The sequence below is a fragment of the Lucilia cuprina genome, chromosome 6 (assembly GCF_022045245.1).
Source record: "Lucilia cuprina isolate Lc7/37 chromosome 6, ASM2204524v1, whole genome shotgun sequence".
Lineage (NCBI taxonomy): Eukaryota > Metazoa > Arthropoda > Insecta > Diptera > Calliphoridae > Lucilia > Lucilia cuprina.
In genome coordinates, this window is record NC_060954.1 from 62511337 (window position 1) to 62655515 (window position 144179).

At 31.5% G+C, this 144179-nt stretch overlaps 13 protein-coding genes across 14 annotated transcripts; 8 read left to right on the forward strand and 5 right to left on the reverse strand.

The window, feature by feature from the left end:
* The first annotated feature begins 17650 nt into the window (after positions 1–17650).
* Positions 17651–26636, forward strand: LOC111675947 (polycomb group protein Psc). The gene is made up of 5 exons (XM_023436830.2): positions 17651–17896; positions 19687–20439; positions 21263–21353; positions 22313–22516; positions 22639–26636. Exons 2-5 carry the CDS (start codon positions 19794–19796, stop codon positions 26345–26347), a joined length of 4650 nt encoding a protein of 1549 aa, XP_023292598.2. The 5' UTR covers positions 17651–17896; positions 19687–19793; the 3' UTR covers positions 26348–26636.
* A 23870-nt stretch (positions 26637–50506) lies between these two features.
* Positions 50507–54982, reverse strand: LOC111675949. Its single transcript, XM_023436833.2, has 3 exons — positions 54828–54982; positions 51294–51515; positions 50507–51224 (listed from the first exon to the last, which is right to left on the reverse strand). Exons 1-3 carry the CDS (start codon positions 54829–54831, stop codon positions 50593–50595), a joined length of 858 nt encoding a protein of 285 aa, XP_023292601.1. The 5' UTR covers positions 54832–54982; the 3' UTR covers positions 50507–50592.
* Positions 54983–55928: 946 nt separating this feature from the next.
* On the forward strand, positions 55929–58569 carry LOC111675948. The gene is made up of 3 exons (XM_023436832.2): positions 55929–56102; positions 56392–56874; positions 56944–58569. Exons 1-3 carry the CDS (start codon positions 56099–56101, stop codon positions 58221–58223), a joined length of 1767 nt encoding a protein of 588 aa, XP_023292600.2. The 5' UTR covers positions 55929–56098; the 3' UTR covers positions 58224–58569.
* Positions 58570–60769: 2200 nt separating this feature from the next.
* On the forward strand, positions 60770–63650 carry LOC111675893. Its single transcript, XM_046954228.1, has 2 exons — positions 60770–60793; positions 62464–63650. The coding sequence occupies exons 1-2, from the start codon at positions 60770–60772 to the stop codon at positions 63412–63414; spliced, it is 975 nt and encodes a 324-aa protein (XP_046810184.1). The 3' UTR covers positions 63415–63650.
* A 1396-nt stretch (positions 63651–65046) lies between these two features.
* Positions 65047–72026, forward strand: LOC111675874 (multidrug resistance protein homolog 49). The gene is made up of 11 exons (XM_023436730.2): positions 65047–65165; positions 67329–67539; positions 67639–67832; positions 67897–68041; positions 68137–68237; positions 68299–69848; positions 69909–70087; positions 70223–70489; positions 70545–70990; positions 71057–71219; positions 71277–72026. Exons 2-11 carry the CDS (start codon positions 67363–67365, stop codon positions 72024–72026), a joined length of 3972 nt encoding a protein of 1323 aa, XP_023292498.2. The 5' UTR covers positions 65047–65165; positions 67329–67362.
* Positions 72027–72067: 41 nt separating this feature from the next.
* LOC111675875 (Usher syndrome type-1G protein homolog) lies at positions 72068–77307 on the reverse strand. 2 transcript variants are annotated; one of them, XM_046953386.1, is made up of 6 exons: positions 76957–77307; positions 74722–74859; positions 74019–74162; positions 73723–73944; positions 72690–73661; positions 72068–72627 (listed from the first exon to the last, which is right to left on the reverse strand). In XM_046953386.1, exons 2-6 carry the CDS (start codon positions 74742–74744, stop codon positions 72462–72464), a joined length of 1527 nt encoding a protein of 508 aa, XP_046809342.1. In that variant the 5' UTR covers positions 74745–74859; positions 76957–77307; the 3' UTR covers positions 72068–72461. The 2 variants fall into 2 exon arrangements, with proteins under 2 accessions (XP_046809342.1, XP_046809343.1); XM_046953387.1 differs by lacking the exon at positions 76957–77307 and adding an exon at positions 74924–75039.
* A 1197-nt stretch (positions 77308–78504) lies between these two features.
* Positions 78505–81759, forward strand: LOC111675907 (DCN1-like protein 3). Its single transcript, XM_023436772.2, has 5 exons — positions 78505–79010; positions 79138–79775; positions 80149–80283; positions 80351–80678; positions 80741–81759. Exons 2-5 carry the CDS (start codon positions 79520–79522, stop codon positions 81126–81128), a joined length of 1107 nt encoding a protein of 368 aa, XP_023292540.2. The 5' UTR covers positions 78505–79010; positions 79138–79519; the 3' UTR covers positions 81129–81759.
* A 1022-nt stretch (positions 81760–82781) lies between these two features.
* LOC111675889 (RING finger protein B) lies at positions 82782–86000 on the forward strand. The gene is made up of 3 exons (XM_023436751.2): positions 82782–85062; positions 85177–85316; positions 85377–86000. The coding sequence occupies exons 1-3, from the start codon at positions 83198–83200 to the stop codon at positions 85550–85552; spliced, it is 2181 nt and encodes a 726-aa protein (XP_023292519.2). The 5' UTR covers positions 82782–83197; the 3' UTR covers positions 85553–86000.
* Positions 86001–86059: 59 nt separating this feature from the next.
* LOC111675894 lies at positions 86060–87757 on the forward strand. The gene has a single exon (XM_046953979.1). The coding sequence runs from the start codon at positions 86372–86374 to the stop codon at positions 87104–87106; it is 735 nt and encodes a 244-aa protein (XP_046809935.1). The 5' UTR covers positions 86060–86371; the 3' UTR covers positions 87107–87757.
* Positions 87758–87938: 181 nt separating this feature from the next.
* On the reverse strand, positions 87939–89780 carry LOC111675917 (zinc finger protein GLIS2 homolog). The gene is made up of 2 exons (XM_023436785.2): positions 89095–89780; positions 87939–88950 (listed from the first exon to the last, which is right to left on the reverse strand). The coding sequence occupies exons 1-2, from the start codon at positions 89631–89633 to the stop codon at positions 88116–88118; spliced, it is 1374 nt and encodes a 457-aa protein (XP_023292553.2). The 5' UTR covers positions 89634–89780; the 3' UTR covers positions 87939–88115.
* A 10008-nt stretch (positions 89781–99788) lies between these two features.
* Positions 99789–100582, reverse strand: LOC111675940. The gene has a single exon (XM_023436822.2). The coding sequence runs from the start codon at positions 100372–100374 to the stop codon at positions 99961–99963; it is 414 nt and encodes a 137-aa protein (XP_023292590.2). The 5' UTR covers positions 100375–100582; the 3' UTR covers positions 99789–99960.
* Positions 100583–101695: 1113 nt separating this feature from the next.
* LOC111675958 (eukaryotic translation initiation factor 4 gamma 2) lies at positions 101696–107059 on the reverse strand (the record flags this gene model as incomplete). Its single annotated transcript, XM_023436845.2, has 4 exons — positions 101696–102384; positions 102454–104240; positions 104317–105254; positions 105323–107059. Coding segments are annotated over 4 exons (4641 nt in total), but the record flags the coding sequence as incomplete, so codon positions are not given.
* Positions 107060–110468: 3409 nt separating this feature from the next.
* LOC111675936 (protein seele) lies at positions 110469–111451 on the forward strand. The gene is made up of 3 exons (XM_023436819.2): positions 110469–110693; positions 110749–111068; positions 111131–111451. Exons 1-3 carry the CDS (start codon positions 110603–110605, stop codon positions 111293–111295), a joined length of 576 nt encoding a protein of 191 aa, XP_023292587.2. The 5' UTR covers positions 110469–110602; the 3' UTR covers positions 111296–111451.
* The last annotated feature ends 32728 nt before the right edge of the window (positions 111452–144179 follow it).

Below are 144179 nucleotides of genomic sequence, written 5' to 3' on the forward strand. Positions count from 1 at the left end.
TATGACAATCACCCCTCTCTTGACAAAACAACGTCTCTGCTAAAGTCAGTAAAATATGTACGAATAACACTCATACTTAAAGATACATAAATTGTAATTTCAATAAGTGCCCATAACATAAAGTGTTTCTATGTGACGAATAAACTAAATAACAGGCTGACTGACAGACATTCAACCAACTTAACAACCAACCAACCAGTCAACGTGCCAGCCAAACACGGCTAAACAACTACCAACACATAAAAATTACAAACGTACCTACATACATACATTTGTAAGTTATAAAAGAAAGCTGGAAAAATAAGGATGATAATTCCAAAAAACAAAAAAAATAAATCCAAAGACAAGGAAGAAAAGACTCAAACTCATTTACTAAATGTAACAGAGCCAAAAGCAAAGAGAAACCCAACAGCAACAGCAGCAACTGTCTGCCACATTAAAAGAATTGTCAGCAACAACAGCAACACATGTATAAAACATTCGTAACACAAATAATCCGTAACAGGAATGTAAAATTAAAATTTTAATAATTTGAAAACAAATTAAGAATAAAATTTTCATTTTATGCAAAATTTTAATTACTTATATAAAAAATATTTTATAATTCAATAAGAACTTAGATATGGATTAAAAAATATAATGTATAGACCAATATGAGACGAAAATTATTTCAAAATAAATTCTATATCTTAAAACATCATACAAAGACAATGTGAAAATTTATTTCATTATTAAGATCTCGTTGTTTCCTAATAGTCTTCAAATTCCATGGCCTTTTAATATTTTCATTAAAAGTTTTTAAAAACATTAATTCAAATTAGACCATATATAAAACATTCAACCAGTTTTACAATCAATTTAACATTTGACTTTCAAAAAAGAGTCATGTTTCTCCATTAGTCATTTTCGTACTTAATCCAAAGTTCCTTCAGATTCTTCATTAATTTTAAAGTTAATAACTCATTCAACAACTGACTCTCGGAATAATTTAGTATTTTACCAAAACTCATGCTCGTATTAAGTACATTTATACAACAACTTTTAGAAATTTATAATTTGTTGCTTTTATTCTTTGTAGAAGACAATTTCATCTTCAATTAGCTAATAGCTGCTGAATTATACAACGTACCTCCCTTGAATTCTTTTTCTGTCGACTGGTGACTTAAAGACTAAAACCTGGTATGAACACAGTATGAACTATGAATATATCCGGACAAGAAAACAAAATTCAATGGTATCACTTGAATACGTTATCTAACATTTATCACAATAAAGCTCAGCATACTTTTCACTCTTCTGACAAAGGGATAGAGAACAACTAACTCTTGGTAGAAGGGTGGATAAAGTCCGCATAAAACTATATTCATCCTGTACCAAATACTCTTAACACCAACTCATCAGTCTTTTAACCGACATTCACTTCCTAAGAGTGTTTTAGGGTTTAAACCACATCCACCGCGAAATAACCATTCCAATAACTGGGACAAAACAAAGTTCGAAACTCGGGAATGCGTGCAATTCCCATGTGGTCCTCTGTTTTGATTCCATGTCTAGTCCGCCGAGTTTATAGTCTCGGCGGACTAGAGGTAATTGTAGTACCTCTTTTCCTCGCAATAACACCAATATCAGAGTCTTTCTTCTAGGTAATATACCTCGGGGGAAATGAGTCATTGAAATTCAATCAATTAGTAAATCAATTAGTAAAATAATCTCAATTTTCTAATCAAACTTAATATACTAGGAGTTTAAGTGTTTTTGAACTGATTACGTTTGAACTCATGTATGTTTCAACGTCTTCGCAATATCGATTAAATTTTATAGTCCTATTGATATTTCAATGAAGGGACGTGATCTTTTAATAATTGTCAACTCATAAATACGTTTTTTCCATCTGTTAAATGAATTCTAATCCGATCGAAATTATTGTCTTTAAATATCTTGATGATATTCCAATTCCAAATTAATAATCGAAAGTGATTTCATTCCAAAAAGTTGTCGTTTTACTTTTTCTGAAGAAGAAAATTGCCGAAATAATTCAGTTCCTGATCGGAATGGTATTCTTAGACAGATCTTTCTCAGGCGTTTTAACTGTTTTCGAATTAACTTGAGGGTAAAAAAGTAAGTAAGGACTTATAAAACGTTTGTTTGGCGTCATTTCCTTTCGATGGAATTTATTCGTTTTGTAAACCATCTTACGTAGGGATTCATATTATGCGTCCTTATTTGATAGTGTTTAGTCAGTGTTTAGAGGTCGTGAGTTCTATACCCAACATAGGCACAACTGACACAACAGTCCGGATAGTGGCCCAGGTTTCGTTTTTCCGATCTTTTGAAGATAGGAACATAAAATTCGCCTAAAAAGCCTTTAGTTGATACAGATAATTGAATCCCAGCAAAAACTCGGTAATAGGTTCTACTTTCATAACCCCTTTCAGTAATGCTGTCTGCATTACTTTGAAGTACTCGAGTAATGACTTTCTTTTAATCTGAAATAGAGGTACTTTATTTTCGGCTTTGCCATTTTATTTGCAAATTTCATTTAATTGACGGTTAAAAATCGTGTTTTATAAAAAAGAAAACTTTGTATCTGAAAATCATTATTTGACAAACAACTTACTCAACAACTTCTTTGTAAGCAAAATATTTTTCTTTAATTCCCAATTTGTAAGCAAGCGTAGAAGTATTTTCCTCCAATTACATAATGGCGTTAAAATAATGAGTTAAAATGCTAAAGAAGAAGTAGTGAAAAGAGGTTTTATTAGCATTTTACCTCATTACTTTTCAATGTAAGTTTTTCCTGGGATATTTTGGGTCTAATGGGATTCGAATGAAGATTTCAAAGAAAATTTTAATATTTCACTTTTAGTTTGATTAAAGAACATTAAAAGGACTGTCATCTAAAAGCTATTAAAGCTTTAGGAATTCTAAAGCTGGATTCTTATGAAAAACAAGGTGTAAATTTTCACTCACTTCTCAATAACATATGTATGTCTTATCGTGGTAAAGGGGTATATAACCAGATATAAGAGAAGGCTGAATATACTGTGTTATATGTACATTAGCTTGTAAATATATAAGCATTTCATAAAACTGAGTAAATTTATTTAGTTCAATAACGTTCAGTTGACTTCTACATATATACATACTACGTATGTATGTACGTGTGCTTGTGTATCTATGTAACAGTGTTAAAGGTACTTAAATGATAAAATATGTATGAAATGCATAGAGTTGCCATTAGTAGTTATTATAATAAATAAATTTATATTTCTTAGTTAGAGAAGCAAATTGTATGGTATTTATAAGTGGACATGGCAACCCTTATATAATGATGGCCCAAATGAGAGCATGAACGAGTAGGAAATAAAAACATCTGCCGTCAACTTCATCACTTGAAGCATTGAAATAAAATACAGACAACAACAACGACAAGAACAAAATATAAAACCTCTTTAATGCGATCTGCTTATGGCACATTGTGTGATGGTTGTCGTATTGTAGAAATTCTGGGTTTTACTAATTGACTGTGAGTATATGTAAGAGAGTTTGTGACGTCACAAACCTTAAAATAAAATGTAAAAAAAAACGCACACACAATTACACTTACACACAGATACAAAATCCCAAAAATTAAAAAAAAACAAATAAAAATAGAAGCTGTTGCTTCTGAACATAAATGAACCAACAAAAAAAATATAGGTAAATAAAAATCGTGAGGCATTAATAAGCGACTTGAAGAAAAAAATTGTGGACTCTACTCACTGGTATTTATTCATCCTTTTTCTGGGTATGAGAGCAATTGTAGCAAAAGAAGTACACGTAACAGTATCTATGTGTCTGCATGTTGGATTTAAAGAAAAAGCATGAAAAATAGGAATTACCACCTAAAAAAAAGTAAAAAAGAAAATAACACACATTCTTTTAAACATATTTACAATACTTATAAGTATATACTATGTAGGTACTAGATACAATGATATTGTAATGTATGAAATAATTGCCTATAGAAACCCACCATAAACTAATGTACTAATGTATGTTCATAGAGAGAGAGTGCAGAGTGTAAAAAAGCGACAACAACAACTGCAAGAAATGTAGAACTGAACCGAATTGAAAATTCACATTGTATTAGTCGGCATGCGCCATAAGCAACTACAAAAAACACACACACACAAAGAAGAAGAAACGAAATAAATCAGCAGCCGTTTTATTTATTTTCTTTAAAGATATGCTGTTTTAATGTTTTTGTTGTTCTTGTTGCATTTTCTACATATTATCATTATTATAATCATCATTATTGTAATCAACATCAAGACATTGTGTATGATGATGCTGATAATGATAATACAACAACATATTCTAACGGAGTGTCTAATAAACTAATTGTTAGTGTTGCCATATGGTTATATTAATATTAGAAGTAATTAAGCACATAATAAGCATAAATGTTTCGGCATGGCTCAATTATGTATTTTTTGTCATGTCACAGATTTTTTATTTGAACATTTATCGATTCGTTCTGTATAGAATAATCTCTATAGCGTTTCCAGCCGACTTTACGGCGATGTGAATTACGCATAATGTAAAAGCCATAACGGTTAAGTCAAGAGTTGACAAATTCAGATCTTCTTGAACTCAGAACGACTGAAGGTTGCAAAATTTTTAAACTTGAACGACCTATGGAAGACACTTCACTTCAATTCTTAGAAGTACGATAAAGACATTGAATATCACGCATTTTAGTAAAATAATTCTTTAAAAAACCAGCGGTAGAAATTTGAACGATATATTCCATAATTTGGGAATGCTGAAATCTTGTATACAAAATGTTTAGAGCATTGGAATAACATGTGATTGTAGGAGTTCTGAACACTATATTGCGGCTTAATCAAAATCATACATACATATTTTAAGACTACTGCCCTTAATCGTAAGCCAACTGGCCACTCATACGGACTTAGAGAGAGTTTTTAAAGCCAGAGTTCCATCTAAAATTACCTGCGGTGTTGGTTCTGGTGTCTTCTGTGAAAATGCTGGTATAAGTATCTTTCACCTTCGTTATCACTGTACGATTATGGCAGCCTGTAGTCTACTATATGACCTCAATATTCATAGCAACATAGAAATTTTTATCGTTCCTAAATCATCGTAACATTATCACTTCCCTATAAGTAATATAATGCACGAAAGATTTGGTAAGACTGGGTCGACCTTACCTATCATAGTAGTCTTTATACTTAGGGACTACTATGACAATGAACATGTAGGTAAGCTAGACTAATATCTGTTTTGTCAATCCTTAACTCCTTTAGGATTTATCAAAATTAGTATCCTCAGGTTCTTTCTTCAAAATACTTCAAATAAATAGAATAACCTAGACATATGTAGAGGGACTAAGTTAGTGGGACATTCTTACAAATAGAAACTCCCAACTCGGGAGGTGCAACCTTTAAACTGCTAACGAAAGGAGATAAAGCAGTAAAATGAAAGTTCCCTTTTTATTGGAAAAGTTGAAATCTGGAGAGGTGTAATAGTTCAGAGAAATTAGAAGTTTTTCTCGCATACAATTTCCCCCAAAAAATATAAAAAACAAAAATCTGGCAACAATCATGGATACAATAATGAAGCCCACTATTGAAAAAAACTCATATCTAATGAATCTGCTTGTAAATTAGTACGTGTATATGTTGAAAGAGTGAAAGATAGATGGCATGTAGTATGAATGTATGTATGTATGTATGTATGTATGTATGTATGTATGCATGTATGTATGTATGTATGTTTGGATGGATAAAAATTGCTCCAGAACAACAATTTTTATTCTATAATAAATAAGTATGTATTCCGAGTACATGTAGTATATGTATGTACAAATATATTTTGCTAAAAGGCATAAGAATTCTTTGAACATATACCAATGCAAAGCAATACTGTCACCGCTACACATGCAATCAGACAAAACAATTTCAAACATACATTTACCCAAACGAATGTTACAGATACAATAGACATCCATCTAAATAAGTACGAGCATTTATTTATCCATTTACTTATTGTTTGTATCTTTTAGATGGAAGTATACGGGAAGTCTTAAATACGATTGTTTATAGAATTATTTGATTTGATTTGCTTGTTACTTTTGTTGCTTATGCTGCTGCTTTCATTGTTGTTATTGGTTTTTCATTTATTTTTTTGGATGATAAAAACAGAACTCGTGACACTCGTGGTTTATGGTCACAAGAAAATAATGAGGAAAAAGTGGAAGCAACAGAAAAAAAAAACGCGCGCATTTAACACATCTGTATAATAATCTATAATGTTTCAGTCTGTGATGATGGTTGTTGATGATGAAGATGATGAGGACAATGATTATGCTAACAAACACTGATATACTGCACAACACAATGATTATGCGAATGAGTGTATTTTTTAAACATTTATTTAATGTATTCCACTCTAAAGTTTTTATTACAGTACGAGCACTTTTATATGTTTGTGTATCTGTATCTCATTTTTATATCTTAATGCTTGTGTTGCAGGTGAATGTATGTAACAATAGATGAACGTTTGGGTGTTGTTTTGGGATGGATTTAAAGTAATTTGACTAATTAGCGCACAATCATACTATTTTTTTACTTCTGTTCGTTTTTTTGTCTTCACTGTCTGGGGGTCGCCTGTTTCATGTATATGCTTTGTAATTTTGTAAAATCCTTTTTTAATTCAAATCAACTTTTCGATGTCGTATTGTGTGTTATAAAGTGCTGAAAGTTTATGGGAAATTATACGAATACATTGCAACAAAATGACTTATTTAAAAAAGTTGCCATAGGCATTGTGTTGCAAAAACATTTTGTTCTTTGGTGACACCAAACCACCCACCAGATGTCTAAAAAAAGCCATTTAAATTTTAATCATTTTCAATTTCCATACGACAACAATGGAACAACTTTTTTAAATTAATATTTAATGAATAATCGGAATTACAGTTAAATATATGATAGGTATGTTAGTGGTTAGTGTTCTAGTCTGCTAGACCGGATGTGGTGGATTCGATTCCCACCTGAGATACTGGTTAAGGAGCGCACAACAGGCCTGATAGAGGCCAAGGTGTATTTCTTCGGATTTGATGTATCCCAGCAAAATCTTTACATACCCGGTAAGTACTTAAGTAATATTGAAGAAATGTGTATGTAGTTACTTTTTGGGTGAATAACTACTTATTTTTTATTCGACAATAACCAAAATATAACTAGTTACAAATGTGCTTACCCGACTTTTCCGGATTTAAAACTGGTTTCATGTTTGCTATTCTATTCCAATAAAAATTATGAATTTTATTTTTCCAAACTTTTAGAACACATCTATATAGTTAATAAAGCATTTTTTGTTTTTAATATGGGTTCATAACAACAGTGTGGGCTTATTGGAATAACATTCAAGTTTTCATCATTTACTTGATTTTTTATAGGATTTATTAGCTAATTGTCTATAGAGTATGTCCAATAAAGAATGAATAAGTGGTTCTAAACCTTGTTGATATTAGAAGTTTTTTTTTAAGAAATGTTGATTTAAAATTTGTATATAAATCACTCTAGATAGAATGATAATAAAATTTTGAGAAAGTTTTGTGCAAGAAAATAGAATTGTTAACATAAAAAGAGCTGAAAAGCCAGTTTTTACCAGTTATCTTTTGGTCACCGTCGATCTAAAATAAGTAGTTATTCAACCAAAAAGTAACTAGTTACACTTAACCTACTTACGTGTACGTACACGTGTAAATAAAGATTTTAATGGGTATACATAGAAGTAGTCTAATAATTATGTCTTATATAATACATTCTAATTCTTTAGTCTTCTTGCCTTCTTGTGAATTGTATAAGTTTTCTATGCGATTTACAACGACTACTCCTTCAATGGCTGCACCGAGTTAAAATAATGACTTAAAATGCAGTTGTGTAAATAAATATTAGCATTTTAATCCCTTACATGGTAATGATTTTTTTTTGATTTTTTTGAAAATGTAGATCCTAAAGATATCTGTCATCATTATAATCATACAAATTGTAACCCACCCGAATGCGCTATTTATAAGGACCCAGAATGTAAATTATTATTTAGAATCAATAGAAATTACAAAGGGAATGACCAACATATGTATACTAGAGTGTCCCGAGGAACAGCCTTTTTAAGAATTTTATTTAGGAACACCACTTAATCGATGCGTATTAATGTACTAAAAAGTAGAAAAATAAAAAATATTATTTTTTAAATTATCCTCAGTTCACCACCGGCAATTGAAAATCCTGTTCTCAGTGTAATGTTTAAAAAATAAAATATTTTCTATTTTTTCGAAATGGATCTTAATAATTTCCTAATTTTAGCTGATTACGCTAAAAATAATGTTAAAAATTTTGTAAAATATTTTTTGGTCCACAATATGATTTTTAGTGGATTAGAGAGGAATAGTATTTTCGCTTTTTATCGAAATGGGTGTCAAAATTATACTGTTTTTTTAACTTATACAGAAAAATACTTAAAAAATAGTTTTGCATTTGGTTTGGTCCATTTCAAAATTTTTGGTTAAAAATGTTTAAAAGTTATTAAATCCTCAGACCATTTTCTTGCACCAAAACACTTAAAGTCCAGTTTTTAACTTTAAACAAATTTAAGATAAAGCAGGGTTTTTGATGATAAATTTACTAAAAATTTTGTTTATTTCTAAAGTAATTGTGTGATTTGAGAAAAATATGCCGTATTTTCTCTTTAAATTGAAATGATAGTATATAGTACATAAGTGACCATTTTAGGTAATTTAAAAATGCCCCTAACTTTTTTAACTTTGAATTTATTATTTATTTTGTGTTTTAATTTATTTTGCATATTAGGGTGGTTTATGAGAACAAATTTTAAAAATTGTTTAGCGTGTATCGTGTTTCTCAATAACTAAGGTTATAAAGGTAATATTGTTATTATATAATTTTAACTCTCTATTTGATTACGTTGATATTATTGGAGTCAAGTACTTATCACAAGGGCTTACGGGCTAATCAGTATTAAGAGAAAACATTATAAGTCTGTCATTATTAGGCTGCTTCTAAATGATGAATACGTTATTTAGAAATTACTGAAAGCTGAGCTAGTAAATTAAATAAAAGTAATTGGAAGTCATTCCCAGCAAAAACTTTCATTAACAAAATGCATTTGAAGTCATACAAATTTTAACACGGTGATGACTTTGGGTGGGCAAGTACTTACCAAGTAAGTAAGTAGTTTTGCTTCACAAGCCAAGTACTTACATATGATGTTATTGGTATGTTATTGCTAGAGTAGTATTTTCAGCTTCTTTAGTGTACCTCAAGATTTAATAGAGAAAAGGAAAATATTTGTAACAGTTTTGTAAAAATCTAAATGGTCGGTGATGACTTTGGGTGGGCAAGTACTTACCAAGTAAGTAGTTTTGTTTCTCAAGCCAAGTACTTACACACGATGTTATTGGTAAGCCATTACTGGACATCTTCTGAGTAATGTAGAGTATGTGGTAGTAATTGAAAGTTACGTATTTTCAGTTTCTTTAGTCTTCCTCAAGATTTAATCGGGAAAAGGAAAATATTTGTAACAGTTTTGTAAATGTTTAAATGGTAATGGTTCCAAAAAAACTTATTGAAAATCTATTTACAAGATTTTATTACAAAACATTTTCATTAAAAGAAATCTGAGAAAAATATGTAAAATGACCTTCGTCATAATTAGATAAATTAAAATAGTTTATAATGTCCACAATCTATTAAGACTTTCTAAAAAACGCAACCACCCTAATGTATGTACAATATCAAAATGTAAATAAGTTTATTTCATACTCGTTCTTTTATGTAAATTTAGTTGTTGTTGCTTTTTTTTACACCACAATGCGATAAATAATGATGCATACAAATATTTTATCATCAAACGGATTTGTTTCTGTTTTTTATTTTGTTTTGTTCACAATTAAAGAAAATCAGACACACAACAACTATAACAACAACAACAAAAAAGAATCTTGTGTCAAGATTTATTTATAATTCATTCGAGGAGTAGTAAGTAATGCCTGCTGGTACTGGTGGTACTGGTATATTATTTTGCTGCAAACTGAGTGCAACTTTTTAAATCTATTGAATTGTTGTTATTACGTATGTGTTCATGTTCATGTTGTTGTTGTTGCTTTTTTTTTATTCAAACCCTCTACCAACCTGCGCAATACTCAGCGTAAGTGGTACCAATGTCTATTTGTATGTATTGAAATTCATACATACGTACATATTTGTCTATATATTTGTTTGTTTGTATGCATGTATTCAGTGTATTTGCTTTGTGAGTACTCAGTCATTGTACACTTGAAATTCCATAAACAAAAAGCTTTTTGTATGAGAATTGTATGTTACCACCCACACTAAACTACATTGACGTGACTACGTTCATATGTATGAATGTATGTGCAAGTATCTACATATGTGTATTGTTCAGTTTTATTTGAAATTCATAAAGTGAAAACGAATTTTTGTGTATTTTTTTTTTTGTGAATGTGTGTGTCTTTATGATTTTGATTTAAACAAAAACTGCTAGAATATTTTGTAGAGTAAAAAAAGAAGTATTTCATAGATACACACTTACCACATATTGAAATGAAACAAACTGTGTTCATTAAAATGTATTTTTTTAAGGTAAAAATGCACAATTATCTGTAAGAACGTGTGTATCTAAGAGTGGTTGACTATAGAAAGTGATTAAAATTAAATCATTAAATGAGTATCTAGCCAAAAGTCACGTGTTATCAAATACATACACATGCATTTGGCATGTTTTTTATACAGAATTAAGACATGATTATTTAATCTTTTAAAATAATTATGAGCGGATGTTTTAGGTTCAATTCATGCCAGAGACACTGGTAAGGGGCGCACAACACGATGGTGTCCTAGATGTATTTATTAGGATTTGATATAAATATATACTGAAAACAAAGATAGCCCGAATCACACAAAAAAGTTAGAAGTTCCAAGAATCAAATTGACATTCTCAACAAAGTGTACTTTTGTGCCTCGTCTGTCCAAACGAATAAATCGACGGTACCATTCGGACATTCCAAGAAATTGTTCAAGTTGTCTAAAAGATTTAGGAACTAGAAATTGGGAAATTGCCCTAACTTTACCGGAATCCACTTTTATTGCATCTTGTACAATCATATGGAAATACTTAAGCAAAAATTTTAAAATGTTATCAAGGAGCAGGATTGTCCACAACAGCTAGGAAATTGGATGCAGCAGCAATTAAAGACGAAATGCTGCTAAAACTCTTTAAACTTTCCCTAGGAAGAAAAATAGATTCAATTTCACCCACCTCCCAAATCGACACAAAGGTCAACTGTTGACAGCGTTAAAGTAGTATTCTGCGTTCGGGGACCGAAGCGAGAGTCGTGAGCTACGGAAATCTAGCCAAAACATTACAGGAAACCTGTACCGTATTTAACTCATTTTATTAAAGAACATTTTTTGGTCCTTTTTGGAACGTTATAATAACTCCAAGACTAAAATGTTGTATGCTATTTTAAAGTCTATTCTGTCAGCCATCAAATAAATAATAAAAATCTAACATATCTTCTTTCTTCTTCGAGATATGTTTACATAAAACTTGATATTTCAAATTTAGGATATCATCCAGTAAATTTGATGGACTGACAACATTATTAGATCGAATCAGAAAGTGATTTTAAGCCGATTGAAACATTTTTAGGTAGGTGTGACTATATTATATTTTTGTTTCTAATAAATATTAGTTAGAAAGCAAGGTATAAATACAAATATATCGACAACCATAAGCTTTTCAAGCTTTTTGTCAAATGTTAGAACTTTATTATAAGGTTGACAGAACGGACTTTCAGATGACATTCAATATTTTATAAATAAAGTATAGAAAGGTATAACTAGGTCATATGTTTTCGACTTTTTAAAATTTTGTCGGTCTGAAATCGTAATCATTAACACTTCATATCAGGGTATCCGAAATTGGAATGATTCGTTCCCGAACTCAAAACCACATGTTGCTAGAAAGATTTGAAAAGTAAAATAAGTATTTATTCATACATTATGGCAGTCGCGGATTCCGCCCAAGAGCTTGGGGGAAATTTTGTTCTTTTTAACTTATTTTTTCTCTTTCTCCCGTTGGTTAGCGCCTGTATTACGGATACAAAAATATATTTACGTTTTAGGGTTAAATTCTATTTTTTCAGTGTCATTATAAATATAGCTCTCCATAACATATTTTTCAGTAAAATCGGTTGAAAACTAAATAACATTTCAATTTTACTTTGGCTTTCACAGTTTATGCGTTAGCATTATCCGATTTTACTAAACAAAACCTCTAAAAGTACAACTAATAGAAAGCAACTAGTAAGTACAACTTCCACCACTCTTCTAAAGGACTTTTTTTCAAGATCACCTACATTTTTTAAAAACTTATCGTAAGATTACTCTTTTTTTTTTGCTCAGAAAGGCCAATACGCCACATCCACTACTCTTCTAAAGGACTCTTTTTTCAAAACAATCTACATATTTCGAAAACGTATGTTAAGACTACTCAATGTTGCTCAGAGAAGCCAATACGTTTCTTTCTAAAGTTTTTTTTCTAAAATCTTTAACTTCTTAAATCATATCGTTTTTATAGTTCTATGGATAGTTCTGACTTGGAGTCTGAGGTTTTTCTTTATAAAATTGCGGTTACTTAATGGATAATAAATACAGCAAATAAAAAACGTATTAACCACTATTCAAAGTAATTACAATTAAATAGAACATGATTCACTTCCGCTGCTCTCTTACACGTTTGCGCCATTAAATGAAGCAACAAACAACAATTTAAATAAATTGCTCCACTTAGAATTAACACGGAATATTTGAAATCTGTAGATGTGTGTATTTTAAACGTGATATTTATAAGAATTTCGAGAATTTAAATTAAAATTATTTTTAATTGTACAAAAATGTTTTAGCTAAAAACTTATATTGAAAAATAATGAGTTCATTATCATGTGATAATTTATGAACTGCTTTTAGAATATTCAAAATCTTTGAAACTAATCAATTTGATTGTTTTAAAACCTTTGTGAAAAGATTGCAAATTCTAATTTCTTCTGAATTTAGGATTGTAATGATCGGTCGGAATGATCTTATAACAATTTTATTTTCCTCAACACTATCCAATCTGAGGCAGATTTTTCTGAGCTCCAAAAAAGAAAGTTTATTTTCACATTTTCTATTAGCAATTATTTGAATTTTTTTAAGAAAAACAAAACAAAAAGGTTTACTTCTTTGATTCTCAGGAAGTCTTTCAATCGGCCATTTCTTCACATAGGAAGCTAAATCCTTAGAACACTTAAATCAATGAAAATATAATGGTCAAAACATTCCGCTCCAAGATAAAACAAATGCATGCAAACAACTGAACACTTACACATAGCAATACTGCGAGTTAGACGTTAAACAGTTGAAAGACATACAACTGCTATCGGTCAGACAGCTTTTAAGACATACGAGTTGTTCCTCAACTCAAACTTAAATACTAAAAGCAAGGTGGAGCTTTTAAATGAATTTTAAACTTAATGGTTAAAGTACATACTAAAGCATAACTTGGATGGTTTTACGAATAAAACACCACAGCGTGTTAGATGCAAAGCTGCTTAAAGCTAAACAAAAGTAATCGGACTGACCTCACGACATTTAAGAAATAACAGCGATAAGTGGTTCTCCAACTTTTCAGGCAGAATTGGAAATGATTGGTATAGTTGGTCTAAGATCAGCAGTTATCAACTTTTTACACAGTCCTTTGTTAAATAGTAAACAAGGTTGTTGCCCTTAATATCAACCGTTCACTAGTGTAAGACCTCTAGAGACGTCCGAAACTCTTGAGAAACTTTCTTTGTGTTTGGGATTCTAAGCCCATTTTTTCAAAGAATACATGGTAATTAACTCTAATAGAGTTACAACCAATTATTTGAAGTTCCTTCGAATTATGTTCCCTTTATTTGATTCCTCCTGGGTACATAGAGTACCTACAACATCATTTTATCTTATTTTATTTTGATCTTATTGAATGACATCGGATTTTGCCAATCTCCAGCTGCATTGTTCAATGCATTTATTGTTCGGACGTCCACTTTTTCTACTGGCCTTTGGATTTCATTCTAAGGCGAACTCGTTTCCACTTTTTTCTAATAATTTGCGTTATACGTATTTCATTTGGTCTTCTCCATAATTGAGTTTAGACAGAAAATGCGCATTTCATAGAGTAGAGTTGTTCTAAGTCAAGCATTGAATATTTGCAACTTTGTGTGTCTAAATGTGTAGATATCTGTGGTATTCTCCATATCTTGTTCAATCGACAGAAAACTGCTCTAACTTTGCCCTATTTAAAGCTTATGATCTATTCATGCTTGTTTTTGCTGTATCTCTTATAGTGTTCGAGATAAACGGACTTTTATGTTTTCACTCAAAATATTGGTTTTAGGTATGAAATAGAAGTGATCACAGAATTCGCTTGTTTTTGCTGTATCTCTTATAGTTTTCGAGAAAAACGGACTTTTATGTTTTCACTCAAAATATGGGATTGTGGTATGAAATAGAAGTGATCACAGATTTGAATTTTGGAGGTTTACTTTCAGGTCAACATCTTTGGAATGGATGACTTAACCGTTCACTTTGGCCAACAAATTTGGAATGGATGATCAAATCGTTCTTCTGATCAAATTGCTCTTAATATTGCTGAGCATGTGGTATATAAGACAAATATCATTTGCGAAGTTAAGATCTTCAAGATGTCGATGAAAATTCTAGACAATTCCTTTCTTATCTCACAAACATAATATAACACCGTTAAAAACTGCCGCTAAGAGCAGAAATGGGGGAGAATAACACTGCTTTACACCTACATAATTCTACTATACTTCTCGTGAAAATTATTCTCAATCTTAAAATCATCAATGATTCTGTTACACTGAATAGAACCATCCTTAAGACGTTCGAACGTTGCAGATTTCTGTTCGATAGAATTAGTAGTCTACAAACAGTTATATAGAGATGAATTGTGTTTATATTCTAGTTTATGTTATTGGGTTCCAGTTAAGTTTGCTATCCAATATCGGACTAAATGGCTGCTTATCGGACTAAATTGTAGTTGGATGCATGCGAAAAGTCAAGTAGAGTCGAAGGGACTCCGTTGTGCCATCTCGAAACTAAATATTTGCTTTCATTTGAATTACGTATAAATTGCTATTGAATTTCAATCACCTTTATGATGAAAACTATCACTGTTTGTGTACTTATTTCGGGTTTAGATGTTTATTATCTCATTTTTATTGATTAAATCGTTAATTAAATATTGTTGTTTTGTTTGATAACTGCAATTTTCACATCATCCCATACTTAGGTAACTCTTTGTCTATTATGGCTCTTAGCATAGTGTATATTTTACGTTTATTGGACTGAATCTCCTCATGATTCCTATTTAAACTTTATTAGGTTACGTTATGCCAATAATTTATACTTTTTTGCTTCACCTCACGTATATTTGTTATAAATAACGATATTAAACGTTATTTCTTATTGTACCCTTTTTATAACTATATTAAATTCTTTAAAGATTTTAGCAAATATCTAACTTTTAAAAACAAAAAAGCAAAATCTTCAGTTCATAACTATATATCTGGGAAAGGTTAAGGAGATAGAGATAAAGTTAAATTTCAGTTTAAAGTTCATTGAATTCACTGAACACAAAGGATTTGTGGCAAATAACAATTTGATAGGTTGAGACAAGGAAGAGCTGAAAACAGTGAGAGCTACAAACACATTTGTCCACCATTTGTCTGAAAAGTTTTCAAAGATTTAAAAAAACACGAAAACGAAAAACAAGGAAAAGTATTCAAAACTCTAAAGGGAAAGTAGGGGAAGCAGCAAGAGTGCAGCAGAGTAAGTATATAAAGGATAGGAAAATAAAAGAAAAAGCAAATAAAATAAAATACATAAACAAGTAAATAAACACAAAATTCTCAAAATCAAATGTTTTTTTAGTATATAATTCTAGAACATACAATTACGATGAGAAAAAACCAAACACAGCAACAACGTTAGCTGAAAAGTAGATTATATAAAACTCATAGGAACTTTACAGGCATTCGGTAGATAGATGAAGGTAGTTAGGTAAAGAGAAGTTATATATGAAGTGAATGTATTTATATAAATACACTGCGAGGGTATGTAAGTATGTTTATGTATAACAAGTCTGAAGCTATATATGTACATAACGAGAATGTATATATAAAAATCAACTGCAACGAATGCAAAAAAAACAACAATAACAACAGCAGCAGACTAAAATGAAACAAACACTCAAACTAAAGCCAGCAGATACAGATACATACATTCGTAACAAACATACACTCGTACATAAAAGTCTGACAGTCAGTCAGGCAGGCCATTAAAAATACAAAACCTTTTAGTATAAATCCAACAGCGAATACAAACGGTTCGTCGTAAAACGATAAAAACGCATCTCTACCGACAACAACGTTTCTAATATTGCTCAGCTTGTTGTTGTTGTTTTCAAAAGTATCTGTGTGTTTGATTACATGAGTTTATAGATAGATGTGTGAGTGCAACTGGCGCCCTAATAGTGAAACATTAAAAACAAGTATTAAAACAAAATAAAAGAGTACAATTCGCCTTTGACTCTATACAAATGAGTGTTAATTGTAATTTAAACTCAATAGTTTACAGTAAAATCAAACAACTCAATTTATCAAACAAGAGAGAGAGTGTGTTCAGCAATAAAAGAAAGAGATGGCTAACTAAACTCAATTCTCTATATAATACAAATAACTAAAAGAGATAGAAATATCTAGAGGCCACGAAAAAAAGTCAATAACTCTGCTAGAGTAAAAATTTAACTCATTTACCTAAATACTACTGAAAAGTATATAGAAAAAATATACCAGCAGTGAGTGGTGTGTAGTGTTCAGTTAGGTAGACAAACAGTATATAAAAAAATGCTACTTATATACTAAATATGTTGTATATAAGATACAGGCAAAAAAAAGCCATTTAATTGAGCATATGTATCTGCTGGCGAGCATATAAACTCAATGCTAAGAAGCATTTCAACGCGGAACGTTGAATTGAAAAGACGTGTACCGGAAAATTTAAAGAAAACTGAAATTAAAAAATTAATTAATTAAGAAAAATTTAAGTGTTTGAAAAAAAAACAAGTTTTTGAATAATAAAAAAATATTGAAAAATTTACTACTTCCCTCAAAAATATAATTTTTTAAAATAATATTACAATTGCATTCGTGTAAGAGTGTATGCGATATTTTACAAATTTAAAATAAAAGAGAAAAGAAGTTGAGAAAAATTTTACGAAATAACGTTGAAAACAAAATTGATAATACATATCTTAGCTTATAGTGAAAACAAGCTAAAGAATAAATAAACAGCAGCGTGTTATACATACAGTTACACAAACACACACACAAAGAAAAAAAATGTATAAATAACAAAAAAGGAATATAAAATAAATAGATGAAAAAAAAAAATATAATCACACACAAAAAAAAGAGAAAATCTCTAGTTAAAGTTGAAATTTTTTTGTAAAGATATGAAAAAAATTTATACAAAATAAATTACATATTGTGAAAGTTTTTTTATAATAAAACAAAAAAAGTGTTTAAAAATTAAATTACAAAAAAAATCATAATTTGGATTACTTTACCCACACTTTTGGATTACCCTTTTGAAATATTGGATTAAACACGCTTAAAAACATGGATTTAAATTATTGGATTATTATTTTAAATTTATTACCCTTAAATTTAAAGGTAATTATTTTTTATTTTAATTAAATAAGTAATTATTAATTAAAATTACAAAAACTTGCTTAATTTTTGTAATTACATATTTTCCTTGATTTTATCCCTTATTTTATGTTCTACGTTTTCTCACTCATACAAATTATTGCCTTTTGTTGTAATATATCCCTCCATCCACTATATACTATTATTTATTTTTCCTTTCCTTACTTTTTTGCTTTGTTTCCATCGTTTATTTATTTTATTCTTCTTTCAATATTTACCACCACCATCATACTTTTACACAGTCATACAAAATATCTACGTTTTTTTGTTTTGTTTTATATTTTTCCAGCTGTAGTTTTTATCACTAATAAAATAAACACATTTCAAAATTACAAACAATTCTCTTAACAAAAATCCACAATCACACATATTTTGTGTTGCACTCTCTCGTTTTTTTCTCATTTTCTTTTGTTATTGCTCTTTCTGCTTGAAAAATCCTCTCACACATAAACTATATTAGTATAGAGTTGCCAGGAATTGTTTTGTATTTTAACTCTATGACAGTTTCATTCCTAATTTTAAGGGCAATTTTAATGATAAACAACTAATGTCCATGAACGTTATGATACACTAAAAAGGTCCATAGACGTTATGACAATATTCTTGGACATTGTGACACTTTAAAACGAGAAATGTACTGGACCATTTTTGTAGAATTTAGGAAAGAGAAACTCTTATCCTGAATAGATTTGCTTTTAAATTTGGTATATGTTTGCATTTTGGATTCTTTTAAAAAATGTTTCCTTGATACCGGCTTCGCCAAATTACGCTTTTTTGATAAATTGACTCTTTTAAATCCATGGACTTTATGTCATTTTGCCCATAGACATAGTGACACTTTTGAAATTGTCTTAACGTACATGGACAATATGAATCAACTAAGTATGTCATAACATTCATGGACATTGTGCAACTAGAGATTATGACAAGCCTGCTTATTAGACCTCGGTCCGCTTTGTATGCGCCTAATTTTGTATATAATACTCTCCCCATCTTTCAAAGTAATTCCGAATATTAGATACAATCTGATTTTTTGCACATAGCCCCGTAGAGAATTGAAATTTGCGAAAGAATTGGGAGTTTTGATAGATTTAACTAAACTGATGACAATTTTAATCACATGATTAAGTTCATTACTCCTTCTAGCACTTACATACATTACATGTCACAACACCACTACTTGCCTCTTCCAAACCTTACATGGAATTCAATATCAAAGATTTAATAAATTTTCAATAGCTCATCTAATCTCACAAGAGAGTATAATCCAGAAGAATCTTTTAAACTATATCTCTATGATTGACTCAAAACTAGTGACATAAAAGGATATTTAAGAAGATCGTAAAATGATTAATTGATTAAATCTGGTCTCACGACCTCGAGAAAATATATAAAACAGAATTATTTTTATAAAAAAGGAGATTTTAAAATCACTTTTAGGAATATTTACAACTAATAAAAACATGGCAACCCGTTTTGTTAAAGACCTATTAAATTTATTAAAGTATTTTTGTTATAAATGTGTATAAAATTAAAAAAAAAACTAAAGCTAATTAAATTTTATAATAAAAGCCAAAATTTTAAAGTTTAATTACAAATAAAAAATAGCCTTGTTAATCTCATATAACGACTCTATTCTTTCCTATTACTTTAACTTTTATCATATTATTACTTTATGTCTTTTATATTCTGTTTTTTCTATAATAAAATTAAGCAAATAAATCTAAAATTTCTTTACAAAACTAATATTTCAGCCTTAAAAAGATCAAATTACTTTTTGTTGGCCTAAAACAAAACAAAAGAGCAAAATAAAGTAGAATACAAAGTAAAGAAGACATAACAAAAAAAATAACAACAAATTATGTCCCCTGTACCGCTACCTGTGACAAATTCTGCCTCAAAAACACAAACAACTGCAACGACTAAAGTGGCAGAAGCAACAACAACCATTTCAACTTTGCCAGTCAAACTAAAAACGGCAACAGCAACAAACATGGCGAATTCCAATACAACATACAAGCAAATGGAACAACAAAATAAAAACACCAGCAATAACAATAATAATGCGGCTGCAGTAACAAATGTCAATAAAACAAAAACACAAAATCGACAACAACTCAAAGAAATGTCATCATCAGCCTCTTCAACCTCAACATCATCTTCCTATTCCTGCTCTTCTTCATCAAGCTCCAATGCTAAGAATGTCATAACATCTCAATGTGACAGCAGCAGCAGTAACAGTAATAATGACAATAAAAGCATTAAAAACGAATCCAATCAATCCTGTGATACTGTCATTAAAACCGAATTAGAGTCAAACGATCAACAACATCATCAGTTGGCCAATGATAATGATGGTCAAGATGAAATGGAGAACAATGATTTGCAATTGTCGGCAATGCGCCAGCGACCCATCTTAATGAGTTCCGTTAATTCGCACATCATTTGCAGTCTGTGTTTTGGTTATTTGATTGACGCCACAACCATAGTGGAGTGTTTGCATTCATGTAAGTAGTTTTTTATTTTTTTGTTTATGTATTATTATTTATTATGCTTTTAGTCTTATTTCACATTTCATTGCACAACCTTGATTACTTTGCATACCTTGGGGCGCAATGCTGTAGTATAAATAGAACAAGGACGTCTGACGTTTTTCTTCTCGTACGCGTAGTTAAGCAACCTTGAATTTATATTTTGTGTCACCTTCAATTGAAGTTATATTTCAGGGATTATTACAAATTTTATACAAAACTAAGGATAATATAAAGTGATACTAATTCAAGAACAAAATTCAAAATAAAGGATTAACAGAAGCCGAATGTATGTAACTTTTTGAAGTTAATTTATTTTGATTTCCCACTTGATCAAATAGATGCAATCCTTTTAGGATGTACCGATAGTAAGATTTAATCAAGTCCATTAAATGAATAACGTTTTTTTTCAAATATAAAAAGTTTTTGAACCACATTTTAATCATAACCAAAGTATGGATAAAATATCCTAGAGAAAATATATTTTTTCTACCTACCAAGTATGTACAAAGCATTTCCCATAAAAGAATGGGATTTTTCGCCTTATTGCAAATATAACATGTCAAATGATAAAATATTATTTTAATATGAAAATGTATTTAAGAGTATAAATCAAAAAAAGGGGGTTGAAATGTTGAGTAAATGAAGAACAATTGCAAAAGGATTCTGTGCGTTAAGCCTCTAAAAAGGTGTCCTTTTTCACTAACACAATTTTTAAACAATAAAAAAAATGTTGTTGAAATATGAAAGGATTTTTTCATTATATTTATATGTTTTTTTATCTCTTTTTTAATTCCAGTTTGCCATAGTTGTTTAATCAAACACTTGAGAACGGAACAGTATTGTCCACGTTGCGAAATGATGATAAATACCGCAAAACCCAATATAAAGTAAGTATTTCAAAAAACAAAAAACTAATAATTGTTTAAAATTTACAAGAAATTCTTATCTGAAATTTTTATAAGTACTTGCCGACGGCATTTGAAAAATCTAATTTTATTTCTTCAAATGTCTGCTTCTAATATACAACAACATGAAATAACTTAAAAACAGAACTGAAATTAATAAAATTCTTTATATAAAAAACAAAAACAACAACAATAAACAACATCTTAAAGCCGTGACAAACAAGACAACAACTACAACAACCAACATAGACATTAAACCCCTGAATATCAAAAGAAAGAATACACAGAGTGTAAGAAGACAAGCAAAAACACACGCACACAAACCCTATACAATAGATACTCATCCCTCTTAACACATTTAAACAGATTCAATACAATTTATGAATATAACACAAAAATATATTAAAAAACTTCGTTTTAAATAAACGCCTAAGACTTTTTGTAAAACGAGGACTGGGTGTAATATTAGTAGAGTTATGTTGTATTTGCTGTTTGCCAGAATGCAAACAGCGTGCTAAGTAATGAGCCTTATAATAAAACATCTGCGTCAACATTTCATTACACGACGTCTACTATTTATACAAACTTTCAAGTCACAACACATATTGATACAAAAGATAGAGAGCAGAAAGACCGGCAGCCAGCCAAATAGATAGACGGACGGAGGGACGGACTTTTATACAGACTTTTTAAATATATACATATATAGTTTTGTTGTTGCTTTTTGTATTTCATGCTAATGTTATTATTACCTGCTTAGTTAGACACGCTCGTACACATTTCTAGCCCCGTCTTTTTCAATTTGTTAAGAGTCATGTTTTACGCTTAAATGATCTATTTGAAAAATGCATAAATGGTTTTTGCAAGTTACGCTTAAAAATTTAGTTTTAACAAAGGTTTGGATTAAAACTAATTCTATTATTACTTTTTTGTCATTTTAGGCCCGATACAACATTGCAAGCTATTGTTTATAAACTGGTGCCAGGTCTATACGAAAAAGAATTAATGCGCAAGCGAGCCTTTTACAAAGATCGTCCAGAAGAAGCCGCTTTAGCCACACCAGAACAAAGAGGTGACGATACTGAACATTTAATATTCAGTCCCTCGGATTATATGTCAATATCTTTGGAATATGCGGATATAGAGTAAGTATTTTAACCTTCACGCTTCTTTAACTATCTCATCAAACAATTTCAAACTATAAAAACCTCTTTATTAACCTTTGCTCTTCCCTTTCTTCTTCTCTTGTCGTTTTTTCCCCCATTAGTGAGCACATGAAATCGAACGCTGAATATAGTGAATTATTAAAACCCCGTTATCTACAGTGCCCAGCCATGTGTACAGTAGCTCATCTAAAAAAGTTAGTGTATGGTAAATTCGAAATTAATTGCAATCGTTTTACTATTGATATCATGTATAAAGTTAAAACTATAGTATTACTTGATCATTACACCCTTATGGATGTAGCCTATATATACACGTGGAAAAGAGATGCTCCCATGCGTTTTTATTTCCGCGTCAAACAATCACCGAAACCCTTGATAAGAGTTAAGAAAAATCTCTTAACACAGCCTAAGAAAGAAATTGTGCCAGTAGTGGAGGAACCAAAATTACATTCCCAAGCCATGTGTATAGTGCATGAGCCCACACCCTCCCTAGCAGCCTCGGTTAGTAGTAATAAAATACTTGAGCCCGAAGAAATCAAGCAAGAAAATGAATCAGAAGTATCCTCAACCACAGAGATTCCCCCACCATCGGTGCCAGAACAAAAACAATTTGAAATTGTACAACCTCAAAGTCCTTCGATTAGTTCGCATGAGACTTCTCTAACCGATAAGCTGAAAATTACCCTAGTAAATAAAGCGGTAAAAGATAAATCTTCTTATAGTGATGTCAATTCACCGGCCCGAGTTAAAACGATGAAAGAGAAAAAAGACAATCACAAAACTTCTCCTTCCACTTCGTCACAGAAAGACGAACGTAAAGTGGAAAATATCAAGCTAAAAATAGATCTGTCAAAACAAAATAGTGTTACAATTATCAATATGTCGGATCCAGAGCGCAAGGAGATAGTTAAGCCTGTTAAGCCCGAAAAAGAATGGAAAGTTAAGACTAAAAAGGATAAAGACAGCAGTCCGAAGTCTTCTCCAAAGTCTTCACCTCATAGTGAGCGTAAGAGCAAGACTCCCAGCCCTCTAACAGTGCCTCCACTCACCATCAAAGCAGAACGCATTAGTCCTTTAGCAAAAACAAACTTACCCAGCCCTTTAGAAGAAGAGGATAAGAAATCGCAATTTTTGAAATCCTTCGCTTTGACACCCACTAAAAACATAAAAACCGAAAAATTGGAAACCAAACCTTCCAAAACCTCACTCAAAGAATTTACACACAGTATTGTTAATAAAACTATTGCCAAGGATCCTCTTCAAATATCTTCGTCTTCGAAACGCAAGAGCAAGGAGCCTGTTAAAGCTGTTGTAAAGAAACCCAAACTATCACCACCATTGGCAACAGAAGATTTTAAAATCAAATTACCACCAATAGTGAATGCTAAACCCGCGTCGCCTTCTACCAATAAAACCCTAATGCCTCCACCTCCCGCAGTAACAGCCATGAAACCACCCACAGCTTTACCCAAGAAGTTGCAGAAATCACAGCAATCAAAGGTAACTGCAGCTCCACCAGGCTCGTTAACACCACATCCTATGCATGGTGGCAATACGGGAATACAACTGGCGGCACCCGGCAGTCGTACACCCATTGCTAAAAGATTTCAACCAATTTTGCCTAAAACTCCTCGTATTAATCCATTCGCTAATATACCCAGCGATGTCAATAAGATTCTTAAAGATGCTGGTACCGAAATCAAAACAATTCCAAAGGAACCTGTCTCCTCTAAAGTATATGGACCAAAAACTGATGCTGCCCCCGTAATGGGTCCTCCATCTATGCCTGCACCTCCCGCTAAAACATCAAATCCCACAAATGCTGCCTCCAATGCCAGAAACAATGCCAATGTTTCCTCTTCATCATCGTCTGCGAAACCGGGGGCTGGTAGCAAAAATAACAGTTATTTGAACTTGGCTTTATTCAATGCTTCCAAATCAAAGGGTAACGAAGTGCCACCTGGTTGCCGTACACCCATGTACACACCAAATTCACCCATCTACTCGCCTAGCTCACCTCAATATGTGCCTAATTACAACATTCCTACTATGCCCACATACAAATACACCCCAAAACCAAGTAACGCTGGCAGCTCGTACTTACAAAATGTGTTGGGCTCAAATAATCAAATGTCTAGCCTCTTTCCCAGCCCACCAGTTAAAAAGGATACAAACTCTAGTGGCAGCAATGGCAATAACAATCCCACGAATTTGACAAACAATCGCAGTGAGCCTCAAGCACCCAAACGTGTCTATTCCTTTGCCAGAAGTCCCAGTCCAGTTGAAGATCCCCCAGAGAAACAATTGAAGGTTAAATCTTTGCTGAACTCCTGTAATATCAACATACCCTCTTCGCTGTCCATTACAATTACACGAGAAGACGGAGAAACTTCATGCAATGGTGCCACATATCCCAAACACAAGAGTCCAGTAAACAACTATATAGAGATTCTCAAATTACCTGACCAGCCAGCCGATAACACGGACTCCAAACGCTTATCGCCTCCAATTCAGAACACAAACAATTCTCTTTTCCCTAATCCGCCAGTTAGGAGGGTGGCAACACCACCTCTAAATACAGTTAAACAGAACAACAATTCACCCCAACAAAATGGAAACAACACTAAACAATCTCCCCCAGCAACAGTACCACAAAACTTGGTAAATCATAAGACGTCCTCAAATAATATGCCCCCTAACATGAACTTAATGACAAAGAATCAAAATGTGTCTAATAAATCTCCTGTGGCAGCAACAAACAACAAATCTCCGGCCAATACTCAAAAATCTCCCATCAATGCAACTGACAAGAAGACTCCAAGTCCTGAAAAACGCCCAAATCCTTCACTCACAGAACAAAAATCACCCAATGGAGGTGACAACTCGGCCAGCAAAAAGTTCAGACACATATTACCCCGTCAAATTGCTGCAATTAATACACAGCCCGATGTGAATCCAACAAAGACGACCAATAATGCGGGTAATGTCATTGGTACTTATTCTTCACCCACTGGCGTTAATGTCAAAATACATTCCAACAACAAAAAGGTACAACCTTGTAAAAAATCTCCTGGAGCACATGCTGCTGGAGCAACAAACAAACAACAGAACCAAGCTCAAAATGCGGCTCACAATGGCCTCAAAGCCCCAACAAAATCACCACAAACTTCAAAAAACAATAACAGCAAAACAACATCACCGCCAGTTTTAAATGCCAACAATGCAAGTAAGTTGTCTCCAACCCCAAATATGCCTACGCTACCACCCACCCTTCCACCTGGTCTCACACATCCCATGCAATCAATGCTGCCTCCACACTTGGCAGCTGCGGCTGCTTGTCAAAATGCTGCTGCCGGCCAAGCTGAATTAAGTAAATTGCTCAAGGAAAATCTATTGAGGGCTCAAGTTCAAGCGGCCGTTGCTAATCAATCAAATATGTTTTATCCATATGCTGCTAATGCGGCTGCTGCTGCACAATTGGGCCAATTCAATCCCACCATGTACAACTACCAACAGGCTTACATCATGGATCAGTTATCACGCATGCAGAGAGCTGGCAACGAGGCCTTCTCTGAATACATGCAAAAATTAAAGAACAGCATGGATGCCAATAAACCCCCCGCCGAGATGCTTACACAACCTCAACAACAGCAGCAACATCCAACAAAACCCATGCAAAACACCAAGAAATTGTCTAGTCCCAAATCACTAACCGGTCCCAATAATCCCCCCAACTCCGTTTCAACTACAGCGCCACATTCTGCCATAACAAATCCCACAAAAGACTTTCAAGCTGCAAAAACAAAGTGAAGTTATTTCCCAAACAAAACAGCAACAATTTGGAAAAACTTCAACTTGAATATAAGCTACAAAAAAGGAATCAAATTCCTTTGAAAACACTTATTTAAAATTTATTCAAATACAAAAAAAATGTTTCCTTAATTTTAAAATTATTTTGTATGTAAGTGTTATTTATTTAAAAGATGTTGTTTTTGTTTAGATTTGATTATTTTAACATTTGTTTCAGTTTAATAAGTTCAGCAGTTTATTTGAAAACAATTTTAGTTTCATTTTACTCAATTTTATTAATTAAGGTCGATAAAACAAAACAAAAGTATTATTAATGTAAATAGCAACAAAAGTGTACAAAATGCCTGTAAATATTTAAAGAATGGAATTTTATTAGTTTTTATTATTCTAATATTTAAGATTAAGTTTTAAGGAAAGAAAACAATTGAATTATTCAATATATATTTAAAGAAAAGAAAGAAATATCATTAAAATAAAACCAAAATATTTTTATAAAAAAATCCCTGTGTGTTTCTGTTTTTTTATTATTATAATAACACACTCACTTACATACATATGTATTTGATATTCGAACAGCTTTAGGTTTAATCTGTTAGAAATCCCCAGCAGATCGACGTTTAAATGGAAATGTCTTCATTTCAAATGTCTATAGTCTTCGATGCTGCTTACTGATGATTAAATTCGATGATTTATGTGCGTGTGTGTGCACCCAGGCGACAAATGTTGCTCGAACATTAAAGCAACGTGTATCGCCTTTCCCAAAAACCCAACATAAACAATGTACAAACAACAGTAAGGAGGACAAAAAAAAGAAAATGCTAAGAGGGAAAGAATTTGAGATGGTTAGAAAAAAATCCCGCTTAAAATACAACAATAACAAAAGAAAACATGAAAAATGCCTTAACCGGAAATAACAATAATACACACTTACTAACTCACACATACAGACAACTAACAATGACGTAGATAAGGAACATCATCATCACAAACGTAATCATTATCGTCATCATCTTCATCAAAAAAGAAAAAGTACCAACAACAAAAGCGCACACACTTTAAAAACTAAACATAAACCTTATGGGTAAGAGCATCATCAGCAACCGCGCCAAAAGAAAAAAAAACACTCCAAATTCAGATACAGAGCGAACCCGAACTTTTATACACTACATCATTCTCTATCTTGTTCTATTTAAATATAAACGAACAATTTTGATATAATTGTTGATTCGTTCCCTTTTTTGTATATTTTTTTTCTTTTTTTAGAAGTTTAGAACATTGTTTAGCGCTTGTAAGAAATATGGTGGTGGGTTTTTTTCTCATTTTCAAACTTTTAATGTTCTACACCCAACCAACCACTTAGTCTGCCTACCATCGATCCATTCGTTTAACCAACCCATTCATTCTTGCACTCACTCACTCAGTCACTCATTTTAACAACTTACTGACTGACTATGCCACTCGCATTTGTGTTTTCTTAAATCTACTGTTTTTATTTTAGACTTTTTTTCCAAAATACAACAGCAATATTGTTGTTTCTGGAATATATTGACGATATTTCGTATTTTATTTTACGAATATGAAAACTAAAAGAAAATCCACAAAAAACTGAAATTGTACCATTAACTTTATGCATTCATAAACAGTTTTTTCCCTCAGTTTTTGTTATTGTTGTCTACTTCATATTCCCATTTGAAATTACGCTGTATGCAGCGAGCGATAAACAAAAACTAATACTAAACTGCATACCATGTAGTTCGGAATGACCGTCTCGAACTATTGATTTTAGCAAGGGACCCCATATATACTAATAATGGTAGATTACATAACTACTTTCGAATGAACGGCACAAACAAATCAAAATGTTTCCGCATTAACGACTAAGAATTGTTCCTCTACCTTAATAAAGAGAAAGGTTATTTCGTTAGTTCGACGAATTCTTTTAGAAGGATACCTTGACTCCTTGAAAGATTGCTGGGTAGTATTAACGTACATAACTATGTGTTGTATATGTTTGTGAGTGTGTTTACTCGTGCTTGTGTAAATGGCAATGTTCACAGATGAACTGTAGTTAGAAAAATCAATAAGGGTTGCCAAAGGCTATGAAATAACTAGATCAGTGACATAGCCATAAGCTTCAAAATTTGTTAATTGAACCTTTTATAAAGGGCTGTAGTAAATGTGTTTTGATTAATTTAAAGATGAATATGACATCGTGCTTTGTCTTGACACTGATCAGAGGGTTAAAAATTCACTATACCATGTGTATTTCCAAGATGGGTTGGTTGGGTGTTAAGTTAGGAAAAATTTTTTCAAAATTTTACAGTTTTTAGCACCTATATCACTTAAACTACTTATCTTGGATTGGCTTTCATTTATTAAATTTGTTTAACGAAATCAGTCTTTTCCAAGTGCCATAGTGTTTCTATTACGGTCTACCATGCCCCCGTAAATTCCTCTATGAAGAACTCAGGTAGCAATTTTTGTACATAGATGTCCATGTACAAGCACTTTGTTGAAGTAGTCGAGCTATCTAATCTCTTGCCATAGCAGCGCCGTTGCGGAATGACAGGCCGCGTTGGATTAAATCCTCGACAAGGAAAAAGCAATCTCTGGGTGTAATCAATCTTCCGACAATGCGGAAGTGACCACCCTTAATGATGTCATGAAAGAATTGCATTATTCAAAATGCAATCTCCATCATTTAATGACCCATTCCAGTGCATTTCTTAACCTCTTAAAGCCTGCGCAACCACACTACTGAGATGGGTCTGTTGTTTTGACAACAGCACCTAGATACATATTTGGTAGTCCGAAATACCCAACAAAATGGAACAGGATCCCTCTTTTATGAACCGATCAATGTAACAAAGGAAGTAGGAATTTCCAAAGTCACTTAATTTCAATAATTGCCCCGACAAATAGTCGCGCAGCATGTATCAATATATCCTGTTGAGATGGCAACAGCACCGAAGAACTTCCCCGAAGCGTAAGTCATACTAAATCAGTACTAATATCCAATATATGGAGACTTTCCCGATCTTTCACCAATTTTAGCATCAGTTCCATTCCCATGATTATTAAGATCGATCTACGGGATGACAGGCAACCATTGAATACTGACCTGACAATTCCCCAGCACATACTGGCGTCCCACTACTTGAACGGTAAGAGATGCCGATCAGGTTTAGGAATCCAGCATATGCCGCTTTGTACACAGACCTGTTCGAAGTGAGATTTATCCAACCCATTAGGTATAGGATATATCAGTCCTTAAAACAACATTCTCTCCCCGCGATTTCGGGTTTTAAACCACAGTCACTACGTGAACCTCAACCAACTGACCAGCCAGGACATAGTCCTGCGGGCAACTGGCCACCCGTAGTGCCAGATTATTCCGAGGTGAAGACAAGGATACATTTGACATCACCAGTTTATAGTCCCGGCAGACTTGAGATATTGGTAGCACCTCTTTACGCGGGGATTGCAATACACCATGATGGAGATTTCATCATGAAAACATGCCCCCGGGGGCATGATAGAGACAATAATAACAGGAGCGATTGGAGATCATGGTCATCTCACTTTAATGTTATCGAAAATTTGACATTTGTATGTGATAAACACAAACCATCGCATCTATTCCACTTGGTGTACTATTGATCGATAATTAAAGTAAAATTATGTGCAATTCCTCTTCCGACTAATGCCACAATTCAAAAATCCTCAATTGTATTCCGATTTTAGTACACATTAAGCATTAAGATTGATCCTTTAACAATTCTTAGTATTTTAATAATTTCCTAAATCCGTTTGAATAGGATGGTGTTTCAATAATTAATACATAGATTTAATACACAGTTTCAAATTAATGAAAAGGTAACGGAAACGCTGATTTCGTTAACATCAGAAACGGTATTTTGGTTTGTGTGGTTAACGGTATTCATACAATCGTGGTAGTATTTCAAACGTATCGTCAACTAAAACGCAAACGGTTCTAACTAACATTTTTCAAATTTTACAGGAGAAACAATAATCTAACTATGAAAAGTTGGTTTTTATCAACGCGATTCATAAACAATTTGAATTTTTGATTAGTTATAGCCGTTTGCTTTTCAGGTGATGATGTATAGAAAAAGATTGTGTTGGCAACTCTACTTTGTTAGCTGGCCTTAATGATATTTGAGAGCATGCAAACAAACACTAACGCGGTAAAAAATATGTGTAAATTAGGGTGGTCTCAAAAATATATACAATATTCATATAATATAAAAATTTTCTTTAATAAGTAATTTATTTAACTTCAACTTAATCATTTACAAATTTTTAAAAAGCATTAGATTTTGTAAAATTATAAATAAAGAAAAATGTTTTTTAATTTTTGCAACAAACTGCAATTTCGGTGAGACATTTTAAAATTTGTTTGGTTACTCCCCTAATGGAAATTCGAATATCAAAAAACAAGCTGCAATAACATCTACACAACTCTAACTGCACAGTACAACAACAGCAAAAAGAAACTGTAATTATTAACTTCAATGCTAGCAGAGTATCTGTGTTTCGCACATTTCTACAAAGTTAGATACAATTAAGCCTAAACATTTAGTTACAGTAAAATGTTAATCATTGTATCTTCAACATTATTAAACATTAAGCCAAGAAAGTCAGTCGTTAGTTAGTTCAATCTACATATCTATCAAACTACTACATCCTTATTTATAACGTTATCGTTATCTATGAACATACATTTGTGTGTGCGAGTGTGTATATCTGTACGATTATGTATGAACGAATATGTATATAATACAGTAAACACTTACAAAACCGAATAGTACGTGGTAATGGAAATCATTGAAGCGTGAAAGAATATTAATGTTTGTTGAATATTGAATATGAACAAAAACAACAGCAACATCAACATCAAGAACACCATATACATAAATAATTCAGTTCATAATTTTAAAAGCAAATACATACACAGACAGGGAGCAAACGAACACCCTAAAAGCATTGAGTAAAAGATACAAAAGGACAGACAAATGTTTATGTACACAGTTGATATGTTTATATGTACATACATATGTATGTACATAAATACAACAACATTTAGAGAAGCTGCGTGTGTTGTACGTAGAAAAATTAATTCAATTTTGAAATTAAATTATCAAACCAAACAGACGACGTCACACAGGCCGACCAGAAGTGTATCCTCAACTCTACGTACAAAAGAAATGTATTGTTGGGTTTTTTTATTTGTATGTGAGCGTAGGAAGAATATCATAGTAAAAAGGAATAAAAAATAAATAACGAAAACAAAATATTTTATGAAATGTATAAGGGTTTGTCAACATCATGATTAAGTATTTCATAGTACGTATTTATGTACATAACGTTTATGTATGTGTGTGTACATAGTAAAATGCTAAGTAAATAAGCTATTTATATACTTACATATGTTCAAACATACAGCCCGTTTCCATACATTTAAGCTGACACACAAGGATTTCTGCTCAAATGGAAAAAACACTGGTAAACAAAAAACAATAACCTTTACAGCAGCACTACCACTTGAAATATTAGCGCCCATATAAAAATTTGATAAATAACAATACTTGTGGTATCAAATGGAAAAAAAGAGTGAGAGAGAGAGGAGTCAGCAGAAATAACAAAATAAACACGAAAAATTTCATGAACACAAACTGAGTAATACGGACGATACAACCAACGAAAATCCACTGCTCATTAAAAAACCCATAAAAGCTCAATGGATTGTTCGCATATTTAATATAGTTTCACAGTGTTGCCACAAGGTTGAACATTTGTCATTGTATACTACCAGATTCTTTTTGGATTAAAAGCTGAACTGAAACATTAATTGAATATTAATGATTAAAATACCAGTGGATTCTAAAGGGTTCAGCCAATGTCTGGAATTTTGGCTAATTTTTACGATTAAGCCATTCCATAAATAATCCGTAATACTGTATGTATGTCAAGTTGCCTACCGTTTAAACCTAGCCCAAATAGGTAATTTTTCAACACCAGGGTGAAATAGTCATGCTATCATTCCTTGGTGACTTGCAAGGAATACTCAGGTGGCAATATTTTTAGATGGGTTTTTCGATTCATATACATGCACTTTTCTCAATGACGTTAGTTATATAATTTTTGCCCATAACCCGAGAATTTTTTCTTAATAACAGAGGATACACTGTAGTAGGGTTGACATGACAAGAATAAAATCGGATCATAACGAAGAATGTAATTTGATCGATAACACACAAATAGGAATATCGGACATCCACCAACATTCAACTAATTTGTTCGACACATTTTATTACTGGTTTATTACAGCGCCGATTTTATTACGAAATGTAATTATGAACCCACACGCTCTTCCTACGATTTAAGTAACGAATACACTTGCCAAGTAAACCTGGTCGAAAAGCACCAAGAAGTGACCGAGGAACCTAATGACTCTTCGAGTTTAAAATCCTAATAAGTGTTATAGGTAACAAAACTTGTTTCCCGTCTTGTAATAACACCAACATAAAAATAACATTTCCGGGAAAGAATGCTGACCCAAACGGATGAATGATGAGACTGGAGCGACTATTTGCGTCCCTAAATACCCATCATAATTTGTGATAGGGAGTGCTTAGAGAGAAATATAACTATAGTTTAAAACTATACATTGACAGGCCATGGAGACCATTCCGGCAATTAATATCTCTATTGAACATTGAGTGTAAATTGATATGCAATTTGACTTAAAAATGTCAAGTGAAGTTTCCGGATTTTTTAGCGATTTGTGACATTTTTAGATCACATGACACTCGAGGCGCCTACTGTATTGAACGATCGGTGTTAATAATGAGGATATATTCATTTAAGATACTTTCATTTTAAACTTATCATTACAATGGATCAGAGAAATTTAAATATCAAGCCTATCCTAAATAATAAATTCCCGGGGAGTATCTTTCCTCTTCTATACATAAAGCATGCAAAAGGAAATAAACTCCCGGGGATTCATAATTGGCCTGTAGATGATCCACGATTTCATTTATGAAATGTTTTATTGAGGAAGTAATTTCCTAGATATAAACTTTTATAACAGGCCCCTGTTTTAAAATTGTCTAAACAGGCAATCTGGCAACTCTTTTGAGCGTTGTATAAACGAATGTATGTAATTTAATATTTGACTAAAGGACAGGGACTAAGCATTCATACATACAAACGTACATATGATGCCTGGCTGCATATTATAAACTAAACACCCAACCATTAATATGTATTGAAGACCCACAACAGAGACGTCGTCTGTCAGGCTTAAAATAATGTGTGAATCCAACTGTTTGTTAAATCTAGAGATACGACTCTGACAACGTTTACATAATATTTTATACGCACTTACGGTTTTCGTTTGTAAGTTTTCAGTTTTTTTTCTTGTTTTATTGTAAAATATTCGTTTGTAAGTTAGTTAGTTGGTTCGGTGGTAAGTAAATGTTGCATGTAGGTTTGTTTGTACACCCATTTGTTCGTTGTTCATCATACAACTTGAAACCGCATCTTTATCGTTTACTCGTAATTTTCGAAGCAGTGTTAAAAAGCGGGATTGCTTTTAGTATTATAAAATATATATTTTTTTGTTCGTTTATTCTATCAATTTGATAGTGTGTTGTGTTTTGATGAAATACAACCCTGATCCTAAGTTGCATGCATCTACATGCTCTTATATGTATGTATGTATGTTTGTATGTCTGTCTGTCCATCTGTATGTAGATTTATACTACTCGTATATAATTATGAGGCCGTTCTTACTTTCCCGTTTTATTGCATTAAAGAATGACGACGACAACTGAGTTACACCCTTAATTAGAGTGTTCGTTAGTGGAAATTATTTTATAACATGAAATTTTATTTATTATTAATAATAAAATATAAAAAAAGGGAAACAGAAAGTCATTTACTTGTTTAATCAGAAAAAGTAAAAAAAAAGGTAAAAATGATTAAGGAGTTCGTTTGGTCTGACATGAATCAGGTCTTAGATTTTCTTTCAGGTCGTTTTTTATGACGTTCTGGCAGTGTCAAAGGGGGATTGATGTGAATATTCTAATGGAATCTTGTTTTTAACTTAAGTGTCTCAGGAGGACAAAGTTAATAAAATATAAAATGTAATTAGTTTTAAATTGAAATTGTGTTTGTCGTTGAGTGTCGTTAAAAAGTGAATGTTTAAAACATGCATGTTTATATATACATTTATTTACATACATGTGTAAATTTTCAATAATTTGTTTTAAATTATGAAATGTGTATTTCTTTTTATTCTTATGCTTTTTATCAGGTGTAGAATTTAATAAAATGAAAAGTTTATGGATTGAAAACCATTATGCGACAAGAATAAATACATACCTGGGAAGTGATGCTATTTTTCTGAAAGGTGGATCCGAGTGGAACATAAATATGTTTTTGAAATTTGGCAAACACCCCCAACATCTTGAGTTACGGAAAAAAGCAGTTTTTGTGCCCTAAAGCCAGTAACTTAGTCGAAACTTTGAACTTTTATATAAATCTAAATTCTTCCACCAAATTGTATGAAGATCGGACCATATTTAGTTTTTGAAAAATTTTGTATAAAGAAATATATCAATAATGTCGTCAATTGTTAACGGATTTTTAAAAACAAAGTTACATTTTACTTATGAATAAACATGGGTATCTATTCAATTAATAAATAGTACGGTTCGTATGTAAAATACTTTCAAACAACATCTCCAAACTTGTTCTACTCAGATCCACCTTTCAGAAAATAGTATCACTTCCCACGTATTTAAATTTTCGTTTATTTTGTATCACTGTGTAATAAGTCGTTCAATGGAATTTTTATATAAAAATTTGTTATCTTAAGTTAAAATCAGTAAGATTTTGATTTAGTTTGTATTCTTATTTTGAATATCAAAGTTGTCAGATTTGGCAATATATTGACAATAAAAATTATTAGAAATTGCCAGAAAATTGTCAGACAAAAAATTAATATAAATTAAATGCATAAAATTTACAGATTTGACCATAAAACTTGTCAGACAATTATCTTTATAATGATCCGGTAATAGCAGCATAATGTATTTACACGTCAGATATCTGACAATCTTGTAAAAATTGTAATTTCACACGGTTGTCAGACAGTTTTCTAACAACTCTGTAAGATATTACAACAGTATATACATAACTTTAGTTGACTTTTTGCAAATGTTTAAAAGTTATATGTACAATTTAATAATGACACTCAGATTATACAGTATTAAGTTTTTCTAACTACATATATCAAAAACAAACCCATTTTCTCAATAATTCTTTTTATATCGACTTTTTGACTCTTTCCTAGTTTTTGTTTAAAACATCCATTATTTGACTTTGGTGGGGAAAAATAATCGAATTCAACTTTGAGACAAATTAAGACACTTCAAATTAACGACAAAAAGTCGAACGCTCGAAAATTGATTAACATAAACATAGTTTGTATGCACAACATGCCCAAGGTTAATTTTTTCGGTTAAGATGTAGTGTATATCATCCATTCAACATAACCTAACTTTGTATGTTAATTTAGATCAAAATTTTTAATTGATTTTCTGTATGAAAAAATAAAAAATATGTAAAATGTGAAAATTTATAAAAATAGAACTTTAGTTTCATTTAAGGTCAATTATGAACTTTATAACTTGAACGTAAATTGAACTTTATAACTTGAACCTAATTTTCAAAAGTAACTAAACAAATTTCTAACACGGTCCAAGCAAGTCATGGTTGTTTTCCGTAAACGGTAAGATGATTTCAGAATTTTCTGCCAGCTTTTCGTTGTGCGATACCTAAATATACTTTTCCGAAACAGATTCTTCCAAGGACAAATGTCGCGAGTTTGGGATATTCCAGATATTAGTCAAAACGAAATTCCAAATTAGATTATTAATAACTAATTGTGTCCATTGCGCACTACAGACCCTTGATTGTGGACTCTATATACCCCACAAGTTCTAAAATAGTCAGTTTATAACCATCTTATTGGACAATTTTAAGCTTTACAGTAACACTTCTCACAATGCCTGAAACATATGTATGGTGAAATTGTGTCCTATCAGGTGACGCAGTTTCTCAGTTGAGCGACTTCAAACTTTTATTTATATTGTATATTATCTACAGTGCCACGGACCAAACTAATAATACAATTATGTAATATTTTTAGTTTATTACACGTCCCTATTTATTACTCACTAAAAGCCGTAAGAAAATGTGTAGAAAATGTCTAACAATCGTCTGAACTTACAAATATTCTTTTGCAACACTGTCATAACTGACAATATTGGAAGACAAAATTTGTAAGTTTACACTGTTATTTTCAGCATATTTTACTGCCAACGTTGTAAGATCTAATAACCGTGTATACATAGCATATTATTATTTTGACACTCTATGGAATGTACGCATCTGTTACACAAAGTCATATTTGACAAATTTTTGTATTTATATACTTATAGATACTTATTTATATACATTTATTTATAAGCGAGTGAGTATTTTTTTAAGATTTTGTATAATTTAAAAATATTTACTTTAACTCATTTTACAGCATTAATAGCAAACTTTAGCAATATGATGTGAGCATTTACGAATATATAGGAGGTTAAATGTAAATACACATTATATACACATGTATGTAAATAAAATATTTTATATACATTTTATATTTAAATGTTTATATATACATAAGATTAGTATAGATGTTTCTACTCTAATGTAACAAATACGAGTGCAGTACAAAAAGTAATTGTCAAACCCTTCTTTAGCGGCATATGTGGGATTTTACAACCTTAGGAAGTCATTTCATAACATATCAAAGTGAATACATATAACGGAACCAGATTGTACCTGTAAGCGTTCCAAATTTAGACATTCAGGATTCATAATTTCTTTTGAGCAGCGATGTAATTTATGAGGGTAATCGCATATTTAACACATTGATTGATACTAGCATCTATTACATCACAACTTCCTAGTAATGCAGATGGTAAGTAGTAATCATTACTAAGTATACAATTAAATAAAAAAGAAATGTCATTGACAAATGATTTTTAAGTTTATCATCGTACCGGTTATTCATACAGAAGAAACTCGTACTCTCGGATGAAACGAGCTACATTGAAACACTCATACATATTGTGTTATGTATGTAGGTATGTATCTTTCCTGTTTGAGCATAAAAGTATGTCGTACTCATTGCTTTTTGTTTTTTGGATTGTTGGGGTTTTTTTACTTAAAGCTGAAATTGTTCTCTTATATATGTATGAACATATTTGACATTATTAAAGTGGAACCAAATATAACCATACCGTACATTGAACATACATATACCTTGTTTTTGTTGTTGTTCTTGTTCTTTTTAGCTCTGTGACTGATGTCGTCAGTTGTTTTATATGGATTTTTTTCCTATACCATGCTTAGGTTGCATGATTTGGGTTTTATATTCTACATAATAAAACTACAAGAAACAAACATACAACAACAACAAAGAAACAACCAAACCCAATATCGAACATTCATTCAACCATAATCAGAGTTGAATAAAGAGTTTGAGTGTTTATTTGGAACAGCCGTGTGTGGCATGGCTTAATGATTGAATGATTGGATGTATAACAATAACATAGTGAATACGATTTGATAAATGAATATGTAAAGAACTTACAACAACGACTACAACGATAAAAGAAACCATAGAAAACTTACCACCACCATCATCACTATTCAACAAATTGTATTTATGAATTTCAAATGTAAATATTCAAACAAAAATTTTATACAAAAACTTGTAAGATACTTATGTATATAAAGTCTAGTTTTGATGTGTGTTATGGGGGTTAAAATTCCAAATTTGAGACACACTCACCACATACTCCGTATTGCTGGATGGATGGCTGGCTGGCTAATGATTGTACGTCATATACCCACACAATTGTAGATAGAATGTCATGTATTTATGCATTTATTCATACTGTGTATATAAACAGTATTGAGTGTTGGATTTGTAGTTTAATTTTTATGCTGAATTTTCGATTTTTTATTTTGTTTTGTTTTATTTTCTTTCTTTTTGTTATTTTCTCTTTATACTATTTTCGTCATCGTTACCATCATGATTGTATAGTGCATTTCAGTCAGGGTTGGACATTTGTGGCTCTTCACTTTGTTTTAAATGTTTATAAAATTATATTCAATGAATCGGACCGAAATTGTTTGAGGACCGTATTCAGAATGAAGAATGCAAAACAAAAACTTATACAAAATTTAAAAAAAGTTTTCTTTTCTTATTTCTGAATTTGGGTATAAGTTTAGATGTTTGTTGTTAATGGCGTTCTCCGTAATTTCAAATACTGTTGAAAAATATAATAAAGACTTTCGGAAATGATGACGTCAAAGATGTATTATGTTCGTGCAAATAAATATAATTTAAAGTAAATTAAAACGTCGAATTTTAATGGGTTACGACATTTTTGTCAAATATTTGATAATGTGAACGTAGCTTTAGTACAAGAATTATAGAAACATAGATTGCGCATTCAGTATGTAAAAAAATGTTCGTTCTGTGCATGTACGTCATATCAGCCTAGAACTTGAGAAAAATAAAAGCAAAACATAAACAAAGTGACATTTTTGGAAAATAAAAAAATATTTCAATACAAATAAAATACATAATACAAATAAAAAAAAACTAATTTCGCACGCCTTGGAGTTGTTGGTGCTTTTGCAATTTTTCACAGCGCATTTCATATTTAAAGTATTTTATTTTTTTTAAATTTTTACAAAATTTTTTTTAAATTTTTTTTTAGACGTCAATCACTTTATTTGCTGATGTGACGTAGCACATCGAACACCTGTTGATTTAAACCAAAAAAAACCTGCGCAATGCGTAATCTATATTTTTATAATTCTTGGCTTTAGTATGACAATGATTAATGGATTATTCCCATAGCAGCGGTCTTTAATGCGATCCACAATGAATAGCCATAAGTTGATAAATTGCAGCACTAAGACGTCAAATTGACTTTTACAAGAAGACCTCGGTTAGTACTTATCGATTGTTAGATGAACTCCGCCATGTCACTTAAAACTAAAATTATAAAAGTTTACTGCTTTTATTTTAGTTCATATAAAGTACATTTTGACTGGCTATGTGGAAATCAAGTTTTTGATATCGGTGGTTATCAATCAACGACGTTATAGTGCTCGTATTGTTGATGACAACTTGATTTTAATGGCTTATGTTATGTTGCACATTTTTTGGTCGGAACTTTCACATTTCCGTAAATATGTTCACTTCTAGCAAATCAAACTAATTTTTCGCTCAAACTTACGTACAATACTCGCGGTAGATCTTACTAAAAAAGCACATTTGCAATACTTTACAATGTGTAAACGATAAAGCGACCCATATTGGTCGACTGATCATTATTACCAACAAATATTTCACTCTTTTCGTTCACCGATTTTTTACATTAAAATTGTTGTGAAATTTTTTATAAAATTTTGTAAACAAAACTATTTTTTAACAAAAAAACAGCTGTTCGTTGAAATTGTGAGCGAATAGTTTTCGACAAGTTCACGATAGCAATTTTAACATTTTAAAGGAAGAAAAATTTCGCTTATATTGGCGATAAGGGTTAAGGTTTTGAATACCTTTTTCATTCGTTTTCTCGAATTTTTATTTAACTAATTTTTTAATTTACACACATAAGTTGAACTTTCTAAAGTTGGATATTCTAGATTCTTCATATATTGACGGTATTTTCATCCAGACCCTTTTTTGAATAAAAATAAAATAGAGATTGCTGCCTTTATTACTACACCTAAAACATAATTAATTCAAATCGTTCATGTCTGTTTTGATATTAATCACAATTTTCCATCTCTGCCGCACACACAACACTGGTGTATATAAATATACTCTTGTATAGGTGCAAGAGATATTCTTTCGAGCATTGGTTTGGTTATGTCGATTTCATGGCATTTTCTCTTATTTTCAATTCACTGAGCAGGGATCGTTGCAGACTACTGTGTACACAGTGACGACGACTACAACAACCACCACTACGTTAAAATTGTATAAAATGTTTGTTTGCTGTTCGTTGCCTTATCCAACAGAACAGCAAATGGATTTTGTTATATTATTTGAAATACCTAACAATTTTTCATTTTACTTGCAAAGAGGCTGCTACAATTGATGGCTCAACTTTAACGAAATTAAAGTGTGATATTTTTTTGAAAAAAGTAAAATAACTAGAATAAATTTTATTTAATTTTAATGATTATTGAATGTTTAATGATTACTAAATGTTATTTTGAATTTTAAAGATAATATTGCTATGAGAATTTAATAAAAATTGTCTTAAATTTAGTAATGTTCAGTAAAATTGTCAAGTAAAACAAGAGCCCACTTTATGTAAACATCTTTGAAAAGCTGTTGTGTTCATGAGAGAGTGAGTGAAGTGAGTTTGGGAATTGAACGTGCTAAAGCAGCAATCTACTCGTTCTTTGAAGTATTTCATTTACAACACAATGTACAAACATACTTACGTACATACATACGTACCAACATAGCTACATACATTCATACATATGTATGTACATCCACTCATACTCTGAAAACAACAACTACAACAGCATGAACAAGTAAAATTGAAATGCATGAAAGAGTGTCGTAATAACAAAACGTATACAATAAAGTCGACAATGTACAGTGATCATGAGGAAGAAAAAATTCGAAGAAAATATGAATACATATTTATTACCATAAAATATTTATGAAGATTAAAATTATAATGTATTTTACTAGTTAAATGTCCGCAACGTAACACAATAAATTACGGCATTGACGCGTTACACATATTTAAAGCAATTGTTCTTACAGAGTTTCAGCCTGTTTTCAGCAAATTCGTAAAATTTGTGCAGTTGATGACATGATGTGCCATTTCCAGACGTTCTGCATTGTGGAAATAAAAGCCATATCTCAATACGAATGATTTGCGAAGGAGCGAAAAGAGTAATTATTAATTTGCCTTGTCGACACACAAAGTGCTTATTCCATATCATATCCTTTCTATCAATCAATCAATCTATCTATCTATCTATCTATCTATCTATCTATCTATCTATCTATCTATCTATCTATCTATCTATCTATCATCTATCTATCTATCTATCTATCTATCTATCTATCTATCTATCTATCTATCTATCTATCTATCTATCTATCTATCTATCTATCTATCATCTATCTATCTATCTATCTATCTATCTATCTATCTATCTATCTATCTATCTATCTATCTATCTATCTATCTATCTATCTATCTATCTATCTATCTATCTATCTATCTATCTATCTATCTATCTATTTATCTATCTATCTATCTATCTATCTATCTATCTATCTATCTATCTATCTATCTATCTATCTATCTATCTATCTATCTATCTATCTATCTATCTATCTATCTATCTATCTATCTATCTATCTATCTATCTATCTATCTATCTATCTATCTATCTATCTATCTATCTATCTATCTATCTGCCTATATATCTATCTATCTATCTATCTATCTATCTATCTATCTATCTATCTATCTATCTATCTATCTATCTATCTATCTATCTATCTATCTATCATCTATCTATCTATCTATCTATCTATCTATCTATCTATCTATCTATCTATGTATCTATTTATCTATTTATCTATCTATCTATCTATCTATCTATCTATCTATCTATCTATCTATCTATCTATCTATCTATCTATCTATCTATCTATATCTATTTATCAATCTATCTATCTATCTATCTATCTATCTATCTATCTATCTATCTATATATCTATCTATCTATCTATCTATCTATCTATCTATCTGCCTATATATCTATCTATCTACCTATTTATCTATCTATCTATCTATCTATCTATCTATCTATCTATCTATCTATCTATCTATTTATATCTATTTATCAATCTATCTATCTATCTATCTATCTATCTATCTATCTATCTATCTATCTATCTATCTATCTATCTATCTATCTATATATCTATCTATCTATCTATCTATCTATCTATCTATCTATCTATCTATCTGCCTATATATCTATCTATCTATCTATCTATCTATCTATCTATCTATCTATCTATCTATCTATCTATCTATCTATCTATCTATCTATCTATCTATCTATCTATCTATCTATCTACCTATATATCTATCTATCTATCTATCTACCTATCTATCTATCTATCTATCTATCTATCTATCTATCTATCTATCTATCAATAAATTTCACCTCGTTTTCACAAAAAACCCCACTGTGTCCTGTACGTAACATACAATTTACAGCGTAGAATTAAAATTGTACAACAAAATTGCTGGCTGAATGGTTGCTATGAATGAATGGATGGTTTGTATGGATGTTTCTATGTTAATACTAGTTACACGAGAAAAGAAGGGCAAAAAATAAAGCAAAAAAAACTGAAAAAATACATTGTACATAACCAGTGAATACAAAAGAAGCAACAAAAATACATATTGCCCCAATACTGGCAATAGAGCAAAGGCAGCATATTGTAATACATACATATGTATATACAAAACACATACATGCTACAAATGTACATACTCGTTTATATACAGATGAATCGTTTACGTTGAAAAAAAACGTTTATGATAAATATAGAAAAAGTAAAATACAATAATCAAAAACAAGATACATACATACATACATACATACATACATACATACATACATACATACATACATACATACATACATACATACATACATACATACATACATACATACATACATATATATATACTTACAGCAATTGCATGACTGTGATTGTTGCTCAAAAACATTTTTCACTCAAACAAGAGCATAAAAATTGTATTTCACTCATATTTACACAAAAGTCTTTTTATTTCATTGAAAATTTTCTACGAATTTTGAACACATTTTTTCTGGCTTTCTGTTTTTATCTCCTTTCTTTTTTTTATTTTATCACATATTACCATATTTTAATGAGGGTTTGTTTTTTTTCATTTTCACTTTTGAGTGGGCGCGGTAAGAGTTTGAGTAGAAAAAAATCATTTTATTGTATTTTTAAGTTATTTCAACACAATTTATTTGATTATTTATTTTAGTTTTATTTCTATGAAAACAATAAAAAAATAATCGACATTGAACAGGAAAAAAAGGGTTTGTTTAACAGTCAATGAACGGTTGCTTGCACTAAACTGAATATAATTATACCTATGTGAAGAAGTTTCGTCTTTTTTTACTCTACTGTTTTCTTATTGTTTTTTTTTTTCATTGTTAGTGTATGTGTGTGTGTGTGTTTGCATGCACGACAATAACAACAAACATGCCGCCTAAAGCCTTCTAAGAGATTATAATTTTTTATTACGATTTTTTGTTGTTATTTATTTCTCTTTTTAATACGAAAAGAAAACAATCACACAAATATATGTATTTTTTAATGGGTGGTACTCTTTGGGTTTGTGAAAAGAAGAAACAAAAACAAAATAAGTGCACATTTTTTTTTGTTTTTTCGTTTTCTTTGATTTGTATTGTTTACGGCGCATTACTACATGAAATTTGCATTTTAAGTGGCAAATAAATAAAATTGCGTTGTTGAATTTATAAAATTCTTTTGATTTCTTATTAATGCTAAGGGTAAAGGAAGTTATTTTATACACTTTATAAAAATACCAAAAATAATTGAAAATAATAAATGTTACCAAATCAGCGGTTCAAATAAAGGCGTAAATATATTTATACCTATAGGTATTTTGAATAAAAAAAATATCGTAGTTTTGAGAAGTAGGTACAAATAAATTGCTCACAAATTAAATTAACCCGTTGGAACTAGCGTGTTTGTTTGACAGTCACCGAAAAATAAGAAATAATCTATTTTTCAAATTGTACTTTGTCAATACTGTTAAACATGCATTATCGTCTCGGAATTATAAAACTATATTAACAAATATCTAACTATAAATATCTGGGGTATCTGATAGACACTACCTAGTTAAATAGTTAAACAAATTTATGTCAGTGCCAGAGGGTTAAGAATTTTCAGAATTGAAAAATTAAAATTACTGCGAATACCCCAGTATTCCAAACTAGTATTATACTAGTACCAAAATCACCAGTACTAGTTCCCAACTGTAAACTTTCCTTTACAATCTTAATGCTAAATTTACCATTGAGGGTGTTTCAAAAAATACTAGTACCCTTAGTTATACACTTTTAATAATACTCTTAGATACAATTGGGTCCTTTAGAACCATTTTATTACTCGTACTAATATTTACAAAAAGTCCCCATATTTGGCGGTTTTGCTCCTTTGTAATTCTATGTGGCTTCAGTAAGAAATTACTACACAACCAGTTTTTTTTAAATTTAAAAAATGTTGTAAGTAAACATATTTCTTTATAATTCCAAACTAAAGTTACAAAAAATTCTATCCTTATACCATTTCGGTATCGCCATTTCGTTTCAAATATATTTGCCATACGATTATAAACTTATTGCAATTTTTAAATTCAATAGACTTACTTACATAGGGAGCTGCATGTAACTGGACCTAAACAGTCATTCACTATTTATCCTCTGATTTGAAAGGTCATTTTTGGAATATTGTCTAACAAAATGTTTTAAAATTACATTTCAATAATTTTAGAAATTTATTTTTCAACACATGTCAAATAATAATTGGTCTGCAAGTGGCGACCTTCAATTACATCTAGTACTAGTATTTTTTCATACACTGAAAAAAATCCATGCCTAATATATACGAAAAATGTCGTACATTGTACGAATCGTTCGTTGTTTCGCACCACGAAATTCTTTCGTAATATATACGAAATTGTACGAAATATTTTAGTATAATGCAAAATATTCTTGAAAAAATTAATTTACATAAATTGAAAAAAGGGAATTTTGAATAAATATGGTAAAATTTAAAAAATATTAATTTATTCAAACTTTTTTGTTCATTTTAAAATAAATTTTCTACTTTTAGTTCAAAATTATTCTCCACACGAATTTTCAATTTTTTTATGAAAATAATTCGTAAATAATATTATACTTTTCGCTAAAATTTAAGAAAAAAATATAACGAAAGGTTTTCGTACTTTCGTAAAAATAGAAAAGCGTTTTATTAAATAATATTTCGTATTATACACGAAATTTTTGTAAATATTACGAAAATAGAAGTTACGAAATTTTTTTCGTAAAGTTGAGCATGGATTATTTTCAGTGTATAAACTCTAACCGCATTTGTTCTAGAGTCTGCTGTTCTATTATTAGTACTAGTGAAATTAAGACCATTATTGCTTTATTTCATGAAGGAAGACCAACAAAATTAAAAAAAGTCGAAAGCCTGTAATCAAAATATACTTTTAAAATGTAATGCTAAATCTTCTCTATTACGTGTCAAAAATATTTTGATCCAATTTAGTCACATTTGAGAAATGAAGCGGTAAGACATCTTTATTTATTATATTACGTTAGAAAATCTTTAAAAATACCAATGATTTAAAATAAATAAGCTTTTTACTCATGAGTACATTATGCCGACGGTTATTCGAAAGTTAAGAAATACCTATAGAGTTTTTTTACAAGTACAAAAAAACAAAGAAGTAATAGGTATAAAGGATACACAACAAGCGTGAGGCGGCAACGCGTTTTACGCTTTTCAAACTTTTCGCGCTTTATAAACTGCAAGTTACATACCACGTTTCATTTTGATGTTTCTTTTAATGTTTTTTAACTGTTTTAAAAATCAAAATTGTAAGTTTTTGCTTATTTTTTGAGTATTTTTCTTTCATTGTTGGCGAAATTTATTTTATATTAGTATATTTTTATTCTACACAAAACAAAATACAACCCTGGTCAGTCGCAAAAGCGTCAACAGTTAAAAGTTGCTGAACATTTCGCGGCAGACGATTTACAAACTACAGTGTGTAACATGTTAAATAAAAATACACTATTTCAACTTTTTTGACAAAAGCCTTTAACGCTTTGCCGCGTACAACGTGTGTTGTGTACTTCCTCCATAAAAATCTTTATAAGATTGGTAAGTTGTGAAATAAAAAATATATAGGGAAGATATCAATACGACCAGTGTACGGATGTCGATTTTTTATAAAACATTTACAGTTAAGAATTTTGAGTTTTATCGACATCGAACAGATTTCTATATTTAACGGGGCAATTACACCTACAAGTTTTACTTTCAAATTTTTACACAAACTAATTGTCAAAATCCATTTGAATACTTTTTATTTAATAAAACAATACAAAGAACCAGTGTGCACTTAATAAGGTAGCCTCGTCCGCACAGCTGATCATCAGCTTTTACAATCTTATCTGTCAAAATTCCTGTTTGTTTACATAGAAAAAAAAATCGCAAAAGGTGTAAAAATTTTAAAAAGTGAAGAAAATTATGGTTTTAAAGGAGTTTTCTAGGTCAATCGTGATTAAATGTCTTTGTTATCCTTCTCTCTTGATAAAAAAAGAAAATCTTTAGCTCCGGCATACGTTCCAAATCAGTTTCAACTATTTTTAACACGACCAATCACTTTTCACAAAAAACACGTTTAATTCGGAAAATTGGTCTTCCCAATAGATATAGTTATGATTTTCAGACATTCCACGTTTAATTAATATAATATATTAATATTAATAGTTAAAAATTTAAATAATTGCTAAAAACTCATATTTTTATTGTGTTTATTTGTTGCTTTTTCATTCTACACACACAGCTTTTTTTTGACAGATGGGATTATTCTACAATAACAAATCGCCTGTTGTTTTTGTATTGTTGTATTTGTTGTAGCGACGAGGCTACCTTATTAAGTGTACACTGCAAAGAACTACGTCTAGAGAATTTTTTTCAGAACAACAAAATAGAAATTATCAAAAATTAATTTATTGATTGTAAAATTGAAACAATAGATGAAAAAAATTGAAAAATCAATCCATCGAATCGATGTACATATGTATGTAAGTAATTATAAAGTGTGTGGTGAAGTTAAATCCATAAAAAGTTGAGCCGTTTAGTTTTGTGCGTAAAATGGTTAAGGGTTTAGAAAATGTTGAAGAAAGTCTTGGCATTGAAATTCAACGCTCTATTAAACATTACTGCTAGGCCGGTACCGAACCTGTTATGTGCTAATTTTCATAGACATATTTTTTGTAAGCGAGTAAAACTTAAATGGAATTTAAACTTAGTTTATTGCAATATCGCTCCCAAAAATTGGATTATAGGGTGCCTTCAATAGACTACATGATTGGTAATGTCCTGTTCTATCCATTCACACCGGAGCCTTTTGTGAAGGAGTGCACAACAGACACTAATTGTACATCTGTTAGACCTGGTTCACACTAGGGAAACTTTTTGCGAAACTTTTGATTTTTGTGTGTGAGAGAAAGAGAAAGAAATATCAACCACCACTTTCTCTCACACACAAAATTAAAAGATTCTCAACAAAAGTTTCCCATTCTTTATTGAAACTAACTAAAATTATGATTTACAAGTCATGAACTTTTGAAAATATCCCAAATCTGCAATGTCAAAAAACACTATTTTTTAGACGATATCAAGAACTTATAAAATTACACATTAATCCAAGATTATTAAAATGTATTATTAAACAAACTCTGAAATCGTTTCCAAAAATGAAACGATTCTTTTGCAAGAATGACAAATTCGCACGAAAAAAGTTTAAAAAATGTAAACACACACAGACATTTTTAAGTCCAACATGGCTGAAATTAAAATAAAATGCATGACACAACCTGTTTGTGTTTGTTGGCCAGTAGAAAATACAAATGCCGACGGAAAGTGTTAAACAAGGAAAATAACAAGAGAGAATTTTTATGAAACGAAAACTTGTTTGCAGTGAAAATAAATACAAAAAATAATTAATAAAAATAACAAAATAATTAAATAATAGTTTTATTAAGAAAAATTAAAATACATTTATCAATTTATAAATATTTTATAAACTATTGACAGTTTTATTATTGCCCTTTCTAAACATATAATTAATTTTAATATTTTTTTTGTGTAAAATTTGTTATCTGTCAAATAAACAAATAATTTAATCTATCAGATGAAGGTACATTCACATTTCGTTTATCAAGACATTTATCTTTGTTTTTAGTATTATTTTTTTTTTTCATTTAACAAACAAGTACACGAACACACTTCGGCTTTTAGATTCACTGTGATTGGTTAATTTCCTATAAACAGCCCATACAGTGCTGAATTGAGTTCTAAAATAGGGGTGGGGTTCATGGCTTTTCGTTTCTCTTACTGTTTTGTTTTTTCTTTTCACATTATTTTCGTTGCTCTCTTGATTATAAAAAATGTATACATTCTCTCTCTTTAATAAAGTGAAAATGAGAGAGAGAGCGTTTATGAAGCGAATTTTTTTTAATGACCAGCACAGCGAATATTGTTTAAAAAGACACAGCGAAAAACTGTTTTTACAATGCAAATAAAAATGGAGACTATAAAGGAAATGGAAAAAAAAGTGTACACATGTAAAGGAAAACTACATGAAAAAACATTTTATTTAAAAACAATTATTAAATGAAAATTTAATAACAAATTAATGGAACTATGTATGTATATTGGAAAATTGGAATTTTACTTATTGGTATTGATTTGAAATGGAAACAGAGCAATTTTCAATTTTCTGCAGTTAAAAGAATTTGAATTTGCTTAAGCTTAAGCTTAATTACTAACAATTATGTAAAAGAAACCAAGCTATTATTAAATTTATTTCCAATTAAATGATTTGCAATAACAAATTTCACTCAAGGCGGGTTTCTTAGTACTCAGTTAAACTAGGCTTAACTTGTTGTTAGATTAAACTCGGAACAAATTTAGGCGAACTTTAACCAATGTTTGTGTTTTTTAGTTGTGAATTTAAGATTAGTTAACTTTGTTAGTATTGTCAACTTTTCAGTCAAAAACATAAACAATAAACAGCTGTTTTCTGCAAATAATACTTTTGTAATATAAAAAATTTTAGACCAAAAGAAAATAAACATTTATAACAAAAATAATATTAATAAAATAAATCAAAAGATTTTCTTCTTCTGAATGCATTTTTTTGTTTTTGTTGATTGTGTTTTCTTACTTATATCTTAGGTTTAATTGGCCAATAATACTTAGTTAAACTAAGATAATAAGGGCGGGTTTCTTAGTCCTCAGTTAAACTAGGCTTAACTTGCTGTTAGATTAAACTCGGAACAAATTTAGGCGGACTTTAACCAATGATTGTGTTTTTCAGTTTTAGATTTAACACTTATAACTTGAGTTTAATTGGCCAATTACACTCAGTTAAAAAGTTACTTATTAACTTTACTGATAACTGAAAAACACAAAACATATATTAAACCAGGTTTAACCAAAGAATGAAGATTATCTCTATCAGAAAAACTCGCCCTAAGTAACGTTATTGATTATTGAAAATACAAACCATAAATTAAACTAGGTTTAAACAATGAATGTAGATTATCTTAATGTTTCGGAACTAACGAACTAACTAACAAGTTAAATTAATAGTTTCCAAAGTCTATGTACGAGTCGTTTGCCTAGTTTGTCGACAAGCCTATGGACTAGTATATTGACAAGTCTATGGACTAATCTATTGTCTAGTATGTAAAAAAGTTCTAGTCTATTAACTAGTTCTAAATCTATTAACTAGTCTTTTGCCGTTTCCTTAGATTGATTAGAATATTCGACTGACTATTCTATGAACCAATCACTTCTCTAATCTATAGACAAAACATGGCGTAGTATATTGACTAGTCATTTATCTAGCAAATGTCTTAATCTATTGACTGTTCGACCAACAAATTTCAAATTCAGAGACCAAAAGGCATTAAGTATTGAAATATATAACTAAATCAAACTAGAATAGAACGACTTTAAATACTAAAAATAAATGAGTACATGGAGTGTTTATTTCAAATTTATCCGTTATTGGAAAATTTAAAACAAAATTTTTGTTCTTTATTAAATAAAAATCATAACAAAAATTATTATTAATACATTATATTTAAATAAAATTAAATTACTTGGGTAAACAAAAAAACACAAATATTCATTAATAAAAAGAAAACACTTAGGCTCTGACTAATACTTCATAGTCATGAATGCGCACCTCTTGACCACCAAAAGGTATATACAAACAGCCATGAGAGGGATGGATTTTACCGGGAGTCAAACTACCACACCAATGACCGCGACCAATGTACAAGGGCTCACCATCGGCAGTGCGACCGCAAACAATAGCACCAGGTGGTACACTGCCATTGCTGTCGGGTACCCAACCATAACCGTAACCAGCTAAGAGTTCGAAATCATATTTGCAATGTTCTTGACCGCCATAGGCTACATAGGCGCAACCCTTATTGGGTACAACCTTGGCGGGCAATAAGTCACCATCGTGATAGGCACGACCGACATAAATTGGATCACCATCAGCATCATTGCCAGCAATAATAGTACCAGGTACAATATTACTACCCGAAGAGGAAACCCAAGTTTCTGGTTGTACCAAGACTTCATAGTGTTCGATTTTGTGTTCACCACCACCATAGGGAATATACAAACAACCATGAGAGGGATGAATTTTACCGGGAGTCAAACTGCCGCACCAATGACCGCGACCCACATACAAGGGCTCACCATCACTAGTTGAACCCACCTGTAAGGCATGGGGTGGTACACTGCCACCACTGCTGGGAATCCAAACTGTAAAAATATGTTTTCTTTTATGATAAAAACTTCTTTTAAATAATAAAAAAACTAAGTCGAACTTACCATAATGATGACCTGTTAAAATTTCCACATCATGTTTGTTGATTTCCTCACCACCCCAGGCTACATAGGCTTGTTTCTTATTTGGCACTACTTTGGCGGGCAACATGTCACCATTGTGGTAAGCACGTCCAACATAAATGGGATCACCATCAGAATCATGACCGGCATGAATGGCGAATGGTGGTAAATCTTCATAAACATTTGTGGCAACCCAGGTGTGATCTGTGTGTGTCGGGGAGAGAGAAAAAATTGAAACATTTTATTTTTAAACTATGATTAATTTGAATCCAAATTATATATTAAAGTTTATTTTGAAATAACCTATAGATCCATCTAGTTTATTATATTTAATAGAAATTTCAAAGTTTTATAAATTATTTTAAGGAGCGAAGTTTTTTAAAAGTTTTATAAAACCTAAGCGCATCTCTGTGAAACATAATCCACACATGCGTGTAAAGAGTACTTCTCAAAGCACAAGGATTGATTCATAACTAATCCAAATATATGGAAAAACCCCCAATTAACATTGTTATGTAGTAGGTGAGGACCACGTAATCGATCATCGGAGTAATCCCAAAACTACTTTCGCAACATGGTTCCATGTAATGCAGGCTATGGACCTATGGTTGTTTTTTTAAAAAATAAACATGATCTATACCTGCATTACATAGGACTACTAAGCGGATCATGTACTCCAATAATGTTTACAGGGAACTAGTTTATGGATTGCTTTAATGGACCATACACTGCAATAATTTTTTCAGGAAATGTTTATCCTTTAAGTGGAACTATATACTAGAGTTTATTTAAAATAGTTTTAATTTTTAAATAAAAATCTTTACTTTTTAATCAATTAATAAGACTGATGGCGAGTGTATTTTTAACTGAAAAACTACTTTATCTGTTAGCTAGAAAATATGGTAAAAATATCTACACAATATTCAGAAAAAATAATATATAAAAACCGCATTAATCATAAACGTTAACTATTTACAGATATTAGGGTGATAAAATCCAAAGTTTATATAATTTTATTACAAAAAGCATTAAAACTTAATTTCCAAGATTAAAAAAAGTTCCGAAAAGTGTCTTTATTATTGTTACCAACCTAATGAATTGTAATATAAATGTGGTTGATGATTTATGATAAAAGTAATTGTAATTAATAATAGTTTAATCTATTTCGATACCCGGGTTTTAAAAATAAAGTATTGATATGAATGACACTAAAGAATTGGTCGATAATTGCAAAAAATTTAAAACATATTTTACACATGTTTTATTTTGTTTTTCAATAAAGTTTGTAATTATTTACACAATATTAATTTGTTTATTTTTAAATTATTTGCAAATAAAAAGATAAATATTTGTCAAGAGTTATGTATAAAGTTAAATACTATATGTACATTTACATATATGTATGTATGTAAGTACGATTGTATCTAGAGTATAGTAGGAAATAAATGATCATAATGAATCATTTTTAGTAACCAAACAAATAAGATAATTTATTTAATTGACACATTGTTTTTAAAAATAAGCTGCCCTGTTTAGAAAAAGTTAATACTTGGACTTAAGGGCTTAATGTGTTTTTAATTTTAAAATTTTTTTTTTCAAACATTACAACAAACATTTTAAGTTTTTTTTTTTTAAAACAAACTTGCATTATATGTTATAAAAAACCTTCAAATTATTACTATCTATACATACATATGTTTGCATAACAATAACAATAAAATTTAATCAATACAATAAATTTATTAATCAGTAGAAAAATATCGTTATTTAAGTTTGACGCATGAATTTCCAATGAACTAGAAATTCCTACTGCAACTAAGGCGTTTAATGGAAATGTAACGTTTATTTAATAACAACAAAATGGCGTATAGATCACAATACTCTACAGCTAACAATGTTTGAAAAACTTATTCATATAATCAATTAATTGCATTTATGAAATTCCCAAATCTACTAAAGATCCCACATTGAATATGTTTCAAAAAACATTGATTAAAAAAATCTAAGGTCAATAAACTGATCATAGCTATTAACGGCGCCTAGATCATCATGGTATCCAACTTTACAGAGTTTTAAAAAAACTAATTTTATCATTTCTATACTAATAACGATATATTCAAGAGAATTATTGATGGCAACAAGGGACTAGGAGAGTTTTAGGGTCGAATATAAACCGATCTTTATAAAATTTGTTAAAGTTGTTAATGCTTATGTTGAACTGATTTATTTTTAATTCTTAAAATAATTAATATTTTCCTATTATGGGGGCTAGGTTGAAATTTTGTTGGTGTTTCAACAAAACTCACAATATAAACTCTGAGAATTTAAAACTGAAATATATTACAAATCAATTGAAATTGCAAGAAAATATTTATAAGGGGGATATATCCATACGAAAAAATCAATCGATTAAAACTAAAATCAATAGGTTTCATCTTTAACGGAACTGTAGTTTGAATTTTTAACGAAACTGTAGTTTGATAACAATATTTAATCTCAGAAAGAGATTCAGTGACTCAATTAATCCTGTGATTCTGACACTTCTCCCATCATAAAATCGCCATATTTTTCATTGCTATATGTATACATCAGCACAGACTGTAGTGGTTCCAATGTAATCACTTTTTTAAATTGCTTATCTAATAAAGATAGATAAGAAACTGTATTGAGTCCAATGTAACCACTTTTTCAAACGGCTGTCTAATAAAGCTATCTGAAGATCTTTTGAACCAACCTTAAGACATTAGTCTCTAGAATAAATCTACAACATATATCGAAGTTTTATTTTAAACGCCACAATATTTCATTTTATAAAAGGGATACAGGATTCTGGGAAAACTATCTCTTTACTGTTTTAAATTTTAAGTTTTCTAAAACCTTTAAATGTCATCCACTTAACATTACTAAACTATTGAAAATCTTCAAAATTAGTTTATACAAAAAAATATATACAATTTTATAAACACTTTTAATTGTAGTGAATATAAGATTCGTTATAACCGCTTTAAACTAACTAACTTATTTGTTTTTGTTTTGATACGTTACTGATACATTGATAAAGTTTAAAATAACTTTATCACAATAACTTAAGTTCACTGACTATGTATGTCAGGTAGGTACGTACTATAGATAGAAATTCTACAAAGTTCTTTTTTAGTTATAAAATTTAAACACTCACTAATGATTAAACTAAAAAAAAGTTTTGAAACAAACAAGCTTTTAAATTAAAGGTTTTTCCAAATATTAAACGAAATATGTAAGTGGAACCACTAACTTTCTACAGTTTCAGTTATTATTTTATTTAAACTTACAAAAAAGTATTTTGTAATAATTTTTCTTGTTTCAAATACATTTTAAATATTTGTCACTTTATGTATGTAAAAATCTTGTAAAATTATCTACATATTTTATTACAACTAAAAAGTGAAAAATTTTATTTACTTTTCAATTACAATGTTTTCCATTTCATTTAAAACACTTTTTTTAATAAATTTTGTAACACTTTTTTCCACTTACCCATTGTGATTTATTTATTTATCAGAAAAACTTTTAATAATTTGTAAATATTTAATACAACGTTCTTTAGTCTTTGAGCTTTTAACTGTAACTGAAACGCTCGTGAAGAACATATGTATTTAACAAGTTCTGTTTTTATTTTCTCTTATCAGTTCCTTCAGTTGATATAATACATTTGTTCTTGTTGTTTTCACAAACACCTGATAAAACACAATTGTTGCCGGTATATACTGGGTGTTGAAGTTACGATAAATATACAGTTTTTATAACATATATATGAAATGTTTATTATGACATAAAGTTCTACTACTAATGACACCCTGTGCCTGTATCTAGACCTTTAATCTTATCATAACTCATGAAATGGGAAATTTAATCAACATTTACATTTAAACTTTCAGTGGAATTCCATATCTGACGTGTTTTTCGAACTCTTCCAGACATTGATTTTCTTATAGTTTTTTTTTGCCTGGAAGTTAGTGGGGAAGTATCTACCTACCGTTGATTTTCTATCTATCTATCAATCTATCTATCTATCCATCTATCTATCTATCTATATATCTATCTATCTATCTATCTATCTATCTATCTATCTATCTATCTATCTATCTATCTATCTATCTATCTATCTATCTATCTATCTGTCTATCTATCTATCTATCTATCTATCTATCTATCTATCTATCTATCTATCTATCTATCTATCTATCTATCTATCTATCTATCTATCTATCTATCTATCTATCTATCTATCTATCTATCTATCTATCTATCTATCTATCTATCTATCTATCTATCTATCTATCTATCTATCTATCTATCTATCTATCTATCTATCTATATATCTTTCTTTCTTTGGAAGTTTTGAAAATTTCAGAAACTGGTCCTTAAAGTGTTATGAATATTGAAAAAAATTTAATAGTTCATTAATATTCTCAAAACCCTGTAGACAATATATCACTGACTGACTCATTCTCATGGATTTGTTTTTGGAAATTAAGCTTTCTTTATCATTAACTCTTCCACTTTTAATGGAAGCAACAGTAATTTTGTTTTTTTAACTTTTCTTTTGTTTTCAATATTTATCGTTGATAAAAAAGAATTGTTTTCGATCATGGACACATGAATCAGCTTTAGCATTTCGCCACTAAATAACAACAAGTTAAGAATTCAGTCAAGACAGTCAACGATAACGAACTTAAAATATTGCCTTTAGATTTTATTTTGTTTCCTAAGAAATTGTCTTAAACAAATAAATAGTTATAAACGAAATGGGTAAGTTTTTATTTAAATAAAATCTAATGCAAACAAAGTTTTAAAATATCATTTAACTATAGATTAATCAATTATTATAAACAAATAGAACATTTTGGTTTGAATATATGATTATAACAAGTTAATGTTAAATAAGTAAAATATTTTGAAAATATAAAAATGGGTGAATATTCCAGAAGTTTTTAAACTTTTAAATGTTCCCGACAAATGAAAAATTATTAAAATATCTATGACGATGCATTTAAATTGTAATTGTTAAAAAAATACTAATTTACTCGTTTAATTTTAGCCACTAAATGGTTGCACTCATCGCCTTATGCTCCACTACCGCCCAATGCCGTTGTAGGTGGATACGATATGGACGGTAGTCCAATATATGTGGGACGTTCATATCATGAAGGTAATCAATTGCCAGTCAAAGTAATACCCAGCAAAAGAGCTGCTTACATATCATATGCCGGTAGCGAACATTCTAAAACACACTATGAACTATTGGTGGGGGATAATTATAGTTGGCAACCCTGCTTTGGAGCAAATATACCACCGAATGCCATACGAGTAGGTGAAACTGTTAGTGGTAGTGAACCGTTATTTATAGGTCGAGGTCATCATGGCAACAGTTTGGTAGTGGGTAAGATACAACCCTCACATGCTTGTCTTTACATACCGTTTGCTGGAGAGGAAATTAAATTGGATAAATATGAAATTCTAGTCTATGGAGGTGCGGCCGTAGCACCACATCCAGAAGAGGGAGATTTAATCAAATTTGAAGGTAATTATTCTAATTAATATATTTAATTGAGTTTATAAAATAAAATAATTAATTTCCATATTGTTTCAGATTACAAATGGTTACCATCCTCTGCCTATGCTAATATACCAACTAATGCTGTGGTTGGTGGCAATGATGTAGACGGTGATATGATCTATGTAGGTCGTTCTTTTCACGAAGGTGATATGTTAGTGGCTAAAGTTATACCAGCCAAAAAAATAGCCTTTGTTTCGTTTAGAGGTGCCGAACTGCCAAAAGATCATTTTGAGATATTATGTGGTCGCAATTTGGTTTGGCGTCATTGTTACAATCATATTATACCAGAGAATGCGGTGTTGTGTGGCAAAACCTCCCTGGGGCAACCGGTTTATATAGGTCGTGGTCATTATGAGGGCAGTTTGACGGTTGGTAAAATTTCTTCAGTACACAAAGCTTTATTTATACCCTTCCGAGGAGTTGAAAGACGTCTGGAAACCTATGAGATCTTGGTGGAGGAAAAGTTGACACCTGGCTGGCAATTACCCCCCTCCACAGATCCATTACCACCTCCACCGCCCATGACACTAGAGAAACCTGGTCCTTATCCACCTGTACCAACACCAAGCCCATATCCTGAAATTAAACCACCAATGACTACACCACTTGATCCACCTCCACCCTATGGAGCCGTTTGTATGCCTATGCCAACTCCTAATTATCCAACCAAACCTTGTGATTTTCCCAAGCCGCCAACAAATTATCCACCACCAACACCAGCTTGCAGTTTTCCAAGACCTCCAACTAACTATCCTCAGGTAACACCAGCTGCTACTTATCCCGGACCACCAGAACATTTTCCCAATCCACCACCACCATGTTATGCTCCCACTGTTACACATCCCCATAACATATGGATACCAGCTCATCCCGGTAGCACACCTGGTAATGCCGTACACGCTGGTCATGACATTGATATGACCACCATTTATGTTTGTCGTGCTTACCACAGTGGTGATCTTCTACCCGGCAAAGCTATACCAGGACGTTCTAGTGCTTATGTTTCATATCAGGGCCAGGAAATTCAAAAACCTAGCTATGAAATGTTAGTGGGTGAACATTACATATGGGTTCCGGCAGTAAATGGCTTTGCTGTAGGAGCAGTGGAAGCAGGACGTACTGCATGCGGTGAACCACTTTATGTGGGCAGAGCACACTACAATGGCAGCCTAACCTGTGGCAAAATTCAGCGTTCACATAATTGTCTTTACATACCATTTGGAGGTCGTGAAGTAAAAATCACTCATGGCTATGAAATTTTGGTTAATAGAAATCAACACAATCATGGTTTTACTGCAGCTATGAACTATTAAGAAGACTTTTTTAACATAACCTATATAATATAAGACTTTTACTTTATTGTAAATTTTGCTTTATTATAACATCAAAAACTAAAAAAACATATTTTTTTCAAAATCAATCGAAAGTCCAATATTTTAACATTGAAATAAAATAAGTTTTAGTAAACAATTGTCCAATTCACAATCGATGTTGTACGTTTGTATCGTAGTAAGCCGTAATTTTTTTATTATTAATTTGTTTTTGTTTAAAAAAAATTTATTTTAAAATTTTTATGACTTACAACGCTACTACGAATACGACATCGATTGTAAATTGAACAAATGTATCACCCGTTATAACGTATGTATGTACATATAATTACTCATTTGTTTTCTTTTTTTCCATTGTAAAATAAAACCACAATGAAATTTTGCAGAAATTATATATTAATATATTATAATAGCGAAACAATGAAACATTTGATACATTTATAGCACTGCTAACCTGAAAAGGCACTCTTACTCATTTAGTACAACTCAGCGGAATTTCTACCACATACATCTGCCATCTGAGACCAAAGACAATGAGATGCGAAGAATCCATTTATTTTACTTTTTCATTAGACTCGTCGTACGTAAAGTGTTATCGTCTGAAGGGCCCTTTAAGAAACATTAAAGGTGGGATTTGCATCAGATTTAATTTATTTTTAAATAACCTAATCTGATTATTAAATGGCATTGGATTGCCAACTCAAAAACCCCCTCAAATTGACTTCAATTATTAATAACACATGGCGATAAATGCGCATTATAAACACCCTGTATGTGTCGAAAAATAGTTCTAAATTTTATTAAAATATGTTAAAAATTGCGACCTTGCGCACAATTTCTACAAGAACAGACGGTCGGACATGTCTTAATCTTCTCAGAAAGCGATTCAAAGCCGATCGGCATATATTTAGTGCATCGGCATACTTTTTGTACATAACGAACATCAGCACAAATGCATAACACTATAGTGGTGTAGGGTATAAACTCTTAAGTGTTTATTGCAAATCCGGTTGCATGGGACTTAAGTGAAATCGGGCAAAGGGAACTAATTCAAAATTCTATTAAAAATACATTTTATAAAAAGTAAAAGATTTATGTCACTTTTAAAAATTTGTTTTCAATTTGGAGACAAAACTTCTGATATGTTGTAAAACACACATCGACAAAGCGTAAAATTTTCCCAGCAGTTCGACGGGACAGTCCCGAACTGACCACTTAACCTACCCAGGTGACCGACCATTTTAACATAGGCTTGTCCTACGAGGAAGTCAATCGTCACTCTACACCCCACAAAGAGACAGTAAAGAGACGATTGCCTCCGCTCTCGCTTACAAAGGGGACACTAAAGTGACGACTGTCTTCATTCTCGATTACAAAGAGTTTATTTGTGACGAAAGACCAAAAACATACGAATTGGAGCCAGCCAGGTGGTAAGATATTAATGGAACTAAAATTTAAAAATTTCAAGTGTCTACTCCCCAGAATACTATGGGACAATAATGTGAGGATTGAGCCATAAGTTATAAATTTGAGTCAACCAGATGGTGGCATATTAGTAGAAAGTAATAATCATTTCTCCAAAAGATGGGTAAAATAACTACTTTCGGAAGTACAACAAAAAACAACTTTTAAGAGTATAATCTCTAGGTTACTTGAGGACAGTAAAGAGACAAAGGGGACACTAAAGTGACGATTGTCTTCATTCTCGATTACAAAGGCTACATTCGTGACAAATGACCCAAAACATACGAATTACGATCATCCAGGTAGGTAACTATTAGTGGAAATTACTGTCTTTTTCGTATGCATTGACTCTTTGTCGAACTGCTGGGTTCTTTCATCACTAACACCACTTCTGTTTATCTTTTTGCATTCCATGCACTTAAAAGAAAAGTTTGTAATTTTTTTGGTGTTTTGTGGAATAGTGTCTTCACTGTAAAGTTACAGTGTACTGTATTATAAATAACAAATAATACAGTACGCATTGAAACTCAACAAAACTAACTGTTATTTAAAATTATACCCTTTTTCCAAATTTAAGGAGGGTCGGCCCATGTTGACCTATATTCTATATAGAAAATTTTGTTTTTTATCAATAAATTACTTAAATACTTTGGAATTAAGGTGAAATTCAACATAAAAATTTCATTATGAAAAATAAAAATTTTAAAAATAACCGACTAGACTTCCCTATACTTGTTTTTTGCAATCACTCGGAAAAAATCTTCAAATTATTTTTTTTTATATATTTAATGATAATTTTTCTTGAGAGGTTTTATAATTAAAATAAATGTTAAACATTCAAAAACATTTGAAATTAACTTTCGCTAATAAGAACTTATTTTTATGTTTAACAATGGAGAATTCTCTATGTGTATCTCAATCAAAAAAATTCCATGATCTCATTCTTTTAATCTGGAAGTTACGTTACGTGTGAATCAGAAATGGCAAATATAATTTTCAAATAATACATAACTACTTTTTCGGGTCAGATTGTACCAAATCTTTATTTTTGCAATTTTATCGAAATGGGTGTCAAAATTCGTAAAGTCGTAAATATAAAAAAAATAGTTTGGTATATTTGGTTTAGTCCATTTCAGAAGTTTTTAGAATTTGTCGAAATTTTTGAAATTTTTTAATTTTGTCGTGTTTAGTATGTACGTTGGGTGCTATTCTACATTTCAATTCGAATCGAAATTTTTCTACGTTTGGCAACTTTGGTATTCTGCATTTCGATCCGACTCCTCGCCACGTAAACGACAACTTACAAAAACGTAGGTACGATCGTAACGCAGAATACACATATTCGTAAAGCATTGAAACGAAATGGAATTGCTTCTAGTTTTTCTTACGATTCAGTTTTTTGTTGAAATCCCTTTTCACACTGGGAAACTTTTGTTGAGAAACTTTTGATTTTCTGTGTGAGAGAAAGAGATGGTTTAAATTTCTTTCACTCACACACAAAAATCAAAAGTTTCCCAAATAAAGTTTCCTGGTGTAAACCAGGTCTAATGATTATGTTTAATGAAAAAACCAATTAAATAAAATTCAGAATACAACATTACGACAATTATAACTTATCCTTTTTCGAAGTTTACTAAAAAAATTGTCCGAATTCGGCAATTCTTTAAACTTTGTGTTAACAATACAATTTTTATTAATAATTTCATATTTTATTTCTGGATTTTTATTCGACCTAGCCATGTCCGTATATGTCTATCTGTTCAAAGCACGATATAGTCCGAAAGAGCTAGGGAGCTGAAATTTTGCACAAATATTCTCTATTGCTACAGTTTGTTTGGTATTGAAAATTTAGCAACATCAGCCGATGTTTTCACCTAGCACCTCATATAGGTTGTCCCGCGAAATACAGTTTAAGCGTAATTCGACATAAATAAGTTTCTAGAAAATTTTATGACTATGGGTTTATAATTGATCCTACCCCAATATGTGGTCCCTTTCAGAAAATGTCATTCATTAGAATCGGTCCATAAATTAATCAACCCCTCATATATAAAGCCACCTTCAGGAAGTTACGAGTACGCAGAGGAAAAAAATAAAGACACACGTCTGGTACCAAATTGACACGTTGTCAAGTATATATGTACATACGTACGGCAACACTATGCAATGCTAACGTCGCAATATAAATTTTATACACATCCGTTGGCTAAAATTTAACAAACGTGGTATACTCACTAATGACATTGGATTGTGAACTTACCTCGTTTTTTAAACTTTTAGACAACGGATGTGTATAACATTTAGATTGCGACAACGAATTGTTGCAATGATGATAACGTTGCGTTGTCAACATAGTGTTGTCGTACGTATGTACATATATACTTGACAACGGATGTTATTAAAAATTTGGTTTCGATTTGGAACCAGTCGTGCATATATTTTTTTCCCTTTGTGTGCAGCAATGAAAATCGACATCGGCCAAATATGGCTCAGACTTCATCTAAATTAAAATATTACAGCTATATCAAAATAAAAAATGCCCGAATCTAGCTGCAAAAATACTTGTTGTAACTGGTGGCTATGAAAGCGACGGCAGTCGCATGTACGTGGCACGTTCTTACCATGAAGACAGCTATCTATCAGTAAAAGTTATGCCTAGCAAAAAACCGGCATGTGTGTCGTGGCTTGGTGTCGAATACCTCAAAACAAGTTATGAGCTATTGGTGACTGACAATTATTGTTGGCAACATTACGATAGTTTTGTTATCCGACAAATGCCATTAGTACGAGCAGTGTAAGCAGCAGTGGCGAATCAATATATATTGGACGAGGACACTATGAAAATACTTTAACTGTGGGAAAAATATTACCCTCTCATGGTTGTCTTTATATTCCTTTTAATGGCATGGAAATAAAATTATTGAATTTTGAAATTTTAATTTATTGTAAGGAGGAACCGATGGAATTTATGAAATCGAAAAGTAAGTTTCCCTTTTGTAAGCCAAATTATTCACGGTATCAACAACCACAATTCAAAGCATCTCTACCGCAATCTGAACAACCTCAGATTTATAAAATCCAACAAGACGATGCAGGTCCCTTTTGTGAGCCAAATTATTCACGGTATCAACAACCACAATCCCAATCACCTCCACCGCAAGCTGCACAACCCCAGCCTGTAGCGTCCAGTTCAAATTTAAATATTGTATTGCCTGCATCATCAGCAACTGCCCTACCAGACTACGACACTTGGGTATTTGCACAACATGATCAAATTCCCGCTGACGCGGTACATGCTGGTTACGATATCGATGGAACACCAATGTATGTTGCTCGCGCTTTTCATGATGGAGATTATATACCAGCCAAAGCATTTCCATCGCTTAATTTGGCCTGTATAACGTTCGAGGACCAGGAAATAGTTAAAAGTACTTATGAGTACTTGACAGGTAAAAACTACATATGGATGTCACCAGCTCCGTTTACTGTCGGTGCTGTTGTTGTGAATCCAATTTCTACAAATGAGCATTTATATATGGGCCGTACCAATTACAGTGGAAGTTTGCTTTGTGGTAAATTTAAACGTTTAGAAGATCGTCTCTATGTATCTTTTGGTGAGAGAGAAATTCCTATTACTAGTTCTTTCGAAATTTTGGTACATAAAGGGAGACATGCCAGTATACAACTAGCTATTACCAGTAGCCAATAAATGCTGAGGTTTAACTTCAATCCTATTAATTTTGTCAGGTTTATGAAAACTATTATCAGTATATAAAGGATCATCTACTAATAAATCACTTTTGTCTTTTTTTATTATTGACTCAAACAATTGTTAAATGTTGTGTTCATTAAAAGGAGAAGCAATTTTATTTTTCGAGATAACTTAGTAATGATAAGCGACATAGGTTTCACTTTTTTTAAATATTGTTATCCTAAAAAGGGGGAGTTTTGTTTTTATATACCACTACAGTGGGGAGGGTAAAATGCGTTTGTGCTGATGTTTATAACTGACCTTAAAGTATACCAATCGGCTCAGAATTACTTTCTGAATCACTATGTTTGTCAGTCTGTCTGTGTGTCCATGTGTGCACGCTACAGGTCGCAATTTTCAATATGATGTTTGCTTTGATGCTGATGTTTGTAACGCACAATAATATTGGTCCTATACACACCTTAAAGTATACCAATCGGCACAGAATAATTTTCTGAGTCGATTTAGCTATGTACGTCCATGTAAACCTTGTAAAAAAGACTACAGGTCGCATAATTCAATGAAATTTGGTACATGATCTTCTATTGCCTCAGGGACAAAGAATATTGAAATGGTTTAGATGGGTCCATTATTTCACCTAGCCCCCATACAACTGAACCCCCGAATAGGTCTCGTAAACCTTGCAATCAAACTACAAAAAGCTACAAAACCAAATTCTATACTAGCCTTGATGACGCTCATAAACCTCAAGGCCTCTTTTGACCCTTGCCCCTTCAAAATTTAATATCAACAGTTTTATTAAACAATAAATGGCTTATGTATATTTGAGGCAAGGTGCAATTCAACAAAATGCTTTATTATGAAAACTAAATTACATATTTATTATTCGTATACAGGTGTAGGGAATTATATGGTCGGCATGGTCCCACTATAACTTTTTACTTGTTTAAATATGCATTCATTTTAGGAACTCAAATTACGATATCTGATTCATAGCTTTAGGGAATCACAAACACATTTCTAAGTAATCATACCATGAAATATGATTACTTTAAAACCCGAACAACGCCGGTTATAAAAATCAACTACAGTATACAGCTGATAAATGAACACGTTTTACTTCGCTCGACGAAGAGAATGACGAGATAACAAAGTCTGAAATGTACAATATCACTGCTATAATTTTCATCGCGATAAGAAATCTTACAAATGTCTCAAAATGTTTTGCAAAATTTTTTTTTACAATTTTCGTTGATAGCGTAAACAATATTTGTTTATAATAAACAAGAATCAAACAAAGATCCCACCAACTAAACCAAATGTTTCAAACAAATATGTATTTAAGTTTATAATCAACACGCTAGATTTGTTATAGAAATATTTATTTATTTTTTGTTTTTGCTTTATTTTTATTAGTATTATAACGGTTACGGTACATATCTCATTATTACTAAAAGCACTCAAGCTCATTATCGTATTTATTGGTCAAATTGTTATATGGCCCTTTCGACGTCTACTTATAACAGAAAAAAAAATTAGAATCTGATGAAATAAAATGCTTGATATTGCGAACTATCAGGCTAAATGGAAAGGTTTGGTAAATTATCAAAATTAGTCGTGTGCGTGTCTTTGTTCAATTTCGGATGGATTTTTTGGGGTTCTCTGTAAAATAAGTTAAAAAGTGAAATTTATATTTTACTTATTCGTTAACGTTCATACTCGTGCTTTTAAATATATTTTTATTCCTGGTAAATATTGAAATTTATCACCATAATCACACACATTTTAATAGAGTTCAATGTTCGGCTCTCTAAGATGGATAGAGATCTGACATATTCCCTCTGGTATACATACTGCATAGGATTATGCAAAAGTGTTTGTTACTTTTTTTTAAATCGAATTTAGGAACTCAAGTGTAAACAATTCAATTTATTTCGTATAAATATTGATTAAGTGAAAGTGACTTTTAATTTATAAAGTACGAAATTTAAGTGATGAAAATAATAATAATCTATGTACGAGTATGTATTTATATACATTTATTTATTGATACTTTCCTGCTGAATTAAAAAAAATTGTTTAACAAACTTTTCTTTATGGCATTTTAAATTATCTAATATTTGTTTTTCAAAACAAAAAAACTGAAAATAAATCCAACAAACATTTTTCTTAAAAGCAAATACAATATGATTTACAATATAAACTTTAGATACAGTACGATTTAAAAAATGTTTCAATTAAAAACAAGTAAGAAATTGTAGTCCGGCGAGACCCCACTCCTGTTACAAAAATACAATTTGATTTAGTTTTCATAATAAAACATTTAAATTGCTTCAGATATACTTCAGCCATTTAAGTCAAATTTTGAAGGGGACATTTTTTAGAGGCTAGGGTCATATAAGGCTCCATAATTATATGATAATCATTAGATCTTGGTTTTGCAGCTTTTTGTCGAGATACGATTACATTAAACATAATTATGAGCTTAAAAGCCCTATTCGGCGGGTTCAGTTGTATGGGGGCTAGGTGAAATAATGGACCAATATTAACCATTTTCAAAAGGCTTCGTCTACGGTACCATAGAAGAGCATGTGCCAAATTTCATCCAAAATTGCGAACTGTAGCTTGATTACAAGGTTAACAAGCCCTATTCGGGGGTTCAGTTGTATGGGGGCTAGGTGACATAATATATCGATCTTAACCATTTTCAAAATGCTTCGTCTACGGTACCATGGAAGATCATTTGCCAAATTTCATCCAAAATTGTGATCTGTAGTTTGATTACAAGGTTAACAAGCCTTATTCGGAGGTTCAGTTGTATGGGGGCAAGGTGAATTAATGGATCGATCTTAACCATATTCAATAGGTTTCGTCCCTGGGAGAATATAAGATCATGTAGCAAATTTCATTGAACTATCTTCAAAATTGCGACCTGTAGTTTGATTATAAGGTTTACATGGATAGACGGACAGACATACCTAAATCGACTCAGAAAATGATTCTGATCCCATTTGTATAGTTTAAGGTGGGTATAGAACCAATATTATTGTGCGTTACAAACATCAGCACAAACCCAATATACCCTCCCCGCTATAGCGGTATGTGGTATAAAATGTTGTGTTATTGTCTTTTACTGAATCCTGTGCATCGTTTCTCGATGCAAAATATACTATAACGGGGTACTGGTTAACATCTGGTTTTATTCAAAAATCTATTACCGAATAAGTTATCGATTAAAATTTATGGTAATTATACATTTTGAGATAATGATCTTCGATATTGAACAATAAATCTAGTACAATCTAGTTTTATATACATATCGATATGGGATATCGATATGAAAGCTTTGAAAGGAAATACAAGTTCGGAATAAGGGTTCTATATAAGGGTTGTGAAACTATTTATTTTTTTTTAAATAATTTGTGGAACTCAACTACTTTGGAACTACTTAATTTAAAAAAAAACGAGTATTCAAAACTGTCATCCTTGAAATTTATTCTAAGGAATCTTTGGATTTAATGATAAGCACGATATAATTATGTATTTGATAAATTATGATTATTATTACCCTGTAACATTTTCAGATAATTTATTCATACTATATTTAAGGTATTGAGTGGAATATTTGCGAGTCATGGAAAATAAAAATTAAAATACAATAACAACTATGATATTTAACAAATTCTACACTTAAATTGTAAAGATAAGAAGTTCTCAATTGGCCGCAATAAAACATTTAACCAACCCATCTATCTATAAAAGATTTACTATATATTATACACTATACAAATTTATCTATATATATATTTGTAAACATTGTTAAACATACTATTCAAATACTACGCATTTAGTTATATTGAAAAAGTGGAACAGTATTCAAATTTCTATTAATTTTTAATAACAATTTCCAGATGATCTTTTAAGAGAAAAATCTCATAGTATATAATGGCAACTGGGGAAATTGAAACACCACCTCCTTATAGTAATAATACAAATCCAACATTCTCACAAGCCACAGTGAAAAAAGGCGAAAATGTTTTACCACTACCAAAAGATTTTCAAGTACCAGGAGATACCCCAACCGATACAGAGAAAAACTATAAAATATCATATTTTCAATTGGTAAGTCAAAATCCCTTAATTATTGAGAAATTTTATATATAATCTATAATGTTTTATTATATTCTATATTCACAATATTGCATAATTTCTTCGATATAGTTTCGTTATTCAACATTTGGAGAACGATGTCTTATCGTATTAGGCATAATATTAGCATCCTTGGGCTCAATTGGTATACCTTATTCCATAGTTATATATGGAGAATACTCTTCTTTGCTGATTGATCGTACCGTGGGTGTGGGCACATCATCGAATACTTTTATTTTACAACTTTTTGGAGGCGGCAAAAAATTGTAAATGTTTTCTCATCACCTTAAATATGAAAGATCTTGTTCATAATCGTTTTTTGTTTTTCAGAACTAATGCCTCTTACGAAGAAAATATGCAAGCTATAAGAGATGATTCTGCTGCTTTTGGTCTAGGAAGTTTAGCCGGTGCTTTAGCGGAATTAATAGTTTTAGCTATAGCAGTTAATATTTTGAATAGAGTAGCTCTAAATCAGGTAAGAATCGAAACTTTTAATCTTATCATAAACATGTTGAAAAGGGTCCTAATAACAAACCACAAATCTATACTTTAATTATGGATTTATTACAGATCGGTCGTGTTCGAAAACTATTTTTAGAGGCCATTCTTAGACAAGATATGTCTTGGTTTGATACATCTTCGGGTAATAATTTTGCCAGTAAAATGACTGAGTAAGTAGAATTAATGTTGTGTGTTTTAAAATTAGAACCTATTTTATTTTACTCTCTCTAGGGACTTGGATAAAATGAAGGAGGGCCTTAATGAAAAAATCGCAATTTTTGTATTCCTCATAATGACCTTTGTGTTGGCAATTATAGCGGCATTTTTCTATGGCTGGAAACTTACTTTGGTTGTGATCAGTTGTTGTCCTTTCATCATTATCTCCACAGCAATGGTGGCTAAAATACAAAGCTCCCTAACACAAAAGGAACTTGAAGCTTATGCCGGCGCTGGTGCCGTTGCCGAAGAGGTCTTCGCTGGTATACGTACCGTGTTTGCCTTTAGTGGAGAACGCAAAGAAGAAGAACGTTTTTCGAAATTATTGGTGCCTGCCGAAAAGATGGGACGTAAGAAAGGTTTGTACTCGGGTATTGGGGCCGGTGCCATGTGGTTTATCATCTACTGCTGTTATGCCATTGCCATGTGGTACGGTGTAAAATTGATTGTTGCAGAACGCTATGATGAAGATCGTCATTACACTCCAGCGGTATTGGTGATTATATTGTTTGGTGTTATAATGGGTGCACAGAATTTAGGATTCTCTTCGCCTCATGTAGAAGCATTTGCTACAGCTAGAGGCGCTGGTCAAAATATATTCTCCATTATTGATCGCAAATCGAAAATTGATCCCCTAGATACTAAAGGAGATAAACCGCACGAAGTTATAGGCAATATAGAGTTTGAACAAATATATTTTCGTTATCCAGCACGTCCCGATGTTGAGGTTCTCAAGGGTCTATCTTTAAAAATAAAGCCTGGGCAGACAGTGGCTTTCGTGGGTCCTTCTGGTTGTGGCAAATCCACCACCCTACAGTTAATGCAACGATTTTATGATCCTCTGCAGGGAACGGTGAAATTAGATGGCCATGATTTGCGTGATTTAAATGTCTCCTGGTTACGTTCCCAAATCGGTGTAGTGGGTCAAGAGCCTGTACTCTTTGCTACCACCATTGAAGAAAACATACGCTATGGAAAACCAGATTGTTCTATGGCTGATATAGAAAATGCCGCAAGAACTGCCAATTGTCATGATTTTATTATCAAACTACCACAGGGTTATAAAACTATGGTGGGCGAACGTGGTGCTCAAATGTCGGGTGGACAAAAGCAACGTATTGCCATTGCTAGAGCCATTGTTAGGGATCCGAAAATTCTGCTATTAGATGAAGCTACTTCTGCTCTAGATCCTACATCCGAGAAACGCGTACAAGATGCCTTAGAAGTGGCCAGTAAAGGACGAACTACACTTGTAGTATCTCATCGGCTTTCGACCATTACTAATGCCGATAACATAGTATTCGTTAAAGATGGTGTTGTCGCAGAACAAGGCACCCATAATGAACTAATGGCTAAAAAGGGTCTGTACTACCAACTCGTTAAAATTTCTCAACGTACTGAGGACACAGAAGATGATAAAACCTGCAAGTCTTCAAGGAAAGTGGCCACTCAACAACGAAACAGTGATGATGAGGAAGACGATGATGAAGTCAGTGAAGTGGAAGAAGATTTGGACGAAAATAAAAAGGATAATAGTAAAACAGTTGGTGAAACAACTAAGAAAAGTAAGTGTTAATATTAGATGGAATTAAAAATATTTTCTAATAAAATTTATTTCATTATAGAAAAGCGTAAGAGTAAAAAATCGAAAAAGGACGAAGAAGAAAAATACGATATATCCATAACACAATTAATGAAATTAAATGCTCCCGAGTGGCGTTATATTCTAATAGGATGTATTGCTGCAATGTTGCATGGTGCTACATTTCCCATATGGGCCGTTTTGTTTGGTGACTTCTTCGGTGTAAGTGAAATTTAATTATGAAGTATAATTTGAAATGGTATTGAAACGGTCCTTCACCCATTAATTCTGTCCACTTAAACGTCTTAATCTGCTTCTTAATAAAACGTGATAAATGTATGTATATCCTCTTTACAGATCTTATCCGATGAAGATGATGAGTATGTAAAATCCGAATCGATTTTCTTTTCGTACATGTTTTTGGTCATTGGAATAATGGCTGGACTAGGTACTTTAATACAAACATATGCCTTTAATACGGCTGGTGTTAAAATGACATCGCGTTTAAGAAGCAGAGCTTTTCAAACACTTCTAAAACAGGAAGTAGCCTATTTTGATGATGACAAGAATTCGGTGGGTGCTTTATGCTCGCGTTTGGCGGGAGATTGTTCGAATGTTCAAGGAGTATGTAAAATTATATGTAAAATAAGACCAAAATTAATATTATTCCTTTTCACAGGCTACCGGTGCCAGAATTGGCATTATGTTCCAGGCATTTTCTTCGCTAGCCGTTGGTGTAATTGTTGCATTTATATATTCATGGAATTTAACATTAGTTACTTTGGTTACTGTGCCATTTGTTTGTCTATCGATTTATTTAGAGGCTAAAGTTATGGAATCTAGTGCTATGGCGGAAAAGGCCGCCATCGAAAAAGCTTCACAAGTGGCAGTAGAAGCCATTTCAAATGTACGTACAGTTACGAGTTTAGGACAGGAGAGAAATGTCTTAGAACGTTATTCGACTCACATTGATCTGGTAGAAAAAGCCTGCATCAAGAAATTAAGATTTAGAGGTTTTGTATTTGGTCTGGGACAAGCAGCGCCATTTTTTGCTTACGGTTTATCGTTGTATTATGGTGGCACCTTGGTGGCCAATGGTGAAATCGACTATGAGAATATTATAAAGTAAATATAAACTTAATTGCAAGATAAGATTAAGGTTTAATGATTAATTGGTTAATATAAATTTAGAGTTTCTGAGGCTTTAATCTTTGGGTCTTGGATGTTGGGCCAGGCTTTGGCATTTGCTCCCAATGTTAGTGAGGCGGTTATATCGGCTGGTCGCCTAATGAAACTTTTCGATCGTATACCCAATATGCATAATCCACAAGATAAACCATTTAATACTGCAGATGTAAGTTTGAATAATTCCAATTTTACAATTAATTTTAATTAATATTCTTGATTTCAGAAAACTGAGGGTAATATCACCTATGAAAATGTATACTTTGAATATCCCGGGCGAAAAGGTACACCTATTTTACAGAACTTTAATTTGGAAATAGAAAAGGGCACAACAGTAGCTTTGGTGGGGCCTTCAGGCTCGGGAAAATCTACTTGCGTGCAATTGCTGCTACGTTACTACGATCCTGTTAGTGGTGCTGTCAACTTGAGTCAGACCCCCACAACAGAATTCTCATTCGATACTTTACGCTCCAAAATGGGTTTAGTGTCACAGGAGCCGGTACTATTCGATCGCACGATAGCTGAAAATATAGCATATGGCAACAACTTCCGCGATAACATACCTATGGCTGAAATCATAGAAGCAGCTAAGAAGTCAAATATTCACAATTTTATAACATCTCTGCCTCAGGGTTATGCCACCTCACTGGGTAGTAAAGGTACGCAGTTGTCGGGTGGACAAAAGCAACGTATTGCCATAGCTCGTGCTATGGTACGAAATCCTAAAATCCTTATCTTAGATGAAGCAACTTCGGCTTTGGACATGGAAAGTGAAAAAGTTGTACAAGAAGCCTTAGATGTGGCACGGAGTGGACGTACTTGTGTAACCATTGCCCATCGTTTAACAACAGTTCGTGATGCCGATTTGATTTGTGTGTTAAAGAAGGGTGTTGTCATCGAACAAGGTACCCATGATGAATTAATGGCTCAGCGAGGAATGTATTATGATTTGTACATGATGCAGCAAGTTTCATAAAACAAGTATTATAGTTTTAAATAATCGATTATACATACATATATAATTATTTAAAATTAATTGTGATATTTTCTTTCCTTCTAACACGAACAAACTTAAAAAAATGTTAAATACATTTTGCGAATTTAAAATTAAATATAGTTTTTAACATAACTTAAGAACGAGTTTCACGGTAGTGATTTTATGCTAATATTTCATCAAAGTGAGCATAAACTTTCAAACGCTAAATTCTTGAAAAGGTATCTGATCTAGAAGTTCTTAATCTTTAGTTTACGTAAAATGTCTTAAACTATTTTTTTTTTCTTTTTAATATCAACTTCATAAAAATATTTTTGATTTTGTACAACACTGTAAAATACAATCTGTTTGCGATACCTCTAATTGAGTGAGCGATTACTTAAAAAGACAGTAAATATAAGTAAATTATGGAAAATTCTATAAATGAGAATCCTTCATTATACCAGGATTGGCCAAGGCATTTTTACGCTCTTGTATAGCAAAGCTTAATTTGCGGAAGGGACCCAATGGTAGACCGAGAGATTTTAAATCAGCTTCGGTTAACAGCAACAAAGTATCCAAATCAATTTGTTGCTTTTGAAAACTGCAATGCATAAAAATATATTACAACGAAAGATGCCACAGATTTTATTTAATAAATCTTACATAGGTAAATATTCCTCCAAACCCCAGACACAGAGAAAACGTTGTATAGGTCCTCCAGCTACATCTTGATCCTCATCATCATCGCTGTAAGCTTCCGCACCATCGGAATCAGAATCAGTTAGATTTAAAAATGATCTCTGCTTGCCCGAACGCGATTTGGAGCTAATTGAGTTGGTACGGGTCGAAGGTTGTGTTGTTGTATCTTGATCCATATTGTAGGCATCAGTATTTAGTTGGCTAAGAGCCGCTGTTACAGATCTACGAAACGCGATGCTACCCAACATTGGACGATCAAATAAACCAGTGGGTCTTTGTAAAGTCATTTCAGATCTCAAGTGATCACTTGACTCATTGTCAGCTAAAATATCTGGCTGTGAAAATGATCTTGAAAGTGTACCATATCCTGCTTTGCCATTAATATGATCTGTATCAGAATTACAAGCTTCTTCTACCTCAAATAGGCCACTTATTTTGCCACGTTTGCCATTGTCCTCATTCGAACTAAAAGTGCCAACATAGAGAACTTCAGAATCTCTTTGTACACCACTTAATGAAGTAATAGTACGCCGGCCATCCGGTTCAATTTCTCCAATTTTGAAACCACTGTCCATGTTGGAACATCCTTTCATTTTCGATACTGTATTTCCCTTGCGACTAGCAACAGAACCACCACAACTACCAGCACCTGTTTGCACCAATTCACTAAATTTAACACCACCTCCGGCATTACTTGAGCCATTTGTAGGACCTGGTGATACTTCTTTGGTGACTTTATGCAGATTTCCTTGACTTGACCAAATTTTTTGCTTAAGTGTTGATAACATTTTGCCCGATTTGCCTGCATTGTTGGGTGAAATAGTAGATTTTAGTTCTTTAAAATCTTGATCCTGTTTCTGTTGACGTTTCATATATTCCTTAATGCGTTTTTCACAATTCTTTTCGGCAACTTCTTTCATTGCTTTAGCTTTTTTCCTAAAATAATTTAGTATTTAATTAGTAACGGCAATTTTTAAATTTCGCAATTCAGTTATACCGGTCGTTTGCCTCAAAGTTGGCTGTAGCCGCATCCAAATAACGTAAAATATCATCTCGATTATTAATAGCTGCCAAATCTTTAGCACTATGTTTGTCTATATCCAAAGCATAGATGTTGACACCGAATTTTACCAAAAAATCCACACAACGCAAATGTCCCTTGGCCGATGCTAAATGTAGAGCAGTATTACCAAACTGATCGCATTTATCGGGATCACCACTAAAAAGTAATAGACAATTGTTAATAAAGTTTTAAAAATTAGGAGAATGAAGTTAACAGAAGCTATGACTTACCCCCTACCACATAATAAGCGCAAAGCTTCCAAATGTCCTTCAAATGAGGCCCACAAAACGGGTGTCATTGAATCATCATCTTTGGAATTGGCATCTTTACGTGTGGCCTCTTTTAAAACATCTAAAAGACCATCTTTAGCTGCCCTAAAATTAAAAATAAATACATATGAATATAATAATAAAAATACTTTTTTTAAAATCAATTGAATTCTTTAGCTTCCAAAGAATTTGGAGTTTCAAATCTTAACCCTTAATAGCCTGAAGGTGCCGAAGGAAAAATTAAATTACATTTAAATTTTTGTTTATTTAAATATCTGTGTACAATATTTAAAGTCAAATAGTCCATACTGGTCAATAGACTGGTATATTATTTCATGTATTAGTCAGTTAGTTAGTAAATAGACTAGTAACAATCTTCTAGTTCATGATGTTCATAAGCTAGTGAATAGAATATTTCTTAATCAAAAAAGGAAAAGGTTTTTTTTCAAGCTTCATGGCACGATATCTGAGAAAATGTTGTAATGGGGTCAAATTCGAATTCAGCGCCTCTCAAATCTTAAGTTTCTGTGTTCCGATATTTTTCCAATTGTATCGGACTGTTATTTTAAATTAAAATTTGAGTGTATACCGAAATTTTAGTTAAATTTCAAAACTCTTAAAAGTATATTCTTTAATATATTAAAAACGTAAAAGAAATACTTACTTGTGAAAACGATCGGAAGACATTCTGATGATCGTGCTTAAGCACAAACTACCAACTACAACAATACTAGTAATAGCAGCAACCAAAAACCTGTAGCAATTTAGTACTCCACAAGCAGAGTAACACTTTCCTTTTTAACTGCAAATATAAACAAACTCTAAATGAAATTAATGTCTCCACATGTATGTATGTAAGTATGTACACGATCAAGACAGACAGAGAGGCAATAAAACAGCAACAACTACAACAGCAGTTTAATAATAGGCCAAAACTTAAAAAAACCTTGTTTTTACCATCAGTGGCACGTTTAGTCAGTCAGTCAGTTAGTTCTGTTTATTTGTAAATTTAATACAACTTGCACGTTTTTTTATTTTGTTTACTTGGTTTTTGTTGTTGTAAATAATTTAGGTTGACACTCGTATTCAATTCTTGTTAAAGTCTCGTAAACACTATTTTTAAACCGAAAATTTTAAAATATTTGAATTGGTTGCTTTTGAAAAACAACAAAAAAAAGAAGACCGACTATTCAACAATGAAGTACTCGAACATGTTGCATTCAAATATTGTTGCTTACTAATGCTGAAGTTGTTATTGTTATTTGTTGCTCTTTTTTTATTGTTTTGGATGTTCAGTGAACTATCAATATTGTTACAACTACTAAAAGCCACATACAACATGTAATGCCAGCATTATTTGTAAAGTATGTATGTTGGTGTCGAAACAGAGGTTCTTAAACATATGTATTTTGTAATGCTCAGATTATTACTCTAACGTAGTTCTTATGAAAGTTAAAGAAACTGTTCAAAGACTAAATTGAATAGTTTTATCAGATTCGGACTTACAAATATTGTGTAATTCTGTACAGATCTTACAAATAATATATATTATGGGTCCTCCTTCGCCAAGGGTAGCTATCTTGTCGTGATGCGAGGGCTTAAGTACACATCGTGACCATAACTTACTGTGACTAATGCTTTGGTATCTAGCCACAGGAAGTTATGGTTTCAAAGAAGTGTATAACTAAAGGTTACTCATCTTGCCAAGATAGTAAGGGTGGTATGTGTCTGTCAATTCTACTTCCTTCTAACATGACAAATATATGCACTTTTAAGGTCAAGGCTAGCCAGTGCAAAAAGAGGCTAGTTGCTAATAGCTCCCCTCAGCGTCATGGTAAAGCGCTGTTGTAATGTAGTTGCCTAGTCCACGTACGCCGTCACTGCGTGGATTGTCCGTTTGAACGTGCATACTTGTGGGATTCAAATAGAGAAACCAGAACAAAAAACAAACAAGGAGGAGAGTAGGGACACGACAGAGGGGGTGGTCGACCTGTTAGGGAGAGACAGTCCGGACGTCACGGTTAACGAGGATGATAGGGAGTTGGACAGTACTTGGCAGGATGGAGACGTTACCCTTATTGATCTCCATGCCAGAATTTTTGAGCTTGAAGTTCAGGTACTGACCGACTTAGACGTGGAGGGTCTTCTGGAGGTGTCAAGTGACTCCTTTGGTGATACTAGTGCAACACAGAAGCTGGAATTTATCTCTGTCTGACGAAGAGCTTGCTGACAACCAGACCGTTAAGATAACATCCCCTGCTAAAGAGGCCAAGAGGATCCAAAGGGGACATTTGGGAGAAGACCGTCCACAGGTGGTTCGGCAAGTGGCCGTGGAGGAGAAGCCAAGTGCCCCTCTACGAGATATTAATGATGCAGGCCGAACGAAGGAGGAGAAGGCTAGGAACGGGACTTTGCGGTCTCTCGCCTTTCTGACCAAAGGCAGATTCCTCAAAGGGAGAAGCTCCTGCTCAGAAGGCACCGACAAAGCGTCGCTAAATTCGAGAGAATATACGGCCCCGTCGGTGACGTTCTGGGTTGGTCCACTCCCTGGAGACAACAGATCGTTGCTGCCATCAACCCGGCTAAAACTCAATGGAGTGATGGGTCGATGGGTTTATAAGTCGTACTCTTTCTGTTGAAATATCGTCCGGTAAAGTTTTAAATCAAAATACATAACATTATCGGGTTCTTAATTTTACTTCTGAAGAGCAAATTTTCAAATGAGTTCATTCAACGTATATACATATCTATGTTTATACAAAGTTTAGAACCTCTGTTTTAGCATTTCATGTCATGTTAATGATAATTTTTACTCTACTCCATATACTATATTTGTATGTATGTTAGTATCTTACGAATACGATAAAATTTACTGAACCATTACTATGGTTATTTTTACCACTTTAGCATTCCTAGATATCTTTGTTTGTAATTTTATTTATTTTGTTATTTTGATGGGACAAGTTCAAAGTGTCATCATAACGTTAATTTATTTCCATGGAATTAAAATTTGTTTTTCTTTTATAATTTTTCTTTCTATTTTTTATTATTGCTTCTTGCAAAACTTGTAATGCCACAGATAGTGAGCTTGAAACACTTTCGAATTAAATTTTGTTTTTCTTTATTATTAAATAAAGAGACACACACACACACACTTTATTTTCAACTTGTACAAGGTTTGAATATTTTGTTTGTTAGCAACGAAGCGCGCGTTTTCCCGATCTGACTTCTTTTGATGAAGAGTGAAAGAACTTGACTAAATTCAAAGTTGGCTTATTGCATGGGTTTAAGCCAAATATGTTCATTATTTGTTTGTTGTACTCAAATAATAGGTATAAAAACAATTATTGAAAAAGTGATTATGCGAGAGAAGAGTGTAATAATTGAACTCGGCTCTTTGAGGATGAAGAGTTGTGGGGTGTTTAAGATGGTTCATATCACAAATTAATGTTGTTCTAACATGTTCCCATAATGTTATAGTTGTATCTTAAAAGTTGTTATCATTTTGATAAGAATTTTTTGAATGATTCAGAAAAAAACTTCTAGTTCTATTTAAAAATATTTTATTTAATTAAGCAATACATCAGGATCTTAAATTGAATTTCGGAGATGGCCTTATTGAGACAGATTTTCCTGAAATTATGAATAATGATTTATTTAATTATCAAATAAGACTTTCCAAAGTCTCGCTAAGACTAACCCTCATATTTATAAATGCTTTATAAAGTTATTAATGGTTTATTGTAGGAATTTTGTATGGAAAATGTGCGTAATAAACCTAAATTAAGCCATTAATATCTTTATGAATACGCCGTTTAAACTGTTCGTTAAATATCAAAACTGCAGGTAAATCGAATATAATTAATTTTTTTAATTAGCTATCTGCAGATTGAAAAGAGAAAAGTGGTTCTAGATTGATCGCTATACTTTAATTAATTTATAAACAAATTAATTAGATTCCAAATTCCTTTGAAACATAATATTTTTGTTCTTAATTATTATTAATTTAGTTATTAATTTTATTTTTAAATATCCTAATAAAAAAAATTAATAACTTAAATATTTTTATTTTAAGCGTATTACTTCAAACTTGTCAACCGTGTGGCAGCATTAAAAGTAAATGTCAAAACGTGCAAAGAAAAACATGCAAAACTACCAATTCAAGCAAATTACAAAACACAACGCCGTTCAATCTAAAACTTTTTTAAACAGTAAATAACCAGCTGATAATAAAGAGTTTAATTTATAAATGTTATTTATTATTGGTCGCATATTATGTTAAAACATAATATTAACTAAATTATTTGATATTTTTTAAGAAAGTTGTTAAATTAAACATATGATTTGATATTTACTTTCAAATCCGTCCTAGTAATATACTTTGGTAACGCCGTTTTTTATGTATAGAATGCTTTGGAGTTTTGTGTAAAAAAGAATAAATACATATTTTTTGTTTTATTTTCACAACACTGGTGTAAAAGATATTGTATTAAAAATTTAATAAATTATTTACTGCTGGTCAAACGAATATTTTAAAGAATAAATTCATGTTAAAATTCCTTCCTTGGAAAATGAAAAGAAAACAAAGAACATAAAAGTTTAAATAATCTAAATAAATCAAAACATAATAAAAAATCATGGTGCAAGTGTGTGTGCGATATTTATGAAAATTTTTCTGAGAAAAATCCTTGAAAAATAAGAAAAACATCATTGACACAAAGGAATCATTCTGTTTTATGCTTCAATGATTTTTGAAGGCAGGAATAATGCCTCAAAGAACTTTTAAAATATTAACTAAATTTTAGAGTGAAAATTACCAACAACACAACACACACACCAGTAAAATCGAAGCAGAAGATCAAGAAGAAGCAGAAAACAATTGTGGAGAAGAAAGAACAAGAAACTTGAAGAAAAACTAAACCATCCCCAACTCACACTCAAACACACATACAGGTAATCATGGGACAAAAAAACAACAGCACGATAATAAACATATGGTTGCATATATTCTCAAATAACACTTGCGATGATATTAATATTTTATTATTTTCATTTTTACAAACAATACTTCTTGTTTTAGGATAATGTAGCTCTTAGAAACGTAGTGCCAATTCAACAAACAACCAAACGAAACGAAAAATATTCTAATATTATTTTCATACTTCAGAGAAATTCTAATTCTTACATCAATGTCTCCTTCCTCCTTTTCATAACATTTTAAGAATTTTTTATATCAAATTACTAAAAGTATTAAATCGTAAAAACAAAATTAATAGTAATAAAACCAAATATATTTTAACTGCCACAACAATTTCCCCCCATTACGAGTAAGTTATCATTGAAAGAACCAGAAGAATACTTTCCAACAAGTCTAAAAGAAATATACCAACAGAAGTACACAAAAGGAACTAGCTAATTTGTTAAAGCTTTTAGCTTTCGTTTCGTTTTCTTGCTTTCCCGCTATGGGAAACTGCCTGAAATGCTTCCAATCAAGCACAGAGCATACGTCGGCTACATTGGGTAGTGGCGCTGCTACTGCAACTTCCTCATCTGTACAATCGGTCGGACATACCACTCACCTAGTGGACGGTCGATACACTGGTATTTCGTTGAACATAAATGCAAATGAAAATCAGCAGCAGCAACATCACCAAAACATAGCACATCATCAAATGCATACAGTAAGAGGAGGTCCTTTCTATAAGGAAAGATCTCATGGTGAGTATTTTCAAATTATATCAAAATTATGGATTTTATTTTTATGCTATAACTACTTATATTAATATCCTAAAAAAAGAATAACAGTAAGATAAAATATTGCAAAAACTATTTATTTATAAATTTATAAAATATATTTTGCAAAAACTATGTTTTAATATACGAAACAAAAATCTTAGTTGTACATAATATTGTTACAATGGGTGTCGTCTAATTGATCATAAATCCCATATAAAAACTCCTAAAATTTGTACAAATCGATAGATTCTTATTATTCATGTGAAATTTTATTTTTACATTTAATGCTAAAAAAATAATTTTTCAAAAATGTCATCTATTGAAAAATTTTAATAATCATGATTTTTATTTTAAGAAACTGACGAACTGCTCTCTACTAGAAGTCCACTCAAACCAGCAAACCATTGTGATACAAAACGTAGTAGTTTTAAGAAATCATTAGTACTGCTTAATGGTAATGCCGCAGCCATGAGCGAAATAATAGCTACGGGTTTGTATTTTGCTCTAAAATTAATACGTTTAAAATTTGTATTAATGTGTATTCTTTTATTTATTAGTTAAAGAAACCTCGGAAGTGTCCGATAATACTTTAAATAAATTATTTGAAGAATATAAAGAACCCGACGAGGACATGATATTAGCCGAGGGTATTGAAAGATTATGTCGTGATCTCAATTATCAACCAGATGAATTTGCCATACTGGTGCTAGCCTGGTGCTTAGATGCTTCGCAAATGTGTCGTTTTACACGTACGGAGTTTATAGAAGGACTACATAAAATGAGAGCTGATACAATTGAAACAATACACATAAGACTGGAGCAGACAATCGAAACACTAAAAGTGGATGCGGAATTGTTTAAACAATTATATCGATTTACTTTTAGGTGAGAAAATAAGGAAAATCTATTAATAACATCTAATAACAAGTTATATTTTTACTTTTAAGATTCGGTTTGGAGCCAGATCAACGTATTCTATCATTAGATATGGCCATTTCATTATGGAAATTAGTTTTCACCGTACATACACCAGATTTACTAAGTAAATGGACACATTTCTTAGAGCAACATCCTAGTATAAGAGGCATTCCAAAGGATACATGGAATATGTTTTTAAATTTTTCCGAACAGTGTGATATCAATAACTACGATGATACCGAAGCTTGGCCCAGTCTATTCGACGATTTCGTTGATTATGAAAAATCACGTTTAGAAACGGGCGCTACAGACACTCTAGCAGCCACTACACTAACACACGATGATGATAATAACAATGATGATCCTCTGCAGCAGAAACAAACTCAAGATAATACAAGCTCAATGAATGTATTATAGTATTAAGAAAACATTTTCATTTTAATCGAAAAACAGAAACAATTAGCATTTGAACATATTACATAAAAAAGCATACAACAATAACAAAAGTATAAAGCATAAATTCGAAATTCGAAATTGGCTAAATGTGTAAAATTGTATATTAAACAATAACATTAATCAAAAAGGATTTTCTTTTGCCAATTTGACATAAATTCAATTTAAATTAATCGCTTTGCAATAGTTTATTTTTTAACATTCCCTGCCTCATTTCTTAACATCATTTATCCAATTCATTTATTTAAAAACCCTACCCAATAATAAAATAGAGACGTATTTTTTGGTGCTGGTAACCTCATCTTTAAAAAACGATCTCTGAATCTTAAACTTTTACACTTGCAGCATGGAATTCATAATATTTCATTAACTATTTTCAAAGTTATTTTTATATGTTTTACTATTAGTTTTTTGTATATAAAAAAACGTTCGAAAGAGAACTCTTTGTAATTCATGGAATAGAAAATTTATTTTAGTTATGTATTTATTTCATATATACATACCGAAGTACAGAAACATACATAAATACAAAATATACATACAACATATTCATTCATAAACATCAAGTTCATGAAAATTCATAAATTTTTAAAAGCATTTTACATTAAATACATTTAAAATAAAAAAGAAAACAAATCTGAATTATGTGTATTTCAATATTGGTAAGTTTTTGGTGGATGTATTTTTTAAAGTTTCCATTATTTAGTTTTTTTTTCGCGAATATTAGATTGTATTAAAAAATATAAATATATATTTCAAATTTACCTAAAATAGATCAAATTTAAAAATTTTTTACGTTTTTTACATATTTCGGTGTTTAACAATTAATATGCATTTTTAGTTTTTCCCTTTTAAATTGTATAGTTTCAACCAGTGTACACTTAATAAGGTAGCCTCGTCCGCACAGCTGATCATCAGCTTTTACAATCTTATCTGTCAATATTCCTGTTTGTTTACATAGAAAAAAAATCGCAAAAGGTGTAAAAATTTTAAAAAGTGAAGAAAATTATGGTTTTAAAGGAGTTTTCTAGGTCAATCGTGATTAAATGTCTTTGTTATCCTTCTCTCTTGATAAAAAAAGAAAATCTTTAGCTCCGGCATACGTTTCAAATCAGTTTCAACTATTTTTAACACGACCAATCACTTTTCACAAAAAACACGTTTAATTCGGAAAATTGGTCTTCCCAATAGATATAGTTATGATTTTCAGACATTCCACGTTTAATTAATATAATATATAAAAATTAATAGTTAAAAATTTAAATAATTGCTAAAAACTCATATTTTTATTGTGTTTATTTGTTGCTTTTTCATTCTACACACACAGCTTTTTTTGACAGATGGGATTATTCTACAATAACAAATCGCCTGTTGTTTTTGTATTGTTGTATTTGTTGTAGCGACGAGGCTACCTTATTAAGTGTACACTGGTTTCAACTTTACCATAAATGTCCTAAACACCTCAAACGTTAATTGATTTGCAATTTTGTATACTAAAAATTTCTATATATTACGTGCCTAAGATTCGACAACACAATTTTCTCTCACTTTACTTTTGTAGATGTCATTTTGCATGACATGTTATCATTGCACAGTGAATGAATAGCATTTTGTAATGTCAATAATAACAATAACCGTGAAAAAATAAGTGGAGAGTGAAAAAGTCCCCAAATCTGCAAAAAAAATAATACATACTATTGTGTTTTTCTATTCGCATTGAATAAACAAATTGAGAAATAAAATAAAAAAGAAAGATTAAAAACAATAAATAATTTAATATGATAAGAGCAATAAATAGTAAGAGATAAAATTTTACTCGTACGAATAGAACGCGATGAAAAAATGAGCAAAGGCTACAAATTTAACAATCTGATGGGAATGACGACGAATAATTATTGGACAAATGCAATTGCCAAGAAAAAGAGGAAAGTGATTCATTGATTCGTCGTTGCAAAAACATAAAAAGTTACAATTTCTATATTAAAAAACAGTATTGGGTAGTACGAGCATTTGTATCCTGCGATAAAGTTACAATGCCGTGCGAAGGATGTCATGTGCAATTTACGGTATTTAAACGTAAACGCAGTTGTTACGATTGCAAACGTTATTATTGCCACAATTGTTTGGCCAGCAGTAGCAACAACAATCGTAAACATGCCTTGTGTGAAAGGTGTCTGCTGTTCAGCAAGAGGCCTTTGGGCCGTTCGGATTTAACAAAACTCAAATCAAAAGATCTGATATTCTACTTACAATCAAAACACATTTCCACTGCTGGTTGTGTGGAAAAGGAGGAGCTTATTGAGTTGGTACTGCAATATGTAAACAGAACGGATATGAACAGCCAAACGTTCTCGGGTGGAAGCGGCAGCAGCAGTGGTAGTAGTAGTCATCATACAACACCCCAACATAATGGTAATGGTGGAGGGATTGAGGACAGTGGCAGGCCATCAACAGATTATGGTCCAAGTGCAAATAATTCCTTTGATAGTATAAAACAAACGTGCCAAAACTTTTTTAGTAACTTAAGTGATAATATAAGTGATTCCTTGGCCAATTTGGAAAGTAGAGCGTGTTCGAAAAACAGACCACCAACAACTATGACGACAACAACAACAAATGTTACGGAGCAACCCAGAGTAACAACGCGGGTAATACCCACGTATGCAAGTAGTCAACAAAATTCTCCAGAAAATCCCTTGACCAGCCCAATTGCAGAACGACGTCAGGGTGCTGAAACGACTTATACTGCGGAAAGTCTAGTAGTGAATCTTCCGCCATCAGTGCCAGAAAGCACTGAAAATAATGGGCATGTTAACATGCAGGATGAATGCAATTGTTCGGATGATGAAGAAATGATTGCATCATTTAATGGCCGTACTCGTTCTCCAAAATCTGAACAAGAATCGCATAATCTTTCACTAAACAAAGATGAACACGATTCGGTCAATGTTATCTCTAACAACTGTGCTCCCTCAACTTCTACGAGTACCTCAAAAGCTCCTTCTCAGTATTCAAAACTAGAAATCTATGTAAATGATGAGGAATCATCGCATTCATCCTTTGAGGAATTGGGAGCAATAGGTGGCATATCGGATGATAGTAAAACTACCACGGACACCACAAGTAATACCACAGATCATTGGCAAATGTTGGATTTAAAGGCTAATGAAACGGAGCCGGCACAACACCAACAGCAGCAGCAACAAACCCAACAATATCAGGAAAGTCCTTTAGAAAATTTAACATCTAATGAGGACATTAACAAAGCAGAGGAACACACAGTGCAGTCTAATAATTCACAACAAACTCATTATCATCATCCACCTCCTACACCCACACATGTGCACCCAGCACCCCGCGTTAAAAAAGTAACGCGACGTCGTTCCGAGAGTTATCTTAATCGTAGACGACCTCAGACTAGCGTTGAAGATGATGAAGATGACGATGTAAATCATGTTCTGCAAAATGCTCGTATAGAAGAAGAAATACAAACTACTTCTTCCACCTCAGCCGCCATTCGGAAAACGACTACAAAACGTTGTTGCACTCGTTGCGGCAAAAATAAGGCTAACATACGCCAACAGGTCGAAAAAATGCGCCAACATTTGGAGAGTTCCCAGATGTCAGAATCAGACATTAAACAAGAATTATCGGAATTTTTAGCCTACTTAGAGCAACGTACAAAATCTATTGAATATTCAGATTCGGAAGCTGGTATTTCTACACCCAGCGTTAGCAGGCATACTAATGAAATCGAAGAGGAAGAAGAGATTTCGGTAGAGCGACCAGTAGATGATCATGTTGAAAGTGAACGCAATGTTGATCAGTCAGAAAGCACAACCGCACATTTCTATGATAAGGATTCACGTTTTATCAATTTAGATGAAATCGAATCAATGTAAGTCATTTTGGGTAGTATTTACAATTTAATAATTGATTATATATTAAAATCGAATACTTATGTGAGACACTGTATGTAAATAATATTAACACAAATTCCACATTTTGCTAGGAAACAATTGGAATGTTTAACTGTTAAACAACTTAAAGAGATACTAATGTTGCACAGAGTCGACTACAAAGGATGCTGTGAAAAGCAAGAACTTCTTGACCGTGTGGAACGATTATGGAAGAATCTTAAATCGACACCAGGTATGGGCACTCTAACTTTGATATTAAACAAAGTTTCTTTCAATTTAATTGTTAATGCAGCTGTTGAAAAACTACCAACAGACGAATTGTGTAAAATTTGCATGGATGCTCCTATAGAATGCGTGATTTTAGAATGTGGTCATATGGCGACTTGTACCAATTGCGGCAAAGTTTTAAGTGAATGTCCTATATGTCGTCAATACATTGTAAGAGTTGTACGCTTTTTCCGTGCTTAACTGATCTACAATAAGGATATTAATGATAGGGAAGTATTTTAATTATGTATATCCTTTGAAAGGATAACTAACCAAATTTCTTATATTATTGTGTTTCATATAAATAACTAAACAAAAATTTAAATAATAATAAATACAATATTGTATAATAAACCATATTTAACTTTAAAGTAAAATGGTTACTACTACGACCACTTAAAACAATGCAAAAATCTAATATTTATGTATATTTAAATTACAACAGTTTGTTTTCATTTTTTTATGATTTATGAAATGATTAATAATTAATGACTATGTATGGTTAAAAATATTACATTTAGACTTAGAATATATTAGAAATTAACAGTGATAATTATTCGAGATTTCCATTCCAATATTTAAAGAAATATTTAAAATGAAAAAAAAGATAATTACAAAAATGTAAACAAAATCGTTCGTACCTTAAATATTTAATAAAAAGGTTTGAATAATAGTAATATTAAGGTATTTTTATTAGTTGGTAACAACTTTTAAACATCAATATGTAAGGTGTTTTATTCATTCATAGTTTTTTATATTTTAAATTTTTGGAAAAAAACTGGAAACTTGTTCTAACTTTAGTTTAACTTCAGAGTCAGAATGCTAAGTTCAAGCATAAAATAATTATAAAACAAATATTCCCGTCTCTGACAAAATCTTTTATGAAATCATTTCATGGTGAATGATAGTAAACTGTCAAATGAATCGAAAAAGTTCGCGCTTTATTACGGTACAATTGAAGTTGTGAAATTTTTTAAGTGGAATAAAACTAAAAATTAATTAAAATTTGTGAATTTAAAAATGATTCTATCTGGTTATCAATTTATGGTTAAATCGATTGCAAACCAAAGACCTACTCTAAACAATATATGGAGTGAAGTTTTTCCAGCGAATGGACCTCAAGCAAAATCTCTTATTGAAATTTCGGGCGCTTCAGGAACTGGAAAGAGGATTCTTCTATATGAATTAATGGCGCGAGCATCACTACCAACCTATTACGGCGGCAAGTATAGTCAAATAATTTTTGTAGATTGTTGTCACAAATTTGATTGGGATTTCTATAAGGAATGCGTAAAAAACGTAATTAGTCAAAATGTTTTGTTATGCTCACAAAAAGCCGTAAAATATAATTACGGATCAATCATACATTTACCCTGTTACTTAGCCGATCAATTTGAGTTTGCCTTTGTAGACATTGAAGAACTGTTGTGGGATTATAAAAAAGTCTCATTACTGGCCATTGATGGCTTAGATACATTTTACTGGGATGACTGTTATACCCAGCTGCAACGTATGACCACGCACTACAAGAAATTGTTGCAGCGTTTAAAGTCTTTGTGCCAAGAACACAATATTTGTTGCGCCTATACCGTGGATGTCAACTATATTTTACCAAAATCAAAGATAAGCGCCTTTTTCCCACATTCATTAATTGACTACAAATTGAAATTAGTGAAGCACAGCGATGGTCGACGATATTTAAATGATTCACCTATAGAAATAAATAATAATGGTATTGAATTTATTAACAATTAAAATACACACATGTAACTATACAATCTGTGATTTAACATCCTACACCAGCTATTTAAGTGTACTAGCACACCCTTTGGTGTTTGAATAGTGGGTGTTACAAAGAAAACTTAACCAACCGGCTCAAAAACATTTTTTTATTTAATTTTCTAACCAAGAACATAGGGCCATTTTCAGAATCGTTTAAGCAATGTGCGTCCGTCTTGTAATCAAACTAAAAGTCGCAAAAATTTCCAATCAATTCTAATTCTCAATAATGGATTTATGAAAAATATCATGTTTTTGTTGTAAAATTTCTTTATTAATCTTGTTAAATTTCAGAACATTTTTAAATGTAGTAACTACTTTCTTATATTCATTTCTACGAAATTAAGGTCTTTAATAAAATAAATCGTAATTTCTTTTAACGTTTGTTAAAGTTTTGTAATTTGCAAGATAATTATTTTAATGACAACCTTCAATAAATCCATGCCCCTTCATAAATTGCTTATCTAAAGTTAATTGTTTTTTTGCTCTGCAGTGCCTACAGCTACAAGCGAAATTATAGTACATATATTGTAAAAAATATAATTGCATAACACACTGTAAAAAAATATTGTTTAAAAAAAGAAACTATATTTCATTCTTTCCTTTCTTTGCACAATTGCTACTACTGTTACGAACACAACTGTTTTGTTGAATGTCATTCATTAATAAAAAATTAATACTGATAATCTTCTTTAAGAAGTAATAGAGAAAACTATAAGGTTTATAACCAAAAATTAAAACAAAGTATTTTTTTTTTTGATATTTTATAATGCATTCCTTATTTTCTAAAGAACAAATTTTATTTAAATTATACTTAAAATAATAATAAAAAAATGTTTTTATTTTTAAGAAAACAAAAAATTATAATAAAACTAAGTAGGAAGACTAAAGTCAGACTAGAATTTAATATGGCTCATATTATATGTATGCAAAATTCTTAATAATACTCTTAAAACTTTTGATTGAACGCATAAGACCGCTACACTCAACAACGTTTGACTCTAAGGTCGAGAGGTTTATCTGTAGTTAAATCTAATTGCAAACTGTAATCAGCAGTTTGCTGATACGCAGTTGGATTATGATGATGTTGATAGTGGAGGGAGTCTTTAAATTCGTGTTCTTCGTGTAACCAATAGGATTCTTGGTCGACTGGAGCCGAGTTTGGTGCAGAGAAACAATTAAGGGTTGCTTTTATGTGACACATTTCTTCCATAGCCATACAAAATGTATCCTGATTTGTGGTAGCTGTTACTGCATTTGGTAACATGAGATAGGAGGGATATTTATGTCCTGCTTCCAGGGATGACAGACGAGATTCTTCTTCTACATTGTTGTGTGATATTGATTGTTGGGCATGAGCAGTAGCCTTGAAATCTACAATTTGCACAGAATGCTTAAAAGTTTTCACATGCTTACGTAACGATGAAGGATCTGTGTAGCGTTTTTGGCAGCCTGGAACTTTGCACATGTAAGGTTTTTCCATAGAGTGTGTACGTGTATGTTTAAAACGGTCCGAGGAGTTTGAGTAGGCTTTGTTGCAACCTTCAAAAGTGCAAATGTAGGGTTTCTCACCAGAGTGCGAACGTATATGTATCTTAAGATTTTCAGCTCTAGAAAAACGTTTGTCACACAAATGGCACTGGTGAGGCTTTTCCTTGGTATGGGTACGTACATGAACTAACATTTTGTAACGAGCATTAAAACCCCTTTCGGTACGTTGACATCCCGACCAGCGGCAATAGTAGAGGCCATCCGTTAATGAGGCCACTGCGTGTATTAAAGTTACATGGTGAGCTAATAATTCTAGACTATCAAAGTATCTGTAAATAATAAGAGCGGAAATAACAAATTGATAAGTAGGTTATTGCTTTTGGATAGCTAAATGTCTCATTAAGGGTAAATTGTACAGTCTACAAGTTAAAACAAAAAATTAGATGTTCTAAGAATTAATGATGTCACCTTACCTGCCACAATCTATCCAATCGCATATAAATTCGTTGTGTGAGGTTGGCGATGAAGTTCCACTGCTAGGGGTGTCATTGTGTAATTGTTGTTGCTGTTGTTGTTGTTGGTCATGGGTTTGGTGGTGGTGATGAAGATTGTGATTATTAAGTCCAGAATTAGTATGTTTGTTATCCTCTTCTAAGTTGTCATAAGAAAGATCGGCTGGCAAATATTGGGGATTTTGATCATGACCAACTTTCATAATAACCGATTGAGTGCGTTGTTGTTGGGTTTTATGCTGATGTTCAGGCAATTCTTTAGCAGGTGGCGAAGCAGTTGTATTACTAAAGCCTCTGGGAGGGGTTATGGGAGGTGTGGGGAATCTCAACTGTTGTTGCATTTGTAAAACATCCTCGTTCATACTAAAGGGCTGATATACCGCCTCTGGCCAAGCACTGTAGTTGAATGTATATGGCGGGGTATGATATGATGCATATAACGACGTTATAGGTGGTGTGTTATAGGGACTGTTGGTAAAAATCATTGTTTGATTTTCCATTATTAAATTTTTAAATGTTTTATATTTTTCTTAGAATTTTCTTTTCTTTTTTATATTATTCACAAAATTATTTTTTAAAGTTTAATATAATTATTATTATTTTTTTTAATTTATTAAATAAAAATATTTAACGTTTTCTCTAGCTCGTTGTGTGAACGACTGAAATGTTTGAGTCTCGGTACTAGTGTAATATTGTATGCGAATTGTGCGATAAGGTCTCTTATCATTTGGGCCTTTTCAGCATGTCATAGACAGGCTAGAGAGCTCTCGGTTTGGGGATATTCAGTGGGTAGTTCCATTTACTTTTCTTTCCATAATGACTGTTTTCGCTGCGTAATGGTATTCTTATTTTTTTTTTTTTTTTCAAAATGTTAAGTATGCGGCATATATTTTATCAACATTTATTTAACAATGGTGAAAATCGTTTTAAGATCATTTAATTAACCTTTTGAGGGGTAATGTATGTATGAATGCAAATTCTTAAATTAATACATTATTTTTATTTAAAAAAATATGTATATAGTAAAACTAAAGACCCAGATCTTTTAACTGCTCTCATCAATTAACGGTTTCAGTTTTATAAATTGTAAGTTTATGTTTGATTTTCTTTATAGTTTTGGAAAATTAATTGTGAAAACTGCCGTTTATATCCAAAGATATTACGATTAACGGCCTGATTAAGGCATGATATGGACAAATACATGTTTATAGAAACATTTAACATTATGTGTTTAAGTCTTTCCACTGGTATTATAATCATTAGTAGAGGAAATGAAATAATTTTAAAAAGTTTACTTTTCTGCTCCACTTGTTCTTAAAGGGTCAAATCTGGGGAGAGAGGGAGGGAAAGTGAGGTAAAATAGAATGAATATATTTTCTTGGCTCATTCACTACGTGCTATAAAAGACGATTCTATTTTTGTGTACAAACGAATACGATTTGTTTGTATTTCCACCAAGACGGGCTCTTATCTATTCTTATCTTTTGGCTAAATGAATAAAAAAAAAATCACAAACTCAGGGTAATTTACTCACGACTGCTGTTGAGCACACATGCACACACTCACACACTTGAACATGAGTAAACACACCAGCTGAACAAGCTTTGGGGGGCAATTTGATAACACACAACATACTACGTGTATTCCATGGATTTTCGTCTGCTGTACTTCGTACCTCGACGTTAACAATATACATATTGTATTAAATATTAGCTAATAATATTTTCCAAAAGTGGGTAATAACAATTGAAGAATCATATTGTTATTAATAAAACAAAATATCCATCAACAGTCTAGCCTAAAGAAGGGTGAGGGCGAACTGTTAAGGTGGCAAGTGAAGGTAACCAGATAAAGTCTTTAGTAAGCAATGTATGTGGAAAATAGTTAACAAAAAAAAAAAAAAACTATAATAATTACACGTTTTGGGTTTCATTCAATAACATACATACATTTCGCAATATTATTTAGATGGATCTATCTGTACAATAACAGTTATTAAATAGAACAATCAAAATAAAAATATCTATAAAATATTATTCAATTTTTTGTTATCTACACTTTGGTAGGACCAATTTTTTTTTTGCTTAAAATTAAAGTCTGTTCGAAGAGCATGTTTCAAAGTTGTTAAAATGGTGACGGATGATGAAGCAAAAAATAACTTTTTTTTTGTCAACTTAAAAACCTTTGAACTTGCTGTTTGTTTATACATATGTTGTATTCTTTGTTTTGGTGATAATTCTAAACCAGATTTAAGAAGAAAAAAACTCAAAACAAATTGAGTTATTTTGATTTGTGGACTATGCACACTCGTGGTATTGTGACAAATTTTCCACTATGTATTTCACATAGTCATTATTTTATCATCGCAATTATATATATATTTTTTATTAGACATCGTATGTTAAATTTTAGGTTTTTTTCTTTAATGGCAAAAACATTTATTGTAAACTATTGTCGTCGAAAAGTAAAATCAAATTATCTGTAATTGCTAGGAATGCTGGAAATGTAAGTTTAAGGCCTTTGAAAATGAAAGCGAATAAATTTTGAAATATTTAAAAAAAATGTTAAATTGATAACTAATCTTTAAGATCTAAAAGAATAATGAATAAAACGTAAATAAGTTAAAGTAAACGTTCATAATGGAATGACCTTTGTCCCAGAAATGTGAAATTATCGATTTGCTTTTAAAACGAAATATAATTAATAATAATAATTTTTTTATATTTTCTAAAAAAAAAATAACTAGAATTTTGTAAATATGAAATCTTTACAGATCTTTCACCTATTTTTTCTATATATATTTTTCATGATAACATTTGCAAATATTTTTTAAATATATTATTTGTATAATTTGTTTTATATAAAACAGCCGTTTTTTTATGAATTTCTGAAATCCAGATTAAATGATCTTTGATTCATTTTAGCACAAAAGCCTCTCCCTATAAACCTTTAAATAATAAGAAAATACCTCCCTTAAAAATAAATCTTGATAACATATACATAAATACGTACATGCATACATATATGTACTTAAATAAGATTGACATCTACAAATTTTGTCCGTGTTCGCTTAGAACGTTACAAGTCAACAATTTGTACGAAGTTCTAAAGTCAATTGGATCTTCGCTTCGTAACAACCCGAGTCATACACGGCCAAAAATTGTCAACCCGAAAAATTTTTCCTCACGGTTGAACTATTTGAACAACAATTTTGTTGTTTTTTATTATTCTTCGAGGAAAGAAATAAGAAAAAACGAATCTTCTATCTTTTTGTGAAATGTCTTCAGAACGTTAGTTGTTGTTCTTGTAACTGGATGTTCTTCCCTGGGAAAAAACTTCCGGTTCATACAGCTGTAGCTGAGTTGACAATAGGGTTCTATAGTTGAAACAAAAAGTCGACTTTTCGACTTTTTTCATTTAGTTAAAAGTCGACCTTTCGACTATAAGTATTTTATAAATAGTCGACTTTTCTACTTTTTTCGACTTTTGCCGAAATTTTCCGACTTTTTTCGACATTTTCCGACTTTTCGATTTTTTCGACTTTTTTACTATTTCCGACTATTTTTTGACTTTTTTCGAGTTTTTCCGACTGTTTTAGAGTTTTTGACTTATTTTTTCACTTTTTTAAAATTTTGGAGTATTTTTGACTTGTTTCTACAATTTTCGAGTTTTCGACTTTTCGACTATTTTCACAGACGATAGTCGGGTTATCGACTTTTTTGGAACAAAATAGTCGACTTTGACTTTTCGACTTTTTTCGACAAAAAGTCGATTGTTCTATTATTCGAAAGTCGATTTATAGAACCCTTGTTGACAATCTTTAGCCGATTAGAATTGGATCGTTCCGGAGCGGAGATACAATTGTTGTAAGAACGCAGAACGTTAGTTGTTGGTGGTGTTGATCTTATAGGCTGGATATTGAGGGTTCAATTCCCATCAGTAACTGGTAAAGGATCACACAATAGGTTCGATAATGGTCTAGAGGTTCGAACATAAGTTCGACCTCATGATCTAGAGATTTTTAAATATAACTTTTAATTTTGTAACTTTATTAATGATTATTTGTAAACTTATGGGAAAAGTCTTTATAGAAACTTAACTATAACCTTTCTTTCGAACTATGCTTATTTTTTACTATTTAACAACCTTACAAGTTACAACTAATCGGTTTTTAATTCAAATTTTCCATTTATGACAGTTATCTAACAAATGAGCATCTTAAAATCAAAATAAACTTATTACTGTGTATAGTACAAAAATCAAAACAAAACAAAAAACAAAAAAATAAAATTAAATCTTATAATCTGTTAAAAGTTCTCGCGATGTTAAACCCACAGTTAAACATGATCCGACTCAAACCAGATAGACAATTCAATCGAACCAATCGGACTTTTAATTATTTATTATAAAACAGAAAAAAATACACTCAAATATTTTGCGCTAGCCATTTGCTACAGCTAAGGAGAGCTGATAACTGATAACATTTAAATGCCCGCCATGTGTGTGGTTGGTTTTGTCTATTGTCATACTCTACAATTATATTTAAATTTAAAAAATTATGTATGTATGTATGTAAATAGAAATGCATATATGTAGATGTTCTTAAACGTTCGTTAATAGTTTAACACAGGGTGTTTAAGTTTCCAGTTTGTCTATCAGACGTAATAATGCGTCGTTTAAACGTTTATGACCGACCAGTTCATGTTCTTTTGCTTTTTCCAGTTTTCGTTTTTTTCGAAAATTTTATTTTTATTATTTAACTAGAATTCTATACAGACTCTGATTAAACGCATCATTTATTTAAAAAGAAAACAAGCCTGGAGGCCAGACATATAAACTCAATACTATTTCTCTGTGGGTGTTATCTGTTTTTATGCATACAATATATTAAACAAAAAATACATACATATACATATATGTATGTACATACATATTATGTACACATACATATTTATATACATACAAATTTATATAAAAAAAAAATAATAATAATAATGATGACCAGACTTTGTACTTGTTTCCTTTTTGTTCTTGCTATTATTGTTATTATTATTTTTTTTAATATATATTTATTTTTTTGGCGTGTGTGTGTTTGTTGCTGCATTTAACGCAATGAAAGAAAAACCTACCATGGCACAAGTTTCAGCAGACGTACAAAGTCCATTTAGGTTAACTATTTTTATTAGTTCTCAATGAACTTGTGGGTAATTTTCCAAAAAAAAAAATAAAAATAACTATAACATTTTGGAAAAGTACTCTTATACTTGTTAAATACGTTACCCCACCAACTTCATCATCACGTTTCTTTAATTACTTCAAATTTCCTAATTGTGTCGACAAGTGTGTGTGCGTGTGTGTGATAGAGGTAAGTCAGGGGGGAGTTAAATATTGTTATTATTGTGTTATGTATTTAAAATTTATTCCGAAAAAAAACAATAAAGAACAGAAAGCTTATATTAGATTATTTATTTGCTTAATGTTTGACAATATCTCGTCTAGACGTTAAACGTTATTTTTTGTTGTTAGATTTAATTTTGGCGCATGACCAAAGAAAAAAACCAAAAAACATCTTATCTTTAACAAGGACGATATTAATGAATATTGATACTTATTATTGTATATATGTATGTGTGTAAATATACACGTACGCATGTGCGGATCATCTGGTGTTTTCGAAATTCCGTTAATAGTTTATGAAGTTAACAATAGATAATGTTTTAATTTTTCTTCTGTACGCTAAGAAGATATCAAAATTGATACGAATTAAAAACGAGTACGGCAAAGACTTCGATTACCGCTATATACGTATGAATATACATACGTTTGTATGTATAATAGAGAGAATTATTTACCTATTATTCTACTTATGGTTCATTCTAAATTCGTTGTTCTATTTTTCGGTGCACCTATCATCTGTCTGTCCTTTATTCATAACAATTTATCAAAGGTTTATCGAATAAATTTTTTATGAGAAATTGTCTTTTAAACCTGTGATAAATTGTTATGAATAAAAATATGTTTATTTCAAAATTGTATACATATTTTTATAACAAGCTTATAAACGATTTAAATTTTTTAAATAGTTTTCAAAATTTATAAACATTTTTAACTTCGAAAATGTAAGAATACCCAGGAAAATTTATATTAGTTCTACAACTAGTTCTAGAACACATGATTTTAGCCTGAACTCGTACTAGCAGTCGTAATTCAGGTCTGAGTTGGGGAACAACTCTCGTGTCATCGCGACTATTTCTTAAACACGTTCAGGCTTGTGTTTGTTGCCTGGCTTTCGACGGTTTTGCGTCTCGCAAGCACTGGTGTAGTGTATTACTTCATATAACTGTTCAAAGTTATATGTTGTCTACATTAACCTCGTGCTATCGTATCACCTCAAGTGAGGTTATAAAACTCAACTGTTTAAACCCTGCTGGAGACCATTAAACCTTAACTGTTTAAACCCTGCTGGAGACCATTAAAACTCTTCAAATTTACTGGTGGAGTACCATTTAAAACTTAAATTTATTTTAAGTGTTTAAAGGTTTCCAGCTTCCAATATGAAGATATAGGTTGACTTGGAGGATTTGCTTTAAACCAATGTGGGACACCCTGGCATTTTGCTTATCAGCTCAGCCAACAATTCAAATAATCAAAAAAAAAAAAAGAACTCGTTCTAGTTTGGCGTTGATATATATATATATATATATATATATATATATATATATATATATTAATATATATATATATATATTATATATTATATATATATAATATATAATATATTATATATATAAATATTATATATATATATATATTATTATATATATATAATATATATATAATTATATATAATATTATATATATATATATATATATATATATATATATATATAGATTTATAAATTTTTGACTTTTTTTCATTTGATTCTAAGAAATTGTTTCGGAAATAGTATGCGTTCCATTGAACTAGTGTAGTAGCAATGTGTAGTTAGGTCCAAAGAACTAGTTCTTTAAAAACTATTTAGAAGTATTTAAGAACCACAACAATATTCTTAAGAACGGGTTTCAAAAGTAATGGCGACACTATTAGTTCCAAGGCTGTTGTTTAAGAATCTGAAGTGGTTCTGTTTTCACTCGTTCTGGAACAAGTTCTAAAATTTTTCCTGGGAAGTTTCCAGAAGTTATCATTTAACAAAACATGAGCAAACTACGAATTCTTTTACTGTGTATGAAAACTTCGTTTTATATACAACAAGTTCATCAGACCTTAATCCAAAATTTTGTTTAATTATTCAAAAATTTTATGTTGTTTAGCGGATTATTCAAATGTTATGATTTTTTAGTTATTTTATATTAGAATGTTATTTGTTTTTAATTTATAACTTTCCGGTTTTTTTTTTGAATGGGGCCACAACAATTTATTGGCTGTTGAAATAAACACATGTCTGTTATCTTTATGTTGCCTTTGCAATTTTATTTGATCAAACTTAGATACCAGACGTCCAGACACCAAAACAATGAGATAATATTGACGTCATCATATAGTATGTGTACAAGATATACAAAAGAAGTTAATATTTATTTTATGTCATTTCGGTGTAATAATTTATTGCTTATTATTGTTTATATATAACTTTAATAAAATAGTTAAATGTACAGACAGTATTAATTATAACAAAGAAAACATACCACAAACACTAGTCAAATAATTTATAATATTTTTTCTCTTCTAAATTATTATTATTTTTTTTTTTTAATTATTATGAAATCTTAAAATTCTATGTAAAAATTTCCAACTAAACTAGAATGCAGGTATTTCGCGAGTAATTTGTAAACACGTGATGTGTTTGTTTCAAAACGATCATCACCACTGGTAATGCTCATTATTACTAGTGCGCCAAAGGCAAGTGCCATGAAGTGGAGCGGTGTAAAGGTCCGTGGGGTCCACCTTCATTATTAGTATGATCTATTTAGAAAGACAAAATTGTATATTTAAAAATAAGAGATGCAACGAATAAAGTGTACAAACAACACACTTTCATACAGCTTCAGCCAACATACACAAACATCACTAGTGTTGATCAATAGTTGACCCTCCACGGTGTCATGTTTATTTTAATAAATTTGTGTGCATCATGCAATACTTTTTAACTCTATCATCGTATTGTAGAATCTTGTAGAAGAACAAATATTTTATGATAAATTGAATGATTTCATTATGAGTGTATTAGTACAAGGTATATTCTATTGAAAATAAGATTTTAAAATATTTAAAATTTTAAAGCGATAAGTCAAGATTTAAAAATGAATTGTCAGATCGAATGACAGATGTGAAAGTCGTTATAAATCTAATATACTTATCTAAAAAATCTATATCCATTTTATTTTTATTGTTTCTAGCTGAAACAATTACCAATTAGAGATCTAATTGGTCAATAAAGCGATTTTGATAGGCCTTCATTTGATCCTAGCACTAGTCTAAAGGGGACTTTGTATGGCCCTTTAGAAAATGTTTTAAAAATAACAAACACAATTAGGAATTAGGACAAAAAAAAAAACAATTTAATTTCTTTATTATTAAAAACAATCCACATTTTTTTAACTATTCGCTGGTGTAGAGTATCATATGGTCCGCTATGCCCGACTATAGATTCTTACTTGTTTTTAAATAAAATTATAAAATTTTAGGTCGAATTCTATTTGTATTTTGGATGAGGTTTTAGGAGAATGTTTTGTTTTCTTTAATTTTTTTTATACCTACAACACTATAGTGGTATTATGCGTTTGTGATGATGTTTGTAACACCCAAAAATATTGGTCCTAGACCCACCCTAAAGTATACCAATCGGCTCAGAATCACTTTTTGAAACGAAATTTGTCACATACCCTTCTTTTGGTTCTAGGGCGAACGCTTTTGAAAATTGCTGAAATCTCCCCATATTTACGTTAAATGTTAAAATTACATAAAAAACTTTGAAGTATACGTAATTTTATCTACCGAAATTTATAAAGATAGGCTCATATTTCCTCCTACTCTTCTAAGAGCCCTCTTGTAGAAAATCTTTTTTTGTCAACAACAAGTAAAAACATTTCGCAATAAGATTAAAAAGCTAATTAAATGTTTTTTTTTTTTAAATAAAAAACACAATTTGAACATACTGATTAGTGTAGGGTATCATATGGTGGGTCATGCCCAACTATACATTCTTTCTTGTATAAAAATATTATGCGTCAGCAATTATTGAGTCCTGAGTATAAAAATATACCCTACACCACTATAGTGGGGAGGGTATTATACGTTTGTGCTGATGTTTGTAACATACAAAAATATTGGTCCAATACCCACCTTAAAGTATACCGATCGATTCAGAATCATTTTTTGAGTCGATTAAGACATGTCCGTCCGTCCGTCCGTCTGTCCGGCTGGCTGGCTGGCTGGCTGGCTGTCCATGTAAACCTTGTGCGCAAGGTACAGGCCGCAATTTTAAAGATAATTTGATGAAATTTGGACCAAGCATGTTTTTTGGCACAAGGACGAAGCCTATTGAAAATGGTTGAAATCGGTCCATTATTTCACCTAGCCCCCATACAACCGTACCTCCCGATTTGAACTTTTTATGCTATAATTACGTCAAATATTCTGCTATCACTCTAAAAATTGGCACAAATAAGTTTTATATAAGTATAAATGATACTGCAGATTTTCGTAAGGATCGGCCTATATTTGACTCTAGCCCCCATACAAACCCCCCTTCAAAAAATTACTTAAACGTCTAAAATTGACTTGTAACCATTTGTATCGCAATGAAACTCAACAAAACTAACTGTTATTTAGAAATATATCCTTTTCCCAAATTTACCGAGGATCGGCCCATATTTGACCTATATAAAGCCTCATTTAGAAATTTTAGTTTTTTATCAATAAATGGCTTAAATATTTTGGAATTATGGTAATATTCAACATAAAAGTTTCTTTACAAAAAATAAAAATTTTATAAAAGTACAAATTGTAAAAATATACTCATGGTGTAGGGTATCATATGGTCGGCCATGCCCGACTATACTTTCCTACTTGTTTTTAAATATAATTTCCAAGGAATCATTTTAGAAATTCTTTAAAAAAACTAGTTCTATAACGATTGTAAACTGAATAGCGATCATGGAACTAGAGATCACGAAGGTTTACATTCGGCCTTGTCATAGAATCCAATAATTGTCGGAATTGGTTTTGAAAACGTCAAAAAATTATTGAGTTTTATGAAATCGTATGTTTTCGGCTTTTTGCCCATAGTAAATCGTATTATTGATCGAACATAAAACTAATTATACTAGACTTTATTTAATCTGATCATGTTATTTGATGCTTTCAATTCCGAAAATTATTGGAATCTATGACATTGTTGTAGTCCTAAAGTACTTACCTGCTCGGTAAATTAGGTTTGAATATAATAAATAATTAACAAATACGAAGTAACGTACAAACATCATTTGCCAAAGTAGAAAGAGAATAGAAAATAATCATACATATCAAACTACTACATTGTCATTTTATATATGTATATAGGTAATAAACGTGTAGTTAATTAACGCATTTTAACACAATTTTTAGTAATTTTCTTCTTTTAGATAATGATAACGAAATACCTGTGGAAATACAATATCGTTGTAAAACAAAATAAAGTATATTTTAAGGGATTAAAAGAAACACTTAAGTTCTTCATTAAAGTGAGTCGGTGTCAGATTGGTTTAATAACATAAAATTACATTTACCAATAATTTTATTTTATCAAAATAAATAAAAAGTTTTATAGAAATATTTCCTTGCGTAAGCTAAACAAATTGATCTTCATGTGCCCGTATATATTCACTTAGTTGTTTTTCCAGCAAAGGTGCTGTCATTCGGTCCACATTCACGTTGTAGCTGACAATAAAATGTCTTCCAAAACGTTTACACAACTTTTCGGCCATACGCTGGGAGTCCGTTATAATTTGAGGTCCCAAAATAAATGTACCAACGACTTGATTATCTTGTGGCATTTTCATAGCCAACGCTATTTCATCTAAACATTCCGGTTCGGCTGAGCTCAAGAAAACCATCGTAGAACCATTCATTTTTAATATGCGTATAATGTATTTTTGTTCGCCCACCAGGAGCTGACCTTGGCTGGAGGTAAATCCTTCATAGTCAGTTGTATTTAATTTCGATTCCCCACTTTGTTGTATATTAATAGCTGCTGATTCCATTGTTTTGTTTTTTTGTTTACGTTTTGTTCAGAATATGAATTACTATTGACAGAAATCATTTGTCAAGTCATTCTAGTTATGCAGACAACTCGTTACAAAGACCTTTGTTTATATAAACAAAACTTTAGTGAAATTATGTATTTTATCTCTGTCAATATAATAGAAATTTATTGAATGGAGTATTTTAAATAGAGTTTATGTTATACTTTGGGTTTTAGTTTCTATTACATTTAGAAAATGTATTAAAAGTTCAATTACTTGTTGTCAAAGGTAAAAGATTACCCATTTTCGCACAGCGCTATTTAGAGTTGTATTTAGTGGAGGAAATACACTTAGAAAAATAATGTATTTATGCAATTCGGCAGTCGGAATCAAAAAAATTACTTGTGTTTTTCATTATACTTTATGATCAGTATGTTTGATTGGTAGACACCTTAAATAATTGATCATTAAAATTCAGCTGTTTATATCCTCGTAAAGACCGTAAATACTCCTCAACTGTTCTGGTAAGTTTTTAAAGTTTTTTTGTTACCTATATAAAGATTCTTATATGTAGGTCGACTTTTAAAATTTTCTTGAAACTTACTACTTACTTATCCTGCCCATATAATATCAAAAGAAAAAAACATAATTTTCGCAAATGGATTTAAAAACGATAAAAAAACATACATAATCACATAATAAAATCCAACTTAAATTTAATCTAATTGATTTTCCATTACATAAAAAAGCGATAATATAAAATTTCATGATACCAATGTTTTTGTTGTTTTCAAAATCAATTCAATTACTTTTACGCATTCAGTTACGCAACGATCGAAAAAAGGTATTCTAACAAAAAACTGAATCGTAAGAAAACGAAGAAGCAATACCATTTCGTGTGTATTCTGCGTTACGTTACTTACGTTTTTGTAAGTTGTTGTTTATGTGACGGAGAGTCGAATCGAAATGCTGAATACTAAAGTTGCCAAACGGAGAAAATTTCGATTCGAATTGAAATGCAGAATAGGGGTCAATAATTGTATGACAAACCAGGCTAAAACGAAAAAGCTGTGCATCTACACATTCTTCTTAATTTCTTTAACTAAACTGGACTACTAATAATTTAATTTTAGCTCCATATGAACTTCGTTTACGAACGCCCATAATCATTTAAAACCTATCCAAAAATAAAACAATATTACAACTGCGTTTGGCTGTTATTTTCGCTTTATTTTTTGTAGTTTTTTATGTTTCTCTATATTTTTTATTGAATACAATTTGAAATTATGAATTTTTTTGTATGATCGATATTTTGTTTTAATTAATAAATTCATTTATATTTGCTTTTAATGTTTTCAAGAGTAAGTTTGAATTTCGTTTTATTTAAACATCTCATTAATTTCTATAATCTTTGTGTTTGCTAAATTTTGTCAATAATTGTTAAATAAAAAAAGTTAAAAATTAAAAAAATATATATACTAGTATATCATGGAGAAAGAGGGGGGGGGGGGAATTGTTTATAGCTATTGAGAATTTAAGTCAATATGGTTTTAATATGGCAAATAACGTAATTATATTGCCCAGAAGTGCTTCTATATTGATATTGATTTATGTCTGTTCGGGAGGTTTTATTGTTTCGTTTCTATTTCTCTTTATCTTGAAGAAATGTAAATTGAATTGAGTTGTTGGAGAAATATGTATGTATATCTTAGAGCTAGAAACAGTTTTTTTGTTGTTTTGTGTTTTAATTATTTAAAAGTTAGTTATAATTTGTTTAAAATCTAAATTTTTGTTTATCATAATGGTTGCTGCTTTATGAAAGATTGAATGATTTTTGTTAAATATTTGTTTAATCTTCATCATCTTCTGATTCAGCTTCTTGCAACCAAGTCAACCAGTTATTAACCTGGAATAAAGCGGTACCCTTGCCAGGATACTTGTCAGATATTTCCTCTTTCCAATGTATGAATGTGTCTTCGTATATAACTTCAGCTTCGTACAAATATTTAAACCAACGACAAAGCATACCTAAAATAAAGAAAATACATAATAAAGTTACCAAATTGATAAACCTTTCGTTGTTGTAGTAAAACCAACCTTTCGGGAAATTCTCATTAACGCAAAATACTTGTAGAGCATAAATGGCAATCAATTGCAATTCGATGCTGTGACCCAAGAAGGATTTTAATATTTGGCAGTATTTGTGTAATAAGCTTTCTTCCTTCTGTATGGTGGCTTTGTCGGGACAATTTTTGACATCTGTTCCTTCGGGGAAGCTGGTTTGAGATGTAACATATTTGACTACGACTGTCATGAGGGCATTAATAAAACCTTCTTCCTTATAATATTTGGCATCGACATTGGCCTTGATCCATTTGTAGAAATTGGTAGGATCAGGATCGGTTGTTAATTGTTTGCTCATTTCAGCCTGAACTTTAAGCAACGGATAGAGGAATGTCAATGAACGATCGTCGAGAATTTCTGCCAAGCGAGTTTTATTGCGATCCACTTCAGGTAAACAGTTCATCAAATCAACTTTGCTGGCTCGGAACATTTCCTCTAGTTGGTCTTTGCCTATGGCCTTGTGCAACTGTTGAAGCACCAGTAAAAATAATGGATAATGCTGACCGTTGTCTGTGTAGTTGGCAATATCATTAAGTTTTAATAGGCATGCCTCTCCCACAGTGGCCTTAGCCAATAAATTGGCGACAAATGTTGTTATGCGGGGATTAAGCGCTTCACGTTCATTCATTTTCTTGACCACCTGCTTAAAGACTTCGAGCAGAAGATTGGGTTTAAGATTAGCCTGTTTCTTGAGAGTTTGCAAGAACTTGAGAACACGATCCAAGTATTGTTCATCAGCCTTTTCCAAAACATCTAACACGGTACAGATACATACGTCTTTCATGCATTTCTCTGGTACTTTCAACTCCAAGAAACCTTCAACTACTTCGGACAATTGCTTATCGGCGGTAGTTGCTTCGTTTTCATCATTTTCAGAACTTTCATTGATTTCGTCTTTTGTTTCAGTGTAGAAGAATTTCTCCTTAATGTAGGAGGCAGTTTTCTTAAGCACCTCTTCTTTGTTGAAGGCCTTTTCCTTCTTCTGTGGTTTTGCAGATCCGTTAGCACCGGGAACCTTTTCAGTTGATCCCTGTTTTGTTACCAGCTGCACCTGGGGAGTATTAAGAAGTGATTTTTTATCATTGCCATCCTCTTGGTGCTCTAAGCCACCGCTGTTTCTCTGATTAATGGAGGAATTGCTAGAAAAGTTGGGATTAGATGAAGTATTTTTCAAGGATTTGTCACCGTTGCCCAAATTGTGTGAGTTCTTATGTTCTGCTTCGGCTGATGGCGTGGAAGATGGTCGAGCATTTTGTTGGGATGAGCTCAAATGAGATGTTGGTGTACCTAATAGAGGATATTGAGCATTCGACAACTGTGAGTCCTTATTTTGGTTGAATCCCCCACCAAATCCTCCTGTGGATGGAGTGAGATTACTGTGGCTTCCATTGGGTGGTGTAGATATCGGCAGCATAGATGGAAGTTTCTGATTTTGTGAGGCTGCCTTAAAGAGCAATGAATTGGCTGCTGGTCTCATTTGCAAATTCTCAACCGAGTCTTGATTCGTCGAGATGAGATTACGCTTGAAACGGGGTGCTAATTCCTTGCTATTCAATTGATTGCCACCACTATTGAATTGGGAACCAGATTGATCACCGCCTCTTTGATGTTGGCGATCTTCACGATGGCCGCGATCACTGCCTGGACCATTCTGGTTATTGTGTTTGTTGTAACGGTTGTTGTAATTACCGTTGCCACCTTGGTTGTTGCGATGATCTCTATTGTTATATGATCGGTTGTTTCCAACTGGAGTGGTGAATCTTTGATGTGAAAAATACAAAAATACAATTAAGAGATTTAAGAAATTACAAATGTCGAATGCAATTATCTACTTACGGTGATATAATTGGCGATGATCCTGTAACACTCAATCCTGAAAACATATCATTTAAACCTGGTTGTAAATTAATCGTTAAGCGATTCATCCAGCTGTCACTATCACGATCATCACGATTGTTGCGCATATCACGGTTGCGATTAGTGAACGGAGTGCGTATTAATGGCTCATCATCGCTGCGTATTTGCTTGATTGGCACTGGGCCCTCGGTGTTGACCACCTTGCGAGGTATCCAGTTGTTTTCACGCAATTCGATGACGTCTTTTAGCATAAAGCGTATCCTGGGTGGATAGTCAGTAGATTTTGAGCGACGTTCCAATGTCTCAAAGTACTGGTTCATCAGCTCTTTGCCCTGTTCTGAATCCAAGTTCTTGCCGCACGTCTTGAGCAGCTGTGCCAGGCACTCCATGTCCTCGCACATTTCTTCCTTCGAGGCCGTGCGCTTCTTTTTCTTATCCAACAACTCCATAATGCATTGATGGAGCACGTTCTTGGACAGCATGTCCAATTTGTGTAGCTCACCGATGAATTTGACATTGCCGAGCATTCGCTGTTTGGCCAAGTGGCGACGTTCCTCTTCGTCGGCCTCATTGTCGGCTGCAGCTTGTTGAGGACGAAGTACTTTATTGAATTGGGAATCTCCTTCGGCGCCGTCACGTTTTAGACGATTGTTAAATTTGTCACGACAGACTGCGATCAGTAGTCTTAAGAATGTACAAGAACCGTTTGGATCTTTTTCAAATGATGGTGCTTCTTCTGATAGCCTTTTGCACAACTGTGCGTACATAGACGAGTACTTAGGCTCATCCAATGCCTTGTCGAAAATAAGTAAAATAACACCGTTCAAAATGACAATTGAATTTAAATCAAGTTTGAGTAATTCGTCGCTAAGTTCCTGGAACTTTTCTGGAGTCAATTTATTAAGAATACCGCGAACCTAAAATGAAATATAACATTAGCAAGGAACTTTTTATAGGATGTCTTCAAAGAAGAAATAATTAATACCTTTCTGAAAACTGCATCATTCTTTTCGGCTTGAGAAAGTCCATGCTGAGGACGCAAAGATGGTGGCACCCAACGACCAGCTGAAGGTGGTGGTGTTGGAGCCGGTGTAGGATGCTGGCTTGCGTTTGCTAAAGCTGGCGAATTTGGTGAAATGCCACGTGAAGATGATGACGAATTTACGGTCGATGATGGTACTGAAGATGAGTGACCACCACCCAAAGCATTATCTCCTGCGCGTATTGATGGTGAACGATTATTTAATGCTCTATTATTTGAATTGTCATTCGATGAGCGTTCGACGCGATGATCAATGTATCCACCGCCGCGTTCCCCACCCGACTGACGTAAAGCAGAAGGGGGTAGACGACGTTCTAAACTATTTGTATTACTGTTCGAAGAACCGTTTTGAACTGAATTGCTGTTTTGGTTGCCGTTGTTATTATTATAACGCCCGCCACCGCCTCCTCCACGAGGAGAATCTTCGTAATCCCGATAATTATTGCTTACGTAATCGTCTCTATCGCGCTCGCGGTCACCTCCTCTCTCTCTTTGGGATGAACGATAATTGGAGTTGTTATTGCCGTTTAGATTGCCATCATTTGCGGCTGATCGGTGTCCGTATGATTTGCTATTGTTGTAATTGTTGTTGTAGCCAGCGTTAGTTGAGGAACCGTACTGACGCTGTTGTCCGTTTCCATTGCCGTTTTCGTAACGTGAACCCTGGTGTGAGCGGTAGTTGCTGCCAGAGCCCGAACTTATATTGCGTGTATAGCCGCCATCAGATTGAGAGTTGTGCGGTTGATAATTACGTCGACCGCCCTCGTTGTAGTTGTTGCTATTATAACCTCCTCCTCTGCCCTCGTGTCCGCTGCGTCCACCGTTGTCGTTGCTATTAGCGTTTAGTGAACCGCCGCGTCCGCCTCCAGTGTTGCTGTTGTTGTATGGGTTGCCGCTGTTGCTAGTGTTAGTGTTGTTGCCAATACCACCAGCTTGAGAGCCTCCCAAAATGTCACTATTTTTGTTATAGTAACGCGACGACGACGAATCACTCTGGAAAGATCGTCGAGGCCGTGGGCTTACTTCAGAATCGTGTTGACGAATTTTGGCGGAATTCTTGCTATAACCAGTCGAAAAGTGTCCGGAACCAGTAGAAGCTCCAGATCTGCCAGCGCCGTTTAAGTTGTTGCGGCCTTCACCGGAAATGGGAGAGCGTTTATAACCGCTGTTACCCCCTTCGTTGTTAATGCGCTTGCCGCTGCTGTTGTTGCTCTGATTGCCTCCGCCGTTTGTCGGCGAGGATCCTTTATCGATCTTAAGGAGATTCTTCAAATTGTTAAAAGTATCCGATGCAGTGGTTATCGGCAAGAGATTAGCACTGGTGTTGAGCAGGGTTTTCCCGACAGTAGGTGTCGGCGGGGATTGGCCTCCGCCCCCTCCTCGATTGTTAAAGCTGTCGTTAAAACGCTCAGAATCGTTTTGATTAGCCGTTATTGCTAGCTTCAAATTGCTGCCTCCGATGCTTGGATCACCGGTACTGCTGCCTCCCTCAATGGTGCTTGTTTTATAATTGCGGTCCTGCAACGCGAAATTATTACCAAGAGCTGGCGCTACAGTGTTGGTTGAATTCCAACGCTGTCGTGGATCGTCGTAAGACTGAGAGAAATGAGTGTTTAGCGTTGAATGAGGAATGGTGAAAACTTTAAAAAGAACACAGGGGCAAAACAAATATTCTAGTCTTTATATATAAGAGTCCTGCAACACGAAATAATCGGTTGCTGGTTTTTATATATGTTAGTTCTTCTTGTTCTCTTTTCTAATTAGCACTGTTCCAGAACAAGGACAATGCTATTTTTGTTTTTATTAGTTTTTTTAACTTGTTTGGAAGCAAATTTTTTATAATTTAAGCTTCACTTCTTGTTCTTACTAGTTTACAACAAAACACAAAGTTACACTTAATTATGAAAAAATACTATTGATTTATTTTTACACAAGTTACACGACGCGAAACCGATTGATTGGTTTTTTTATCTTTTTTAATTTATTTAGTTAAAAATTCGGGATTTCAACAAATAAAATTATTAAAAGATTTGTATGATGCAGTTATGTTATAATTTATATTAGATGTATTTAAATTATTTGGTCTTTAAAATAAAGATAATTTTAATTTGATCTAAAAATTTAAAGCGGAATAAAAATCCCTTATTTTTTATTTATTTATAGATAGATGTCTTGAAGTCCTGGAAGAAAAGAAAAAAATATATTAAATTCTTTGATGATTTGTTATTTTAAATGAAAGAAAGGATATTTAAAAGTTTTGTTACAATATTCTCTAAAGAAAGTTGCAGCCGAAAATTGTCGGTGAGTACAAATAAGTTTATTATTTTATTACATCGCGAATCTGCGTGGTATGTCAATGCTTTAAAAGTTTCGCTTCATGCGTAACGTGCGTAATAAAAATGTTATGTTTGAGAACAATATTCTTTCTCTGAAAATACTCAATTTCTATTACTAAGTGCTTTTCATATTTCTATTAGCGTGAGATAGAATGAATAATTCCCATTAACAATTTGATTGTTTCTATACACACTTTCTTTATTGTTAATCACCTATCTACATATCTACATACAAACATATGAAAAACCAGTTTCAATACAAAATTTCACTTGTTTGTCTGGTTGTAGAAGGACGTATTTTGCACAAATTTCTTTGTTTTTTTGTTTTTCTACGGAATAAACATGACTGTTTTCATTTCTCTCAGATAAAAATATATAATGATGTATAGATACTGAAAATAAATAGAAAAAAACCTAACAAATAAATGCAACAAAAAGAAACTGATAAAGTTTAAAAACATTTTTTTTTATTATTATGAAACGCACACATTTAACCGACAATAAACATGTTTTTATATATTTTTTTGTTTAATTTTAATTTGAGGTTAATAGAATTTACCAGTGGTTTAATGAATCATTTAAATCCATTCAAATGCTTTTGATGAGTGTGGGGATGTAGAATGTATGCAAGTGTTTGTATTAATGTGTATGTATACATGTACATACGTACGATTTTGTCTTTATGTATGTACCTATGTCTGTAGATGTGGAAACTTTCTTTGTTCTTCCAGTACAAAGAAAGAATTATAGAATAAACAAACAGAATAAACCTAACAAGGTAGAAATAAATAAAAATGCATAAAATGAACTAAACAATTTTAAAAACGTCACAAAATAATGATACTACTTACAATGCATACATACACAATAACAACAGTCTCAAACATAAACTAATGATCATAACTTGATCACAATGAAAAACGAATAGAATAGAAAGAGCGAGATAAACGAAACAAGTCCTTTTTTGTGGATATGTATTTTTTGGAACTAAGAGCAATGCACTTTTTTCTTAACAGACTATTGTCTCCTTTCTAAACAGGTCATTGATTTCAGTTTTCGAATTTGGGGAGTTTTTTGTCAAAGATTATAAGGGTGTTTTTTCACTGACAATTTTTGAGGGTGTTAATAAAATCACCCTAATCCTTGTAAATTCACACAACTAACGAGGGGTTGAAATACACAAAAAGTGTATTTTAAAAATTTGAGGTTATATTTTTGTGGCATCCCCTGTTGAAAAATAGCAACAACAAAATGGGCAACCTACATTTCATATTATTTTGACCTCAATTTTTTATGAGAGCTAAAAAATTTAACGATTTTTACAGAGATAACGAATGTACTATATAATTTTTTTAGCCATCTTTTTTACAAAACTAATAAAAAATAATTTTCAAACTTTTAAAGGTCAAAGTGCATTAATTTCCATAAAATAAATACACAAAGTGAAATTTTTTACTAACAAACTGAAGCTGTGAGGCTCCCCAAGTGGCGGGGTTTTTCTTAGTAGCTATTCATACTCACAAAAACGCCATTTGTTTTGTAAACGTAGTCTCTTTTTCTTTCTATTATGTGGTTGAAAGAAAAATATTTTCTTCAACTATAGCCGCCATCTTGGTTATTGAAAGCATTTCAATAATATCTTGTAACATTTTTAGTTTTGTCTTTATATTACCGTTAGATTGATATTAATTTTGTTATTAAATCATAGATTGAATAATTTTTTTTCAGTCTTTGTAATAATATGCAATTATTGATTTTGTTTTATTGTATTTCAAGGCTGCTTCCGCTAGTTAGCCAAGCCCTGAGTATAGAAAAAATTTTAATTTTATCGTTGCCTCATTTTTCTCCTATGTACACACACACAAACTCGCACATTTTATTAAAAAACTTAATTATTTCAATTTAAACACAATTTTTGAGGATTTTTTTACTTCTGGCTAAATTATAGCTTTTGTTTAAACACTTTTCTATATTTTTTAATTAACTTACCTCTATGTAAAATATTTTTCACTGCTGAATTGATGCACAAAGACGAAATTCCAAAGACAAATATCAAGTGAAATAAAATTATTACGAAGCAGAGATACAAGCCGATGCAAAGTGTTCGGCGGCGGTGGTGTAACCATTTTTGGCCATCGTCGGCGGCTTGTGTTAGAAATTAACGTCGTCGACTATATCGTAAGCAAATAATTTCAATTTGAAAAATAGTGGTAACTCTATACAAAAAAATCGAAGCATAAATAAAATAAATGTGCTTTATAAAAAAAATGTAAATCTTTACATATTAAATATATTGTTCAAACTTCGAACAACTTTCTATTCTTAATGCATTCCTTTTTTAAAGTACTATTATGTTGGCATAAACTTTTGATGCGAAGAAATCGTCGGCTTGGTTTCAACATTTGATCAGCGGCTAACCGTCGTCAGTGGTGTAAATTAAAAATAGTAAGTGTTCAGTTTTCATAACCTCGTAATTTTTTTGACTGGTGCTGCCAAGTTTAAGTAGAAGGTTTTTATAAAAGGTAGATTTGATATAGGTCGCGTGAGCAATGCAACAGTATAGAAAATTTGTATCACAACAAATAATACAAAATTTAAACTTATATTAATTATAATGCAGAACAAAATGTTTTATATGTAAAAATATGATATACTAATTTTATTAAAAATATATCTAAATATTAAAAAATTAAATGATAGGAAATTTTGTGACTTTTAAGTGTGGCATCACTATGCCTTTGAAGTGTTTACAAACAGCTGTTGCCCAAATACATGATAATGACCATTTCGATATTGTTTTTTGGCCACGTAATTAACATCTATTTCCAAATAGAGAACTCTATATAAAAGCAAAAAGGGACTGTTATTTAAATTATTATAAATTAAAATGTCCAATAAAGTAGTATTTTTAACACTTTGTGCTTTTATTGTTCTGACATCAGCACAAAAATTTACCTCAGAGCTAGTGAAATGTCATGGTAAGTTAAAATTAGTTCAAATTACAACTGCATCTAATCAAAATAAAATCTTTAGTTTGTAAAGCGGTTGTACATGAAATCGAAGATGAAGTTTCGAAAGTTGATCCGGCCAAAAGAGTAGACGTTAGTGGTTTTAGATTGGATGCCGATGGAAATGCCATTAGCAAAAGTGTTCCTATGGCCAAATCAGAAATGTTTTTAACAGAAGTTATGGAAAAAATTTGTGACAGAATGGAAGATTATTTAAGGGCCACCCACAAAAAGTCGGGCAAGTTCATGTTAATGAAAATTATGGTTGATGGCAAAATGAATCCTGAGTCAAGTAATGTTGACTTTGTACAAGATGAGGACCTTAACAAAAGTCTGGGACATTATGTGAGTGTCGATGTTTTTATTGTTAATTATTTATTATATCTTATGTTTTTTTTTTTTGATAGTGTCTTGAAATTTTGGAAGATCACGAAGATGCATTCCTTAAAAGCTTCCAATCACCCACACTGAATGAAAATTTGGACATTGAAATTTGTTCCGAACGGACCAAGTACTGTAAAGATGCTCCACTTCAGGAAGACTACGAATTTGATGATAAAGATGAACTGTGATTTAACATTGTTGACAAACTCTTGAAGTTACCAACAAACAACTAGAAACGTTTCTAAGCCAGCCTTAATAGAAAATGTTTGAATTTATTTATTATCCATGTTAATATTTAACAATTTATTTGTATTTATATACAATAATTTAATAGAAAATTAAAATAATATGCTAATATTTTTTCTAGCAATATAGGAAGGACCAATTTCCTAAAGATTTGGTCTTCTTTAGATTTGTTTGTATACAAATATAACTTCTTAACATAGCCAGTGGTAATTTACAAATTTTTATAGAGTTCGCTTATATTTTCGTAAATACTGAATTTTAAAAGAAAATAAGCTTAATCCATGATCACTTCCAAAGGTTTCATTTTCGTCGAAGTCATAGAACAACTTCTTTATTATTATGTTTGACTGATGCTGTAAGTGATAACATGAATAGGAACTATTTGTCATCTTTAGTTTTGTCTGGGAGAAATCAATTTATGGATATAGGGGGTGTTTTCTCGGATTCACTGCCATTATTTTCTGGTGTTCCCCAGGGATCTGTGTTGGTACAACTTCTGTTTATTATGTATGTCAATGATCTTCCTATTCATTTAGAAAGTAGTTTATGTAAGTCGTTTATTTCTGTTGTTTAGTTCTAATAAGGACATCAGGATTAGTCTTAAAAAATAACATAAATTACAGTTTGGCCGGTTTTTTTGCAGTTGTCATCTAATAATTCTATATTGGTTAATTTCTCTAAGACTAGGGCAATATTTTTTGGTAGTTCTGAACCTTTGTTGAATATTTTTATTGTTGGCGAGAGAATAACCTTTGACGACAATATTAAATGCTTACGTGTATATATTGACTATCTATAGAACTTTAAGTGTCTGGTTAATAATGTATTTGATAGAGTTTTGGAAATTATTCTCTTGATACCACATATATTTTATGGTCTTGAGGTGGTTACTGGTACTGTAGCTTGTGTAACAGCTAAGCTTAATTGTCTAGTTAATATTATAGTGCGATATGTTTATAAAGTTCGTAGGTGGGTTCATATTTCAGAATTTGTGAAAACTTTCTTAAGTTGTTATTTTGGAGAAAGTAAACTTAATCCGTGATCACTTCCAAATTTCATAAAAATCAATATTTGTGTCAATTTGGTAGCAAAACTAAATTCGCAAATACTGTGTTTTTTAGGGAAAATAAGCTTAATCCATGATTGCTTAATAAATCGATTATTTGTATGAAATTTGTTGCAGAACTAAAATAGCTTTTAACTTAGTAAATACTATATTTTTGAAGAAAATAAACTTAATTCGCGATCACTTACAAATTTTCCAAAAATCGATTATTTGTATGAAGATAACTGCAAAACTAAAATCGCATATAACTTCTTAAATACTATGTTTTTTAATAAAATAAGTTTTATCCTGATCCCTTCCAATTTTCATACAAATCGATTATTTGTATGAATTTTGTTGCAAAACTAAAATTGACTGTAAAACTTATTCGTCGTCAGAATTCAAGTCGTTTTGCAAAAGTATATCAATACACAATTGTGCATACTTTCCGCCATTGATTTGAATTCTTTAAAATATTTAAAAACTTCCGACTTATTTGATAACAAATATACTACCGTAAAATGGGAATAATCGTCAATAAACGTAAGAATATACCGTTTTCCATTCCAAGAAGTTGGCGTAATTGGACCACAAACGTCACTATGGATGAGTTGCAAACAACGACTTGACTTATGTTGAGAATTCGACTTGAATGGCTTTCTTGACTGCTTTCCTAAAACACAAGATTCGCAAAACAATTTGTCTTCTGACTTTATTGAACCGATACCATCAACCATAGATGACAACTTTTGCACATCTGAAACATTTAAGTGGCCTAATCTAAGATGCCATATATTGATTTGATTTTTCTGAGCTGTCAAACTTGTGTTAGTAATTTTCGAGCAATTTAAATCAAATTCATATAAATTACCATTTCTCATACCTTGCAACCACAAAATTCCATCTTTATAGATTTTCACAGTTCCATTTTCAATAACTGTCTTGAAACCATCTTCTTCCAGTCGACGTATTGAAAACAGGTTACACTTAAGATCTTTACACAATAAAACATCTTTTATTTGGCAATTAATATACCTTTCGTTAACGTTAACTCTTCCGCTAACATTACCCATCATTGATGCTTTTATACACACCTTATTCTTTGCAACATTTATAAAAACTGGATCATCAAGCTCTTGCAGATTTTCAAAGAAATGTTCATATTTAGCCATATGATCACTAGCCCCAGAATCTAGGACCCACTTCATAACAGTACTTACGGATGAACCTAAACAAACCTTTTCTGCAACAGAACTAATAGCGTTATTTCCTGTTTCAGCTGTATTAACATTCTTATTTGATTGATCACGCTTCCATTTAAAACAATTCTTTTTCTTATGGCCCTTCTTGCCGCAATAATGGCATTTCCATTTGAATGAGGTTTTCATAGCTATATTTTCTTCTGATGCGTCTTGATTAATATGGTGATTTTTTTTTCTATCTTCTTCTAATAGCCGGTTTTTAATAAATTCCATTTCCAACGTTTCAGGACTTAATGTTTCTATTGCTGTAATTACTGTACTAAATGAATCAGGCATTGTTAATAATAGATGACATATAATATCAAGCTTTTCTAATTTCGCTCCTGAAGCAACCAACTGTCTCACCAAACCATCAAACTTTCGGAAATGTGCTTCCAACTCTTCCGTTCCACCACATTTCATAGTAAGTAGTTTCTTCCGCAAATATAATTGACTTGAGACACTTTTGCTTGCAAATACTTTACCAAGGGAGTTTAAAACGGCAAACGCTGTTGCACTATCTTTCACGTATTCCAAATATGCATCACCTATACGGCGTATTATTATTGACTTAGCCTTTTTGTCATTTTTACAAAGATCAGCAATCTTCACAGCATCAGTCTCGTTAGATACAATATTCTCCACATCTTCTTCAATAAATTTTCGCAAACCATGTTCGTCCAGTCCAATTTCCAAGCGAAACCTCCAGTTGTCGAAATTGCGACCATCAAATAATTGAATTGCAAAAATTTCTTCAGTCATGTCTGGGCCCATAACCAATTGAGTAGACAGAGGCAGAAAAGATTATATTTTATATAAAAGTTTATTTAAAATATTAATGACAACAATTTGATGTGTTTATTGTATGGCTACTTGATAACGAGTGAACAAATTTAGAAAAAATGTATTATAATTATTTTCATTTCAAAACATAAAATTCAAAGGTAAATTGTGAATTATTTAATTGAAATATTAAAGTATATTTAACAAAACTAAAATCGCTCATAACTTCATAAATACTGCGTTTTTGAAGAAAATAAGCTTAATCCGTGATAACTTTCAAATTTTCAAAAAATCAATTATCTGTATGAAATAGGCTGCAAAACTAAAATCGCTTATAACTTCGTAAATACTGCGACTTTTTAAAAAAATAAGCTTAATCCGTAATCACTTTAAAATTTTTTATTTGTTTGAAATTGGGTGCAAAACATAATTCGCTTATAACTTCGTAAATAGTGGTGCATTTTTGAAGAAAATAAATAAGAAAGATCACTGAATAAATCGATTATTTATAGGAAATTTATTGCAAAACTAAAATCGCTTATAACTTCGTAAATACTGTGTTTTTGATCACTTAATAAATCGATTATTTGTATGAAATTTTTTCTAAAACTAAAATTGCTTATAACTTCGTAAATACTGCGTTTTTGAGGAAAATAAGCTTAATCACTTTCAATTTTCATAAAAATCAATTATTTATATAAATTTGTTTGCAAAACTTAAATAGCTCATAACTTCGTTAATACTACGTTTTTTTTTTTTCAAGAAAACAAACTCAATCCGTGATCTCTTCCAACTTTCATTAAAATCGATAATTTGTATAAAATTGTTTGCAAAACTAAAATTTCTCATAACTTCGTAAATACTTAATCCGTGATCACTTTCAAATTTTCAAAAAATCAATTATTTATATGAAATAGGTTGCAAAACTAAAATCGCTTATAACTTCGTAAATACTGTGACTTTTTAAAAAAATAAGCTTAATCCGTAATCACTTTTAATTTTTTTTAAAAATAGATTATTTGTGTGAAATTGGGTGCAAAACATAAATCGCTTATAACTTCGTAAATAATGGTGGATTTTTGAAGAAAATAAGCTTAATTCGTGATCACTAAATAAATCGATTATTTATAGGAAATTTATTGCAAAATCGCTTATAACTTCGTTAATTCTACGTTTTTGAGGAAAACAAATAAGCTTTATCCGTGATCACTTTAAAATTTATATTAAAAGTCGTTTTGTTCAGCAATAATGTATTGATTTGGCAATTTTGCCACCAATAACAAAGACAAAAATTAAGGAGCTTTCGTCCTTTTAACATGTTTATATGTTTAAAATTATTTCGGTATATACATACATACATACATACATACATACATACATACATACATACATACATACATACATACATACATACATACAATGATAAATGACACAACAGGCATGTACATACATACACATATTCCTGTAACGTTAAACGATTTTCTTAAAGTCCTTTTTTGAGAAAGTTGTGTCCTTTGATTTTGTACACTTGTGTGTAATTTCAAGTTCAATACATGCAGCGACAAAAGGGTACAAAATAAAGTGTTTTTCTTTTGGAAGGTGGAGGATATGGAGATGGTATGTTTAAACACAACAAAACTTATACGTATATAATGTATAATATATAAATGTGCTTTTAAGCGTACCAAACGTATGAAAATTGAATGAATGACAACAGTGTGTATGGAATAGATCAAGGATTGAAGAAATGAATGGGTGAATGGATATTAAAACTCTGATAGAAAAAGGTCGAGCAGCTGCACCTGTTTTATTAAAAAAATCAAATGAATACGAAACATTATTTTAAGCTGCCTTTTTTCAGTGTTGTTGTTGTATTCTGTATGTTCCTTGGCTTTTTCCTGTTTAACATGGAGAGGATGTTGTCGCTGGTGGTGGTGGAATTATCTATTTGCTAATCTAAACACTTGTCATTTGAAGTGGTGTGGCCATGTAATTGTCCGTGTATTTCCTCCACCTCCTTTACCTTCTTTCCCTTTTGACTTTCCTTTGTTTGCTTTTTTAATAAAAAAACGAAAAAGAGAAATCGTCATGACATCCTTGATGTGTAAGAGATGTAATTGTTATGTGTGTGCGTGTGGGTTTCAGAATGAAATTTTAATTAAATCTTGAAATAGTCAAGGGGAAAGAGGAAAAACATTTGTTGATATGTTTATTGCTATTTGTTATAGATGATAATGATGATTTCCTTTAGTTATGTATGAATGTATATTGTAAAAGTATGATTGATATATTGAAAATGCACGTGCTTAGGTTGCATTCAATTAAATGAATGTTTATGATTTTTATTAAAAAACAAATACTTCAAGTGGTTAAATAACTTTATTTTTAGAAAGTGATTACGTAAATAATAAAATTAAAATATTCAGTTATTTGCAACATATTTTTTCTTATTAATAGGAATTAACAGAGAAGACAAAAGTTTAATCTGTTTAAAAATATTTATCTATTTAAATATCTGTTTGTGCACGAAATCATTGATAAAACGTTTATTTATTATTTGACATTTATTGCTCTAATATCCCTTTTTGCACATCAAAAGTCATTGGCACCCTTTTAGTTAATTTCACAAAGGAAATGTTTCTTACACCCAACATTGAACACTTGTTTTATTTTTTATTGGAAAATAAAAGAAAAACGTTTCTGCTGAACCTTGGTCCTTCCTTTGATAATGACACTGACAATGATGATGACGATGCTGCTGATGTTAATAATACAAGTGGTAATTTGACAACAATACCATGAAATAAGGATTAATGGTGTTTTTATACTATTAAAAGGACAAACATATTAAAAAATTAGGGTAGATTCATCCATTCATTCATAGAATGAATAATGTAGATCTTTAACTTTTCTATATTTCTGTTTGTTTGGCTTGTAATGTACAAGTGTGAGACAACAAGGACAACGTATGAATAGATTTGGTTTTTTTATTAGTTTTTTTTTGCAGAGAATTTAATAAAACGATTGTAATGATTGCCATATCATCATAAAGGAATTTGTATTACAATTCATAAGGGTCGCTGCCACACTCAAACAGTTGTTGTTGTTTTTATACTATGTTTGGGCATAATATCCAAATCCACCCATCCATTCGCTTTTATGTAGATTTCGAAAATATGTTTATTTCAATATACAAACAACAAAATTACCACTAGAGGGTGGTTTATTATAATGATTTAGCACACAAATAAGTAATGACGACTACACTTTGGAGTGGCCAGTTGTGTTTTAGAAATTATATTTATTATAATTTTTGCACTACCGAGATTTTTAAAATTATGGCCTAGGCGACATTATGTTACCACTTCCTGGGTACCACTGCTCTTGTTATAATTGGTTTAATTTCCGGTTCGCCTTTTGTCTTGGATTGGCAAGTTTACTAGAAATGAACTAGAACTGAACTAGAACTGAACTAGAACTGAACTAGAACTGAACTAGAACTGAACTAGAACTGAACTAGAACTGAACTAGAACTGAACTAGAACTGAACTAGAACTGAACTAGAACTGAACTAGAACTGAACTAGAACTGAACTAGAACTGAACTAGAACTGAACTAGAACTGAACTAGAACTGAACTAGAACTGAACTAGAACTGAACTAGAACTGAACTAGAACTGAACTAGAACATTGCACTATAAGTGTAATGTGGTCCTTATCAAAAGTATATAACGCAATTCTTGAGGATTTAATTTAGACATATCCTGTTTGTTTTAAAAATCTCTCTATAAAAAAACTGGTCACCTTAAAAACAAAGTTTTATGTTGATGGTAGTAAATAATTTTTGATACGCTTTCTGGTAGAATTGGATTCTTCCATCTAGTTTTTGTTTGTTTGGTGCTTCTGCTTAATGCCGTGTTATAAGCCGATTAAGGGATGCTGTAAGGAAAGTAAAAACAAATTTTATAAAATTTATTGCAAAAGTAAGGAAGACAAATTATTTAATTACGTTTTTATTACAAATCTAAAATAAAAACAATAAGAAATATAATGGTGTTCTTTGCTGTATTTTGACCAGAGAAAACTTTAAATTTTGCTAAGAAATGTTTAAATTTTATATAGAAAATCAAAATAAGAATTTAAATTTATTTTTACATTTATAGACAAAATGTATATATGAATAAACCCCTTTTCTTTGTATAATAAAAGAGTTTTAAAGTCGAAAAATGTTTAAAGCAGCTGAGTGTATAAACCATTGAATTTTATTTTGTCGTAATAAACATTCCAATGGGTCCACCAACTTAATTTCTTGTTGTTTTATATCCTTTTCATTAAGAGTTGACTTAGACGTTTAATGGGTTTTTCTGTTTTTTATAACAAGTTTTTTGCTGCCAAGTAAAAAAAATATTTAGAGTTAAAGGAATAAAATTTTCATTTAGTTTTTTTTCACAAATAATTTCTTAAACAGTTTAATGAAAATATAAAAAAAAAACAAACATGTTTAGTTCGAGCTAAAACTTTATTTGGTAGAAATACAATCAAGATAAAAATATCCTGGTATGTTTATTACCGAAAGGGGTAAACGACGGTAAAGGACACAAAGCAATAGAACAAACGAACACTCTAGAAAGAATTCTCTCTGGCACATTGCGAGTGTGTAGGGAGTTGTTGACTACCTACTGCTAGTGTTGACAAGTTTTATTTAGATATTTCAAGGTGTGGATTTAGATAAAAACCAATTCTTTTCCTTGTATATTTTGTATGTTTTTTGGTGTTCAAATTGATAAAACTCTTGTAAATACTTCAACTACAATTTTATCTTCGATGGATCACAACCATCATCATCATCGGTTGGTTTTTATGTGCCATAAAATAAAATTCTCATGATTTATTATAAAGGACAATGTTTATTAATACAAAATGTCCTGTTCAACATTTATTATTATTAGTATTTTGTAATATTGTTTAAATTTACTTTTTTTTTTTTAAATTTTTATTTATGTTTCTGTTTTATCTAATGAAAATGTTTTAATGTCATCACTAATTAAAATATCCGTCTTGGGGTTTAAAGGCTTAAAGGGTTAGTTTGTTTAATGGGAATTTTAATAAAATGTTATGGCGTTGTTAAAATATTACTTTAAAAATGCATTTGATAAATGATTAGAAAGTAGTTAAGACATACATATGGAATAGATAATTATGTTTGCGGGATATTAATATGTCTATTTAGTGGTTTATTAAAGAAAAACTACCTTAACAATACAGGGAACGTATTGCATATTTACGTAAAAAGTAGTTGTGGATACAAATATTAAACCGACGGCTTAATTTACACGGAGTTTCTTTTTGTAAATGTTAGTTATAATGTGTTTTATGAATAGGAGTGAAGCATTTTTATTTTTATAATCGCTAAAATAATATCAAATGTAAAATTCCTGTTTATGCGGCCAATTTGAGAGCTCGAGTCATTAGGGGTTCCATATATATTATTAATAGCGTTTCCGCAGTAGACATTTAACAAATGATTCAAAGTACTAAATTATAGTCTATATAATTAATCTAGACTGTAGGCTAGACTAGACTAGACTATAGACTAGACTATAGACTAGACTATAGACTAAACTATAGACTAGACTATAGACTAGATATAGACTAGACTATAGACTAGACTATAGACTAGACTATAGACTATAGACTAGACTATAGACTAGACTATAGACTATAGACTAGACTATAGACTAGACTATAGACTAGTAAATGATTAGAAAGTAGTTAAGACATACATATGGAATAGATAATTATGTTTGCGGGATATTAATATGTCTATTTAGTGGTTTATTAAAGAAAAACTACCTTAACAATACAGGGAACGTATTGCATATTTACGTAAAAAGTAGTTGTGGATACAAATATTAAACCGACGGCTTAATTTACACGGAGTTTCTTTTTGTAAATGTTAGTTATAATGTGTTTTATGAATAGGAGTGAAGCATTTTTATTTTTATAATCGCTAAAATAATATCAAATGTAAAATTCCTGTTTATGCGGCCAATTTGAGAGCTCGAGTCATTAGGGGTTCCATATATATTATTAATAGCGTTTCCGCAGTAGACATTTAACAAATGATTCAAAGTACTAAATTATAGTCTATATAATTAATCTAGACTGTAGGCTAGACTAGACTAGACTATAGACTAGACTATAGACTAGACTATAGACTAAACTAAACTATAGACTAGACTATAGACTAGATATAGACTAGACTATAGACTAGACTATAGACTAGACTATAGACTATAGACTAGACTATAGACTAGACTATAGACTATAGACTAGACTATAGACTAGACTATAGACTAGACTATAGACTAGACTATAGACTAGACTATAGACTAGACTATAGACTAGACTATAGACTAGACTATAGACTAGACTATAGACTAGACTATAGACTAGACTATAGACTAGACTATAGACTAGACTATAGACTAGACTATAGACTAGACTATAGACTAGACTATAGACTAGACTATAGACTAGACTATAGACTAGACTATAGACTAGACTATAGACTAGACTATAGACTAGACTATAGACTAGACTATAGACTAGACTATAGACTAGACTATAGACTAGACTATAGACTAGACTATAGACTAGACTATAGACTAGACTATAGACTAGACTATAGACTAGACTATAGACTAGACTATAGACTAGACTATAGACTAGACTATAGACTAGACTATAGATTAGACTATAGACTAGACTATAGACTGGACTATAGACTAGACTATAGACTAGACTATGGACTAGACTATAGACTAGACTATAGACTAGACTATAGACTAGACTATAGACTAGACTATGGACTAGACTATAGATTAGACTATAGACTAGATTATAGACTATAGACTAGACTATAGACTAGACTATAGACTAAACTATAGACTAGACTATAGACTAGACTATAGACTAGACTATAGACTAGACTATAGACTAGACTATAGACTAGACTATAGACTAGACTATAGACTAGAATATAGACTAGACTATAGACTAGACTATAGACTAGACTATAGACTAGACTATAGACTAGACTATAGACTAGACTATAGACTAAACTATAGACTAGAATATAGATTAGACTATAGACTAGACTATAGACTTGAATATAGACTAGACTGCAGACTAGAATATAGACTAGACTATAGACTAGACTACAGACTAGACTATAGACTAGAATATAGACTAGTCTATAGACTAGACTACAGACTAGACTATAGACTAGAATATAGACTAGACTATAGACTAGACTACAGACTAGACTATAGACTATACTATAGACTAGACTATAGACTAGACTATGGACTAGATTATAGTTACCAAAATATTGCCTAATATTTTAACAAACAACTTTATATATTCGACTGAAGATGTTCACGATTTAAGTCGAAAATAACAATTTAGTATATATTTTAAATCGTAGATATATAAAAATATGAAAACATATTTTTTTGGAAAAAATTTCAATATCATTTTATAAGCCGTAATTATGTATATGTACAATAAAATAGACAAACTTTTTTAAATAATATAGTTAAAATTTTTAGACCATATAAGTTTAAATAATATCCATTTTCATTGCATATTACACTACAATACGAATATAATGGCTATTTTTTATTTTTTTTACACGAACATATATGTAACTACTAGGCCTGTTAGGCTAAAGAAGAAGAGGAAAAAATATCTAAGTAAATATTTGCAAATAACTTTCAAACATTTTTTTGTCTCTCTACTATAATCTCAAATAAGAATTATTTGGCAAATAAAAAAGTTTAAATGCTCTACACTGATTTAAAATAATCCTAGATATGGGAATTGTGAAAATGATACCGAAATCCCGGAACTTTTAGTGATTTCATAATATGTTTCATTGGGAGGAATAAACGATCTGTAGCTCCACTAAAAAATAGCAAAGAACACTGATCATTTATTTATTAAACACCTTTTACTCTATACATTAATTTTCTTAAGATTTCCGACAAATCCATACCAATAACCAAATACTTGCTTTACATCAAAGAAGTTCCCTAATGTTACAAATCCCACAATAGCTTAAAGTTGCCTACATTTCGTTTGCTTCTAGAAAGTAGTAAACAAAAATCTATATATAATAAAATGAAGTGTGGAAAACCATTTCAAAATAATTCTCTAAAGCGGCATTACAAAGAAAATGCTTTTCGTAAGCCATCTATGGTGGTAAAAAATGAAAAAGAAAAAACTCTGTTTTGGTTGAGACGACTGCACGCAAAACATAGACCAGGAGTGGAATTGTACTAAGCAGAGAGTAATTTGAACTGAACATCTTGTGTATTCGTATGTATGTATGTAGAAATAAAAATATGCCATGAAATGAAGTTAAAGTTTTTTCTTTCATTTTTTTTGCCACAAACGTGGAATGAATGCTCGTTCGTAACAAGATCTATCTCAATATAGACTTTTAATACGTGTGTTTGTGTGAATGCAGTTACCATGCAGTTTTACTAGGATCAAATGTGTTCATTTTAGAAGGGGAACTACTTAGGTTAGGTCGATATAATCAAATCCAAAGAATACATCTAGGCCACAATTCGACGAAAGCCTGACAATGTAAATGAAAGAGATTCGGAATTTCATTGTCCTCTGTACATGCTTTATATTCGTCTGATTCCGCACGTCCAATTCAGTTTACTTCAATTTAGAATTCGTACCACTATTCAAAGCTTAGACTTGCTCATTTTGAGGTGCCCTATTACCCTGCTCTCACTAGGATGACCACAGGGACCGTCATTTCATTATTCCAAAAGGGGTTCTCTTACTTATATTTCCAATTCAGCCTCTCTTTGAGTCGAATGGTTAAGGTTTTTACGCTCTTATGTTGACTAATGTATATAAGAACTGTTTAGTTTTTGACGTTTTCCGAGTACAAGTGAAATTGTCTTCATAAATTGTACATAATTAGAAACATCAGATTGTACAATTTAATCGCAATACAGTTAGTTAACTCGCAATAGTTAATCTATTGCAGAATCTTTCGCTTTAAATCGGAGCGAAATGTGTTAAATATAGGAAAGTCAAAACAACTGGGTTCGCTAAACCCACCCGAAACTGCAAGAATCTGTACATTCAAACAGAGAAGAATGAACGCGAACATATGCACTCACAAAGCCGAATAAAAATATAATGATGAATTGCAATTTACACTCTATTTCAATAGAATTACGCTTAGAATTTGGAGTGATAGTTGGTAAACGGCTTTCGATATATGGTCAAAATAGCAGGGAAGTTAGTTATAGTAACGTACGAGAGTATTCGCTTTAACTATTTTAGTCATATAGTTAGCATACTACTGCCACACAGTTTGCTTAAGCTAATGACAGTTGCGAGCTAAGTAAAAGATCGTAAGCTTCTCAAGGATTGTTAAGTAGTGTGAGTGTGTTAAGTCTGCATGCATTGCACCATTGTTTTATTGTCAACTAATGATGGAGAGTGGTATTGTGTGGAAAACGTTTTCCTTATCAATCAGTTAGTCATGTCAGTCAGTTTGTTAGCGAGTCCGTTAGTAGAATTGTTTGGCATTATGAATTTTACCACCCAAAGAGAATTTTTTGTCATTGCTCATTCTTTCATTTTAGTTTTAATTTGCGAATGTCATTCATTTGTTGAACTATTTGTTTTGGTTTGTCTTTTTATTTAAATTCTGTGTTTTTTATTTGAATTTAAGTGGTTTGATTGCATTTCAAAATGTTTACCTACATTCTAAGTGATTTACTGCAATATTTTTCATTTTATAGTTTTTCTTCTTTTTTTTGAAATTTTTATTTCTCATTCTGTTAATCCATAAGCAAGTGCGTGCTTGCTGTTGCTATTGTTGGTGTTTCGAGTTTTTTGTCCATTTGTTAAACAAACATCTTGTCTGGTTTTACATTGAAGATGCATTTGGAATATTTAAAACAGGCCAGTAGCAATTAAGATAAGACATTAACACGCTGATTGTGTCCTGTCCAGTTGTTCGTCGATTGACGCATTTTCTGATTCGTTCAAGGTGGTCGTTCGGTCATCTGTTTTTGTTTCTGCTTAACTGTGCGCGCACAGCACTCTGTTGTATCTTGAGGCTTTTTAATATTTGTTGCACAAGTAGATTTAAAATTGTTTTTCAATACTAATTTATGGGAATTTTCTGTTGCTTCCTTCTGGCTCATACTATTGTACGAGTATGTATCTTGTGTGTGTGTGTGTTCATTTGAGAAACAGGTGAATTGTAGATCAAATTTAAACTAAAATAAAATTATATTAATTAAAACTAAAACACTATTAAATATTCACGACTTTTGTTTATAATTTACATTTATCATATAGATTCTACTATGAATTATATTGTTTTTCCTTTTATAAAACTATTTCAATTTCAGCGCCATATTTGAAGTGCCAAACATTATAGTTTTTAAGATCTCTTTAAAGTAAAACAACAAAAAGATGAACTACAACAAAATAACATCGAAAAGATATTGCCAAAAGTACTTTAGTAGACTAAAAAAGTTAAAGAGCTTTAACAGTGGTACCAAATGATTTACAAAAATATAAAAATATGTAAAAATCATTCATCATCCTTTTAGGCAGAATGTTTGCCAATTGTCTAATTGTAAGCTATTTGAGACAGAGAGACAAAGCAATCACTACTCTTGTGTCTCTAAGTAGTCTAAAGAGAAGACATTTAAAGCAAACAGAGTCAATTGTCCAACTAGCTAAGACAGACACTCACAGAGGGAAACTGAAATATACACCCCTGTACTAAATTAACAAATTGGAATTTTTCATCCATCCATTGTCAAAGTATATACATACGTACGACTACACTATGTTGTCAACATTGCAAGCTCAATAAGCTTATTAAAAAATTATAAACACTTTGGTGTCAATTTGGTACCAGGCGTGTATATTTTTTCCCCTCTGGATTCTAATAATCATTTCTGCAAAATGTTGGTTTAACAGCTGCTTAAAAAGAAACCAATATTCATAAAGCCCACTGTGCAAGGCCAACAAAAAGCATACAAAAATAAACAAAAAAGAATCGGAGAAAAGAACAAACAAACAAACCAAGTAAACTTCGATGAAAAGTTCAATTTAAATGTTTGTTATAATATTCAGCTGCCTTTTGAGCTGGCAGTGAGATGACTAAATGGCTGGTTGGTTCTTCATTCGTTGGTTGGTCGGTTGGTTGGTTGACTAAATATTTTGTTTGCTGTTGCTTTTGTTGTAGTTGTTGCTGCTGTTTAGTTGCAGCAAAACAGAAGCATTTGTGGAATGTAAAAACTTGGTTCCCATGACTCTACAGCCATTGGAAAATGTTCAAAAGATACCGAACCGATCCAAAACGATCTGCACTTTGTAGTTTTTGTTGTCCTTCCTTTTTTTTCGGTCAGTACTATTTAAAGATGTTGTTGGTTTCTTTAGCGAGTGAATGAGTGAGTGTGTGTGTGTGTCTCTTTTCGTTTCGTCTTCTAAAAATGTTCGTATATGATGAAGTTTCATTTTGTGTTTCAGTTTTATAAGTAGTTATTGTTGCAAGTTGTTGCCGATTCTCGAAAAAGTTGTTGATGTTTTTTGTGTTTTTTTTTTTGTTTGCTATTGTTGGCAGAAAGTATTATCGTATCGTGTTGTAGTAGTACTGTGTATATCAAATAAATGTATTGGACGATTTTTTACTTTGTTCTGTTTTTATCAGCGATTTAAAACATCTACGTGCACAAATTTTAGTTGGTTCCTTTTTCCAATCGGTTTGTTTGGTCCCGCTGTTGTTGTGTTCTGTTTTTTGTATTTTTTTTTTGTTGTTGTTTTTTTGTTGGGATGCTGTTTGTTTTGTTTGCCGACGTAAATGAAGCTCAATCGGATCTGATAGATGATAAACAAAACAACAAAAAGTATCTTTTGAATATTCCATTTTTTTCTTGTATTTTTAGTATGTTTTTGTTTAAATGTATATACAGTGGGTTTTAAAATTATTGTAGAAAATTTATTTATATTTACTAAAAATTTTCTAAAAATAAGACATATTGAAATGTGTAGCTTAAGTTGAAAGTTTAGTTATTTTCAAGAATAAACTATGCAATTGAATAAACCTTGGGATTTAAATTGAATTAAAGAAAGTATGAAATTTATTATTTTTTTTTACTTAAGCACCCCACTGTACTTCGACAATATGTTTGTGAATTTTCAAAAAGATGATGTTTTTTAAAGAAAGATTTTATTTTGTACCTGAAAAATTCAAAACAAGAAAAAAAGCGACTTGTTTCGCGCCTTTCAACAATTTTTCCTTTAACATAAAAAACTTTATCTTGTTTTCAAGATTCTTTGGAAACATTTTTCCAACTCGAATGTTTTCATTTTTGTGTGTTTTATTGTTTTGTTGTACAATTGTTGTAAAATTATTTAATGAAAATTTGATAATTTACATAACTTTTATTTCATACTCGTGTATAATTTCATTCCTTTCTCCACATTCATTGCTTATTCCTCATACTCCTCTTCCACCCCCGTACAATTGACTAAATACTTTCTTTGATCGTTAACATACTTTTGTACGTCTTTGCCGCTTTTTGTTAGTAAATAATTTCCTTTTAGCACAGTTGATAGCACACCAAGTATTATTTCATCCAATCCAATCCATACTTTTGTTCAAGTACCACCACGTATTTTGAAATCATTTTCATTATTGCAATTTGTCGCCGTTTGTTAAGTTGGTAGGTTTGTTGGTTGGCTGCTTATTTTTTATTATTTTTTTTGTCTTCATTTCTTTTCATTACGTACTTTTTTCGGGTAATATACTACTACAACTGCTGCTACTAACTACTGCCACTACTTCTTGTTTATGCCTACAACATAACAGATATTTTTGTATTAACTTTAGAAAAGTTTCTTTAAACATGCCTTCTTGTCGGTCTTTGTAAGAAATTTTTGAGAGACTTACACTTACATACTTCATACATACAATCATAAAGCAGTCTCTTTTTACGGCCGTATTTATATCTTCACAAGTTTCATCTTCTGATCTATCATGTAACTCTTTCCAAAATGTTAGTCCTTTAAATGGTATATAAAAACCTAACATCTAGGCCTTTATCGAGCCTGTTCCTTTGCCAGTAGCTCAGGTTGGGATCAATCCCACGACAGACTAGAACATCGAGAATACACAATTTTATGTTTTGTTGTTTAAATTATCATATTTTTTAAACTGTGAACTAAAGAGCTAATAATCTCGTAAATAAAGGATTGTTGTAAAATTACCATCTTTATGTAGTCTTTCTTACACGTAAAAAGAGTGTTTCATAAAAATATGGTTTTTAGAGTTGCAAACTATATTAGGAAAATAATGAAATCTATTCGAAATAAAGTCACTTCGAAATCAAGGACTTCAGTAGTCGTGGCAATAATAAGCAGTTCCTCCATTACACTCTGACACTACCATGACTCTATTGATCAAACAATGCAGAAATGATCTACGAATATTTGGTCGTCTGTCTGGCATTATCGTAGTTTGGATCCCTGCTTATAGAGATTGTACTATGGAAATTAACAGGCAGGCGAGCTTACCAAATTAGGAACTGATTTTGATCTCCAATGATATTTCAGTCGCAACTCCGTTGGGGTTTTTACAAGAAGTATAAGCGCAATATAGATGGAGTAATTTGAACAAATTTAGAAGGAATAAGTAAACGCGATCTTCATCTAAAGTGACGGAATATGTCAAGATGATTTGCAGTAATAACTGGACACTTAACTCTTGATAGACAAGTCGGCTTAGGATCCTTTTCAACTGATTTTGGCCATTTCCACAATCACTGTGAATGCTCTGTCCAAGCTGTTAAGAGAAATTCAATTTCTGGTAATTACATTATATCTGGGTGTGAACTAGATGACCTATTAATATATCTGAAAGCTACATGCTGGATCTAAAATCACAATAGTATAAACTAAGATGTATCAGACGGAGAGGAGTGGCCTGGAATCTCTACAATTTTTATGCAGTAACTAATAAAACAAATAAAATTGTGTTTAAAACCTTAAATAACATCGAACACCGGAACAACCTGTTCGCATAAAAATCAAACGAAAACCCATTTATAATATTTTATTAAGGTATGGCAGATGAGGATGAGTTGCCGTTGGCATCCATCCTTTTGTTTAAATTTGCTTCATTTTCTATTTCTGACTGTTTGCTGCCTGTCTATTGCTACTGCTTGCTGCCTTTCTGTCATATTTTCCGCTTTTGCTTTTAAGTGGTTAAGTTGGTTTCCGATACTCCAGTCCTTTTTATGTTTTTATTCCTATTGCTGTTGTTGTTGTTGGTGTTGTCATGGCGGCTCATTCACTTTTTGCAAAGCAGAACTGAGAACAGAGTAGTATTGTGTCAATATTGTTGTAATGAATTTGTTAATAAAAAATATTTTTCTTAGAAAATTATGTGAAAATTCAGTGAATGGAAAAACAATAAGATTCTACTAAACAACCGCCGCCGTTTAACTTCACATTTTAGTCTTTAGTACATGAATATTCTTGTCTTCTTCATCTTCTTCTTCCTGTTGTTATAAAAAATAAGTAAGACAAATAAAGGTTTATTTCTTTCGGCTTTTACTTAGTATGTGCATCTACTTGGGGTTTCCAGTTAAATTGAGTATTTTGAATTGGAAGTTTTTTAAATTGTAGTTATTTAGTTTAGAATTTTCATTACTTCACTCTGTTGTTTAAGGTTTTTTAAATGTTGGTAAGTGAGAAGTTGTTCGGTTGATTGTCCATTATATACAACATTTTTTAATAAACTTTCTAACGGAAGAATTATTTTGTATTTAAAGTTTTTTTGTAATTTTAAATATTTTCACCAGGAGTTAGGGAATATTTACTCGTTTTAAACTTTATATTTACATAAAACTTGGACTATCTGTATTGCGATAAGTTTAGGAAAGTTAATCATATCTCGGTTAATTTGTCTAACTAAAAACGAAAACTAAGGCGTTGTAAAGTCAGCTAAATAGATATTATTCATGGAGTGAAAATATACTGTCTGGTATATTCACTAGACGAGAGAAAAGTCTATTTATTAGACAATAGAATACTCTATAGAATAGTCTATTCAACAGGCAATAAATAATACAGAAAAGTCATTCGACAGGTCCAGTTAAAAGTGCTTTAACTATTGTCCTGATTAGATCATAAACTGGACTATTCAATAATACTAGTATCTAGATTAGACATTTGAAAAGTTATTCTTTAGACTTAATTCTGTAGACTAGACCATTGACTAGTCTAGACTAGAGTAGACTATTCTATAGACTAGTCTCTAGATTAACCATTAGTGGAGTTCAAATAATTCATAGACTAGATAACTCAAAAGTTATTCAACTTGTCCAGAATCTAGTAAAAGTACTTTAACCTTTATACAGACTAGATCATAGACCAGTCATTAGATTAGACATAAGAGAAGTGCAGACAAAGGCTAATTCATAGACTAGACCAGGGAAAAGTCATTCAACTAGTCCAGAATCTAGTACTTTAAACCTTATTATGATCAGATAATAGCAGAGTCTATAGACTAGACGGTAAACTACTCTAAGATACTAGTCTCTAGATTGGATTTTAAAAGTACTTAAACTCTTACCCCGGCTAGATCAATAGACTACTCTTTAATACTAGACTCTAGAGTATACGTTAGAGAACTGCAGTCCAAAAACTGTCCAGAATCTAGTAAAAAGTACTTTAACCCTTATCCTGAACACATGGATTAAAAATTTACTCTCCTTGGTAAAAAAACTTACCTTTAAACTGTAAACAATTTTAATTAAATTTATTTCAGCACATTCTTTGAAAATTTAACCATTGTGCAGATTGTATAAATTAAATCTGAATTAATTTAATATTTGATAGTTTGATTTCAAACTAATACTAAATATTCGGAATTAAATAAACTAATTTGTTATTGTTATTTTATTTCTTGTGAACCTTATACATAGTAATGTCATACCAACAACAAGAACATTTATGTATCTTTTTTTGTTGTTAACAAGTCTTTAGGAATAGTCAATATTATAAATATTTATCGATAAAAAACATTTACATCTCGATTAATGTTTCACCTTTTTGTAAAAGCGCGTATTGTTGAACATGTGTAACCCAAATGTCTTCGAAGATGATCGTACTACAAGCCACATGCTCAAATAAAGACACAAACTCACAAGTACTTGCAACAACAACAAAAAAAAAAAAAAAAAAAAACAACTATAAAGTATTTTATTTCAAACTCCTCGTATTTACATCTTCGCCACACATTTTAAATTTTAAATAAAACTCATACATAAAAAAACAGTTTAATTCAAATTCAACAAATTTAACTTACAGGACATGTATTAAGTTATATATGTCTGTATGTATGTAGGTATCTTTGTACTCTCAAGTATACATTGTATGTGTGTTGCAGTTCGCAGTATTGATTGTTGGATTTTAATGAAGTTTGCACTACGAATACAACTCAAACTAGTCCAAGAACAAATGCAGAATAATTTCGTTTTATTTGTGCAAAGAACAAAAGAAACTCTGGAAAACTAAATTAATATGCGACTTGTTCAACAAAATGCCAACGGGAGCAGAGGGAGAGCGAAACGAAACCCAAAGTAGCCTTGAAACCTCCATATTGCCAATATCAAGGAACAATACTTATCTGTGTGTGAGTGTGTACGTACGTTAAGAGCATCTACATGTAGTGGCAATTGTAAGGCATGAAGTATACATTGAATATGAACTAGCATGCGAATGAATATAACATCTGCTGGCATCTTCATTCAACCATTTACAAGGTATTTAGATTGTTAGTCTAAGAAAGAAACCGAAAAAGAAAACCAGTTGTTGTTGTTGCCACTAGTGCTAGTGGCAGTGGTAGTAGTAGTTGTTGTTATTATTATTATTAGTTTGACAGTTTAAACTGGGTCTTTTTCAATTGCTGTTCGTTTATTCTTCCGATGATGTTGCGCCCGCAGCTTATTTTATATCTAAGAGGTTATGAGCCACTCAGCGATAATTTGAACGTTTGTTCGTTTGTCATTTTCCATCCATGCCGATGTCAGGAGTAGATCAATCAAAAGTTTCATTACCTCACAAAAGTATTTAAGTTTGTTGCAACCGATTGCTGCAGCAGCAAGACGCACCAAGGTAAATGTAGTCAAAAAGCGGCTTAAAACTTGGTCTTTAAAGACAAATCGTTGTGCAAAAAATAAAGCAAAAAAAAAAACTGAATGTACTTTGACAAAGCCAGAAAAAAGAAAATTTATAAAAAAATAAACACATTGCAGTTTGCAAAAGCAATAATGACCAATCGGAAGAATCTTAAATGCATCTTTACGTTTGTGCACGTTCATCCGGTCTACAAAAATAAAACTAACAAAAAAATAAGTCAACATCACTGTTTCCACCGCTAAATAAAAAGAAAAAACAATCAGCCAAAAGAACACTTTACTCTCTCTTCGGTTAGGAAAATGGGTCGTTTAAAAAATTCTAGCTTTGATTTTGGTTGAAAATGTGTTAAAGATAATTGTTTCAGAACCATTTGAATGTTTTCGCATTTTAATAACTACTACATACTGCCTACTTTACTTGGAAGGTGTCTCGTAATGAATTACAAATAACAACATAAATAAGCACTTACTTTACACCCTTCACTTGACTAATAGAAGACACAGTGGAGGTATCCTCGTAGGTTATTTCTTCTTCACAAAAACAAAACTATTTTCTTAACTCCTCGGAGTAAGTACTAACCAAACAATAACCGTGTTAAAATAATACTTTAGAGCTGAGCTATATAATCGTATCTATAGTTATTTTACATGTTAAAATAACTATGTATACATTAATGGATAGGAAATATAATATTTTTTTAACAAAATTTGATTAGAATATGAGAACATTTTTTGTAGAGTTTAAGCAATATGTATGCATTACAAAACTTATAGAACAACCCACGTAAAAAAAAGAAATGAACGTTAAAATTGTGTCTCAACTAAGCAACATTTAACAAATAAGCAAACAAAAAAACTCATTTTAGTTTGTGCTGGGCTTAAATGAATGCGTTTTTCCAATGACCACCGCGATAAGAAAAACTGAAATTAATTTGAAAATATTTCTTGTTCGGCATTTCGTAGAGTTTTTTCTTCTGCTTCTACAGCTTCGTCAGTTGCTACCAGACCAGACCTACTCGATCTTTGGTGAGGATTTTTTTTCCTTTGAATGGCGGCTTTAAAGCAAAAGAGCACTATGATGTCAGGTAGAGACTGGACGTTCATTTCAATGTCCAAAAGAATTTGTTGGTTTTTTTTGTCTACTTGTTGCCAGCATCAGCTGCAACACTGCTGTAGTTAATAGTGCCAGTGGTAGTGACGTGTTTCTTTCAAAAACGTTGACATACGATTGGCCATATTTTACGCTATTCCAAAAAGCAACTAACTCATCATGACTTTCTCATCGTTTGTATGTGTGTGTGTGTTGTGTTTGTGTAAATAAAATTGGCATAGAAGAAGTGTGGTAATGGGAACAATGTCATTTCAAATTGATTGGCTTTTAAAATCCTAGTTTTGAAGGAAAGCAAACCATCAGATTTAGCAACTACCTACCATATACATACTTACACTGTACTGTATACATACATACTTATAGTAAATATTATTGTAGTTGTGCTACATATTTGTCTCCAGCATGCGCTCCTCTATATGCTGGTGTCCTTTCTAATTGTATTCATTTATTTGTCCATTAAAAATTAACAACCACAATAACAAAAAAATATTTAACAATCTTTAAGAAAAAGAAACAAAAAAACAAACAACAGCAACATTTAACTATGAACAGCGGAAAACTTAAAAGTACATAAATGAACGAACATGAGGTTAAATAGTTGTCGATCGATGATCGTGATCTGTGGGAAAACCAAATGCAGTTGAGAGTTGAAGCTTTACCAACAGCCGCACCTTGTTGTCTGTGTTACTGTAATGTGTCGTTTATGAAACAAAAAACCAAACACACATACATATGTACATGCAGTATGTATGTGTGTTTGGTTTGCTTCGTTTTTTTTATAAAAGTCTTTTCATTAAAAATACTTTAATTAAAAATTGTAACAATTTAAATCAAACGAATGACATGTCATTTCGTCCAGAGGTCATAAGTGTTCTTGATTTGTTTTTATTAATATCAGCATTTGTCATGTTAACGTATGATTGATATGAAATAATTAAAACAAGTATACTCATCTTGTTTGTGCTTCAATCAAGCCTCAAATTGGCTGAACCGATTTTGAAATTTGGAGCTTAGATAGTTTTTTACTTGAAAGCGTCTTTTTACTTGAAAGCATATTATATATTATTCAAGTACTTTTTAAAAATTTATTTGAAAATAATAATACCTGTTTAACTTAGTGAGTTAGTTTGAAAGGAGTGTATATGTACATCAAATTCGCAGAAATATACCTAGGTAGCTATCGGGCGCTCCTTAACCAGTGCCTCAGGTGGAAATTGGACCCACAACCTCTTCCTACCAGACTAGAACACTAACTACTAAGCATTCCCGACTGTCGGTTCTACGGCCCCCCGGGGGCATGTTATCTTGGCGATGACCTCCGCCTTGGTGTTATTGCAATCCCGGGGTATAAAGAGGGCCCAATACCTCCAATCTGACCGGGATTGAAAAATTGGTGTTTCAGTCTACCGCTTGGCTTAGTCCTTGCATAGATTGCCAGAGGTCTGACCAGAGCACCGCATAATCTGGTACTAGGGGTGGCCAGTTGCCCGCAGGACTATGTCCTGGCTGGTCAGTTGGTTGAGTTTCCTTCGAGATCCACGTAGTGGCTGTTGGTTGAACCCAAATTCGCGGGAAGAGTATAAGTGGCGGTTAAAAGACTGATGCATGATAATAGTCAATATTTCGGGATAAGAGTTCGGTGCTGTTGCCGAAAATCAACAGATACCCCACAGAGGAGTGACCGTGGGACTAAGCGTTGGAAATGGGTTGGGGTCAATTGTATATGATACGGAATGAATGTAGAGGTATGCGGGACTCATCCACCCGTATACCTAAATGAGTGTGTCGTATGTTTTTCTCTATGAATGTGTCGGATAAATGAGATGTGTGCTGGGTTGAATGATGATAGATGAAGGGTATCATATACAAGTGATACCAATTAATTTTCCTTCCTTGTCCAGATATGTTCAGAGTTTACTCTGTTCATATCAGACTTGCCACAGCGTGTCACTGTGAGTAAGAACGATGTCTACGGCTTATTGATGGATCGTGCTTCGGTCCACCGGTTACGTCTCTAGGTGCTGTTGCCGAATCAACAGAGCCATATTAGTGTGGTTGTTTTACAACGTGACTACTTTGGCAAGAGATTAGATAGCTCGAGTACTCCAGCAAAGACTTGCGCATGGTACCGGTCATAGCCAATGTGCAAAAATTGCCACCTGAGTCTTCATTGAAGACAAAGGGGCGATGGTAGACCGTTCTCAAGTCTACCCTGTGGATGAAAAAGACCGTGAGATAAGGCCGACACGGCAGGTGCTCACGTTAAAACTATCGACAGTCTGTCGGTTCTACGGAATTACCCCAAATTATTCGGCCAAGGGCTGTCAACCCCAGCAACAACAATGCAATTTTTTGCTGCGGAGCAACATATACCGGCATTGCTGCTCCGCATCCTCTTGGTCCCTGCGGGTATTGAATTAAGTCCCGGAGCATGATTGTGCAAAGTTTGTCAGAACCGACTGTACCATATGTCCATACAATTAAGGTGCAACTCTTGTTAAGGCTGGTGTCATCTCTCATCTCTAACTATTTTATTTGTTCCTCTTTCATCAGTTATGCTGGTATACAATAATGGCATGTCCTATAACTGCTTTTGGCCAGTGCGTCTAAAGTTATAAGCCATTTGTCTGTAAGTGCAGCCTTATAGTATCTTAAACATGTAGCAACGTTTCCAGAATATCGGTCAAAGTAATACCCAAGTACCCAAAATATACCCAAGTAGCATGTACTCGGAAGTCCTATTATAGTATCAAATTAGACTTATTGTCGTATTCAGAACCTCCTCAGTTCTACACAAGTAATTTTAGAAGTATTACAACATCGTCTGCATAGCAGACAGGTGTATGTCCTTTCTTGGTTAGAGTCCTTAGAAGGCTATTTATCGTAGTAATCCAGAGTAAAAGGGACAAAATGCTAACTTGTCGTGTACTAATATCATTTTCCAGATACAGAGTTATATCGTAAAGCTCGTAGCTTATCTATCTGTTCCTTAGAATGTATCTGATCCAGGTCCGAAACACCCGGTCAACATAAAACTGGTCTATGGATTGGATAACAGTATCAGTTTGCACGTTATTGAATGCGCCTTCGATGCCAATGCATAACAATAGTGTATTATATCGAAGGATTCGCAGTTGCCTACTTCATTTAACCACTACTTTTAATTATACTATCGGCTATCCAACTTCGTTGTCGCATAGCTAGGTTTTCCTGGTTTGGTTAACAATATTATCCTTGCATCATGTCGTTTAATTGGTGTCCTGCAGCTTTATAGGGTGGCTTGTAATAAGTTGTAATAACTATTTCAGTGTTAACCTCCCCTTCCTCCAATATCGATCAGTTTTTTATATTATTTATATTTATGTACATATTTTCGTTATATATAAGGTAAATAATATGTATGCAATAATAATATCTTAATGAATTTGAATTTAGGTCAAATTGTTAAAAAATTATTACACTCAATAAACTAAATGTATTTTATTGTAAAAATTAGAAAATATTTTCATGAATTAAATAACCATTAACTCATGTTAAATTAACTTTAATTTCTAATTACAGAATTATATAAAACCGACTTACAAACCATGTTTGCATATTAAAAATGAAGAAAATAAGGACATACACACACACTTACTAATGTAAAATACCATAGAAAGGCCACAAATATTGCATGTTGTTGAAACATTATGTCACAATGGTCAAAGAGAAAATTTTATGACAAGCCAAAGTAGACGGCCATTTAATTATGATAAAACTTTTACGATAACATCGTGGTTGTAACATGCCCCCTACTTTTGCCACATTGATGGCAAACAACCAACCACCATACAAACACAAGTCAATCTTAACTACTTTGGTGGAATATTTCATTTACGTTCAAATCTGCCTGTACATGGGCATGGACATGTCAGAAAATAGAGAACTTGGTCAATATATTCATACGTAAAATTTACAGCTGAATACTTTTCTTAAGGCTCTGGAAGTGAAGATAAAACCATACAATAGAGGTAAGTTCTAAAACTATATATAATCATATATACATATGTACTTATGTATGTCTGAATTATGACAGACAAAAGTGGTTGTTTTTTTCCTTTCTAAATAAAAAATCACTGCACAGTGGCTTGATATTAATATTACAAATTACCATTAGAAAGAAATTTTTTTTAAAAGGAATTATCACCTAATATTCAAAAATTTTGTTTGTGATAACGAATGAAGAATCTTCTTAATAATTCTATACTAGATTAAATCACAGGGAACTCATCTCTGTGAATATGTGGTTAACGAATATTAACCACTTGTTGCAAAACTATTTGATTGTAAAGTTTTTTTTTTCATTCAGTGACATCGGTTGTCCAAGTGTGACCTTTAGTTGTCATATCAATAAGAAAAAATTTAAAAATACACGATGTTATCAAATCAAAAATATACATGACGTTTTATAATATTTATTTATGTTGTCGAAATGATAACGATACGTTGTCGAAATAAAAATGGTGGTTTTCAAAATCATTTCTGGGTTATTTATACACATTCATTGTTTAAATGTTAACAAACGTGAAACTTTTATCAATTTGGTACTTTTCTTATGTTTGTAATGCCCAAAAATCTTGATCATACACAAACCTTAAAGTATACCAATCGGCTCAGAATCACTTTCCACCTGTCCGTTCGTGTCCATATAAACCTTGTGTACACGCTACAGGTCGCTATTTTCAAGATAATTATTGAATTTTGGCAAATACACTTCTTTTGGTCAAAGGACGAACGTTATTAAAAATGGTTAAAATCGGTCCATTATTTCGCCTAGCCCCCATACAACCGTACCCTCCGAATATCACCTTTGGGCTCATAATTACGTTAAATGTTTTATTTTGTTAACAAAAATCTGGAGTTTGTATCCTCCATACAAACTCCCCTTCAGAAAATTACATGAAGTTCAAAATTCATAAACACTAATAACACGATTAAATTCTACATCAATAACTTTAAAGTAGAAGTAAATTCCTCTACCAACATTTATAAGGATAGCTCTGTATTTACCATTACTATCCTATGAGCCCTCTTGTTAAAACTTCTTTATTTAAGTTAGTTAGTTTGAAAGGAGGATGTACTTATATACATCAAATCCAAAGAAATACACCTAGGCGGGCCTGTTGTGCGCTCCTTAACCAGTGCCTCAGGCGGGAATCGAACACTTATTTAAGTTAAAAAATAAATTAAATTGCCCATGCCCGACTATACATTCATACTTGTTTCCGTCTGTGTATTTCATTCCTTGCTTCCCGAGACTGTTAATAAAATAAGATCCAAACAAATTTGATTTCTAACTATTTGAAAATGAAGTTTCGCCTTATCAACGATTTGATCCAAAACCGAGTAATATATATTTTATTCGATCTTCTGCGCGGATCTAATAAAATATCATAAATTAACTTAATACATTCCTAGACTATATTGAACTTTAGCTGTTTGGTCCAAATGCTTTTAATTACAATTTGTTACGATCAATTCAGAATGGGTATAGGAAATCGGCTTAAAAATTATTGGTTGGTTTTTATAGATTAATTTAATAATTGAATGATAACTTATAAATTATCTGATGTTTGATCGAAAGACTTATCGTCTTGATGGATGCATAATGGGTATAGAAAATTTACTTAAAAAAATTGATAATAGTTTTTCCCTGCTTCCAAAGAGTTCTTTGACAATAAAGGACGTGTTGACCTGTTCACAAAGGGGAAAATAACATTTACAAATTTTCTATCGATTTGTTCCCTCTGAGTGCCAAACTTTTTATAAAATTATTTGATTGAGGAGTTTTGCCAAAATCGATCTAAGATTGCTTCGATCGGTTCTTGTCATTAATACATATTTACATACATATAGTGGCAAGTCAAACAGAAGCATTAATACATACATATTTACATATACATACATACACTTAGTGGCAAGTCAAACTTAAAAAATATTTTCCTTTCATTAAGCTATCTACTCAATTTTTTCGATTAAATCGCACTTTATTAACAACACGATATTTGAATAATACCTCTCTAGTGGACAAAAATTGTTTGAATTTCAACTTTATAGAAAATGTTCAGAAGTATTTAAATTATTATTATTAATTATAACAACATTTAAAAATTTAAATATTCTTTATAAATTTTAAAATTTATTAAAGATTTATAAAACAAAATTTTTAAAATAATTTAATAATTAAATTAAACCGATTTTGAAAACCTTTAAAGTCTATTCTTAAAAAAAAACAATTTGTTTTCATATTTAGCCTTGAATTAAACCCATAGTAGTATTATCATTATTAGAAAGAGCTTAAAATTAAAAATACTGTTGGGGTTATGTATTGTAGCTTTAAAAATACGAACATGTCAATTCGCGTGAATTAACGAGAAAACCAAACAGCGGCAGAGTGGCTAGAATGGTGGTGGGGATAATAACGTGCAATTATTTACGAATTGTAGATATCAAAGTAATTGTATTTAAGAACGTACTAATAAACGTTACAAATGTCTGTGTCTACAATAGATACGTTTAATACAAATGTACAAGTGCGACAACGACGACGAAGACTATGGATTGATGACGTTGATGTTGCTGGCGGCGATGATGATGATGATGATGGTCATGATATGATGGAGGTGAAAATGTTTATTTTATGTCTACAAGTCCAACCCTTGCAAAAGATGTCCGCTTTCACAGTTTATTTGAAATGTACAAACAAAGACACAAACATTTGCATTTGTATAGCTGAGTATGAGTGTGTGGCACGTTCGCATTTGTATGCTTTAAAATATTCAACGTATGACTGATGAACCGGTTTTTTTTCAGTTAGTAGAAAATTGTGGTAAGCACAAGTAGCCAGTTTATTTAAGCCAAAAGGGCGGAGACTATTTTAACACTTACACATTGACATTTATAAAATAAACACTCTCTCACGGACATGGTATCAACACAGACACACTTATATAAACATATTAAACCAAAAGAGTCGAGTCCCTCTCTCTGTCTCTTTTTAACATCCGTTATTTCAATAATGTAACCACCATTTAACTTTTCCAAAACAAAATTGCAGCAGCTGCTGTTGTGTGTAGTAGAATTTACTGTAATGTGTATGTATGTATGCATGAATGTTTGTGTGTATTACAATGTGTGGTTGTGTAAATTTAATTTTTTTCTTTCTATTTTGTACTCTTGTAGTTGTTGTGTTTTGTTTTAATGTTCCACAGTGGTATAGGAAAAAAAAAGAGGGAAATAATTCGGTAACTTCTAAACGGTTAATCCGATTTTAATGAAATTTGGTATGCACAAAAAGGAGGTGTTGTCGAGTTTAGGTTTTGAATTTGGACCTTATAGGCCAACCAGGGGCCCGGCGGGGGGTCCTCAAATTAGGACACCTCGGCTATGTTAAATTTTTAAAACGATCTTATTTCTTCATTTGAGTTCCGATTTAAAAAAAATTTCGTATATAGAATCTCCTCATCGAGCACTATAAAAAATGTCGTCATAGCAGTAAATTATCTCTTATAGTTTAGGAGATATTCGCATTTGAAAATTAAAATTTTTAAATTTTTACCGTTCTTACTTTAGTTTTTTGATAATAGCGGGTCCAAATATTCCCGATTTTCGCCATTTCTTTTTTTATTCGCTTAACAACAAGTTTATATATCAAGCAGTGAAAGAATTATGTAAAAATCATGACTGAGTCCAAAGTTATAGGCATTTTAATTTAAAAAATTAAAAAAGGCGATTTTTTGCCATTTTTTGGGAAAAAAGTATCTTTTTCTTTTTAAGTTATCTAAAAAGTTTCTAAGAAGATGTATATAGAATTTATACTTTTTGAAAAGCTGACTTTACATAAAATACAATAAATGAAACAAAACCTAAAAATTTTTGATACCGAGGGGACCAGGTCCATCCAAAAAACCCTATTTTTTTATAGAAAATTCAATTTTGAGCAAAAATTCTCAAATCGCATAGTCGATATCAAATTATAGTGACCTGTTTTATATGACCCAATATGTTCTTAATCATTTTGTAACGGGTTTCGATAACCCCGCCCCTGGTATGGATATAATAGGCAAAAAACCAAAAAATCCCATTTTTGGGATTTTTTAAAACTTTTTTGGGAATTCCGGGATTTCTAATAAGAAAATTCGAACTTTTTATTTAATTTTAGATTTTGAGTAAAAAAATCTACCAAACTGTAAAATTTCATCAAAAAATATTCATAAATAAAATTTTTATTGCAATTTGAAAAATTTGTATCTTCGCAAAAACTGAATAAAAAACATTTTTTAATTTTTTTTAAAAAAGTATTCCGCGAATTTTTTAATTTTCAAAAATTATATACAGTTTTGAAAAATAGACAAAATTACCTTTCCATTGATATATAACATGCCTACCTAATGTTTTTTAAGTGACAAATTAATTAGGGAAAACTCAACATCTTTTAGAGAATTTACCTAGTACTATTATTTTCATCCATACATTTGTTAGGCATGTTTTACTACCTAAATTTTTATGAATTTTTACAGCCACTTTTTACGATTAATCTTTTATTCTTTATCCCTAAAAAAAATTAACAAGTATTTATTTTATATAAAAATAGTCTTTATTTATTTTTTTTTTATAAATTAATATAATTTTGTAAAATAATCGGTATCACAGTAGTCCATATCTAAAAGATAAAGTAAATCTTTAAATTCATGAATATTTTCAAATGCTAACGTTTTGTAGCAAATCCAACGTTTCCTTATAGTAGATAAAACAGGATCAGAAGATAGAATCAGATTATTAAAAATATCTTCATTTTGAGACTGCCTAGAACACTTCCTTGAGCTAAACTGATGAATATGCTTAAAGTCTCTATTCCTCGATTCTTGGGGTTCTTCTGTAAGCTCTCCTAAAGGCAGAATATTATGTTCTATGATGACCTTTCCATGACATGATATCTTGTGAACTGTAGGTGTCATTTCTTTCCAGGGATATAATTCCAAAAGTAATTTAGAAACTTTTGTAGAATACTCTCCAAATTTTGTTGCGTTCACTTTATGCTTGCTATTTATCGCCATTAGAATAATATTGACCTTTTGCAGTAAATCCATACTAATTCCGGTTATTTCGGAAGTAGTTTCAAAATGTTTAAAAAAACGTCTAGCGGTATTACCATCGTTTGTGCTTCCATATCCTGTGAGTGGTTTATCAATATTTAATCCCATCCGCTTTTTAAATTCCTCTTGAATTCTTCGTTTCTCACTGGCTCTCATTTCCATTAACTCCTTATTGTTATTTGCACTTTTGTTTGCATTTTCCGGTATGCTTCTGTACTTTAAATCATATGCTAAATGTAGAAAATGTTCCAGAAATCGTATGCGAGCATGTAGGGGGGATATTCCAAATTGTAATGTTTCCTCATTTATTGATCTTTGCTTGGAAATATTCGAAAATTCTGATTTTTTATCACCACATATGTAGCAGTACCAAGTAGATGATGTTCCTGTAATGGCATTTCCAACTTTCCCATCAATCATTGTAAGTTTTAAATCATAGGACATGTTAAACGAATAATTTTCTATTTCGATTGTTATAGGTTCCAAGTTTTCAATTTCTGCTTCAATACGATTTATCAAATCTTGCGTTGTTGTTTTGGATTCCTTTATATACTCAAAGCTTATTGGCCTACAAAAAGCTTTGGATCCTGGAGTCGAATTCTTCCAAATATCATCGAAACTGGTTGATGGAGAATCGCTGTCAGCATACTTTCGAATTCTTAATGGAACTAGCGATGTCATAAATACACTTTTATACTCGGAAGATGATTCACTTGTGTTGATTTGTTTATATTCCGAGAGTGCTGATAATCCATCACATCCCCACTTACAAATGAGTTGAAGATCACAAGAATTTATTTTTTTTAGTTGGTCTGAAGAAAAGTCAGAAGCAATCCTTAAAGCAGTATTTTCGAGTAGAGCGCCGAGTCCAATAACAGCCTTCCGATCAGTTATTTCAATAGGAGGTGGTATAATGCTTTTCTTCTTTTCATTTATTTTGTCATATGATGGTAAAACATCCACTCCTTTTTCAGATAGCGCCTTTCTTAACGTTATGTAGTTATCACGACTTAATCCCAGCTGCAACATAAGCACAATAGCTTCTTCCTCAGTGAACGTTGTATCAGATGATGGTGTGGGTATACTCTTTACAATTCTTTTCAGTCGTCTTGGTGATGCGGTTGGAAGAATATTTGCAATTTTTATGGCATCCAAAGGCTGTTTTTCTTTTCTTAACATTGCTTTAAAAGTGTCCGAAACTTCTTCATTAGATAAGGTTTCTAGTGAAGTTGATAACCTTTTCCTCTTAGATTTTGAGCTCAAATCCTCATACTGCTTACAGGGAGCACCAACAGTTGATACGCAAATAGCAACTTCTACACATTCATCCAGCCAATCAGAAAATTTCGATCGAAATTTAGCAATGGAATACCGAACACTCTTCAGTTTTATATCAACTGATTTTATAAAATTTTCAATTTTACATATATCAGTTTTATCCACTTTATTTTTATGTGCAGTTTCAATATATTTCAATAAGAAGTTCACTTTATCTTGAAAAGGAGCTGAAGAGTGTTCAAATAAAATGGAGCACAAATCATTTTTTTTAGTACGATCGCCATGGTTAGAAAATTACAAATAATTACAAACAGATATAAACCTGTCTTATATATTAATTACAGGTACTTAAATTAAATTATTTTTTAAAGGGTTATGATATTCTACCTAATATGTCTAACGTATCCTTATGTAATGAATTTTTCCTCAATAGGTCACTTTAATAAGCTACCTATTAAAGTGACCTATAGGGGTAAAACTCATTACAGTTTAAAAAATAATACCTGAAAATTTTTTAATATATGTAACAAATTTAAGAGTTAACGTTATGGATGAAAATAATAGTGCTAGGTAAATTTTCTAAAAGATGTTGAGTTTTCCCTAATTAATTTGTCACTTAAAAAACATTAGGTAGGCATGTTATATATCAATGGAAAGGTAATTTTGTCTATTTTTCAAAACTGTATATAATTTTTGAAAATTAAAAAATTCGCGGAATACTTTTTTTAAAAAAATTAAAAAATGTTTTTTATTCAGTTTTTGCGAAGATACAAATTTTTCAAATTGCAATAAAAATTTTATTTATGAATATTTTTTGATGAAATTTTACAGTTTGGTAGATTTTTTTACTCAAAATCTAAAATTAAATAAAAAGTTCGAATTTTCTTATTAGAAATCCCGGAATTCCCAAAAAAGTTTTAAAAAATCCCAAAAATGGGATTTTTTGGTTTTTTGCCTATTATATCCATACC

Coding starts and splice junctions, on each gene's coding strand:
- LOC111675947 (XM_023436830.2), top strand. CDS start 19,794: ATGTCCCCTGTACCGCTACCTGTGACAAATTCTGCCTCAAAAACACAA. Junction 20,440..21,262: donor AGTGGAGTGTTTGCATTCAT/GTAAGTAGTTTT, acceptor TTTTAATTCCAG/TTTGCCATAGTTGTTTAATC. Junction 21,354..22,312: donor ACCGCAAAACCCAATATAAA/GTAAGTATTTCA, acceptor TTGTCATTTTAG/GCCCGATACAACATTGCAAG.
- LOC111675949 (XM_023436833.2), bottom strand. Junction 51,225..51,293: donor TTTAACAGGTCATCATTATG/GTAAGTTCGACT, acceptor ATATTTTTACAG/TTTGGATTCCCAGCAGTGGT.
- LOC111675948 (XM_023436832.2), top strand. Junction 56,875..56,943: donor AGATTTAATCAAATTTGAAG/GTAATTATTCTA, acceptor ATATTGTTTCAG/ATTACAAATGGTTACCATCC.
- LOC111675893 (XM_046954228.1), top strand. CDS start 60,770: ATGGGTGTCAAAATTCGTAAAGTC. Junction 60,794..62,463: donor GTGTCAAAATTCGTAAAGTC/GTAAATATAAAA, acceptor ACATTACGATAG/TTTTGTTATCCGACAAATGC.
- LOC111675874 (XM_023436730.2), top strand. CDS start 67,363: ATGGCAACTGGGGAAATTGAAACACCACCTCCTTATAGTAATAATACA. Junction 70,490..70,544: donor ATTGTTCGAATGTTCAAGGA/GTATGTAAAATT, acceptor TCCTTTTCACAG/GCTACCGGTGCCAGAATTGG. Junction 71,220..71,276: donor AACCATTTAATACTGCAGAT/GTAAGTTTGAAT, acceptor TCTTGATTTCAG/AAAACTGAGGGTAATATCAC.
- LOC111675875 (XM_046953386.1), bottom strand. CDS start 74,744: ATGTCTTCCGATCGTTTTCACAA. Junction 73,945..74,018: donor CGCTTATTATGTGGTAGGGG/GTAAGTCATAGC, acceptor ATTACTTTTTAG/TGGTGATCCCGATAAATGCG. Junction 72,628..72,689: donor TTGGAGGAATATTTACCTAT/GTAAGATTTATT, acceptor TATGCATTGCAG/TTTTCAAAAGCAACAAATTG.
- LOC111675907 (XM_023436772.2), top strand. CDS start 79,520: ATGGGAAACTGCCTGAAATGCTTCCAATCAAGCACAGAGCATACGTCG. Junction 79,776..80,148: donor CTATAAGGAAAGATCTCATG/GTGAGTATTTTC, acceptor TTTTATTTTAAG/AAACTGACGAACTGCTCTCT. Junction 80,679..80,740: donor TTATATCGATTTACTTTTAG/GTGAGAAAATAA, acceptor TTTACTTTTAAG/ATTCGGTTTGGAGCCAGATC.
- LOC111675889 (XM_023436751.2), top strand. CDS start 83,198: ATGCCGTGCGAAGGATGTCATGTGCAATTTACGGTATTTAAACGTAAA. Junction 85,063..85,176: donor TTAGATGAAATCGAATCAAT/GTAAGTCATTTT, acceptor ACATTTTGCTAG/GAAACAATTGGAATGTTTAA. Junction 85,317..85,376: donor GAATCTTAAATCGACACCAG/GTATGGGCACTC, acceptor TTGTTAATGCAG/CTGTTGAAAAACTACCAACA.
- LOC111675894 (XM_046953979.1), top strand. CDS start 86,372: ATGATTCTATCTGGTTATCAATTTATGGTTAAATCGATTGCAAACCAA.
- LOC111675917 (XM_023436785.2), bottom strand. CDS start 89,633: ATGGAAAATCAAACAATGATTTTTACCAACAGTCCCTATAACACACCA. Junction 88,951..89,094: donor GATTGGATAGATTGTGGCAG/GTAAGGTGACAT, acceptor TATTATTTACAG/ATACTTTGATAGTCTAGAAT.
- LOC111675940 (XM_023436822.2), bottom strand. CDS start 100,374: ATGGAATCAGCAGCTATTAATATACAACAAAGTGGGGAATCGAAATTA.
- LOC111675936 (XM_023436819.2), top strand. CDS start 110,603: ATGTCCAATAAAGTAGTATTTTTAACACTTTGTGCTTTTATTGTTCTG. Junction 110,694..110,748: donor AGAGCTAGTGAAATGTCATG/GTAAGTTAAAAT, acceptor TAAAATCTTTAG/TTTGTAAAGCGGTTGTACAT. Junction 111,069..111,130: donor ACAAAAGTCTGGGACATTAT/GTGAGTGTCGAT, acceptor TTTTTTTGATAG/TGTCTTGAAATTTTGGAAGA.